The sequence below is a fragment of the Eublepharis macularius genome, chromosome 4 (assembly GCF_028583425.1).
Source record: "Eublepharis macularius isolate TG4126 chromosome 4, MPM_Emac_v1.0, whole genome shotgun sequence".
NCBI classification, from domain to species: Eukaryota; Metazoa; Chordata; class Lepidosauria; order Squamata; family Eublepharidae; genus Eublepharis; species Eublepharis macularius.
Window position 1 is genome coordinate 47,867,031 of NC_072793.1, and position 143,661 is coordinate 48,010,691.

At 44.4% G+C, this 143,661-nt stretch overlaps 4 protein-coding genes across 5 annotated transcripts; 2 read left to right on the top strand and 2 right to left on the bottom strand.

Moving 5' to 3' along the window:
- The first annotated feature begins 13,216 nt into the window (after window positions 1-13,216).
- On the top strand, window positions 13,217-81,121 carry LOC129327293 (cAMP-dependent protein kinase catalytic subunit alpha). Its single transcript, XM_054975806.1, has 10 exons — window positions 13,217-13,355; window positions 60,655-60,716; window positions 62,239-62,367; window positions 62,457-62,555; window positions 64,483-64,565; window positions 64,950-65,076; window positions 65,530-65,625; window positions 65,801-65,923; window positions 74,625-74,789; window positions 79,063-81,121. Exons 1-10 carry the CDS (start codon window positions 13,310-13,312, stop codon window positions 79,186-79,188), a joined length of 1,056 nt encoding a protein of 351 aa, XP_054831781.1. The 5' UTR covers window positions 13,217-13,309; the 3' UTR covers window positions 79,189-81,121.
- Window positions 81,122-86,070: 4,949 nt separating this feature from the next.
- On the top strand, window positions 86,071-93,730 carry SAMD1 (sterile alpha motif domain containing 1). 2 transcript variants are annotated; one of them, XM_054975296.1, is made up of 5 exons: window positions 86,071-86,931; window positions 88,130-88,511; window positions 89,108-89,198; window positions 90,071-90,179; window positions 91,797-93,730. In XM_054975296.1, the coding sequence occupies exons 1-5, from the start codon at window positions 86,215-86,217 to the stop codon at window positions 91,953-91,955; spliced, it is 1,458 nt and encodes a 485-aa protein (XP_054831271.1). In that variant the 5' UTR covers window positions 86,071-86,214; the 3' UTR covers window positions 91,956-93,730. The 2 variants fall into 2 exon arrangements, with proteins under 2 accessions (XP_054831271.1, XP_054831272.1); XM_054975297.1 differs by having other exon boundaries at window positions 88,133-88,511.
- Window positions 93,731-101,767: 8,037 nt separating this feature from the next.
- On the bottom strand, window positions 101,768-111,155 carry PRR36 (proline rich 36). Its single transcript, XM_054976336.1, has 5 exons — window positions 110,765-111,155; window positions 110,145-110,199; window positions 107,801-107,958; window positions 103,999-106,560; window positions 101,768-102,180 (listed from the first exon to the last, which is right to left on the bottom strand). The coding sequence occupies exons 1-5, from the start codon at window positions 111,153-111,155 to the stop codon at window positions 101,768-101,770; spliced, it is 3,579 nt and encodes a 1,192-aa protein (XP_054832311.1).
- An 18,880-nt stretch (window positions 111,156-130,035) lies between these two features.
- On the bottom strand, window positions 130,036-140,476 carry LOC129328221 (CCN family member 1-like). The gene is made up of 5 exons (XM_054977133.1): window positions 140,244-140,476; window positions 139,209-139,422; window positions 134,430-134,756; window positions 132,320-132,525; window positions 130,036-131,775 (listed from the first exon to the last, which is right to left on the bottom strand). The coding sequence occupies exons 1-5, from the start codon at window positions 140,292-140,294 to the stop codon at window positions 131,467-131,469; spliced, it is 1,107 nt and encodes a 368-aa protein (XP_054833108.1). The 5' UTR covers window positions 140,295-140,476; the 3' UTR covers window positions 130,036-131,466.
- Window positions 140,477-143,661: the final 3,185 nt, after the last annotated feature.

Consider the following 143,661-nt stretch of genomic DNA (forward strand, 5'->3'; position numbering starts at 1 on the left):
TACAGTCGATATTCGCATAAAAGGTGGCGATTTCCACCAACCAGGTAAATGAAGCTTGTTAACCTCCCATGTGGGACTGACGAAAAACAGTGTTGCACTTACCTGTAACTGTTGTTCGTCAAGGTCTTCTGTGCAGGCACACATACCTTCCCTCCTTCCCCGCTAAGCCTTTGTTTCTTGAGGAGTATGGCGGCGAAAGAGGAACCAAGGGTATTGGGGTGCCCCGCCCTGCTAGGGGCCGTTTCGGTGGGAAGACAGCCACGCATGCACAAAAGGAGATAAGGACGCCCCCTGCTGGATTTTCAGCTAAAGTAACCTCTAAATTGGCAGGCCTGCACTTGCGCAGTCCCATGTGTGCCTGCCCGGAAGACCTCGATGAACAACAGTTACAGGTAAGTGCAACACTTTTTCTGCTGTAATCAGGGCTTCTCTCTTTCCCTCGCCACTTCTTGGATGGTGTATTTCTTACTCTGTAGCACCAACATGCTTAAAACTTAGCTCTACTAGAAATTGGAGTAATTGGCAAGAATTTTCTTTCTCCTTTGCTTCAGAAATAATTTACTGTAAATAGTATTTTTTTCTTTCGATTGTATAACACTTGTTTGTAATCAACCAACTGCCCTTACACTTGCCACAAAAATGTAACTTCCAGGATACAATAGTGGAAGTGTTCGTTTAAAACACTGTAAACATGGGATCCATAAAACTCAACGCAGTCTACACAAATATATTTAAAACCAACATTGCATATTAACGTGGCAGTGCAGAAACATCTTACTGATATCTGTCTGGCTTTTATTTGCTGTAGTAATCAATGCTTTTCTGCTGTTCTATAAGAACTCACGTATTTCTAGATACCCTTCAGAACTGTCGATTGCTTTTACAAGGAACGTCATGCTGAAAAACTGCTTCCCTAAATTTTCCTTACGTATTGTTTACTTCTGGCCAATTCTAAGAACACTTCCTTGGGAGTCAGTCCTATTGAATAAAATAGAACTCAATAAAATCAGTAGACCTACTTAGAATTGCATATCACAGAGCACCAGTAATGCAGTAGTGGTTTATCCCTTTAAACTAGCTATAAACCACCAAAAGCATGTGATGCAAATGCCTAGGGTAGAGGAGCGTCTCTTGTATACAGCACTTCTGGCCTATAGCTAGCTAAAAGACAAATTCTACCAATTGCTTCCCAGCAATGTTTTTGAACTATGGCTCCCCTATTCATATTTAGATTCTGAATTTTGTTACAAATGAGTGATCAGATACTTGTGTCATATCTATGTGCAAAGGTTACTTCAACGGAATCCACTTGTCATATATCTTAACCATAAAGAGCATAGAATCTTCAAATATAGTACAAATGCATGAAATGATAGGATGCTATTTTGTGCATATGTCATTAGCATTTGGGCAATTGAACATGTACATAAGAACACTTTTGGTTTACATTTCTCAACAGGTAGCTTCTACAAACCCATTCTCAAGCCTATGTAGAACTACTCTTGTTCTATACCCACTGAAATCAGTCTGCAGGGAATTGCACTGTGAATCATCTTTCACAGGAGGTTTGTGATGTAGTATAAAAGTGGACTCTTCAAAGGGGGCAGAACTCAAAATCTCCCTAGGTGTGTCCACAGCCACTGGCATTTCTGAAGCAGATCCTTAGAATCCAGCTAGTGTTTGTAGGATCTATCCTCTGATGCCCCTATTGCCGACTGTATTGTGCAGGGTCTGAAATCTGCCTCTTTCAAAACTGTTAGTGGCAATGTTTTATTTTAGTGTGGAGAACCTTCCTACCAATTAATTCATGGGAAACTGAAAGGAAGGGACCAGGGTTTCCAGTCAAGCAGGAAAAAACTGCCTCAGCCATTTAATCTCTGGGCCAATTGCTAGAATATTTTGTTTAAATAAAGCCAGAAATTTGAGTGGGTTGGAAGGATTTTTTTTAACTTAAACTAGGAGTATGTGTGTCCTGGTTAAAGGAGGCCAAGGGAAACAGTAGAACTTCTTCCGAAAAGAAACACTGCCTAAGACCAAGGGATTCCACACAAGAGTCACCCTACACCTATAGCCAAGGTGCAGCCAGGCTCTGCTGAGCTGGTTGGTGGCTGATGGAGAACATTTATAGCTTCAATAGGAAGGAATTCTACTGAGGGCTTGGTGTGGGTGGGAAGACCAGGCAGAACCTACAACTAGGGAAGGGGTGTCCAGGCCCTGAAAATCTTAAAAGAGTTGCTGAGAAGCCTGAGGCGGGTGAGGGAAAGGGGAGATGAAGGAAGAGAGTTCAGCTGTGTAAAGTGAGGGAACTTTCCTGGCAAGCAAGCCAGTTCTCTGAAGAATTGTGTCAGGGAAACTGCAGAATAAAAAGAAGCTTGGACTGCACCTCTGGGTCCGAGTATCCTTTCAAGCAGTTGGGTGGGGCCATGGATAAAGGACCCTCAGTCAGCTTGCTCTTTCCATGGCCATGCACTAGGTGTTGGGTGGTTTAGCATAGCATTAGCATGCCATTTCACGCACAGCTGCAAGACTGCGCTGTATGTGTGTGTGTGTGTGTGTGTAATCTCAATAGCTCTGCTTCACCAGCAGCAGCTCTGTTAAGCTAAAAGAAACGGAGTGGGTGGTGGCAGAGAAAAATATCAATGTGCCAATAGCAGCTGTGGGGGATTGTTTGAGATCTTTACTTCCCTATTGGACTCATGATCTGAAGTGCCCTGGAGGTACCACCTCCTGGCTTTGCTCGGGGGGGGGGGGATTTTTTTGAGATCAAAGTTGGTAACTCTCAGGATCCTGTGCACTGAGTTTGGTGTGATCTTGTTCAAATGGCTCGTGATTATCCCTGCTGTGTTGCAGTCATTCATTTTAGGACCTTTTGTGGGTCTGGGATTCTTAACATTATTGTTTAAATCTGCTGCTGCACAATCCTGATCTCCACTAAGGTGTCTAGATTTTGTTGGAACTTTTGTAATATTGTACCAGGCATAACTTCCATCGTAGGCTGTGTTCACCAGTAAAAGGGAAATATGTGCCAAACAGGTGGATCCCTGGAGTTTTTAAGGAACTCCAGAACGTCTTTCTGCAGATGAGCCACTCCTCTCAATGGATGTCATTAACTAAAACTATTCTTCTGTACTCTCCTAACCTAGGACTAGAAGACTTCCTGTGGTCTAAAGATTGTCCTTACTTTCTAGCATCCAGCGTTCACATAATATATGTGCTGCTCCAAGATCCAGAGGTTTCACAGCAACAGAAGGGCATTAGGGTATTAGAAATAGTTACATTTCATTTGGTAGCAGAATTACATAGTCCCCAATTAATCCTCAGGCAGTCAGATGCAGAAAGATAAAACTTACAGTTTATTGAGGTAGATTGATTCACAACAGTAGAAAAAAAGTCCTAGGTTGAAGAATCACTTCCCTATACCCCAGCTACCATGGATGGTATCAAAGGTGGATATGGGTGTGTAGATGAGGCCTTCATGAAAAATACATCCTTCCCCTTTGGAAGGTCATGAGGCAAGGAGAAAATCTCCCGAAGGAAACAGAGGAGTCGGGAGGTGTTTCCACCTTAGACAAGAAGCAGCAGCTTACTTATCAAGAGAGCAACACATACAAACAGACATGCAGTGCCTCCCCCCCCCCCCCCCCGCCAATGTCCAAGCAATGTTGAGTCACCTATTACAACAAAGGGAACCTTTCAGCATAATAGCTGTCTTTGTTGTGTTTTCTTTAATTTCATCTCTACAAGATGGCACCAATCCAATTTTCCTTGTCTGCCATGAGGCAGAGATACATCCTTCTCCCTTTAATTAGATGCTAATTTATTACATCACTGCATGGCCCCACCACTGCAATTTGCTTTGTCTGCTGCTTGGCAGTGCCCTTTTCTGGAGCATATTTTCTTCCAAATAAATTTTGTCTCTCATCTGTTTGTCATTGTTCAACAAGGAGAAACCAAAGCAGAGATCAAGCCAGCAATCTGCTTTGAAGTGACTGTTCCAAATTTGTTAATACAATTTGGCTGTAGTTGCTCTTAACATCCTACAATATGTGCCTAATGTTTGAAATAGATGGACCTTACAGGAAAGTGGAGCAGTTAAACAAAGGTCAGCACAGGTCTCTGCAACTTAAACACACCCTAAGGTGTCTTTTTAATCTTATGTCCACTACTCAGAAAGTAGCCAAAAGAAGTTCTTTTGAAAAAGTCAAAGACCAAAGGTCTTAGTAAGAAAGATGTATCTTGCAAAACTTCAAGGGTACATCTACATTACAAACAAACCAGTTTTCAAACCAGATATCTATCTTGACTTCCAGAAAAGAATTCTAGAAGCTATAATTTGGTGAGGGATCTAGGAAAGGTCTCATTTTTTTTTAACAATGACCCCCAATGTTTCTCAATAAGGATGAGTAATAAACAGGTTTGAAACTAATTTAAATTTAGGGTACCTGTCCAGTGCAGTTTTCACATTTTTCAAACTCTGGTACCAAACTCTTCTGACAGTTTAAAAACTTTTGGCTCTGGTACTTGCTTTCTGCTGCCTACAAACATTTTAAATATTAGTAAGGGACTACAATATTAGAAGCAACTCTGATGCCAGAAAGCAACTGAAAGGCTGAAGGAAATGCTAATGAATAAAGCTGAAACAAATAGCTAAAACTATTCAGATTTTAATAGGGAAGTGATGTTTGATTAAAGATATTAATTTGTACTGGAAGCTTCAAATTTGAAATTAGCATTCCATCTGAAAATGTATATTCATAAAGTGCTTGAAATGTATTAATTTGTTAAAATGTGATTGGTTTTCAATGCTCAGGTTTCAAATGTGCTGATTATTGACCTAATCTGAACTCTTTTTGCTCAAAATCAAACTAATAAAAACCAAGCTCATGCAGCCAAGATAGCTAAAATTAAATGTCAAGTTTTATCCCTTTCTGTGCAGTGGAGAAAACTGCTACTTTGGAAATATACAGGCTCATGAAGGTTGGAATTGTTTGCGGACCCTCAAGTCAGTTGCAGTAGGCACACCTGCTCTGAGACTGGTTCTTTGATTTCCAAAGCTTTTCTTTTACCATCCCTGTCAAGCCTCTGATCAGATGCATTTTGAAGGCAACCCTGGTGTAATGAATTCTGAATAACCAAGACAGTATAATATTCAGGCAAATTTCAGTATTTCTTTATAACTACAGTTCATGAAAAATATCTGTAGGTGTGCCTTCTCTTCCACAGTGTCTATGAACCTGAAATATATACCCAGATTTTTTTTGATCTAGTAATGATTATGGAAATCTCTTATATTCATGTCCCTTGGTTATGCTAATGGTTTTTTAAATCCCGAAAGGAAACATCAGACTGCCTCGATGTCCTAGCTGGTGTGGCATCATAATATAATAATCTGGGACAAGAGAAAAATAAGTTGCCGTTAAGGGAAGTTGTGTAAGATGCTGTGTAGTATGCCAGGACATCAAAGTCTTATTGAAACTAAGGCTTGACATGTGTCAGGAATGTGGTAGTCCCTCATATAACATGTGAAGAACATTCCCATAGACACAGGTGGACTGGACTATCACACAATTGTGGTGGATTGGTTCTAGCAGAATTTGCAAGTAATTGAAAATGTATTTCTCAAATCAAAATTTGCAAGGGCGTGTAGCTCCTAAAACATAAAACATAGATTTTTACTCAGTGGAAATTCCTTTCTCATTGTAGCTCTTATTTTTAATTTCCAGTCCCTGGCAAACTATGATCACTCAGTATCCCATTCCTTGAGCCTGAGCTTCCAAAAATGATAGCATACCCATACAGTGGTATGCCTTTCCTCAAACCAGGCTGTACTGCATTCCCATGGCTTATATCCTTCATGACTAGGCAGGAAACATTGGCAGTGCATTTGTTTGCTGCAAAACCATGCAGGAAATGAAATAAGAACTAACAAAATTAGAAACCCTGGTAGAATTTAAGGAGTGAGTGTGGGGGATGATCAGGGCAAGAAGATCAAATGTCAAACTTTATGTAAAGCCAGGAGAGGGGACAACCTGAGGTATGAGTGCCACAAGTGGCAAGTACAAAAGATGGTTCCTTCTGCATTGTGCTGATACGGCTTCCAGCTCAATAGACCAAATGTAAAGCATCACAAGGACTGCTGATCTTATACAATGTAATCCTACCTAGTGGAGTATCCTGCTTTGTATTGTTCCACACTAAAGTTGACCTCTACTAAATTTAGTATCAATGTACTGAGTTGATACAACACATTGGTTTAGCAGTTAATCTGTAATCCAGGTTACTGGTTTAAATCCCATCTCAGCCACAAACGCATGCACACTGGCTTTAGGCAAGCCACCATCTCTCAGGTTCCCCCCCCCCCCCAATTTATGGAACTCCCTACAGCAGGAAGTTGCATCTGCAAAATGGGGGCAGTACTGGCCTACCTTACAATGTTTTTGTAGGGATTTTTGTGACAATGAATATGAATACTGAAAAGGTTGTGTAAATATTACATATTGCACTAATGTACTGAAAGTGAGATTAGATAAATGCCGTTGAATACCACTGCTTAATACTTCAATAAAATAGATGAAAAATTAAAGTATTTAATAAAATAAAATAAACCCACCAACTAGATTTTATGAATACTGATTTAAATGTATAATTGCAATGGGTTGGGAAGGCTGCAATGTGGAGGAGCGGAAATCACTCTCCCCACTTTCATCAGTGGAGCTGCAGCTGATGCAAGAGGCATAAAGGATGATTTAATCACTCTCCTCCTCGCTACCGCAGCCTCCCAACTCACATGGCTATTGGTCTGTGTGGGGCTCATGACTTCAGCAATGATCATTCCTGGGGACAAAAAGGGCTACTGAAGGAGTGAAATGCAGGACTGTAGCTGTTGGGTCCTGCCACTGACAGATCAATGGATCCAGTCCATCATTTGGTTCCATTAGAATCTGAATTTCAACCTGAACATGGTATGGTAACTCACCTTGATTGCCCTACTGGATGATCCAACGAACAAAGGGCAAGCCTATCAGAGGGAGCTTAACAATACAAATTGTAATCGAATTTATTGCTAATGTACTTGTAAAGTGCCGAGTGCTCCGAGTGCAAGTCTATATATATATGAGTTCAATGATTTACAAAAAATTTTTTACAGCAATAATGATACATAGTGGAGATAAGAACTAACATACACCACTGGTTGGATAAGGTAAGTATATGATCCTTGTGAAACTTATAGTCTAATGATTTTTCTCCGTTTTCTTTTTCAGATGGCAAAAGACCATTTCCCTGGAGGGTCTTCACAGCAAGTTGAAATTCTTCTTCTTCTAGTCAATATCCATACAGTTCAATAAAGCTTTTGACTCAAGCCAAATATGGGATATATGATCTTGCAAAACTGGACAAAGCCTGCTCATTCACAGATGGGCGGAGCCTGACGGGCATGTGCCAGCACTGTAATCCTGTTTCATATTAATAACTTTTTCAAAGGCTTAATAATTCAATAAACATCAATACAAAAGCATGTCAATCAGTTCCCAGTGGGCGCAATGCGCAACGGACATTACCATATTTTTAATGGCTTCGTTTTACATTGATTTTTTATTATTCTATTGTATTTTACTTGTAAGTTACCTTGGGAAGGGCTCTGCAGAGATGGCACAAAATTTTTCCTAAATAATATCCCAATTGATTTTCCTTGACTTCTTGGTGACATTCAGTACCAACAATAGTATCCTTCTAGGTTGCCTGGGCAATGTAGGCCTGAGTGTTACTGCCCTGCCTTGGGTGGGTAGCCAGAAGAGTTAGTAGAGGACTTCTGTTTCACACTATTGTCTTAGGCCTGTAGTGTCACTCAAGTTTCTGCCTTATTCTCCATCTACAGTACACTGATAGTGTCATGTATGACTGTACCCATTCATCCATGCCAACGTGAATTCTGATGCTTATGTTCTAATGCCAGTTATTATAACCATAATCCTGGTGTAACTCAATTTCCTGTTGCCAATATTCTAATGGGTTCTCAGACTTCCACAGGTGGCTAGCTGTTGAGCTCAACTATTTACAACCTTGGACTTTCCCTCAGACTATATATCTTTCTTCTTAGTGGCGCAGCGTGATAGCACAAATATGCAAAATGTTCTCACACCGGAAAAGGGGGCAAAGGATTGTTTGGGAATTGGGAGGGGAAAGAAAAGCAGGGTAGAAAAGAGATGTATTTTTCCCATGTTGCCATTCTTGTCAAACTCCTACTTGAGCTACTTAGATGCTTACCTTACTCTTAAGTAGACCTTTGGACCTGAATATGGAAAAGATCTGATTTCGGAATAAAAGTCATTTAACCAAGGACCTGTGTCTTGCTATAATGATCCAGTGATCTGTCTGCCATATACTGTCAGCCAGAGCCTGACATTTTGACAAGAATCCTTTTTTTTCTCCCTGTACCTGCAACCCTGGGATATGGCTACCGTCTTCATGTTGTCAGAGCCGGACTTGGGCCCGTCAGTGCCAGAGGATCTGTCAAATCAAGGGGGACCGGGTACAGCCCTGGAAGGGTCTTCCATGGAGCTAGTACCTGTGACCCACATCCCTTTGGACTTTTTTATGGACCATAATTTTGCTGCCACGAAGGGACTTAACACGGCGGGAACTATCCCAGTGTATCATGAACAGGAAAGTTTGCACCTGGAATTAATCCCTAGAGGCCTTGGGATGATCCATAGGAGAGAGATCACCCAGGTTACATGGACTCCTTTACCAACTCCCAGAGAATGGGCTTCACAACCAAGGGAATGAAAAGAGAGGTGGAGAGGAGCGCTATTTGGCCACCCCACGGGGGAGCCCCTGTCAACCCTCACCTTGGAGGGAGCCTCAGGGATAAAGCCTGAAAGAGCGCCGAGGGAGGGGCCACTCGCTGCACAGACGGGAGTGAAGGGTTTAGAGTCCCAAGAGTGCATAATTGAAATGGAGGATATGAGCTAAAGGAGTATATGGAGAATTTAATCCCTAGATATTCCGACATGCATGTTCAAAGCGTGTTGGACAGACTGCAGAGACCTGGGGGATCTACAATGGACCCACTAAATTGATGGGGAATGGGAGCTGAGGCTGGGCCAAGCAACCAGGAATGGGGCCAGATGCCGCAGCTTCCTCCACTACAGGAGGCGACAACACAATCGGTGTTGAGGGATGTACAAACAGGGGGACCTTGGATTACCCCGAGGTAACACTGCGGAATACCGTGGGAGTACCCTCCACCCGAGCACCAGTGCTTGGGAAACCTGTGAGCTTGGGGCTGCAGCCGGGCCAATAAACCAGGATTGGGGCCAGACTCCACAGCCACGGAAGCTGCAGGATAAAGCAACACGCGCTGTCAGTTCCCCAGGTCTCGAGGGGTGCTGAGGCGCCAAATACCACAATGGGGATGAGGATGCAAACAAACTCACCGAGTCAGCCTCCCCAAGCGGCTCTTATGAGCTCCATATTACCAGGGGGGACCCCCAACAGGAGGGGCCCTGCAACCTTCAACTATACCTTCGATCGTGAGAGGTGCAGGAACGCCTGGCACCACAATGGGGATGAGAGTGTCAAGGAGCCTACCTGGGCAAGTGCAAGCCAGCACAGGAGCATCGGTGGCAACCAGTGGAATGAGGATGCCTCAACCAGGCCAACCACAAAGAGACCCCGTTATTGCCCCAACAGGGACAGAAGTACAAATTGGACAGGCCCAGATGAGAGGTCCCCGGGTAAATGTTCCCCCTGGGATGCACGCGGGACCCAGGCAAGGAGGGGGTCCCCCAGTAAATGTCCCACAGGGAACTCAAGGTCTTCAGTTGCACATCGGGGATTCTGCAAACTGCCCCACTAAACTTTGTGCCAATTGGGCAACCACAGTACGGAGGGGTTCCGCAAGTTGCGGAAAGAGGATTACAAAAAGTTTGCTGATAAACACCGCTCAGAGGAATGGGAGCTGAAGCCAGGAGAGTTTGTATACATATCCACCAAAAACAAAAGGGGAACAACCTAGTAAAAAACTTGTATGGAAATATTTAGGTCCTTTCCCTGTAAAGAAAGTGATAAATAATGTGACTGTAGAAATTGAACTTCCAAAGACCTTAAAACAAATCTATCCCGTGTTCCACTTCAGTCTTTTAAAGAGGGCTCCCCCGAGAGATCAATGGCATCCTGAAAAGGGACCCCCTCACCCCATGTTAGTAGATGGACACCTGCACTGTGAAGTGGAAGAAATCCTTGATTCCAAGATGAAACACAACAAACTTTTACCTGGTCAGGTGGAAAGACTTTGATGAGGCATACAGAGAATGGGTAGAGAAATCCCACATGAATGCCCCTAGACTCATCTCTAACTTCCATAGATGCTATCCTGATAAGCCAGGCCCTTAAAAAGAAGGGGAGCCATCTTTAGGGAGGCATAACGTCATGTATGACTGTACCCATTCATCCATGCCAATGTTAATTCTGATGCTTATGTTCTAATGCTGGTTATTGTAAACATAATCCGGGTGTAACTCAATTTCCTGTTGCTAATATTCTAACAGGCTCTCAGGCTTCCACAGGTGGCTAGCTGTTGAGCTCAACTATTTACAACCTTGGACTTTCCCTCAGACTATGATATGTCTTTCTTCTTAGTGGCACAACGTGATAGCACAAATATACAAAATGTTCTCACACTGGAAAAGCAGCAAGGGATTGTTTGGGAATTGGGAGAGGGAAGAAAAGCAGGGCAGAAAACAGATGTATTTTTCCCACTTGCTATTCTTGTCAAACTCCTACTCGAGCTACTTAGATGCTTACCTTACTCTTAAGTAGACCTTTGGACCTGAATATGGAAATGATCTGATTTCGGAATAAAAGTCATTTAACCAAAGACCTGTCTCGTGCTATAATGATCCAGGGATCTGTCTGCCATATACTGTCATTCAGAGCCTGACAGATAGGAAAGATCAACCAGATATTTGATGCACAGTGTCATCAATATGCACACAGTTCTCTCCATCAAAATCAAGAGAGATCGTGGGAATTCTTAACAAATGTCTGAAAGCAATGAAGTATGAGGTGTGGATGACTACACTGAAACTTGATCTAGATGAGGGTTGGTAATAAGGCTGATTCAGGAATCCAGAAATCCCCCCCCCCCGCCCGTAAGAGCTGGTACACAGTCTCAGAGTGTCAGGTGAGAGGCATGTGGCACAGGTTGCTAGGAATGTCTTTTTCTGACTTAGGCCGGTTTGTCAGCCACAATCATTCCAGCAAAAACTTGCCTCAGTCACACAATTTAGAAACTTTAGCTGGTGAAAAATATGGCAGCAAGGGTTCTTAGTGAAGCCTGCTGAAATTAACACATAAACCTGTAGAGTTTCAGCAGCACTAGCTTCAGGCTTGCCAGTTCAAGGTGCTGGGTGTGACCTACAATTTAGGCCCACAATACCTATAGTGCCACCTCTTCCCATACTAACTTGCCTGAGCTTTATTAGGATTCATTAAGCAATGAATGAGGCCTGCCTTGTCAGAGGTAAAGTTGGCAGAAGGACAGTCTTTTCAGCAGTTGCCCCCAATGTATGGATCTCCTTCCACCAGTAAATTAGAGCCATTTATGTAAGCCTTCTGGAGAAACAAAAAAATGTCTTGTTTCTAGCAGGTATTTTGACGTGACTGGTTGCTACTGTTTCTCCTTTTACTGTATCTGTGTACTGCATTTTCATTACATCTTCATCAAAGGAGCTCAAGGCAGCATATATTGTTCTGTTTTATTTTCACATTGCAACAAGTTTCAAGGGTTGTTTAAACACATTACAACGGTGCTAAATGTGTCTTGTGTGGGTCTCAAGGCGAGAATCTTGGGGAGCTCTGTGTTAACATTTGCTCCTAGGAGTCTATATCAATTTTCTTGTACCTCCTGCAGCTGGCATCACTCTATTGAGGAATGTGGACCCAGGGCAAATCTTCTGAGTGACATAGACTGTGTGCTCCTTCTATATTCTGCATAGTGCTTCTCAGCTTTGACCACTATCAAGTGGCCATAATGGTTGTAATAATATTAGACCCTTATCTCCTATATCATTAGCAACTATAATCGAATATGGTGAAAACGTGAAGTTTACTCTTCCTTTACTTTTGTTACATAAGGTGCCCAACAAACGAGTCACAGCAAAAGTGGGCACACAAACTTCGTATGTCACGAAACGTAACAATCCACAGCACATTTGACTTCAGTCTTGTTACATAACAGTAATGTTACATAAACTCATTTTTTCTAATTTTGACCAGACTTGGAAACCCCTGTCCTCCTACAGAAGCTTAGGTAAATTATTTCCGTTTGTTTCGCGCGATAGACGTGCCTCTGGACTACCGTTTTTCCTATTCCGAAGAGTTTTTGAGAGGGGTCGGCACTCCACAGAATACCCCGGGGTCTATTACTAATGAGAAAGATTCATGTAAACCCGAAAATGCTTCAATGTGCTGAAAGGGTGGGGAAGTCCATTTCGATACCATGGTCGCACGAACAAAAAAGGGATGGCCGTCGGCGAAAGGATATTTCGATTCGCTCCGTCCAACCCACGCGCTCAACAGAATGCAAATTCTTATCCTACCATAGATTATAAATCCACTATTTATCAACACTGGGTAATCCGGGACACTGGAGTAGTTTTGCGTAGCGCTTTCGGCACAACGGAACTCACGTCCTTATTTCTGCCCATAACCACCCCCTCCCCAGCCCTAAAAACCCATGCTCGTTACCTCACAGTCACCGCCCCCTGCCAGCCCACCTCCCTTGAGTCTCCCTGAGGTAAAGTGCCGCCCCCATTGGCCCCACCCTTCTCAATGGACATTCTTTGAACCACGGGCAATCTCAGTAGTCTAAAAATAGAACGCGCTGCCCTAGCCGCCCTGCCCAGCAAGCAGGTCCACCCAAGAGGTGGGACTGTAACTCTTCCGTTAACCAATCAGACAAGCCGGTAGAAACGTACGCTTTCAACCTGAGACTTTTGCGTAAGGAGGAGGCGGGCACTCGTAAGAGCCCGGTCACGAATTGAAGGCCAATAGCTGCCAGGGCTACACAGGTGGAACCAATGACAGAGCGATAGCCGCTTCGGCAGCCAATGGCATGCCGGCTCGGAGAGGCGCTGCAACAGACCCGGCCGCCAGGGGAGGGGGGGCGGAGGCGACACCGGGTCTGGCAGGGGAGGGGGGATTGGGCCTGGCCGGGCCCAGCCGGAGCCTCCTGCCGCCTGGACCGACCGAGCGGGGAGAGCGCCCCCTCCCCGCGGGCCCAGCCCAAGCCCGGCCCCGCCTGGCCATGGGCAACGCGGCCACGGCCAAGAAGGGCGGCGAGATCGAGAGCGGTGAGTGCGAGCAGGAAAAGGCGAAAGCCGGCGCTGGAAAGCGGTGGGAGCTGCTGGGGGAAGCGCGGGCCGGAGCACCCTCCCTGTGAGGGAAGAGCCGGGTTGGGGCACCTGCGAAGCAGGAAGTGGGCTTCAGGGCGCCAGGCCCAGCTGGACCGGGGGCTACTGAACGGGAAGTGCCCGGGGTCTGAGCGGCAGTGGCGACGGCTGGCAGAGCTTTGCCTGCGAGGTCTGGAGAGCCTCACTCTGCGGTTCTCCGCTCAGTCCCCTCGTCTGTGCTGAATCCCGCGGGGGTTCTTAGCCAGGCCCCTTTGTGTAAAGCTGCGCTCTTTTCAACCGGGAATGGCAGTTTATGGGCTGGCGGAGGCACGCGGGGGGGGGGGGAGAGAATGCTGGGCTGCAGGGACCTTTGTGGGCAGAACGTAGCAGGGTTCCTCTTATGTTTTTCCCCCCCCCCCCCTTCCCGGTCCAGTTGTTCAAGGAACGTGCTGTGCCACATGGAGCCACCCAACTAAGCTTTGCATTATAATCTGTCAGTGTTGCCTTATTCTATCGAGAACATTTCCTTTTGATGTTTTGCCTGGTTGTATGTGTTTGTGTATCTGTGTTTTAATTGGGACAATTGTTTGCAACTTATCCTCTATGCACTCCTGATTTTTTTTCTGCCTTTTTTCTTAGTGTATCCAGTCCATCTCATCTGGCCATATCTTACACTTAAAACATGTCAGCAGTGTTTACTTTAATCATTTCTATTTTGTAAGTCACCTACTGAAACGTGTCAGTTTCAAATGTTTAAAAACAGCATTTTCTCTATGATATCTTCAACTTCTATCTGAGGTTATTTAGTTTGCTGTTTCAGAAACAGAATATACACTGATACTAATGTCTTTTGCTGTTGCTTTTAGGCAGGTATGGCAGGTTCGTGTTCATAGACAGCTGGCCCTGTTAAGCACAAATGAAGGCTACTTAATTGATGATAGACAGACGGATGTGCCCCCTGATCACCCCTAAGGAAAGCTGCGGAACGGAGCTGGTCAGGCAGGAAGGAAGGTGGCTGTCCAACAGAGATGATAGAAAAGAGCAGGAAGAGTTATGTAGTTTACTGAAATGTGGAGGCAGAGAGTTCTACCGGGACTGCCTTGTTGGAAGTCGAAGGGGGAATCACGTAGTCATCAACAGACTCTCGCAGGACAGCCAGATTGCTGAACTTGGAACAGAACTTTGAGAAACATTGAAAATTTTCCTACTGTACCTTGGGGAACTTGTGGCACGCCCTGGCATCCTTCCATCACTTAATTTATTGCCCTTTCAAACAATGGTAGCTTGTTTTTAATCCTTAGGGCTGTCTTCCAGTTAGCCTTGGTTTATTATCTGTCACCATTCATCTGAATAATGGGTGTGCATAGCTTGGCTTCTGATAAATAATTCAGACTACCCTTCTTTAGTGCCCATGCACATACCCTTTGGTAAGTTCGCTTGGATGTAAAAATGGGAAACAAAGATTTGGAGAGGAAGGGGAAAATGTGTACACGTTAGAGAGAGAAACTTGCAGCAGAACAGCTCAGTCTAGGTTTTTTAATATGTCACTTATGTGCTTTATATATGAAATAATGCCATGAGCAAAGGGAAGATCAGAGAAAAAACATTGTAAGTAAGTGCTTGCCGCACACAACATCTTAACCTTCTGGCCCTCCTCTGCTGGAATAAGGGAAGTGCTGGCTCTGCTCTCAGCTTCTGGTATTCATTGACTAGTCCTTTTTTCTGCATGCCATCACTTCTCCAGACTGAAGGAAGAATCTGGGGACTCTGACTAGGCCCTCTTCCCTACCTTATGTTAGCATCTATTTGTACTGCAGTCAGAATCACCTTGTGATTTGTGCCACTTCGACCAAAGTATCTCTTTCCCAAGCAAATCCCTGGATACAAGGATTATATCTGTGGGTTGTGTGCCTGATCCCTACACAGAAGAAAATGAGCAAGACTTACTCAAAATGTCGTCCCTCATTCTTAAGGTAACTTGTGATACCTATTATCAGGGGTTTGGAATACCTAAAAATCTTTTAATATATTTATTGTTCCATCCAGTGCCTCATTTACAGCTGTTAAGAATATTCAGCATCTTAAAAACTTTGTGCTCCTATGGAAATGAGCCTGCTTTTTTTGGAGGCTTTTTTGGTGTCATACTCCTGAATCATGTTCCCTTTATTAACCACAGAGCAAGGTAGCTATAGGCATAGTAAAAGACTTCAAATTCTGTATTCCAAATAAATGTTATGAATCGATAATTTATACAGTTGTGCTTGTTTTTGTTTTTTTTAATCCCAGTATTTTTCTTTTTGTGGAAAGCCCGAAATTCAGTTACTTTTTAAAACCTTTTTCAGATATCCAAACACTGCTTTAGATATCAAATGCCATATAAATGTTTTCATGTGTAGAATCTCAGCATATAAGTATTCCTGCTCTAATTAGGTAAAGTGTTTGTTAGCACAGGCCATTAAAGGGTGAGGCAAAAGTTTTCCTTTAAAATTTGATTGAATTCAGTACAACATACAGAGCTACAGGCTCATCTTCCAGTTCAAGATGCACACCTGTCCCTTGGTAGCTATTTTTCCTTTTACAACCAAAGATGTTTTGGCAGATAGTGGCTATACAGCATTAGCAAAGGTATTGTCTCAAATATAAATTTATTTATTCATGTTATTTATAATCTCCTTTTCTCACTGAAACTCAAGGTGGGTCACATAGTTATGAAGTAAATGAATGAATAAAGAGTATGCAGATATGAGTGGGCTGACTGGCAATGTGAGCAAAACAGTTAGAGGTCAGGTTGTGGATCTGTCAGTACATACTAGTGTCCTTATGCAGTTCTCCTCACATATATGCTGGCTTCTTCATAGATTATGTCTTTCTGGCCAATCTGTGCATAGTGATTAGAAGAAACACTGTCAGAACTGTGCCAGTTTGCACAGAGTCTTTACAGATATACTGTCTGATTTACATACAATCTGTGCTGATCATTCCCACCTCTCCAGCCCCTGATGTTTTGGCAAGATTAATAACAAAAAAGCGCAGTTTTAATTATACTGAGATAATACATATGAAGCTGTATAAGTATTGGGATAAAATATAATTCAATAGTTATATTATGGAATGGGACATCTAGGTGCCTGTAGCTTAGCTGCTAGGCTGTTCTGTGTAAAATGCCAATCATGGATTCTTCTGGAAAATAGATTGGACAGGTAAGCTTTGTTCCTGTTCTGGCATACATAAAAGGCAACTTTCACATGTACAGTTGCGTGTCTGTATGAATTTCTTGCATAATTATTGAAAAATTTGTTCATTGACCATTTTAAAGCAGAAACTGGATAGACATCAGTTGACATAATTATTTTTGTATTATGTTCTGCCACAGTGGAAGGAGGTCCTTTGAAGCTCTGGAAATGTCTGCTTAAAGCAAAAAAATATGGTACAAACTAATGTGCAAGCACTGACGTTGCCATCCTAAATGAACTTTCACCATTCTTAGTCTGCTGAAGCCAGAGCGTTTAGAAGAGTGCAATTCCATTTTATGAATTTCCTGCTGAGTCTTGATAATCATCACTGCCTGGACAGTTGTCACACAGACCGTGGCAACTTGAGTTTCTGATTGGATGTGATGCCCCCAAAGGAGGGTGGTGTATGCTACATTATTTTCTTTTCAAATTCTCTAAAATAATCCGTGTTCTATAACAAAAAATAGCTGAATCATGCCATTGGTATAAAGGCACATTTAACTTCACTTATTTTGTTCTGCAAACTCCGTGAAATGGAAGGGCAAAACAGGATACACAGCACTATGTCTTCTGCCTGTGCTCAGTTAGTGTCTGCTTTCTAAGATTTTCCCTAGGTCTTGCCACCCCACCCCAGTTTTCATTTGAAGCCTTGAGGCCTAGAAACGTGATTTTCAAAAAGGAAAGCTGATATTCTTAAGACATTCAATGTTGTGCCTATATTAACAATAACTCTGCCAATGAGCAGCACAGTAATCCAGTGAGTTTAAACAACTGTGTTAAAGCTTGCATATAGCAAGCAATGAATGAAAGTTTATATGTAAGTTTATAGATAAGCTTACTCGTCCCTCCATCTTTCTGCCCCATCTTGTCTCAATTCAGATTGGATCCAACTGCAAAGAGCTTGCAGTCTAGAGTTTGTCATGTATAATTTAGATATTGCCATATATACATTATATTGGGTTCCTTCATTAAAGTTTGTGTGTGTGCAAGCCCAATTTTAAAAGCCACACACACTTCACTGCATTTTGTTATGCAAAAGGGCAGGCTGCTAGATGACAGCTTGATAGTTCACATCCTGCTGGCAATAGTAATGGAGATGATTTATGTTATTTCAGATATTTGTGAGTTTGGCTTTGTGGTAAAATTTGCCCATGGTTTCACAACTGAGCATAAAGCTTGAAGGGCCTGGATTTCTCTCCCATTGGCAGCCTTGTCTTTGTGCATCCGAGCATTTTATTGCTATTCTGATTACAAATGCAACTTTTTCTCCTAGGGAGGCTATAGTTTGGGAGAAGAATGAGAATTTAGTTTGGGAGAAGAGTGAGAATATATTGAGTTCCTAGAAGAAGAAAAACCTTTAGAATGACTTTTTTCCTGTTGTATATGACGAGCAACAAAAAAAGAACTTTCCTGAAGATGAGGAGAGTATTGGAAAGAGTGTGATTCTAAAAAGAAAATAAACTTCAGATATCAACAATTATCACATTTGGTGTGTGTACGATACAGAGTTTCTCTTCTTCTCCGCTTACCTATTCTTTTTCCAAAGTTGTGAGTAGCCCTAGCTATTCTCCTACTGATCAATAGGTTCCAGCAGTTACAGTGTTCAGGAAAGGGGTATTCTTCGGTCCCAGATGTTACAGGAGTCTTGGACTGTAAGTGAAAAGTACAGATAGATGAAGATAGAAAACAGAAAATTTGAGTGCATACCAGGATGAAGTAGTAGTTAGACTTTTAGCAAGACTGGAAAGATCAGGATGGTTCAAATTTATAGGGCTTGGAAATGAGTGCAGGACTTCAAAAGAATTGTGTCCTGCAGCTGAAGCTTTGGGATAGCTGTCATAAGGGGTTGTTGCTAGGCAGTCACAACAGTATTCAAGGCTGGGTTTCTGACAGGAAAAGGGATGAGGAAGGACCCTTTCTGGTGCATTTTTTGGCCTTTGGGGGAGCTCTCATTGGGGCCAGGGCCAGGCACAGCCAGTGGGCAACTTGCTACCACACAACTTGCATGACTTACTCAGGTCCAGCTGCTTTCTACTGTTCAATAGCAGTCCCTCCATGAAAGCTTGTACAATGGTTAGAGCTTCAGACTAGGATTGGGGGGTCCAGGTCTGAATCCCCAATCTGCTGTGAAAGCATACTGAGTGACATTGAGCCAGCCATACAGTCTCAGCGCAGGGTTGTTGTTAGGATAAAATGGAGGAGAGGAGAATGATGCCAGCTGCTTTGGGTCCCCAATGAGGAAAATGGTGAGGGTCTAAATGAAGTAAAAAATATAGCTGCAGATAAGGGGGAGGCAGATGAAAGCTAGATTGGTTGGTGGGCAGAAAGAAGATGGTTCAAGAGTGAGAGTTATTCTGCCTGCTATGTGCTTGAGCAGGATTAATAATTCTGCTGGTTTGATTAGGTAAAAGTTACAAGTTTATTGTGGCAGGTACTGCTCAAAACACAGCTTCTAGATCGCTTCTTTTTTAATGTGCTCCCCCACCAAATAGGACTGGTAGAGAAGGCTGATGGAGCTTCTCATGTGGTATCCATATTTCTATGCTGCTCACTCAATCTAGGAAGATTTTCACATCCGTTCACAAAATTTTAAAAACGCTGAAGGTAAATTTATAAAACACAAAGATCAGTATTTCACAGATCTTCACTGAAAGGTAGGTTTTACTTGAAGGCTCACAAGAAAGTTCATCACACCTCTGAGCTGGGAGTTCCAAAGAGATGGGGCCCACTTGTATTCTGGTTCCCCTTGACTGCATTTCAGCCAACAAGGGAACCTTTTCAGATGATCTTAATGCATGTGGAGGATACTTACTTTCAGTTAATCTGAGCCTGTGCTGTTTAGGACTTCAAAGATCAAGAAGACCTGTAAACAAACTTGTAAACCCTACAAATGATTGAAAATGGATATAAGGTGTTCTCTATGGTCAACAACATCAATTTAAGAGTTTTGCTGCTGCGCCTGTGGCAAGTTTTTGAGCAGTCTTTAAAGGCAGGCCCACACAGAGTTTTTTGTAGTCAAGTCTTGAGAGGACAACATCAGGGAGACCAAATCCTTGTTCTCCTGAAAATACTGTTAATGTCATGGTTGAAAAACAATCTAATCATTTGACCTTCAAACAAGAAACCTTATTTTATATAATCCAAGTGAAAAGCCAACTGTGTGTATGAGTGTGGTCACATGTGAACAGCCACACCCCCTCAAGCGGCAAGATTTCCATTGAGCCTAGGAACTGATGTGTTCTTTCTTAAGACTTTGACGAAGGTGGATTCTTAGCTCGTTAGCTTGCTCCCAGAAGGATTTGATCCATTGCCTTATTCCTTTCAGTAACCGTTTGAAAATTTCTGTTGTGCTGTGCTTATCACTTTGCCTCTTAAGAGTCTCTCTCCCACAGCACTGTTACAGATTGACCCTTCTGGGGACCCATAGGCCAAGTGCAGAGGCGGCCACATTCTAGACTGGCAAGATGGAGGCTGGAGGTGAGGGGAGTTAACAGGCTGGGTGAACTTGAAAGGGTATGGGGTGAGGGAACCCAGCAGGTATGAAGCCTCCAACCAGTCCTTTGACTGTGGGGGAGGGAATCTGGGGCTTTCTCTAGTGAAAATAGCTCTGGTCTTCACTGCAGGAGAGGAGGGAAATACCTGTCCTTTCTGCTCTAATTTGAGGGCTCCAGTCTGGGCCCAAGCAGGGAATATAGGAAGGTGAAGAATGGGCTTGTGGTACTAGCTACCATTTGACTTCTACAGGCTGAGAATTTAAGAAAAGGTAGGCCTTTGATTATAAATTTGTTCAGACTAGTTTAACATACCCTATCAGGGTACTACTACTACTTATTTAAAGTAATATTGTGTTAGTTCAGGATTGATGGTGATTCAGGTCTACATTTCTTTAGAGAAATGGGCTTTTATTCGTGGTAGAACAGCGTATACAGTGCATTAAAATCACAGCAACAGAGAGGTTAGTGTGGAGGCTGAATTCTAGACAGGAGTATAGCAAGTGGCCAGTGAAGTGGGAATTTGCATTTTGAATTTCTGTTGTGGGATATCAAGAAATACCGTTTTTAAGGGACTGGCTAATGGTTCTGGAGTCAGCTGATTAACTTATTTTGTACAAAAGGGTTGCTGAATTTGTACAAAAGGGTTGCTGTTGACATCACAAAGTAGGGGTTATTAGACTGTTCAGAGGGTTGTCTTTTCTGAGAATGGGAACTGAAATAATCCTGGTTTTCCAATGGTGAACAAGAAATGTCTTAATCATCTAAAACAGAGGTCCCCAGTGAGGTGCCCACCACCACTTTTCCTGGCGTACACCAAGTGTTTTTTTTAAAAGTGGGTGCAGCCAGGTAGGGCTCCAGCCACTGGAAACCTGATTGGCTGTGCAAACTAAACTAATATTATTTTGGTGGCTTCTACCACCACAGTGTTGGTCTTATTTTCTTTCTCATTCCTCCTTCCCTGTTTATTTTTTAAAATTACTCCTCTTGTCCACCGCACTTGGGTTTCCTTTGTGGTGGTTGGCTTTGTTTTCCACAGAGGACCTTTTGTGGTTGGCACCACTTCCCGTGGTGGCCATTTTGTAGTTGCATCTACCATCTTGCATCAGAATTCCAAACATGCTTACGGGCTCAAAAAGGGTGGGGATTACTGATCTAGAAAAAGCAAGGAAATATATGTTAAGCACTTGGTACTCTGAAGAAGTGGGTTGTGGAGCTGTCTATGAGACAGTGATGTTAAGTGAGATACTAAAAGAAAGGATGCATTTAGGATGATTAACAGATTGAAATGGGATATTTGGAAAGCCATGGGCATGAATGAAAATAGAATATGGGCAGAGCAGTCAAAGTACAATAAGTAAAAATGAGGAAAATGCTTGATTGAAAATAAGTATTTTATTTTGTTCCAGGAAATGTTGATGTAAGATGTGATTGCTTTATTCTTCATTTGTGCAATTAACTTGTTAATTTTAATAGTCTGATTCTTTCTTAGTATCATGATGTAGTCTAAAAGAGAACAAGCAAGGATTATGAAGGAAGAAAGTGTATAGGAAGTGAGTGGCTCCTATAAGAACCAGAGTCCTAATATCATAATGCTTTTCACTACATTAAGACAGTGTGGATGATGCTTTCTTGGAACTGATGATTAGGAAAGAAACAAAGATCACATAGACATGCTTCTGCAACTTGTGCAGGACCATAGGCTGTACTAATTGTATGCGAGTGGGGTGGGTGCTTAACTTTTGAATTTTGTTTACACAAAATTGATGTGATTTTTCAAAAACTTCATAATGCACGACTGTGGTGATATACTCTTGTAATGTTTCTTTTTTCCTGGCATTCCCAGTGTAATCCTAGAATAAACACAAGTTTAGTAGAAGTACTGCAAAGTATTTTAACACCTGTAAATGTAGCTCTTCAAAAAGCAGAGGAATGGCCTGGGAGAAGGCTATGATCTAAGAGTAGAGCGTCTGCTGTGTGCAGAAGGTCCTAGGTAAGGTTCAATCACTGGCCTCTCCAGTTAAAAGGATCATGTAGTAGAAAATGTGAAAGACCTCAGCCTGAGACCCTGGAGAGCTGCTGCCAGTCTGAGCAGACAATACTAACCTTGATGAAGCAATGGTCTGATTCAGTATAAGGCAGTTTCACACGTGTTCCCAATATTTTTTGAAAATATGGGTACTTGCAAAGAACTACAGTGGGCTACATGTGATCCTCCCATGTGACTTTTCACATAACTCACTAACTTGCTACCAAGAGCAGATTTTTGGAGCCCGCTTCAAATGAATAGGTGGGTCATTATACAGCTGTATGGCTTTGCCCAGTGTTCATGCAGCTTCTAATAGCCAGTGCTATGTATAAAGCTTTATATGATCTGCAGCCCTCTTTTCTCTTATTTATTTATTTATTTTTTTTAAACCCTTACTAGCTGCCTTTCCTCAAAAAGTACTTAAGGCAGCTTACAATGTCATTCTTACTCCTCTTTTTAATAAAGGTTGGCTGTTAATAGTTAAACATTATTTAAATGCAGTGTACTCCTCACAGATGCTGGATCAAGACGGAAGCCCTAGGAAGCCTTTTCCCTAGTTGAGGGAAAATATCAGAGGACACTGTGGGGAAGAATTTGAAGAGGGGCATGTAGATCTTGAGCCATGATTTGGTATCATTCTGTGTGGTCCAGCCACCAGATGGGGATATTACACATACTTTGCAAGTGTGTTACACTACTGAAGTTGGTTACCAGTTTCAGAATGTCTGACTAAATGGTCCCTTGTGTCAATGAATGAGAAAATGCAAGAGACGCATATATCTTTCTTGCCTTTGTTAAATTCCTCTTTGCTCATTTGCAAAGCGTTGGGGAAATTATGTAAATAAGTATGTGTATTTTCTATCCTCTGTTGCTTTCTGCACTAATCATAAATGACTTCTGAAGTTGCACCTGTATCTGAAAATGTATGCAGTGTTAAATGTTGTAGTATATGTGCTATTGTGATGGACAACACTTATACTGGGGAAAATGTCACCTTACAAACTTCTTCATGCATGGATGCGCCTTTCTAGATACAGTGTGATGGTGTTCTAGTGTTATCAAGAAGAGTCATTTTTGGACAATGGAGCAATTATTGTATTACATGCACCAAGGTGCTGAAATTTGCTCCCTGCTTAACTGTATTTATTTGGCAGTAAGCCATAATTTAATTGAGACTTTCAAATTAACATGCTTAGGATAGCAATTATACATATAGGTAACCCTACAAGCCATGTAGTGATAGAATAGGGGTCCCAAGAGGGATCCATCTTAGTTCTGACTTGATTTTGTTTGAGATGCAATGTTGGTATCTTCAGCTGGTGCCTTGCATTCCTGATCAGAGAGCAATTGGTATTTTTTTTTTATATATATATATATATATATATATATATATATATATATATATATAAAAACACTATTAAAGCATCCATTCTTATAAATTCTTAAAAAGGCAACTTATTATAAGACAGCTCTATTGTTGTAAGCCATGCAATCCTGTTATGCAAAGCTTTCTTTATGTTTTGATAATTTCTCATCATTTTTGAGGGGGACAGTATAACTAAGGATTTGGCTTGGTTGTCAGTCATTTTTTTAATGTACTGTGAACCACACCTTCTTCGTGGGTCAGAGGCTGCAACTGGCTTGCCCAGACTGTAGAAAGTATGTGTCAAAAGACATCTTGGGCTTTTAGACTGTAGAGAAAATAAACTGATGTTGCTGAGGTGCTTGGGAAAAAAACATGTTGTAGGATCTTCTTGTGCCTTTCATCTCATACCAGGATTGATGTAGTTCAGCTGCCAATGACTGGACTTGGCGACAAGGTGACTGACTAGATTTTTCTGTGCCTTATGTTAGGCAGAAGGGGTTTTTTTTGACAACTGTAATGGATTTCAGTGGTCTTTAATTCTACTGTGTCCGTGGAGTTTTGCCATTTCCCAGTATTGCCAGGAAAACCTCTCTGGTATGTTGTTAGAGCAATGAAAATATCAGTGTTTTGGTTAATTTTAAAATTGTTTCTGAGATCTAGTACCAGCAAGGCTTACAGCTTCATGAGTAGATATGCATCTTTTTGGCTTAGCTGTAACTTTGTATTAACTGTGCATACCCTTTTGTTTAAATTACACTTGCAAATATACAGCTCTTCTCCCAGGCAATCTAACTTAGAATAATGTTGTCTTCATAAATATTTGCAGACCATGCTAATCACTGTAAGGTAGCCATATGTCAAATGTATCTCAGAAGTAGAGATACCATGTATTAATGCTTAGAGGTGTCCAGCCTGCCTCCAGTATGCTTGATCCTTGCCCATCGTGGCTAATATCAAACTGAAGGGGAGTAATTGGTTCCAGTAAATAGAATATAATCTCCTAAAAGAGGAGGTCATTGCAGCTCTCTTGAAGCAAGGAATGTATATGAAAATATCTTATGCTGAGCCAAAGCTACAAAGTTATCAATGCACCCCCCCCCCCCAATAATTCGTGCATATACAATCCTTTTTTGTTTTAAAAGGGAAGGGAATTAACAATTGAAATTCTTATGCAAGACCCCAAACCTCACACACTGAATTGGGTACACAGCTGCCAGACCCAGTATTATAAATCATCCAGGTACCATTGTCAAAATCAATCATATATACCAAAACATGGGATGCTGTAGAGGAAGTCATAGCATGGTGGAAGTGCATACGTAGATTCCCCAGATAAAACTCTACATGGAGCTGGCTTTCAGACAACTCTAGGAGACCAAGGCATAGCTGAAGGTTTGTACTGTCAAATGCAGTCACTTGGCTATGGGCCACTCATGCTTATTGACTGTCCCACACACCAGCCATTTGATGGGTTCCTTGCTGCCAGATGCTGCTGTTTATCCCAGGAACCATGTGGTCCATTCCTCCTCACCTCTGTCATTCAGTGATCAGAGGAACTGTGCATCCCGGGGAGCCTTCCCCTCTCCCTTGCTAGACCACAGTATGTAGACAGTAAAGGATGCCGTCAGTCCCCTCCTAGTGAGTCCTGTGCTGAAGACATCTGAGGTCAATCAGGAGCAAGAGATGAGAACCAATCCCTGTCTACCAAACCTCAGTCAAACTAACACAGCTGTAAAACAAATCAGGCACTTATGGAACATCATGCAGAGAAGCCTGAAAGCAAGGCAGTTGAATGGGGTGTCCATCTCTCTTGTTGCAGCAAAGCTGCATTGGCAGATTGCAGGATCATAGGTCAAGCAGTCTTTGGCTCTATATGCCCGTAAGAAGGGTAACTGCAAACAACTGTCAAGTACTGTGCTATGGTTCAGGAGCCAGGCTAGAACAAGAGAGGAGGCAACCCCACAAGCAGAGAAGCTATACGCACACTGATCACTAGAGCTCTTGGTGGTATTGTAGGCTCAGCTGACAGCAGGCTCTGCATTGTGTCCATCCTGGCCTCTATCTCTGTTGGATGGCTGCTTGAAAAGAATCATGAGGCAAAAGGACAGTGATAAACACAGTAGCAGCAAACAGAAAATAGGTTCCGAACCTTTGCCCATGATGCTCTTGCAGTTCCCTCTGCTCCCCCTCAGAGTTCATGCATGGTGGAATGCACCTCCTAGGGGGGACAAAGTACTTATTGAGCTGCTTCTTACCTGTCCGTTATAGAGAGTTGCACTGAACTTGTGCACTGAACTTGTGCACATTCCACTGGGGATGCTACTTGCACCAAAGTTAGAGTGACTGAGCTAGTGCTCCCTGCACGCTTTCAGGATGGGTTACATCAGCATGATATTGCACTGAAAGCGTGGTAATACACAGCCATCATATCTGGAAGCTTCTATCAATCTGGGGGTACAGATAGGATCCTTGGAGGCTTGAGGCCTACCACCTGCTTCTCCGACCCATGCCTTTCTTGTCTACTTAAACCTGTAAGAGAGGCAGCAGCTATTTTGTGTTTGGCTCTGCCTCCTGCAGAAACTGTTTTATGATTGGCTTCAGGATATAGGGACCTGGCAACCCTACTACTACAGGCTCAAAAAGCTTGGTGACCTTTGTCCTAAGCTATGCTTTGTGTGTGGGCAGGCAGTTAAATTTTCACGCTTCATGACTTCTATGGGAATGTATCTAAATATGTCGGTGTTGTCACTAGCTTAACTGGGGAGTGGGCTGAAGAGATTTGCAAAACATTAGAAATGGCAAAACTCTCCCTAACATGCCCCTAAATAATTCTGTTCTGGCAAGCTGTGTTTGGCTGGGATGCACTGTGCTGCTTCTTGCTGTACCCCATTACTTCTTATGATAAGTAACTGCAACACTTGAAGAAGGAAAGGATCTCTAAGTGTTTCCATTGTATTTTCAGTTGCAGAGATGTTCAGTCTTTAAATACTTGGCAGATAACTCTAAAACTCCTGGTGTCCGGAAAGTTTGTTGTTAATCCAAATAAGGCGCCAATTGAAAGTATGTGGTGCTCCCATTCTCGAAGTGGTGGACTACTTTTTAGTGATATAACTGTTGGTACATGAACTGTGAGCTGTTGTTACATTACTTGAGCCAGTGGCCTCATCTGACTCTCTGATATGCTGTCATTAGGGTTGCCAGCTCCAAGTTGGGAAATTCCTGGAGATCTGGGGTGTGAAACCTGGAGAAACCTGGAGAAAGTGGGATTTGGGGAGGGAAAGGACCTTGGCATGGCAGAATTTGATACAGTCCACCCCCAAAAGTAGCCATTTTCTCCAGATGAACTCATCTCTGTGGCCTGGAGACCAGTTGTAATTCCAGGAGGTCTCCAGCCACTACCTGGAGGCTGGTAACCCTAGCTGCCATGGCCCTTTTGAGCACAGTTCTCTATTGTGCCCTCAAACTATGTTTCAGGAAAGTGGGCAGGGCCATCACTTCATGAGGCTGAGTTGTGCTTCCCTGCCGGCTCTGCGGCCCCTTGGAGGCCTGCCTGCAGAACTGGCAGGGAGGCGCAGTGTGGGGAAGCCCCCCCCCCCGCACAGACTTCCTGCCACCTCCACGGTGGCTACAGGGCTGCCGGAGCCAGCAAGGGCTGAGGTACAGTGCGGGGAAGCCCCTCCGTGACGCCTCCCTGCCACCTTTGTGGCGGCAGTGAGACCTTGGTCCCGCTACTAGAGCCTGTTGTATTTATTTTTACAACGGGCTCTGTTGCTAGTTTATTTAATATTATTGTGTTTGGGGTACGCAATAGTCAAGTGGCTGTTTTGTTTGATAGTAATTGCAAGTGTGTCTGCCCATGAGTCACAGTGTGAGTACCCCTGTCCTAAGCATTTATGTGTTGATGGTAACAATGCTTAGGATATTTCTAGGCCAGTATTTTTTGACAGTCTTCTAGAAGATACATGCGGCTCATCCCTAGGCAATGCTTTGGAATTTTGATGGAAACTGAAACATATTAACTTCTACTTATTACTGAAATGCTTACATTTACTGCTTTCCCTTTCAAAAAATAAGGTAATTCCCTTTCCTACTCTTGCTAATGAGTGTTCTTAGGTATAGTTTTAAGACTAAATTTCTGGAAAAATATGTAGTAAGACCTAAGTGGAAAACCTCATTAAATGATTGTAATAATTTGTGGCAAAGGCTGTGGGCCATATTCAGCCCTGAAATCCTCAATGGGAGCAAGATTGGAACTAAAGGGCCATAGTGTAGGCCTTGATAAAGTTTCTTTTGCTCTAGGAGCCAGCCCAAAAATTTAGACTCATTTTTCAGCATTCAGAGTTTTGTATTTTAATTACCATATTTTCTAATTATTATTTCCACAAAACCTATTACTAATCATTTCACAGTTTCTCATAATTTTTTTCAAGCTATAATATGACAAAAACTTTGTGGTATATATATGAGCGTAACCCTGGCTATTGTCATAATAAAAATCTCATAATAAAATAATTGCTGGAAATACTAGGTGCCACAATGCAATTTCTAGGTGCCTTGGTAACCTAGTGCCTGGGATTTGTAAAACTCAGCCATAGTAAGCTTTCATAGTCTAGTTAAGTGTAATTTATATAAACATGTGAAGCTGTCTTCTATTGAGTCAGACCATTGGTATTTCAAGGTTAGTGCTGTCTGTTCTGGCTGGCAGTGGCTCTCCAGTGTCTCTGAGGTCTTTCACATTATCTACTAGCTGACCTTTTTAACTGGAAATGCATGGGGCCTTCTGCAAGCAAAGCAGATACCCTACCTGTGAGTTGTGCCCCTCTCCCATAAAATACACATGATTGTTGCTGCTTTTGTTGTTTTTGTGGCTTCCTAGTACTCACTATGTTTACAGTGTTTTGGGGCCATCAGTAAAAGACGATTTGGTTTGCTAAAGCTTGGCATAAGGCAAATGGTATAAAATGCCATGGTAAAACTAGCATGCAGCTTAATATTTTCATATTTTAGCTTCTTCCAATAACTGGTCAAACTCCAGAATCCAATTTTGAGTTGACCAACATTGATAGATGTTTGTATTAGTTTTATGCTGCCTATACTTATCATTGTCCTAGGGCAATGTAGGAAAAGGATTGGTTGGTATTCAGTACTAAATCTGGCCATTTGGAGTATAGGAGGATTCCTCAAATTTTCATTTGTATGCTCAGTATATCAGCATCTTGTCTCTAATCACTTTTGTTCTTAAGGAAGTATTCTAGCCTGCTTAGAATTGTGGCAAGTCCTTTTTCATCAGTTTCAGTTAGTTAGGTTTACCCAAGTTCCCCATAAGTCAGCTTAACCAATGTACATTCTCAATATTTTTATTTATTTTTAAACATATGTGTTCTCACACATACCATTCACCCCAGTGGGAGCTCAAACCAGCTTACGGAATATACACAATAAAAAAAGACTACCACATCCTTGGCTAGGTCTGGATCTGTGGGCATGGCTCTTTCAGTGGGTCAGTAGAAAAAATAGTTTTAATCCAATATACTGGGTTTTGCTGACTCTTCTTCAGAGATGTCTGTATAATAATATAGGTGCTTTCCACAGCAATGGTTTATACCGGATGTGGCCTTCTTCTCCAGCATGACATGTTCAGGGCCACAGGTGCAAGCTGAGGGCCAAGAAGGATTACCTGGCAACTGGTGGGAGGTGAGCAGAACTTACCGGGATTGCAGTCTTTGCACATGTGCAGAACGCATACCTGCTCCTGGCCAGAGAGTGATTACATCACTTCCAGAAGTGACATCGTCATGCTGCTCACGGGAGTGCTCCCGAACTTTGCACAGGGCCAATTCTTTAAAAATTGACCTGTTTGAGGCCAAAATCAGGCCTGCACAAACCAAGACAGCACTCCTTCAGCTAGCACAATGATGTCACTTCTAGAAGTGACATAAATGTGTCAGCTGGGAGAGTATGAGTCTGCTGGTTGCCTGCTAGTAGCAGGTGATCACCAGGTGGCTAGCCACTCCCGCTGATCAGTAGGCAGAGGCTCAAACTACTAGGAGTTTGCCTGCCACTGGTAGGCACCAGGCAGGTCTAGGGCCAAGAACGCTTTGGCTGTTGTGCCTCCAGCCATGCAAGAGGACCAAATCAGAAGGATCTCCTGTGTAACAGAGATCCGTGAAAAGAGAGTTGAAATGTACACAGCCCTCAAATATTCAGTTGCCCAAATGAAAGCAAAAAGAGAGAGACAGCAACAGCCCAATAAGTACAATTGGCCAAAATAACTTCAATATTAAGATAAAGCTCATTCCAGTATCTAGGTTACATAATAAGAAAACTGGCAACATTACCTGTTAAAGTGATACAGTCAGAAATTATACAATGATGAGATAAGCTTTGAAATGACATTAGACATGGACAATATCCTCTTTATCATTAACAGAAGAGCTCTTTGCTATATACTTTGATTTCCTTAATTCTTGGGTGCCACACCCCAGGATGAGTTAACTTTATACAAAGTAGTTCCACAAAGCTCTGTGTGTTGGAGTTCCCTTGCCAGCATAAGTGTCACCAGTTTTTAGCAAATGAAACCTTGAACGTATGTGATCTGACAGTTTGATAACTAATTTTAAACATTTCCTTGAACACTTTGTCTGCCAGCAATTGTATTATTTTACATGAATTGCTGCTTTTTACTTTGTAGCCAAATTGCTCAATTGTTAAGGTGCTTCCTCATTTTATCATAATTTTGTAGTAGAGCTATAACCTGTATAAAGAAGCATGCCTCTTCTGCCTGCAAAGTAAAAAACAGTATTTCATCTCCCCTGTATATTTCCATGCAAAACTGATAATTATTGGTTCAGAAATGCATTGGCTGGCTGGAGGGAATGGAAAGTAATTAAGCTGGAAGCAAAAGGAAAAGAAGAAAAATTAAAGGGATAATCACCTCTGGAAACCTCAATAACGCTTTGACTCTCCATATGCAACAATCTGGATTGTGCCATAAAAAAAAGATCTAGAAAAATATGCTGGAGGTCAACAGGGAATACAACAGTTTGCCAACAGCTACATCTAGATTCTGAGCTATAGCTGAGTGAATGAATAATACCAATTCCATACTATATGGCTAATGTGCAAGCCGCCACAGCAGTATTGTGTAATGGTATTATGGATTATATTGGTTTTTATTTGTTTCATATTGATTTGTGCAGTCTACTGGTTCTCAGCCTAGATGACTAATTCAACCCTTCGAATTTCGGCTTTATTTGCTCAGCAGCTTGTGGGTGCTGGAGGGAAGAAGTAATCACCAAGATCACAGGCATGGGGAGTATGCTGAGGCAGGTTATCTTCAAGGACTTCTTCTTTGATGTATTGGAGTTTACCTCCCTATCTTAAACAACCATTGTTTTCTGCTTCTCTGGCCTGTTGCATGTATTCCAGCATGCTCATTAGAAAATATTTTTTGCTTTTGTGCTGAACCCACCAGAGATTGGTCTCCCAGGGTGACAAAAAAATTCACCTGATCTAACAAAGCCTTGCCTGCATAATGTTTAACCCTTTCTGTGTTTCTGAGTGAGAACCAGTTCCTCTGATCTAAGGCTATGAAATTGGGTCCTCATGTCTTCAGAGCTAGGAAACCCTGGAATGTGTCTGCTGGTCTGCTTCTTATTGAGCACTTGTTTTTTCCTATCCTGCCTCCTATCTGAAAGTCTGGGAAGGGAATTGATCACTATGCTGCTTCTGCACAGATCATCTGCTTTGACCTGGACTGATTTACTTGGGGTGTAATAAGGTTATAAACCTGCACTTTCCATGTGTTTCACATCCAGAAAAGGCTGTGATGATATTTTAGTGGTAGCAGATTTGATTGACATTTGCCCAAAGGATTAGTAGCGTGAAAGAGTAGTGTGAAAGCCTTCCTGTTAGGAGTAGAAAATTTTTTTTGTATGACTAATACCTTGGGTGTCCTGAAATTGCAGGCTGACATCTAGGAATCTGTAGCATTTTCCAGCTTGGTCTTATTGGGGCAAAATAAAATGGGAGCCCAGTGGCACTTGACAAACAAAATTTATTTCAGCATTTGTGCATCAGATGCATTGGAGTGTATATCTACTAGGTCAATGTGTTTATACAAATAGAGACTAGTTTAAAGCAATCTAATAGAGTAATTGGTTTATTCTTTAAGGAGTGACTGGACTCCTGTTTTATTTTGCTGTTACAGATTAACACAGCTGTGCATCTGGAATTATCTTATTGGGTTAGTTGCTTGTCCACCTACTTAGCTTTATTTTGCAACAGTTAGATCTAATGTTTAGCAGAGCAAGTGACTGTATTCTTGATTTGTGATCTGTTTAAAGCTTGTATATTGGTATGGGATTGGGAAAGCTTGGATGCTTCTGAACCTGTTCACCACGCTTTCATCCTAAAATAGGTGTTTCTGCTGATAAACCATACTGTGTACATCCCATGTGCTGAAATCAAGTGCAATTTCCTTATCAGTTACTGTGTTGGCTGTTTGTACAGATGCAAAATTGGGAGCTTGTAACTTTAAGGGCTTTGTAGAAGCCTGGCATTATGCCCAGGCACTTCTCTCCTTCCCACTTCAAGGCTGTTCCTTTGGGACTTTTCTTGAAACAATACTGCAAGCTGCCCTGCCACCAAGCTGGCTGTCCTCGTCCAGAAGTGCAATCTTGTTCTGTAGACTGTAGCAGAGTACCTTTCTCTCAGCAACCCTCCTGTACCCCTCAAAGTACAGCTGGCTTGGAATTCAAAGACAATGTTGAAGAGATTGATGTTGCAGTCTGCCTCTAGATCTACACTGGAAGTGTGAGGAGCCGAAATCTGGAAATGGTGATATGGATACCAAACCCAGCAGTCCTCAGAGTAGGTGGGAAGGCAACTCTGATCTTAGCTTCCAGTTTTGGACTCAGCTGTTTCTGTGGTTGCACTTGTTAGGCCGGCTGGTCAGTTACCTCTTGCGTGCTTCTGGGGGACTAAAAAGGTAAAGGTGCAAGCACTGAGTCATTACTGACCCATGGGGGGACGTCGCATCATAATGTTTTCTTGGCAGACTTTTGTTACGGGGTAGTAAAAGCGATAAATAACACTTCTTGTACCTTGTTCGGCTTCCATATTGCCTCTGTGACATCTGATTCCTCTCCTGAACTTATATTTTTTTGATGAGAAGTCCTTTTGGAAGATACTTCAGCCTTGCAGTTTCCTTCCCCCTCTGTTCTTCTCTGTAACATGTACCTTCATCCAAGAATGGCTTCTTATCCCAGAGTGAAGGACAAAGAAAGCAAAAGACTGGCTTCTCTCCGGATGGTAATCAGCACACTCTGGACTATGTGGTAATGTGACAGCCTCTTTCCTTCGTTCAAAAGATATGTGCTCCTTGGGGCTACGTGGAAATATATTCCACGAGTCAATGGTACGGTGACTGACATTGGGCAAGTAAATGTTTTGCACTGGATCACTAGTTGGAAATATTCTCTCTCTGTGCTCTCTGTCTCTAGCTCATGGTTTGTCCAAAGGATATGGACTTGAACAAGCATCTAGTTTTCACTTGTCCTGTGGACCACACCCAGGCTTTTTCTGTCTACCATGTCAGCGGTTTGCTTTGATGCACTGTATTGTCATCAGGTTTTCAGAATGTCTCCCCCTTCTGACTTGTTGCTCTTTCCTACTGAAGAATCCTCCTGTACTGGCATATAGGAGATCGTTTCCTACCTGACAAGAGATCCTGACATGAGTGTTTCGAAGAATCTGTGACTTATTTTAAGTCTTATTGCATGCCCCTTGCTACTGTTGATCTGGCTGGCCTCTCTTCCTCAGAATTCATTAAATCATCCTGCTAATCACTCTCTGACCAATTGTGTGAGTTACCAGGCTCCCTACATTTGTGTCTGAATAGAGAAAGAGAATATGGGATGGACTGTCTTGGAGCCTTCCTGGATAGAATGGGGGTTGGAGAGTCCTGGTATGTGCATGGATGGCTGCCCTGCAGAGCTGCATACCAGTTGCTGAAATGACATGAACACTTTGGTCCCGGGAGGTGGGTTTGATGGAAATTCTCTCCCAGTTAGAAGTCAGGAGCAATCAGCGCAAGCCAAATGCCTGTCTCAATCAGCTGGAGGGGAATGTAAAGAGTTGTGCTGAGGCTGGGACTGCCTGCTCACCAGTTGCTGCCTTTACCCCTCTCTTCCCGCTGTGGGACAGGAAAAGCAGGGTGTCTGCCTCTACCTGCTAACAAATAGCAATGACTGAATTTGTAGATCCTGGCCAAGCTGCCTATCTGTTTTTTCTCTGAGACCAGAACTGGGGCAGAGAAAGAACTGGTGATAAAATAAATTTAAGGGAAATATGAACCATGGAGCTGAAGTGACCTGTCGAAACTCCAGCAAGAAAAAAGGGTGAAGGATGTCGGCACTGCAGAAGCTAGAGAGTCTGGCAGGACGGCTCTTCTACTGGGGGCCACGGAATGATGCAAGGACAACAGACTGCAGGGAGGTGGTATATGAGTCGGAGCATACAGTTGCCTGGAATGAGCAGAGTGAGTTAACAACCAAGTACTGTTCCCAGGGCTGTGGGAATTGAGGTTCATCTTCCTGTGCGCATGGGGCTGTCTGAGGCTCTGCCTCCTGGGTGAACATGTAAAGAAATGTTCCTGTTCTTCTGTTTCTAGTGTCAAATATATATATTTGTGGTGTAAGTGTGGGGGAGTGGGCAGTGAAGCAGAGCTTTGGGCTTTTGCTAACAAAGATGCCCACAAATAGAGGACGCCATAGTTTGAACAGCTGTTTTAGGCATTTGGACTGTGAGTGCTGTCTGCCCAATGCTAAGCTAAAGCTTTGAAATGCGGGTTGCCCCTGTATAGTGACACTGCTGCTTTTTGACTTGTAGATCTTATTTTGTTCCTAGTCTAGTGGGAACAGCCTCAGCTGAGCCAAATGAACTAACTCTTCCTCACCAAGATTGCTGCTTTATCACCTTTACAAATTTTAACTCTGCAAATGTCTATTGTATACAGGAAGAAATAGGTAGGAATGTCATGAATCCAGTTATTCAGTTCCTTGGACAGAAGGGACTTCCATTTGGTTTAAGAGGCAATTACTTCTAATTTCACTCCCCCCGACCACCAACTCGCTGCTTGTGCCCTATGTTGTTTCTGAAAGTCTGATAACTCCCTGGTACAAAATTTCAAAGGGGTTCAGTGGGCTGCCGCAGGAGCAGGAAGTAGGGAAGTCCACAGATGGATGGATACATGCCAATTTGCCAGAGGTGGGAGGAGATGCAGGCCCAAACTGTATGTTGCACAAAATGGTACTCCTACAGCCATTTTAGATTAGGAACTACTGTTTCAGACGGAGGTGACTGGAAATATAAAAGTAGTCAGGAAGGGGCACTTAATTCTTTTTCCACCCCATTTCTGTACACCACATAATGTTTCCTCCCATCCCAGCTTCCCTGTCTTAGGGTTTCAAGTGTAGGTTTGTAAGGACAAACACATTTGAAACCCTGCAGTCGGGATGGGGTTTGGAGCTGGGAAACTGTGTGAAAAGAGAGTTACGTGGTCCCTCTTCTGCCGCTTGTCTGCTCTCAATTGCATGCATTGGAGGTAGTTTTTCCCATTTCAAAGTGGCTATTGAGCTACCGTTACATGTATCTAAACATAACTTGCAGCTTTAACTACAAAAGTTGAGGAGGCCATTGGTTTTGATTACTTTGATCACTTAAAAAGGATATAATCTACCTAGGGTCCAGTTTCCCATGGGGGACTAAATTACAGCTTTCTGGTGATTGTTGGCAGGTGAACTATGAAGAAGCAAATTCTTTTTTCACTCTTGCTTCAGCCAGTATTCCTATTTTGATATCCTGTCCTCTTGACTTCTCCTTATGTGACACGTATGTACTTTATCCTGTTGCACTTTAAGTGCCGGTTTGCTCTTTCTGACATAGGGAATCTCTGCTCTAAGCTGGCAGAGCAGGATGAGCGTGAGGATGAGCTGGTAACTGTTTTCTGTTTCCTGCCACTACCAGCCAACGGTGTGGCCAACACATTGATGTAGTTGTTTTACTTGGTATGAGATCATACTCTATTTCTATTATTGGCTGTATCATGATTCCCAGAGCAGTTGACCTCAGGTGGTGGGGTGCAAAAATGATACCAGAAGGCCTTGGGCTGTCTGGACTATACATGGCTGCCTCCCTTAAAGTAGGAGAGGGTGAATGCAGTCTGTTCCAGGATCCTAAAGTATGTTTAAACAAAGCTGTCACAATAATGTTTTGGCACTGGCGTGTGGTCTAAAATAGAAGCTTGTAGAACATCTGATGCCAGATTCTTCTTTGGCTCCTGTAATCTTTTGGCACTGGCACCTCCTCAGTGTTGCTTCTGAGTCTGTCTCACAAGAAGGGCAGTACTCAAGGCAAGCCCCAGTGTTCTCTGGAAAGGGGATCGTATTCAGGATTCAGGAGCCAAGGTCTCTTCATCCTCTTCCCAGCCATTTTGTTAGGTCTTATGATGAGCAATGGAGGTGGTTTCTCTGGGTCACTCTTAAGTCAATTTTTGCCTTTCATTTCTCACTTTAAAAGGTGAGTGATATATTTCTAGATGCAGAGCTTAATACTTGATGCAGGTAATGGGCAGACATCTCAAACTCCTGTAAAGTTTCCACTGACACTAATCTTTTAGGTAACTCAGTGGTTATGATTAGATTTTTTTGTTTTGTGGCTTCTGAATTGCATGTCTGTTAAATGTGCATGAAATATGCATGCTAGTGGAATCAGGACAACTCTGGCTAGCTCTGTGGGAATATGGCTTGTGTTAATTTCTTGGAATGGCCTTTTCCAGTGAAGGCTCTTCAAATTTCTCCTCCCCTGTGTCCCCTGACTGGATTAATTGTGTATTTTGCCTTCTCTAAACCAGGCACTAGTATGACTTCCCTTTCATTAAGTTTTGCTATTGACTTGACTGGGCACCTAAGTAACAATAAGTATGTGACTTGTGAGCCACCTGGTATCCACCCACTGAGAAACAGGGGATTGCATGCATGCATATGTCAGTGAATTTTTAGACCATAAGAATCTGCCTCCTTAGGGCCAAGCTGGCTTCAGAAGTTCATTTTGATGATTGAGTTGGAGTCAATGCTATTCTTGGTCCAAACATATAATTGGCTTCCTAAAGGCGATCTCTCCTGCAAGCTAATGCTAGCAGTGCAGATTGTTTCTCTGGGTCTTCTAAATCCTGACAGATCCCACCCACCCCAGGTCTTACGCAGAGCAGATGCCGCAACAATGACAGTCCAAGATCTTGATTGCTGATCTAAGGCTCACATATTGTCTCAATTACCACTTCGCCACCATGGGATTCTGTCCCTCAAAGCAGTGCACAGATGAATATTTGAAACGTACACATTTGTCACATGGAGTGGCTAGGTAGAAAGTTTTGTAGGGAATTCTTTTGGGATTTGCCCACTCAGATTGCAATGTGTTTCAAAGTAGAAATATGTACAAGTAGTCTTGAGAATATTAATTGTTCCCTCTGGGCCTCAATAGATTCCAGGATTTGGTTTTGATCAACTTGTTTTGCCCTTCTAACACCTTATCATATGTTAGTGTGTCATGGTTTTTATGTTCATATAGATGTGCTATGCTTGATCAGGTTGAAAACCTTCCCAAAATGTAGTAATTTGCAAAAGAAGAAGAAGAAGCTCAATACAGCACTGGAGACTTTCTGCTCGAAAAAGCAGCTTGGGAAGGTAGCAGCGATAGCCACTGGCAGTTCTTTATGCCTTTATGTAGCAGAAACTTCTCAGCTGGGATATAACAACTCTTGTGTGTGGTTGTGAAGGACAGTCCAACTGCAAGATAAACAATGTCACAATCCTGCTGTAAAGCATTCCCCCCCTGCCCCAACACACACACATACACACACACGTGGACTGGATGGAACTGCAGATCATGCTATTGGCAATATGTTAGAAATTTAGTTGTAAGAAAATCTGATTAGCACGTACTCTGTTGTCTGGAATAAGAAGGATTTTAGAGTGAGTTTTATTAGGATTTTGTAGGGAATCTGCCACGTCTTGTCTTACTCTATATTGTGTTGACCACACTGAGAACAGTAGGTGGCAGCTTCTTCTGCTTTGGACCCAATGCAGGGCTGGGTCTCTTGCCAATCAGCTACTGCAGAGTCAGGGGCTAATGAATAGCTAAAGACAGAGGGGCTGTTTAGCTCCTACTTGGCTGCTAATTTTGATTCTTGGCCTGGATCGGCTTTCTATTGAGCACAGCAATGTCAGGACATGACTGTTTGATACGTCCCCAGGGGAATTGATTAGGGTGGCTTTGCCTCTGGCAAAGCTACTTTGCCCTTCACCATCCACACCACTGCTGCTGCACCATCACAGCTGAAGGTTTAAAAATCAGAACAGCAACAGAACATGCAGGCTGAGGACCAAAGGTGAGAGAGATGGGCCAGTCATAGAACAGGAATGAATTGTATTAAAACAATCAGAAGCTGAGATAAAGGCTTTGGGATTGAAGAGACACATTTGCTCAGTCTGTCTATAGCTTCTTATTATGTTTTAATTCCATCCTCCTTCCAAGGAGCTCAGGGCGGCATATGTTGTCCTCCCATCTCCACTTCAACCTCATAACAACCTTTTGTGATACAGAGAGACTGACTGTCTCAAGATTGCCGAACTAGTGGGCTTCACAGTTGCGTGGGAATTTGAAGTCCAGTCTTTCTAATCCAGTATACTGATTACTATACCATACTGGGTATCTGTATGTAGGTGGGTGTGTTCAATTAATCGGAGTGTACCACCTGCAGATTAATAATTTCTAGACAATTCTGAGTTGAAGGCATTCAGGAATTTTCTATGACCTGTTCTGCTTTTTTCCGGATTTGATATTTTGTATTTTTATTCTGGAGGTGGCATGTGACATATTGCTCTGGGGGCTAGAAAATCATTCTTTTGTAGAAGAAAGTAAAAAAGCACAGTATAATATGTAATACAAATATTTCTCTAGTAAAAATGTTACACAAATCCTTGACAGTCACCCTCAAAGGAATATAGACGAGTGTACAACCTCAAATAAATACATTTTAAGAAAAACATCAAAATAATAAATACACTTTTAGAACCCCAGAGGGCAAAAGTGCTCTCAATACAGTTAAACCATAACACAAATTCAAAACAATTATGCTTGCAGTTTAGCATATGATGTCCTCAATGTATTACTTTTCTGTCTTGCAATTACTCTAATGTCTTAGTTTTGATGCCACTCTTGAGGGCATTGTCAATACAAAGAGGCACAATTCTAGGACCACTCCTTGTTGCTAATCCCAAAAATTAACCCTAAAAAACAGCAGAATTAGTGAGTTAAAAAGCCAGTATCTTCTACCTTTTTTTCAGCCATTTTAATAACTGCAGGCAAAGGTTGACCGTCTCTTAATGAAAAAATGCAGAGCATTGAAGGATTTTATCAGGCAAGTTATTCTATGGCTTCAGGGCAGTTGATGGGAAAGGCCTTGTTCATTCCAGCCACAATTCACAACTGGGGCCACCTTGGGGTCAGATAGCAATTTCCCACAGGCCAGTTTGGCTAGGGATCCTGGAGGTGTTTTGCCTTCTTCTGGGCATGGAGCAGGGGTCACTGGGGCAGTCAGGGGGGAGCAGTTGTGAATTTACTGCATTGTGCAGGGGGTTGGACTAGATGACCCTAGAAGTCCCTTCCAACCCTATGATTCTATGATTCTAATTCTAACCTGTCTAAAAAAATAGCAGTTAGATCAGAATTTTCCCTAAAGATTTTAATAAAGATAATGCTGCTCCTGTTTAGTAGTAAAGTCTGCAAGCTGTCTAGTAACTGTCTTTCAAATCAGAGAGTGGTGTAGAAATGCTCTTAGTTGGGCATGTATCCTGTGCCTTTTCAGATGAGAGAGAAACGCATCTGATTATCTAGTGAGTTTGTGACAGTGGTATAGACTCTTTCTCATGCTGGCACATCTGTTAAGTTCATCTGTTGATAGAAATCCTAAGTTCTAAACACTGATGCTTTTGTTTCTTCTTGGAGTTCATTACTACTTTTTTAGGACATGTAAATGCCTTATATTCCTTGTTTGGTGTGACTTTGTACTGGGAGATGACTGTGTGTTGCTGGGGTGGGGTTTCCTATCAGTATTAACTGGCACTGCAATACCCTGAGTTACTGAATATAGGGAGGGCGCAGTAGTTTACTGTTCTGTGCCCATTCTTCAAGTTCAATTGAACATCACCTCCTTAATTGTATGAGTCTCTCAAATTTCCCTGCAAGCTTTCATGTCCTGCCTGTAAGGCATGGAAGTCTTGAATCTTTATTTGTTTGTGGATATGCACGTATGTATAAAGTTCAGTAACCAAATACTCCTCTCTATACTAGAGTGGAATAGGAGTAGATCTCAGCATCTCTTTTTAAAAACAAAAATTACGGCATACAAGATTAGACAAAGGAAGGCCTCTGGTGTGTCAAATGATGGTTAGAGCAATGGTTGTGCTGTAGGGTTCTCCTGCTGCCACTTTCCCCAAGCACAGAAAATGGTTGTATGCATAAAATGCAAACCGATGGCCATTTTGGATGTGGACCAAGGACTGTCCAACGATGAATAGCATTGTTGTCTTAGTGATATGTGTGCTCGAGACATAAAGGCAGGAGATGAAACTAGTGACTAGAAGGGTAATATGCAGTCCTACAGGAGAGAAAGGAACATATTCCTATGACTTGGGGGTTCAAAAAACTGCTGTGAAGTGCTTCTGCATGATTAAGGCAGTAAGTATCTCCAATATCTGCAGAAAGAGGAGTGGCTGATGTTAGATTTCCATCCTGTGTTGGAAGAAAGAGAGATCCTAGAGCTTAGAGATATGAAGTGTCCAGAGCTGGTCCTAGAGAAATGTTTGGAAGTTCTAATGCTCTTGGATTATTTATTTATTTATACTTGATTTATATTCCGCCCTCCCCACATCAGCGGGCTCAGGGCAGATTACATCATATATATTATAAAAAATGTTAACATTTCAACTTTAAAACCAATACACAATAATACATAATTTAAAATCTAAAATACAGAGTACAAAAAGCAGCAGCACAGAAACAATTCATATAGTCCATCATCCAACAGCCCCTAAAAGAATATCACAAAGGGTCGGTGGTAGCTATTTCCTGATAGGGAGGGATGATCCCCTCTATTCAACCAGTGGGGGGCCCTGCTCAGCGTCAACCATACACCTGGCGGAACAGCTCTGTCTTACAGGCCCAGTGAAAGGATAGCAAGTCCTGCCAGGCCCTGGTCTCATCAGACAGAGCGTTCCACCAGGTTGGAGCCAGGACCGAACAGGCCCTGGCTCTGGTCGATGCTAGGTGGGCCTCCCTGGGACCAGGGACCACTTATAGCTGTTTTTCACTGGAATGAAGCATCCTCCAGGGCTCATATGGGGAGAGGCGGTCCTGCATTACTCTTCAATACTGCTGCATCAACTTGAAGACACAACTGGAAGCCCTCTCAGATACATCAGACATTCTCAAAAAAATCTGAGGAATGGGGAGTCTGAGTGATGGATCCTGTACATAACGAAAATTTATATAAAAGGAGTTCTTGCTGCTTGGACTGTGAAATGGCATTTGAAATGGGGCCACTTAGATGTATAGGATCTTACACTGTGTGATTCACTTTACATCCTGGCAGGCAGCATTCTAAACAAGATTCTAGGTGACTCGATGAAGAAAAATACAGAATGATGTCATACTCTGGTAAATCTTACTTTTAATTTTATTTTAAAAGTTTACATACCACTTTTCCATCAATTGATCTACAAAGGTAGCTTATATAAAATTGCGAACAAACTACATTAATACCTGTACAATAACACAGACTCTAACACAACTAATAAAATTAGTAACAAAAAGCAGAATAATCTTTCCACTTCCTTTATGGTCCTACATGAATGCTTTAAACAAGAAACTCCCGCCCGATCATAAAGATAATTTGACATGGGAAAGTTGAGATGTTGGGCTCAAAATATTTACTTTTAAATAAAGCATTGAGAACTAGAGAGAGCCAATGCTGATTGTGGAATACTGTTCTAATGTACTTCTGGTGTGGTCCGTTTCCTTCAGGAAGTGTGCGTTATGCTCTGCACCAACTGCAGTCTTTGAACTGTCTTTGTAGAAAGCATCACATTGATGTCAGAAGGCAGGGCTGATGCTTGCCATGGCTCAGTCTGGGCTGAATGTTAGTGACTTTCTCTTTATTAAAATATTTATATCCTACTTGTCCAGAGCTCAGAGTGTCTTCCAGTACATACAAAACCACAGCCAAGTACAAATTAAAATCCAAAGCAATTAAAACTTCATAATTATCAGCTTCTCCTGCCAAGTATAAGTCTGTTAAATAACATCCCCGTTTTGCTTTTTACAGCTACCCAATGGCCGGTTTCAAAAGTCCAATATCACAGACTTTTCTAAAAGCCAGTAGATTTGAGAGCTTTAAGTTTCTTCTGTAAATCTGTTCCACTACTGTGAAGCGACAACTTAATATGTCTGTCTTCTCACTGACAGCATCCACATGTCTCAATGAGAGGGAACTGACAGCAGAGATAACTGGGCAGATCTTAAGGTGCATGTGGGTCTGTGTCAGAAGAATTAATGCACAGCTCCCGTTTGGTCATGCCAGACAAAGGTTCATGGTGCTGCAGTTCCTGAAGCAGCTCGTTCCCATTGAACTGGCTATGGGAAGGGCAGCACCATTGAATAATGGATGGTATCTCTCATCCCCTAATGTTTGGAGCTTACTGATAATCTTTCTTTATGCGTGCAATCCCTTTTCATATACCTTGTAGATATAGTCATAAAATTAATACTTTGTTTTGGAAATTTACATAGGGTTCATGACCACTTAAGATTTCTTTGAAGAGGATGCAACTTTCAATTAATGAAAGAGGATTTGGTTTTCCAGACCTTAGTGCTTATCATCAGGCATATTTGTTAATGTGTACCCATTATTGGTATTGCTCCTCTCATCTTGGGTTCACTTGAAGGCTTATTTTTTGGAGCTACTTTCTAAGTGGAATGTGTTAGGATCTACTTATGATAAAATGGATTTTGTTCCTCCTGCAATTTCTAGAGAAATATAGTGCATAATATCACGACAATATCAATTTGTCACATGCTATTTGACCCATTTGACCCATTGTCACATGCTAAACTAACATTATGGTCCAATCCAGATTTAAAAATTGGGAAGAAATGTTTTTAATGGAAGGCTTGGACAGACTTTAGATCAATTAATAGGTTACAATGATGATTTTTTGTCATTTTCTTAACTGAGGTCTAAATATGATTTGCCAACTTCAGCTGAATGTCAGTATTTACAATTGCAACATTTATTGGTGTTCAAATATGACCCAGCAGCTTTGAGAGCTTCAGAATCTCCCCAACTTTGGGATACTCTTTTTGAATCAATACAGAAAACAAAACCTATGATATTTGTATATAAATATATGATGTCAGTCAATAAATATGAAACACAGATTCTCTGAGATGAAAGGACTAATGAGCTAAAGCGTCCAGTTCTGCTAAAGCGTTGGGATAAGGCTAAGCCTTCTGCGTATTGCTGCTATGGATCTTAAGCTGCAACTTCGCTATCAAAACATTATGTTTAGGATATATTAAACACCACAGCACCTTTTTACTAAAAGATTAAGTATAGTGTCTGAATATTTGCAGTGTAATTTACAAGATGCATCTCTTAAGATATGCTTTGGATATGTCCAGGCATTCAGCCCTTTTGAGAGGAAGTCATTACCCATATTAATTTTGTACTAGAATACTCATTTAGTTTTGAAGACATTAATGTACTGTTAAATTATTTGCCTGTCTCTTGAAACCTAACTGATGGTCAATGGAAGTGGACCCTTTGGTCCCTTACAGTTGATAAAAGATTTATACTACAACACTGGAAATACAAAGCCCACTTCCTGTAATTAATTGGATTGAGGATCTTACAAACTTATCAACATTTGAATGTGTCGCTGTAGATGACAATTGCATATGGACTTATTTTTAGATAATTGGAAACCTTTTATACAGGAATATGTATAGATTTGCCAATGGTGTTATTTCTTTCTTTTTGTTTGTTTTGCACTAATAAAATATATTTTTTTAAAAATCTTCCTTTAAATCCTTCTGCTGCTTTTTCTTCAAGGTGCCTGCAGAACTTGGTGCTTTCAAATAGTGCCCTCCCTCCAACATGCTGAAAGATACAAAGAGTGGATTCTTTTGCAGCAGGGATTGTCACAGAATTCTGATTTAGAAGTGGCAGCTGGTACATTTCACAGATTAGACTACTGGAAGCTCAGAAAACAACTTACATATACATACATATGAAACTACTTTATACTGAATCAGACCATTGGTCTGTCAAGGTCAGTATGGTCTGGTCAGACTGGCAGTGGCCCTCCAGGCTCTCGGACAGGTCTTTCACGTCACCTACTACCTGTTAACTAGAGATAACGGGGATTGAACCTGGAACCTTCTGCATGCCAAGTGGATGTTTTACTGCTGAGCATTGGTATCTCCAGATTTTTCCCCCCATTACTACTTGTGAGGAAAGATTGGGCTGTTGGTTGAGTATTCTTGAAAGAGGAGTTTCCTTAATGTTGGCTGTTTTGCCATCGTCCTTGCTATGGTTTTGGTTTTCTTGAGGAATCTATCAAACTCTGACTGGGGAGCAATATCAAAGGCATGAACTTTCTGACATTTCATGACACTGCACAGATCTCTCATCCCTTACTATGGGTATCAGTTGCCTATTGCTCTTCCTTGTTTCTGCATCATCCCAAAATGGTGTAATAGCTTGTGTTGGAGATAGCTCAGGATGTCTTATTCCCTCTATATGCACGTGTTCTAGGATATCTTTGTACCGACATATCACCATGTAGGTCCTCCTGATATGGTCTGACTTTCCTGATTTGCTAGTAACTACTGAGCAATGCTGGATCATACTTTGATGTCACATAGCACTGAAACCTGTGGTAAATTGTCAAATCATCTCTGTCACATTTTATCATTGTCTTATCATATATCCTGTTATATTTCAGGTTTCCACCTGCAAGAGATGTGAACAGTTTGTCCAGACTCCTGGCATGTTTGTAGGGGTTTAAGTCATTTTGGTTTGGGAGCTTATCCTGTATATATTACCTTAAAACTGTGTTACCCTATTTCTGTAATGGAATGAGACATGATGATATTGATCCTTGGCAAGCATATGCTTAAAATGACTGTTTTGTTTGGAATCTGTTGTGCAGTCTTTCAAAGAGGAACCTTCTTTAATAGGTTATTCTTTTAGTTTGTGAAATTCCGTGATACCTTTCACCTATATAGCAAAATAATAACAGCGTAACAAGTAATAGAGGGTGAGAAATAGGAGGGAGGGAAGCAAAAGATCCACCTCAAGCTGGTGCAGAGAGAAAATTGTTGTGGCAGAGTCAAAATTGTAAAAAACATCATTGCCTCCCCTACAATTTTCATTCTGTAGGAACAAAGACATGTTTTCTCAGCACTACATGGCTGCCCTCACTCTTCTGTTTTGGGGTGCTCTTTCCCCTTTTAACTTCTGAGGAGCAGAAGGGACCTGAAGAGACACTACTTCATAATACATGTTGCCTAATCATTCAGACTAGTCTTGGCTTGAAGAAGCTGTGTGTGAGAGAGAGAGGGAGGGGGTGGAGAGGGAGAGGAGGGCATACAAGTACCCTGCAGTGTATAGCTGCGTGACCGACTGAGCTGTCTTGTCTTTGGTGACTGGCAGTATCTCTCTCTGTGTTTGCATTGCCATCATGTGATCCTCTGCCCCACCACCCCCTCCCCCAGCGTGCTGGTGGCAGGCACTGTTTTGTAACCAGCTGCACCACTTAGAAACAGTTGCTTCTGGACCTCAGGAAAGCGTGACACTCAGAAGAGATGATTTGTGCAACATCCCAAGTGGTTCTCTTTACCAAGCTCTGGATTGAGGCAACATTGTCTTGGCATAGCTCAACCTTCGTTCTCCTACGGCTTTGAAGCCCAGGAATTTGGTGCATGGTGAATCTTCAGGGCAATCTGCTGTGTCTGGTGTTGTCACAGAGGGTTTTTTAATTGCTATGGTGGATCGTTTCACTTGGGCTTAACGTGGTTTACACCGATGCAGTCGAGAGAAAGGGAGAGAAGGCGAAACAGGCGTGCCCTGGAGCTGCGTTCAGCCTTGTGCTGGCTGAGGACTCTCTTTGGCTTCCAGGAGAAGTTGAGTTCCAGGCGGGGGCCGTGTTTGCTTTTGACACCAGGGGCAAAGTCTCCCATGAACCGTCGGGCCAGCCCTTCCCCACCACCCATCATGACCTCTTAACTGTGTGCCTGCAGCTACGGAAACGGCCAGGCCTTCCAGGGGACCCCCAGGGCTGAGGGCCACGGAATGGATGGTAAGAATCAATGGGATCCCAGATGGGAAGGATCAGCATGTGGCTTCTTTCTCCCCCCTCCTTGTGAAGACTATATGTTGTGAGAGAGCATATATAGGCTTTGGTGATCCCACCATGATGCTGAATCTGGCACAATAAATTTGCACCTCTTGCATGCCACCCATGCAGTATATTGGCTGTTGTGACAGCCATTTGTATGAGAACACCATACATATATTTAGCCTTGGGGATTGATCCCTTCTGAATGACCTTTCCACTGACTTTGGAATTCATCCCCTATTTTTCCCAGACAAAAAAATGAGCTGAACTGAAGGAACCAAGAGCTGCTGCTTTGTTGTTGTTGTTGTTGTTGTTGTTGTTGCTTTATATATTTTTTTACCAGCATAATTTAGTTTTAGCTGTGATTTTGTTTACTGTTACTGACTTGTTAATTGTTGTCTGGATGCTAGTATGCTGCCAGTTCTTGCCAGATAGTGGGCCTAAATCTTTATAATTCAATTTCAGATTCCAAGAATGTAAGATATTTTCATGGCCACAATTGTATAGCTTGCAGGCAAGCCATTTGAGCCATATTGTAATAGTTTACACATAATCTAGTGGAAGACTGTATTGAAAAGTGCAAATAACCCTGTTATTTGCAAAGAGAAATCTGAAATGTATGTTTCAGTCTGCTAAATAAATAGAAAGAATCTGGCTGGGATTTCTGCAGGGATGAAATGGTGTGCCTTCCTGGAACTTCCATAGCACTTCGTTAGTTCTCTGAGGGGTTCCATGGTCCAATACATACTTCTGTTTTTCTTTTACAGAATGCAGCTGTTGGAGCTTCAGTTTAAAAAGGAAGACAGTGCAGTGCAAGAGGAGCTATTCGATCCTTTCCTCTCTGCCTGTTTTTCCAGAGAAAATCACCATTTCCAAGTTGGCTCTGCTGAGGAAAACCTGCATATATGCCTATAAGATTTTCCACAGCTGGGCCAAAAGCAGTGGGAAAAGGGACACTGAAAACAGCAAATAGTCTTTCTCTGTAAACAAATAAGATCAAATACAGACTTGCAATACAGAATGTACAGCAAAAACCAGCTACAGTGGGTTTCAGTAATTACTGGTGAAACAATAGATATGATAGAATAGAATAGGAACTATCACTGAGAAGACATGCACTGTGAGGACCTGGCCTTGAGGTGGTACCATCAGAAATGCCGGTTGGTTAGATCTTCATCAACATCTGGGTGTATATAGAAACAGATGGTCATAAGACTAAGAACCAGCACACTGAGTTGAAATCCAGAAGCAAATGTTTCATGTAGTCCACAGCACTGCAGTAGTCCAAGCTAGAAGCTACAAAAGTGTAGCTCAGCATGACCAAGACAGCCAAATCTTAAAGGGAGGACAGTCTGTGGTAAATGAAGGTAGTCTTGCAGTGGTGCCAGCATGCTTCCCTAGCAGCAAGTTATACCTTCTGAGTTAATGTAACATTCCCTTAACTGTGGATATATGGGAATACCCGCTGGTCAGGAAAAATATCATGCATATTCTTAGAGGTATTGGCCTGTTGTCTGGGGTTGTGTTCCTATTAAAGGGCCAAGCTCTGCTCAAAATAAGCCCTGCATTGCATGGCAAATTTTCATTTATCCCAGTAGATTCCTCAAAAACTTAAAATATTACAACAGGAATGAAAATTTTATTCATATGGTAGAACTCTTGAAAATGCACTTGACCGAGAGCTGAATTCTTCCTCTCCGCTTCCAGCCCCTTTGTTTGTTGAAGATACTACAGTGGTCTGTGTTAACTGTACTACCAAAAGAGGCTAGCCATCTAATGAAGCTGCATGGCATGGCATTGGCAACATCTGGGAGAATTAGGGCCAGCCTGTATTTGCTTTGGGCTGGGGATGTTACAGTGCAATCCTAAACAGAGATGCACTCTTCTAAGCCTATTGACTTTAATGGTTTTAGAAGGGTCTAACTCTGCTTAGAGTTGCACTGTTAGGATATTTAAAGATCCCTCTGAGATTGCATGCTAGTTACGCATCAAAGCTGTCATTGCCCCTCAAGAGACTTGTTAGCCCAAATGACAATGTGTTTATGTTTTGGAAACCTTGTGAACAGGGAGATAACTGATCCCTTTAGTATAACACTTCAGTTACTGACACAGAAACAAGGTTAAATTCGAACTTCTCAGTCGGGCAAATGATCACCTGATCAAGCTCTAGAGTAATTTCTTTTAAATGTGAATATTGCTAGGATCAAATTTGATACTATGCATCATGAACATGGCAGCAAGAAAAGATCCAGCTGTTTGTATGTAGCAGCCAATTTATGCAGGGTGGGTCTGAGGAAGACATTGATAGCTGTCTTTCATCCTTGAACTGCCAGGTGCAGCAAGCTTCCAATCTAGACTAAAGGCAAGTGAAGGGGGTGACAAGAAAGAGGGAAATAACCAGGTATAGGAACTATGGTGGGAAAATAGGCAGATGATGTGCTTTTTTCTACAAAACTTGTAGGGAAAATAGTGAGCTCATGAAAGGTGGAATACATTGAAGTTTAGTAATCACAGATTCTGATAAAATAACCAATAAAAATAATTGGATTGGAGCTAGACTAACTTTTCCACCCACTCAAGGCACTTCTGTCAGTGGAACAGAATATATTCCTGCCTCCCCTTTCCCACTGTAGTCTCCTTACTTCCCTGAATTGTTGATTGGGGAGCAGCAGGGCAGTTGACCATCAGGAATCATCATAAGGAGTAAACGGGGGTCTTCAGCAGGAAAAGGGGGTTGATGGAAATTACCCCACCCTTTCTGTTAGCAGAAAATTTACTCTGGACCCAACCCAATCTTCCCATTTAAAAGAGGCAATAGATGAGCATAAATACTAATTCGACACAGCCTTAAAATGGTTCAACTCTCAAATGTCTGTGAAAGTTTGTGAGCCTTGCATTTGTATTATAAAGGCCATATTCCCTCCAGCCATAGTTGTGACCCCTTGGATGATGGAATTTTGAACAGAGTCCTACTTTCAAGAATCCTAATACGTAGCAGTATAACGTACGTGGGTTCTACAGACACAGCATGGAAAACTGAGTTCTTTCTCTAAACCCAAATGGCTAGTGACTGGAGATCCCTCCATTTCCTTTCTTGTGTGTGTCACAAGGTTCATATCTCCGAACCACTTAGACTTCATTTATATTATGCATTACAAATATCACTCAGTCCTCGCACATCCTTCTTGCCTTTGCCTTGTGCTTAAGGCACGGAAATGTTCGTGTCACTTCTGCTCTGCCAGAAAATGCTTTCCGTAAAGAAGGCTACAGCTTTCACTTGTCCAATATTTCTTTTGTATTCTGCTTTCTACCAAGCATTTTTTTGGAGGACTCAGATTGCTCTTAAGCTGCAGCACAGCTTGTGGGCCAAAGGTAAGAAAATAGAATCTGGAGTCTCTTTCACAGAACAAACAGCTGTGGTATATTTTGTTAAAACATTTATACCCCTGCTCTTTTTTTATGGCTCAAGGCAGCTTACAATTCATAATTAAAACAATGTGGTTTGATTTTTTACCAGTTAAAAACCCAGAAAATGCCTGTAACGTAAACCCCATTAAATGTCCTAGCAGATGTAGTGCATCTGAAAAACCTCCAAGGATCCTAGCTCCTGACCTCCTCAGGGATCCTGTTCTATAAAGTGAGAGCCAATGAGCTCTAGTAGATACATTAAGCAGAGTGATGACTGGAAGGTGGCAATCAGAGGACTGTAACTGGCATTTGGGAACATATGGAGAGAAACAGGTATGTAGGTCCCAGTCCATGAGGGGCTTTAGGTGTCATAATCAGCACCTTGACTTTAACTCATGAACAAACTGGTAGCCAATTAAGCTGTTTTAAAGTAAGTGAGGGTATGTACTTGTTGACCAATCCCTGATAATAATTAGGCTGCTACATTCAAAACCAACTGAGGTTTCCAGGTCATCTTCAAGGGCGCCCTCACATAGAGTGTATTACAGTAGGCCCAGTAGTACAATCAAGGTTACAAAAATATGAATTAGTATTTTCAGGCTGGCTGAGTTTTAAAAAGAAGACTTGGTGAACCAATTGTTGTCTGGTAGAAGGCTTTGTGGGCCAACCTATTAATAAGTACCCCCAAGCTCTTAATGTTCTCTGTAAAAACTAACTCCTAGATGCAAAGTGGTTGGGTCTAGGCCCTCTGAAATACCAGCCTTCCAATTCAGTATGACCTCCATTTTGTCTGAACTGGACTCACCTTATTTTGCCATAGCCACTTGACTACAGACCACAGCTTAGAACTGAGATGGGCATGTTCAGATGATATAATATAGAGATGGATGTCATCCACATACTGATGAATTTAACTGTCTAGACAATCTCATTCAGCAGCCTCACGTGAAAAAACCAACACCATAAGTGAAAAAACACACCCATGAGGTATTCCACAAGACTGAAGGAAAATCTGTGTCCCATTGGACCCAAAAAACAAAACAAAAAAAGAGAGAGAAGGACTAGCAGCACCAATGGGCTACTCCTCTAATATCCACTCAACTAACAAGGTTTTTATTCTGGCACAAGTTTTTGTGGGCTAGAGCACATGTCATCAAATACCTGTAGTAAGTCAGGCAAACATCTATACGAGGTTTTGAAGAAGAAAGTTGTATACAGCAGAGTCAAAGGGCCCTTTCATCGAAAACTATTTCAGAATATTATTTATAGAAATTCTACTTCCAGTGATGCTGTGCCACGTTCATGAAAATCATATGCAAATTACATTGCATGTGAATAAACTGACCTTTGAGCTCCTGCTGCTTTCCTAGCGTGCCTCTTTGTGGTGAACAAGTTGCCCTCCCTTGGTGAAATGCTGTTGTTTGTTGGCCTCAGAGGTGGAGAGAAAAAAGAATCAAGGGGGTCTATCTGATTAGATCAGTTTCTGTGTGGTGAAGAAGCATGTAAGCCTGATGGGAGAATTCTCACAGTGGAAACGTTGCGCTGCTGTCAGAGCAGTAAAAGGTGTTATGCGATGGTCCTGTACTAAGTCTTCGCTGTCAGCAATGTGGGCTAGTTGTGGTTGTGTTGGATACAGTGGGAGAGGAAGTACATACAAGAAACTTCAAGCAGATTACTAGGTAGGGCTGCATCTCTATTAGCCGTCTATCTTCTGGTGTTGATCTTGGCATAGGTCAGTGTATTAGACTCTTGTGCAACTGGACGCGGTTGATTAGTTCCATGAACTGGATTCGTGGAGTCTGACTAAAGGGACACAAATAGAAAATGCCTTCATAGGGTGATTTTTTTAAAATGAAGCAATTTCAGATCAAATGCTGTAATTTTTTGTGTGCAAAGGATTGTTTTAACACCTGAGATGTAGTGAAATAATATACATTTGTTTCTACTCTTTCCCTTATTGTTTCTACACAACCAATTCCTTAGTTTATATTCTTATTTAGTTGAAGCTGACAACATGAGTTACAGAGAGTTGAGAGAGAGATTTCAGTATACTTTCTTCTTCCAAGAGTAGCCAATACAAGAACCAAATTTCAAGATAAGTGCAAGAGTCTTTTACTGGCCAGTTGAAGGAAATTATGTTTTATTTGATTTTATAATGTCTTATCGTAAAGGGTGGCTTATGTTAATAATGAAAACAACAAAACCAGGCTACCCATGCTCAGGGCTTTCTCCTTTTGGGGGAACTCCTTAGGACTACAGAAAAAAAATATTATTATTGTCTTCATTTATAGCCCGCCTTTCTCTCAAGGTGGATTACAAAATATAAAAAGAATTCAATCAAACAGCCAAAACAATGCAATTTTGACTAGATTTAGTGAACTGGAAAAGCAATGCAAATGAAAGTGAGTGTAAGGCAAGGGAGGTCAGGTGATACATACAGTAAATATAGCAATAAAGTGCTGTTCCATTATATTACCATTATAATTCCTTTGTAAAAATCTCTCCTGAACATTTCAGTTTTGCATATTCTATGAAAGGATGGAAGTGTTGGGGACTTACTGGCTACCTCAGGCAAGTTGTTCCACAAAGTGAGAGCCATCACAAATAATGCATGTGAATGAGCAGTTGCCGATTCTACCCTCTTGCAAGGTGGCACCTTCAAAAGGCTTTGCCTCTTGCCTTGAATGAGATATAGTTGGTGGGACGTAGCAGGAAAGCTAGTCATGCAAGGAAGTGGGTCCAAAGCCATTTTTGGCTTTATAGGCAATAACTAGAATATTGAATTGAACCTAGTAATTGATCATTAATCAATGGACTGTCTGTAGAATGGGTGTGATGTGCACCTTCCACTACACACCTCATAATAGCCAAACTGTGGTGTTCTGTACCAGCTGGAGTTTTCGAGTTATCTTCTGTTACCTATGCAGAGTGTATTACAACAGTCCAGTCTTGAGCTATGATCAGATTAATCAAGGTAGGAGCCATCTTCTGAGCTAAGTGAAGCTGTAAGAATGCCTCTTTTTGCTGGTGCATTAGTTTGTTTCCTCCCCAATAAAGCTGGATCCAGTATAACCCGTAGAGCAAGATCCAGGTCCAATAGTACCTTACAGAACAACTAGACTTCCAAGGTATTCGCTTTCGAGAGTAAAAGCTCCCTTCATCAGATAGGAAGTCAGAGAGTCAAGGGAACTTTGACTCTTGAAATCTCATACCTTGGAAATCTAGTTGGTCTTTAAGGTGCTATTGGACCTGGCTCTTGCTCTTCAACTGCAGACCAACATGGCTACCCACTTAAATGTATAACCTTGAGGCTCTTAACCAAATTAGGGAATGTCAGCTGGACCTCATCAACAGGGGGAAATACAAAGTCCTTCAGGACATCCACCTTCCCAACCAACATTACCCCTGTCTTGTCAGGATTTAAAGTTGTTCATCTTTAGCTGTGTAACCACAGCAGTAAGGCACTATCTCAGGACCTCTGCAGTGATTCAGTTTGGATAAAGAGTTATAGAGCTGGCTTTGTAAATTAATGAAAGTTCATCCATTTCCCTTTCTAGTACCCTGCGGTAAGACCTAGCCTATTCATCCTCAAGGCCTCTCCATCCCAGACCACCGAATGGTGGTCTATTTTCATAGCACCATTGCCAAGCATGGCTCTTTGCTGGCTTGCTCGACAGTGAAAGAGTTGAAAAGAGAAGGGAGGAAGGAGGGAAGGAGAGGTGTGATAAAGATGAATTTGAATGAATGTTTACTTGGGCTTTGTTTGTGACCTCCAAATGGCTGTTAGTTGAGACAAGACATAGGATACAAATACATCTGCTTGACAGATGTCATAGGTGGCACCTAGTGATGCTTCAAAGACCATACTAAGCACCTGATGCAAAGCACTGGGGTTGGATATTTGCACCATGAGCTGAGGCTTGTAGGCCTTTTAATCTTTTAAAATACTATATTCCAGAGCTGCTAAATGAAAGGGGAGGGGGAGGAGGTGTGGTGAGCATGGCAAAGTGCTAAAATTAGCTGAAACACCCGTCCATTCCTTGGCTTCTTGATGTCAGCAAAAAGAGCTTAAAGAACTAGTTTGGTTTTTGGCAAAGCTGTTTTTTCACCTTTCTGGTCAGTAAGAGCATTTCAGACCTGACCCAGCTCAGAAAGAGGGTCAGTTTGCCCTACTTTCCTAAACAAATCTTAAAACAATGTAAACATTTATAAAATTAGGCATTGCATAAATGGGTACAGAAAATGAAGGAAATAGGGACCGTCTCATGTGCTTTACATTTTAAAAATCACACTTGCTAAGGCTAGGTAAATGTCCCTGTACTATAATGGTACTGTGAAGGACTGGGGGTGTGCAATCCAGATCCAGGTTTCGTGCATAAGGCTGAATTTTTGCCGATCCCGCTAAATCCAGCTTTCCTCAGTCAAATCAGAGAATCCAGGATCCAATCTAGGAACCAAATCCAATCCCCTAGATACATCTAGGTATATCCAAGAAACATGGCTTCAGTATCTAGGTGACTCTCTCTGGGGCTTCTCCTGCTTTTTTTCCGAGAAGGTGGAGGAGGGAGGGAGGGGGGAAGTGAGTGGCCAATCTGTGCAGGAACTCTCCTTGTCTGCCTGGCTTCTGCGAGCAACAGTGATTCAGTCAGGCTAAGTTGTAACAGTGTCCCTTGCTTCAGTTTGGTTTGGGTGGAATGCTCTGTTTTGACATGATTCTCTGATGTGATATTGGAACCCTTGATTCGCTTTGGTGGGGGGGGGGCAGATTCCATCCATTCCTTTACTTCCTCTTGCATATGGGAGGGTGCCTTTGGCCACTGGCAGCCTTGCTTGAGAGTCTGCCTGAGAGTCTGCTTGAAAATGCTTCCCCCATATGAAACAACGGGAGAGTGGCTAGGCAGTTTGTCCAGGTGGCACTTGGGTTTTGGGGGAACTTCAGTTTGGTTCTGTTGGGCTTTCTGTGGGTTGAGGTTGCATTTGGGAGTGTGCACTTGGCAACTCACAATCTTGCCCCCTGCATGTTTCTGCCTGAAGCCTGCTTGGAAATGTTTCCCCTATAGGAGACAATGGAGAGTGGCTGGAGGTACCTTCTTTGTGGGGCCCATAGAATTGGATCCCAGGGTCCAGTCTTCCTGACACTCAAGGGTATATAGAGAACATTCAGAAATAGGTTCCCTCCAAATTTGGAGGAGTTTGTTTGAAAAATGACCCCCCCTCCCAGCCCCAGAGACAGCCCCCAGATAATTCGCCCTGTGGGGAATAATGGCAAAATAAATCCAGAATTCTCTGATCTGTCTTAACTGGATCAGAGATTCTTGCCTGAATTTCAGGAATCTTTGGTTTTTTTTTTTTGAGATCCCTGAAACCTCGATCTGGATTTCCCAGAATTTGGGGGGATGCTCATCCCTATCCATGGACTCCGAAGTCCACCTCTAGAATAATTCACAAAATAGTATAAGCGTTTCTTCAAAGGAGCTCTTCAAAATGGATGATACTGAAGAATAACTAACTTTCAACTATGACTTGGGGTCATGATTGAAAGCACACTGATGTCACCTTAGTGTGTTGAATCAGGGAAAAAGGCAAATCTAATACTGGAAATTACTAGAACCATGATTGAAACAGAAACAGCATTATACCATTATCTATGGTGGGCCTAAATTTAGAATACTATATGCAATTTCAATGGTTTGGTCTCCTAAAGAATATCCTAGAACTAGAGAAAGTACAAAGAAGGTGACTGAAGTATAGAGCACTTTCTTTTGAAGAATGGTTTTATGGCTCATTTTAATGTGACACAAGCTTTCGTACACCAGAGCCCACCTTGTCAGATGTATGAAGTGTTAATTCAATTTGGCAGAGTGATTATATGCAAATAGTGTGTGGGGAGGGTGTCAGAAAGAGGCTAGAAGACCCAGTTTCTCAAGGCAAGGTTTATGACATTACCTTACAACAGATGGAAACAAGATCTAGTCAAGGGAATATCTACTCAAAGCGTATATGAACTACTTCCAATTGTTGATGGATGTATAGTCTGTACATATGTATGTAAGGGAGCAATTACTTTTCATAGTGTGCTAACCACTTCAAGTCCCTATTGAGTTCAGGTGTGATAGTATCAAATTGGCATATGAATTCCAATTCAATATTTTTGCTGGACTCTTCCTTCAAAACATTACTGCAACTTTTAAATCCATTATTGAATGTTCAAGAAGATTGAAATGATCCCTGCTGGTTTCCAAACGTTCCTGTTTTTTGGGTCTGATTTGTGTCCATTTGTTCTCTTGTACACAGACCATTTAGTCTAGCCATTATAATAGGCAGAATGACATTGCTGGCACATGATAGCACATACATTCCCATTTATTATGGCAAATGCTTTTTTGAGCCAGATATCTGAATTGTTACCTTTAGTACAAAGACAGGGTCACTCACACACACAAATGCAAACAGCACAAGAGGTGGGGAAGTTATTGTAAAGGGAAGGCCGATTTCTCAGGGCAAGGCGTGTTGCATAACATTACAGGGCACAGACAGAAACAAGATCCAGACAAAAGAGTAAATGATCCTCTGTGTCTGTGGATCACTCCCAACTGTTGATGTAAAAAATGTATTGTTGTATAAGCTTTCATGAGCAGAGTCCAAAGTCATTCTCATTCTGTTTTAACTTTTGAGTTTACAAGTAAGGGACTCATGAGGACTTGTGGGGAGCATCTCCTTTCCATTCATTCATTCATTCATTCATTCATTCATTCATTCATTTATACCCCGCCCTCCCCACAAATGGGCTCAGGGCAGATAACAACATTCATAAAACAGTGAATTAATCACAAAACAGTAAAATCAATAATAATCTTTTAAAAGTCATTAAAATAGTCCAGGCACAGACTATTTAAAAAAATATTTGGGAGTCCGTATATGGGCATAGTAGATGGCCAAGGGCAGCCCCAGAAAAAGTGGTGGTCTTAGATGGAAGAAGGGGGACACCTGCTGGCACTCAGCCGAAGGCCCGGCAGAAATCTCTGTTTTACAGGCCCCGCAGGTATGCAGGTCCCAGCGTGTGAAGGGCTTTATCTCCCTACCCACCCTAGTACTTTTTCCCACCCACTGGCAGCCTCTTCCTTTTTCTTCTCATCTGCTAAACTGCCTTTTCCCCTCCTCTCTTCAGCTTCTTCCACTCTCATCATTGCCTGTTTCCTGTCCTCCTTCCCAACTTTTTTTTCCTGTCTGCCTTTGACTGTTAGAAATCAAAGCCTGGACTGCACTGTTGTGGTCACCTAGCAACCCCCAAAATGGACACTGAGACCTCAGAATGTTGTTTCCCAAGATATCATTGGGCCTATTCATCTCTTAAATCTACAAATGTTTCTTATATTGGGGGGAGGTGTTAACCCTTATCTGTATCTAATTTTAGATACATAATTTTAGATTTTAATTTTTTCTGCAGATCTTGGGCTTCCCCCAAGTTTATATGAAAGTTCTTCCTGTCTCTGTTGTGTGGATTTTTGGATTCATACTCCAGGGCCTGGTTCCAAGTTAAATATGATTATACATTTTTGAATAACATAATGTAATGAAGAGCAGTCTTTCTCCGAGAAAGCATGAGAACTTGAGGTCATTCAATAGGCAGGTTTGGCGCAAATGAAAGTGAGGTTTATTTCCATGCAGTACATAATCAAGTTATGGAAATGATGGCCACTGATTTTAGAATACATGTAAATGTAGGTCTGTTTCCTATCAGCAGCTGTTAACCATGATTTGTACAGGCAGTGTATCTCTGCTTACCAAAGTCTGGAGATCACTTCAAACAAATGCCCTCTGGAGTGAACCCAAGGTCCATCTAGTCCTATGTACAGTTTGTCGCAGTGGCCTGGTATTCAGATGTGTATTTCCTCTGAACATGAATATTATATCCAACTGTCATAGCTATAAACGGAGGATAGCTGTTGCTCGGTTTGTTGTTTTCCAGGAGTATTTGGCAAACCACTTTTGGAGACAGAATACTCGACTAAAATGGATCTTTGGTCTGATTCAGGAAGGCTTTATGTTGCCTACTATTTCCATAAGTGGTCTCAGGAATAATATCAATTTTTTAAAAAAGAATATCCTGATCTTGTCAGATCTCAGGAGCTAGGCAGGGTTGGCCCTGATCAGTATTTGGATGGGAGACTATTAAGGGAGGCCATGGTTGCCACACAGTCACAAGCATTGGCAAATCACCTCTGAACATCTTTTGCCTTGAAAACCCTATGAGGTTGCCATAAGTTGGCTATGATTTGACAGCATGCACCACACACATACACACACACACAGAGTAACCCCCGAGAATACAGAAGTTGGCTGTACCAGTTTATCCTTTAAGAAGTACAGTTGATGGTCAGCGTTCAGTTGGGCACTTGGTGTGATGCAGGAGTGCCTGGCCTCCTGAGGTGCAAATCAGATTAGGTCAGGGTGCTTGGTATGGCCTTGAGGCATGTGATGCTCCAATGCAGACAGAGATCCCTTGTGATTTATAGGAGAAGCTGGTTTTCTAGAGGTGGGGCTGGGAAAGAGAGATTTGCTGTCCTTCCAGAGAGGCACATGGAGCCTGAGCATAGTGCTGAGGTGCCCTGAGAAGAGGAGACTCTGGTTTTCTGTTAAGTGGTAGTAAAAATCTCCACAACGGGTGAAGTAGAGGCTGGGGTTGGTGCAGGAAGGCAGACGCTGGTGGGGACTGTAAGGAATGTGGATATAATGGGAGACAAAAAGAAAGTAGGTCAGACAGACTGAGCTGCAGCTCTGCGTCTGCTTGTGTGCGTGTCTGGGGGAAAATCCAACAGCTCTTTGCTGCAGTGTGAAGGAATGGGGTGGGAGGACTGCTATAAGGAGAACATCTCCTGCCCGTTCCACACATGCACCCCAGCAATATTCCCTGGGAAGGGGCACCTATCCTGTGGGAGAAAGAGAATTCAGTCAATAGTTGGAACATTCCTTGTTTCAGGCACGACTCCATTTTTGTGTGTCTTGGATTTCATGCTGGAAGGAACAGTGCAGCCTACAGCTCTATGATCTGGGGAACAACTGCACAAGCATTTTCTAGTGGTTACAGAGACAGTCCAGTCTCTTCTGTAGAGGATTGAATGGCTGCAGGGAAAGAGGCAGGGAGCCAGGAGTTCTTGGACTGCACACTTTTGTAGCTGGCATTGAAGACCTTAGCAAAGTGAGCATAGCTGAAAAACACCAGTTTGGTCCATTCTGCTTGTGTTCATTTTAAGTGAAATATATGCAGGCCTGTGGTGGGTGGAGGTTTAATAGAGACTCTTGAGAGCTTTATTTCTAAGCCTGTTAAGCAGAAGCAAGACTACCTTTAGAAAGTGGGGGGTATGGTTAGTATTTTGGATGTTCACCCCTTTCAGGAAGGGGAATCAATCCAGGAATATGCAGATAGACTTCCTGTACTGATGGGGCAAAACCATTTCACTTGGCCATCCGTAAACATTAATCCTAACATTGTAGCAGCAGCAGCAGCAGCAGGACTCTTACTCAGCTGGAGGTGCAGGGAAGGGCTTCGGAGCTCCTTGCTGGATATGCAGAGCTTAGAAGAGTAGAGCTTTTGCCACCTTGCCTTGGTAACTGTTTACAAATAATTATTTCATCTTGAAAACCCCAAGTGTTGTGACCAAGGAGGCATGGAAAATGTTACCTTTGCATAATACGCAGAATCAGTATGTGATGATTTGATCAGTTTTAATCAGACAACTTTACTTAATTAACTGATTAGGTTGTGGGCTCCAGAGTTTACACAAGTGGGAACAGCATGGGGTATTTTTCCTTCACTGTTCTGTTACGCAATTAGATCAAGAGGTGGAGATTCATAACAGGGCTACCAAGAGGAGGTCTAGGGGGAACTTGTTTGGTGGGGGGGCTGTAGAAGTGAGCAAGTTATGTGGCTTGTCTTCATGTGATGTTTGGATTAAGTTAGGCTAGTATGAGGGGGACCCTGAAGGAATCTTTTTTTCCTGGGGGCTAGTGGTGGCACACTTGGATTCATGGAGTGACTTTTGAGGGATAGCGCAGGGAGCTCTGAAGAAAGAGAGACTTTCTTCTTCTGAAAATCCTATTGACACAAAGTCTTTCCCAGGTACCACTTCCACCATTTGAAGGCTTATTTTTCCCCCTTGGTGATCATGAGGGCTAGAATCTTACTAATCAAAAACAGCTGTGCTTAGCTGTGTTTCTTCTTGTAATTATACTTGACAGTCTTCCTCAGAGGAAGATCTTTTAGTGTGAAACCTTTTGGGACTTTGAGTACTTTCAGTGCATTTTTGTGCACCTTCTGAAACCTTCGTTGTAATAGTACTCAGTGTCATTGCCCTGTTTGGTGGCTTGGAAAACCAGATGATGCCGTTTGCAGAGCGTCTGAGAGAATAGGAACAGAGGGACCCAGCCCTAGGTACCTTGAGCAGGCTTGAATTCCAGTCCAGGCTACTGTTCATAAATGTGTCCAAGACTGGCTCCCAGGATTCTTTTTCTTTGCGTAAGGATTGATAGTGAACTTGTGTAATCATAGTGGGCTGGATGAGACATGCATTGGCTCAGCCTGCTGGCTGTTGTTTAGCTGTAAGCAGGCATCATCAATGGGTTTGTTTGTTTTCAGAATGACCTTTGGGTTCTGTAGTAAGGGCTGCATTTCCATTAACAGCTCCCTGCAATAGGGCTAATGATGAAAGGGCAGGTCCTGAATCTTGATTGGTTCCACTCCCCAGCTGCTAGGTGTTGGCCAATATCCAGGAGGGCTTGCATGTGCCTGGACTTTTCTCAGCATTATATTTTGGAAGGCGCTCTTTAAAACAAATTCCAAAAGAATTTTGAGGATTTGACATGAAAACTTTTTAAAGGGAGAAAGCTGCCATTATGCATAAGTCCCGGAGACAGCAGTTAACCACTGCTAATCTTAAAGTCTCGTGGCTGAGTCCGAAGGAGAGTTTATGTCGGCCTCCTGGGAAATGGTGGCTGTTTGGAAAGCTTCCTTGCTGCTAGCTGCTCTTTGTGACTTCTCGGTGGTGGCTGATCACTGCATTCCTGGCAATTCATCCAAAAATAAGTTGGTAGGGGTAAAAGGAAATTGTGCTTCCCAGAGAAGCTTCTCCAAGCTCTAGGGAGTATTTAGCAGCTGAGGGCTTGAAGCATTACTCTGTTCTTAATACTGTTTCCCCAACTTTGCTTGTTTACAGTGAAGGAGTTTCTAGCCAAAGCCAAAGAAGAGTTCCTCAAGAAATGGGAAAGCCCATCGCAGGTACTGTACACACTGTCTTAATGTTTTATCCTCCTTTTGTTACCTGGGCATGGCAATCTAGATCTTGTTATTTTTTTCTAAATTCTTAGGACTGATTTTAAAGTAGTGCTGGGAGTTTTTAGCCAAGCAAGCCACACCTGTGTAGGGTTTTGTTTAACTGGCATTGAACTTGAATCAAATTGCTATTCTCTTTAACATTTGCAGCCGGCCCAAGTGCATGCTTCATTGGTCTGGAGGTGCTGCAGAGAGACACATTGTTACCTTGATTTAAACATGTTGCCGGTTTCAAGGAAGCTGACTACACTCAGCCAGGGGAGTGGGAGATCTGTTTTAGACTGGATTCAGAATGATTTTTTCAAAATTCTCGGTTCAGTTACAGCAGCAAAGTCTTGATGCTAACCTGCCCTGCTGGGCAAATAAGGACTTTGAAGTAGATGGTGCAATCCTTAGTTTATTCTGGAATGGCCACTTTGAAGACATCGTTTGCAAACTGTAGCTGGAGTGGGAGAGCAAAGTGTCCAGATGGGAAATAAAGAATATTTGAACACGGGAGAACCAGATTTGGACTACATTGCTTCTAGGACTGTTTGGCAGATCTCTTCGGAAACAAGAACGGCAAACGTTTGCTAGTTTCAGGAATGCTTTGGAGAACAAGGAGATATGTCCAAAATTACTCCAGGAGGCAAATTATGCTGTGCGTTAGAGGGAAGGATCAAAAGTCCATAGCCCATCAATTATACTCCTGCCTAGATATTAGAAGACTAATGCTTGATATCACCAACAGAGAAATGTATCTGTGTCCCCCATCCCACTCTGAAATGACTGGTGTGGGCAGTATTTTCTTCCTTGCAACATCTCATATGTGCCTGGCTGATCCACTAACAGGCCAGTATTTTAGCATCATCTCATCCCTGCAAGGTGACTATCTAAAAGAATGGTAATATGGCGACAGAATGGCCATGTAAATTGGCCCTGAAATTTGAGGTGTTGTGACTGACTGGTTTGTTTGTCGTCCTATATCTAAAGGTACTGTTACCTCTAGATATTTTTTGCCGTGTGTGATTTTTGGGCTCTTCATTATCCAAACAGGCCCCCTCTGCCTTGACTCCTGGTTGCTGGTTCCTAGTGTGGTAAAATGCTGGCAGCTAGACATAAACAAGTATCCCTTGTTGCTAGAATTTGGTTTTTCTGCAGACAGCACGTGGCTCCTATCTAAAATCTCTGTCTCTGGCACCCTCTGGTGGTAACATGATGGTTTGTCTGTAATCCCAAGAACACAGGAAATGGTTGGGGAAGAAAATTTGGAGGAGTTTCCCAAGTTTCCTTTTTGAGGATAATTGCTGCCCAGTACGGCATCAGAATACATGATACTGCCTGAAGAGTTGTCTTTCAAGAGAAATTAGTAGTCCTGCATCTTGAGCCTTCCTGGCCATTTAAAGACTCAAATTTTGGAGAATGGTACTCAGCCAGATGGCACACAGCAGATTTTTCTCCCTTTCTGAATCCTTTCTTCCCTTTGCAGAACACATCCAATTTGGATCATTTTGAGCGGCTCAAGACCTTGGGTACAGGCTCCTTTGGACGGGTGATGCTTGTGAAGCACAAGGATACCGGCAATTACTTTGCCATGAAGATCCTTGACAAACAAAAAGTGAGTCTGGGGTCACCGGGGAGCAGAATGTGTGTCTCTGAGGGCTGAGTGGAGAGATGAATCTGGCTGACTTCCTTCCTGTCCCACAGGTTGTCAAGCTGAAACAGATTGAACACACCCTCAATGAAAAGCGCATACTCCAGGCTGTGAACTTCCCATTCCTTGTCAGGCTAGAGTATTCTTTCAAGGTAGGGTGGTTTTTCACCTATAATTCTGAAGCAATAGAAGGGTTGAGCTCCAAGCATGTAAATGGATACCTAGTACAACAACTGAGGCATGGTAGGGTTCAGCTGTATATACTTGGCCTTGTCATTTTTTTAATGGCTTCAGCACCATATTAACTATCCACAGTCCCATCTTCTGCTGCTGTTCTGCTAACCTGGCTTATCCTGTTCATACACACTCATAATAGAAAACGAATGAATAGAAAAAGGAGATGCCATTATAGCCATACAGAAGTGGAAAGATGTGGTGGCTCCTGGCTGTCTTGAGCAGCACACAACTGGAACAGCTGGGCCAGCATTTCCTCTGCTCTCCTCTTAGCAGGGCACTGGCAGGATTCCCTAGCTAATCATATTACTTCTCTTAGAGCTTCTTGTTAGCAGACCACCTGGCACTGCAGGCATGCCCAGCTAGGACTGACAATACATTGTAATAAGGCAGCCATGTTGTTCCAAAATCCAAAGCATGACAGATGTACCCTAAATCAGGATTTCCAGAGGCTTTTGTTGACATCGATTGCAAGGAAAGGATACAAGACACTATCAGCCTCTACCTGTGCAGCAAAGAATTTGTGCTCTGGGGGAAATCAGCAGATTTATAACCCTGATGATTAAAGAGGAACCTAAAAAATGAACACAATGTCTCAGCCAGAGTACATGAGTATTGCCACTATTGTGGACAATACACAATGGAGAATCCTGCTGATACCATATAGAGGGGAAGAGAGAGAGATTCCTTCCTATCTTCCTTCCAGTGTGCTGTGCTTGACAATAATGTCAAAAGATTATTAAGGCTACATCCATATTGGGGCATGAAAATATGCCCCCTCTATGGCAGCAGCTGCAAGAGGTGTGGAAACAGACAGGAACAGTGTCCACACACACTTGTTCCCCTTGCTGCAGCCCTCCCCCTCCCTCTTTTCTCTGTTGCACATGCCCAAAAGCACAGGAATGATGGTATATTCGGCACCCCTCCCACTGCCCCAAACCACTGTTCCTCTGTCTCTTCCCTATCGTGTCATACTGTATAGTTTAGCTGGGAAAAGAAAACAGGTCTTTAAAGGGCTAAAGGGGATGGGGAATTGAAAGCAGAGCTGAGCTCTGCCCTAACCTCACCAACGTAGCAGGGTGAGTGTTACTCAAAAATTAATCCCGTTGATGTCTGCGCAGTATATTTCCAAATATAGGATCGCAGTTATTAGCCCCCTGGCTGCATGTGTAATTCATCCCCTTGATTGTGCCAACATATACCAGTGCCATGTATGAAGTGGCCATTAAGTACCTTTTAAAAGCTAGGATAGCTTTGCCATAGCAGCAAGAGACCTTGAACAGAACATTAAGAGCAAGGCCATGTCTACTATTAAAAACAATGTTATATCAAGCAAACAGAGCTTTGTGCAAATGAAATGCACATGTGTGTCTAGGTTTGAAAAAACTTGCTTTTCTTTTTGTATGTTGGTGCTGGTAGAGAGCAATGGGCAAGGATGGAATGTGGATGTTGTAGGAAAGTGGACAGTTAATAAACAGTAACCATAGGAAAGGAATGTACTACTGAAGCTTAAGACATCAGAAGCCATGGTTTGATGTCTCCTGGGTGCTAGGCGTTGTCTAAACGTTTGAAGATTTTTCTGTGCAACTAAAAAGGCAAGATACTTGTTTTAAAAGGAAATCCTCAGGATACTGAATTATGTGCCAGATGCAAGATTTTCTCCCCTCCACCTCATTCCTTTTCCGCAATGTTTCTTTGGATACATGAATATACTTATACGCTTGTGAGTGCTGTAGAAGGGCAATATAAGCATTTATAGACAAAGAAGAAGTTTGTTGCAGAAATAGTGGTGGGAGTAAAGCAGTCCGTGCCATGGCTCTTAGCTGTTCTTGCACTTGGTTACAGGATAACTCAAATCTGTACATGGTGATGGAATACATCCCAGGTGGTGAGATGTTCTCCCACCTACGGCGGATTGGCAGGTTCAGGTGAGTGCTCTCCTGTTTTCTGTAAGGATGGATGGTGCTCATCGTGCATGAATACAGAAATGGGTCTTGACTGGCCATTAGTGGCTGAGTACTTTTCATCATGGGATTATTAGTTGAAATTGGTGGCTTCGGAATAGATTGGAGAATGTCAGCTCAGCAGAGCAGCATTGCAAACATTAAGTCCACAGTCACCATATATAAGAAGCCTCATGGAGAAAAGAAAGTGGGCTGAAATCAATATGAAGGCTGTGGTGAACACAAGGAGAGGGATATTTGTCTTGATGGCAGTGGATTGTGGGCAAGAGTGAACCAAGCTCTAAGTAGAGTTCTACCCTGTCATGCAACAGAGGTGGCTTAGGACAATGCTTTCCCTGTTTTCTGCAGTGAACCTCATGCCCGGTTCTATGCCGCTCAGATTGTGCTGACTTTTGAGTACCTGCACTCGCTAGATCTCATCTATCGAGACTTGAAGCCGGAGAACCTCCTCATTGACCAGCAAGGCTACATTGAGGTAATAGTCCTGCCCTCCATTATGTGGGATCCTACTGTCCAAAACTGTAAGAGTACTTGTCCCTTGTTGCCCATATCGAACTCCAGGTTAGTTACATGGAGGGTTTTTTTGACATTCCCAAAACACGTGAGACCACTAACATTATTAGAAGTTATTACATTTTACTAGCCATAAGTAACATCCTATGAAATTGGTTAGATTGAGCACTTGCATTGTATGCCAGTAATTGGTTGATCGAGCACTTGCTTTGTATGCCAGAAATCCAAGGTTCAGTCCCTGATGTCTATACTTAAAGTGTCTCAAAAGCATGTGGCTAGTAAGGAGCTTTCTCTGCATAAGACTCTGACAAGTCACTGCCAGACAGGCAATGTTGAGCTAGAGGGTCCCATGTTCTGGTTGAATATAAGGCAACATCACATCTTCTTATGTTTTGTCCCTCTCTTGTATCTCCAGGTGACAGATTTTGGCTTTGCCAAACGAGTGAAAGGTCGAACATGGACCCTTTGTGGAACTCCAGAATATTTGGCTCCTGAAATCATTCTGAGCAAGGTGAGAAGATCTGAGACATCTGTAACCGCTAGCAGTGTTCTGTGCCTTGATCAGCCATGGAAGAGCACTCTGCCCAATTGAGCACATTGCACCCTCCATCATTTCTTACCCTACGCTGCAGTTAAATGCTGTTCATCCTTTGCATATGTGATTTGAACCTGCTTTCCTATTGCAGGGTTATAACAAAGCTGTGGACTGGTGGGCCCTGGGTGTCCTAATCTACGAGATGGCAGCTGGCTACCCTCCATTCTTTGCAGACCAGCCAATTCAGATCTATGAGAAGATTGTCTCTGGGAAGGTAACGTTTCAGTGGGGAGGCATATTTGCTGACTTCAGCGTACTACGGCTGTGTATTACAAGAGGGTAGCCAATTTGCGAGCGAAGAAAAAAAATGCAGTCCATGTTAGAGGACATCTTAAACTGCCCATGGTGCTCTATTGTGGCAGAGGGAATGCATTTCTAATGCTCAGTTAAGTACATGTCTTCACCAGGGCTTTTTTTTCAGCTGGAATGCAGTGGAATGCCATTCCGGCACCTCTAAAAAATGGTCACATGACCATTAAACTTTAAAATCCCCCCCCTTGCTCCAGCAGACTGCCGACTGTCAGGTAGAGCAAAGGAGTTTAGAGTTTAACATTTAAACTTTAAAATCCCCCCCTCTTGCTTCAGCTGACGCAGAGGTTTAAATGCCCCTTTCCATGCCGTTGCGCAGCAGCACTGAAAGGGGCATTTTAACCCAGCCTGCTCACTTCTGCTTCCTGGCCAGCAGAAGAGAGAATGGGAGAGGCCATAACGGGGGAAAGAGACTGAATGGGATGGGAGCAGGGAGGAAAAAAGACTAAGAGTGGGTGGGTGGGTTAAAAGGGAAAGTGTGTGGCAGGAGGTGGAGGAAAGGGAGAAAGAGTGAAGGGTGAAGGAAAGAGACAAGGGGGAAGGAGACAGAATGGATTGAGGAGAGGGAGGAAAAGAGGTGGAGAATTGGTGTGTGGATTAAAAACAGGAGGGGTGATTGGAGGGGGAACGAGAGAGAATGGACCAGGAGCAAGGAGGTAAAAAGATGGAGAATGAGTTAAGAGTGACGGGGGTGATGGGGGAAAGAGACAGAATGGATTTGAGGCAAGGAGGCAAACAGCAGGTAAGGAATCAGAAAGGGTAGATGGATTGATAAAGAAGGAAAGAGTGACAGGAGGGGTGGAGAGGGGGAAAGAGTGGAGGGGTGGAGGAAAGAGAGAAGGGATGTTAAAGGGGGAAAGAGACAGAAAGGGTTGGGAGGAGGGAAGCTCCCAACCCATTCTGTCTCTTTCCCCCTTTAACATCCCTCTTTCCTCCACTCCACCACACTTTCCCCCTCACTTCCTGTTACTCTTCCACTCTTAACCCACCCACTCATTCTCCATCTCTCTCCCTCCCTGCCCTGAACCCATTCGGTCTTTTAATCCCTTTAAACCCCTTTGGTGTAGTTTGGTGTAGCAGTTAAGAGCGTGGGACTCTAATCTGAAGAAACGGGTTTGATTCCTCACTCCTCCACTTGAAGCCATCTGGGTGACCTTGGTCAGTCACAGCTTCTAGCTCACTTAGCCCTTAGTTTTGTTGGGGGATAATAATAACATACTTTGTAAACTGCTCTGGGTGGGTGTTAAGTCATCCTGGAGGGCGGTGTATAAATCGAATATTATATTACTGTTGTTGTTATTATTTATCTCTTCACTCCTTTACTCTTTCCCCCTGTCCACCACCCCGTCACTCTTACCTTCTTAACCCACACACCCATTATCCATATCTTTCTCTCTCTATTCCCAGCCCATTCAGTCTCTTTCCCCCATTAACCCTCCTTTGTCCCTTTCCCCTCTTCTCTCCACTCCTTCACTCTTCTCCCTCTCTGCCACCTCCTCTCACTCTTTCTCTCTCATTCTACCCACCTATTCGCCATTCCTTTACCTCCCTGCTCGCAGTCCATTCCATCTCTTCCCCCATCAACCCTCCCTTGTTCCCTTCTTCTCTTCTCTCCGCCCCTTCACTCTTCCTCCTCTCTGCCACCTCCTCTCACTCTTTCCCTCTTAACCCCCCCACCCATTCTCTGTCTCTTTACCTCCATGCTCCCAGCTCATTCAGTCTCTTTCTCCCATTATGCCCCCTCCCCTTGTCTCTTCCCTCCACCCCTTCAGACTTTCTCCCTCTCTGCTACCATTTAAACCCAGCCGGCTCGCTTCAGGTGCCTGAAAGGGAAATCCCCACCAAGTAGCTGAAGCTGGGGTTTAAATGCCCCTTTTCGTGCTGCTGCGCAGCGTCACAGAAAGGGCCATTTAAACCCAGTCGGCTTGCTTCTAATTCTTTAGAGCTAAGCCTGGCCTCCTTATCTTTTGTTTTCATATCTTCTGGGGGTGGCTCCGCCCTGCACGATGATGTCACTTCCCAGAAGTGAAATCATTGCATCGTCCTGGAAGCACCGTGGCGTGCTTCGCATGCGCACATATGATACCAGTGAGTTCTACCACCTCTTTTCCCAGAAAAAAAGCCCTGGTCTTTACCTGCCAGGTGAGTGCTAGAGTAGGTGCCGCTCAGCAGGCTGACTGGAAATCTCCTAAGTATTCTCCTGGAAAATTTTCCAGTTACCTTTTGATGGTACTTACAGCCATCACCATAGTAACAAAATAAATCTGCATATCTGTTGCTATATCCAGAGTGCAGAATATAACTTTATTTTGGGGAAGGGTAGGAATTCTGTCTGCTTCATCTGACTATTAAGTCTCAAATTCTATATATCTTGAATATATTTTAGAATTAAGTCCTCAACGTTGTGGAGAATAGACTACTTTAGAGCAAATTTATGTAGACTATGTACAGTCTAAATGCAGAATTCCAGCATGGTTTGTTTATTATTTATTTCGGCTTTTTATATTTTGATACCATCAATCATGGTATCCTCATGGACTTTTGGGGGGGGGGGATTGGGACTAGGAAGCAGTGGTTCAGCAGTAATTCAAGTCCTACCTTGAGGGTAGGTTTCAGATTATGGTGCTGGGGAACTGCTGCTCTGCCTCTTACCCTCTGGCCTACAGGTGCCCCAAGGTTCCATCACGTCCCCCATGTTTTTCAACATCTATGTAAAGCCACTGGGAAAGGTCATTTGGAGATCTGGGCTGAGGTGCCACCAATATGTGGATGACACTCAGCTCTATCAGCAGATGCCAGGGTAGCTGTGGAAAATGTGAACAGGTGCCTGGAGGCAGTTTTGGGATGGATGAGGGCTAGCAAGCTGAAACTTAATCCCCACAAGACCGAGGTGCTGTTGGTGGGGGGAAGGCCTGACCCAGGAAATTGGTTATTTCTTGTTCTAGATGGGGTTGCACTTCCCCTAAAGGAGCAGGTTCATAGCTTGGAGGTGCTCCTGGACTCAGGCTTCTTGTTGGAAAAACTGGGGACAGTGGATGTCAGGGTCCCTTTCACCAGCTTTGGCTGGTGAGCCAGCTGTGACCCTTCCTGGACAGGAAAGTTATTGCCACTGTGGTGCATGCCGTGGTAACATTTGGATTAGATTGCTGCAGTGTACTCTGTGGGGCTGCCCTTGAAGACTGTCTAGAAGCTACAGTGGTACAGAATGCGCTGGCCCAAACGCTAACTGGATTGTAGGGACCATAGTGCTCTAGTCTTGTTCCATCTGCAGCAGCTCCCAACTTGTATCCAAGCCTGATTCAGGGTGCTGGTATTGACCTTTAAAGCCATATACAGCTTGGGGCCAGCATACCTTAAGGATGATGGCCTTCTCTCATACGAACCTACTCATTCACTCCAGTCATCTTAGGAGGTCCTGATTCAAGTGCCCCCACCATCTGAAGCTAGACAGGTGGCAGGCCTGAGAAGGGGCCTTCTCAGTTGTGGCATCAGAACTTGGAAGATTCATCTGCCCCCCTCTATCGCAGTCTTCTGCCAGCAGGTGAAGACTTTTTTGTTTTTGTGATATATCTCCCCAAACTGACCCTGCTCTTGTACTTTAATGTTTTAATGTTCACGGTCTTGGAGACTCTTTTTGGGTAGAAAGGCAGCATACAAATGTTTTAAAATAAATAAATTTAGGATATTTCTATACCACCTCTTCAGAGTCCTCTTTGAGGTGGTCTGCAGTTAAAGTTGCGTATGGAATGCCAGGCCAGTGTTTCTGCACTCATTGCTTAAAAGATTCCTCCCAGCTGAGACTCCAGGATGCATGGGATCATATTAGGCTGAACTGCACAACTGAGTTCTGAGACAATTAGACACAGGCTGGGTGAAGATTGCCCACTGAAGCTTGTAAGTTATAAAATAAAATTGGGAAATGGAGCAAGATATCTGTAACTGTGAAGTTTCAGAGTATTGCACCTGATATTTGTAAAACGGGATGTCTGTGTGAAGACTTCTAAGGGCTAAATGTAGGGAGAGAGGTTGGCAGAGGCAAGACAGAAATGTTGCTTCCACTACTGTAGAAAAATAATGAGAGTCAGCACTTTAACATTTATTTATTAAAATATTTATATCTTGCCTTTCCTAGTGGCTTTCAGGTCATGGTTAAAACAGTTCAATTTAAAACCAATGGAATAGAACCCCAGATTATGCTCTCCCCCGTACACATGCGCATAAAAGATGTTTGTCCCTCCATTAAAAGTCCTTGCAAATAAAATGGCCTTGTGGTGCCTCCTGAAGTTTGCTGATGATGGCACACCCCCTCACCACCTCATGGAGCTGTTTCACAGAGTGGGAGCTGCGGTGGAAAAGGCCCAGGCTCTTGTTGATGCCAAGTAGGCCACCTTACATGGGAGATCAGACACTAGATGGCAGCTTAAAGACTGTCGTTGGTGCACAGGAACATATGGGGGGAGACCGTCTTTTAGATATGTGGGTCCTAGGCCAAGGGTCTTCAAGGCCATAACCAGCATCTTGAATTGGACCCAGAAACAAGCAGGCAGCCAATGTAGCTGTTTTTAAGATGGGCAAGATACGTTTCCGTTCGCTATCCCCTGACAATAATCAGGCTGCCGCATTGTGGACCAGCTGCAGTCTCTGGGTTGTGTTCAAGAGCAGCCCAACATTACGCTACTTCAACCACAATGTTACAAAAGCATGGATCTGCGTAGCCAGACCAGCTGAGTCTAAGAAAGGAGAGAGTTGGTGAGGCATCTGATAGAAGGCACTCCTGGCCACAGTGCCATCCTCTGTTTCAAACTGCGAGGCTGGGTCCATAAACACCCCCAAGCTCTAAACCTGTTCAGCAAAAGCCAGTTATACTCCATCCAGGACAAATTACTCCATCCCTTTAAAATATTGGTCTTCCCAACCATCATTACCTCTGTCTTGTCCAGATTCTCCTTGAGCTTGTTCTGCCCTAGCCACCTGACCATGGTCTAAAAGCACCATTTCGGAATCAAGACAGAAGCATCTGGAGGCTTGATAATGAAATAAAGAGCGAGGTGTTGGGTGCATATTGATATGCCCAGCTCCAGTCAGTCTTATTCAGCGACCTTGTGTGTATTTGTATTCCCCAGACTAGATGGAGATTAGACAAGCAGTGAGCATCACCAGCACTTCTCCCGTTGCCATACTTTCCCACCCTGCGCAGCACCTGGATCAGGGTGAAACAGCCCACATGATATAAAACAGCCGCTGCCACTTCCCAAACCCCACAATTACTGCTTTTAGGGATCAATCTCCTACCACCTAATCTTGAGTGATAAAACCAACAACAGAGCCCTGCCAACTGTTGGCACCCTATGCTGGCTGGATGTGCCAGTGGGACAGAACCTGATGAGGGCACTGCCCACAGGAAGAGAGCTGCGTTATAAAGCCCAGACAGCTCAGAGGGGCTGGCTGTGGACAGAGTTGAATCACTGTGCTCCTCTGGGGGCAAAACGTTAACTCATCAAGAATTCTTCCTTCTCTTCCCATGCACTTGCTGCCCTGCTGGGCTTTCGCCACTGTATAGAGAAGGAAGATAACCTCAGGAGGATGGGTGGCCTGGATGGATGGATGAATGAAGGGGTGTGTGTGTTTATGCCACTTGTTTTAAAAAAATGCTAGGGCCTGGTAGCTGTACAAGTCTTCTCGAGAATATCCCTGGCAACAGAGAGAGATGCACAGACATTAACCCTTAGTGAGCTACCGATGAGAGTTTGGGTTCAGATGATGTGGCACTTCCCCTCAGGCTCAGTTCCCTTCCTCCTTTCCCACCTATCTGTATCACTTAAGCAAAGAGTGGGGCTACCCCCCTTACTGCTTAAAGGATCAAGAGGTTGATAATTGGGGTTGGAAGATGAACCCATCTTCTCTACCCTTGTTATCCACCATGGATTTTTACTGTGTTCTACTTGGATTTCTAACACAACTGCCTCTGAAACCATCAGTGCTAGTTTCTGTTGGCACCAGGGTATTAAGTTAGGATTGGCACTGATCCAGCATTTCTCAACACCTCTTAAGCACATGCAGTCCTTGATGAGGAGTAAACCAAGAATGTGAATAATCTCCTGTTATGCTGAGCAGGCCACTTTGTGACATGAACAACTGCCATTGTTTACTTCGATTTGAAATCGGTGCAGGTATATATATGACAGATGCCTGAAATACCTTCAGGAATAGGCTTGTACAGTGAGTTGTCTTGGGGTTATGTTAGTATGTACTTGTTTACACTACTGGCCACTATGAGAGATTTATAAATTATTGTTTTGTAGTAATTTTAGGTACCACCTGCTTTGAAAGTTTTCTTGGAAGAATTTTGCTGACAGTACATAGGAGATAAACTTGTTGAATAAATAAATGTCCTAAATTGCTAAGAGGGTGGTAGTAAAGAGTCCTTCAGGGTAACTAACTAGCACATGACACTGTCATTAAATAGTTGTGTTAACATGAAATATACCCTGGGCCTTGCTTTATGCTAGGCCTTTAATTCATTGTCTTTTCATTTAGCTACAAATAAGCATCCTTGTGAGACCATCAGGAGCTCAGTCAGTTGTGCTTCTCAGAAAAAGTGGTATACACATTTACCTGTGAGTGGAAAGGAAGATTGCGTATTTGTAGGCTTTGGTTCCTGGCTGAGGGAAGCAAGCCAAGAAGTGCTTGGGAGTGAGAACTAGATAGGCCTGATGGTAATACAGTACCGATCTCTAGCAGAAGGTGATGGTTGGCCCATTGGGAGGGGTTGAATGTGTAAGTTAAGATTAGATGCCTTGCTTAAAACAGCAATGGGATCTCAATGTAAATAGCTCTTCTTTCAGGGTTCATTGCAGAGAACTGACTGTACAGATGTTTCTGACTGCAGAGCACTGAGTGCAGAAGTCATGGCACTTTACAAGCTCAAAATGCCTTTGAGCAGAAGTGCCCACAGCCTACGATTTGTAAACCACTGTACAGTTTTTAAGAATGTTGTTCATAAGTCCCCAGTAATAACAACTAATTTTTTTAAAGCATGCTTCTGATTGAGTTTGCAGTTCATCAGTTAAATCGAGACCTCTATCCATGGAAATGTACAGCTTGTTATTTTTCTATCTTTTGGCCATGACTCTGTGTAGAGCAACATTTAAGTGTATAGTAAGTAAAGCTACTAACTCAGTGTTTCTTAGAACAGGAACTCTGGTTATCCTTGGTCCCAGGACTCCTGATCTTACCACTTTTTCAACCCCTAGTCAACTTGAGTTTGCTAGAGTTGAAAGGTGACATCTAGAAGCAAGTGTGGAGGGCACAAGAGTTATTTTTAATTAGTCTCCCTACCTCCAGCTTTTCTCTGCTTTTAAAAATTTCCTAGTTTTAAAGGGGGGGGGGTGAGAGAGAGATGGGCAAAGAACTACTGAAAGGGAAACTGCCTGCAGTGTGCTTATGCTTTTTTTAAATATAAATTCTTTTCATCTGCTGCTTTGCCAAACCAGCCATACTCTGCCTTAAATGCAGAGTATGGGTCAGACTAGATTTGGTTCCAGGAGAACTATGAATGGATCCGCCACAGCCTTTAAAACTGTTACTCGTAGCTGTAAGGAGCTCTGCCCTGGTTCTGAGCTGTGGTATGTGGGAGGAGGAGTTAATTCCCCCCTGCCCTACAAATAATTCTCTCTTTTCCACCTCCCTTGTGCCAGTTGCCCTGCAAAGGAAGGCTATATAGTTACCAATTGGGATAAATAGCAGTTTGCATGACTTTTTTATTGAAACATTGGTTGGGGGAGGAGTTAAATTTTTCCTCCACCCACCACAGTCTTGGTCCATTTCCCCCTCCTCACAGCTGCTGTGAAAACTGGAGGAAATTTATGTGGATCGCCCACCATCAGGTCTACTTGGCCCTCTTTTAAAAGAAACACTAATTTAAAAAACAAACCAATGTTGTGTGGGGGGCTTTGTTTTTCTGCTTGATTCACTGCATGGCAAACACCAAATTCAAGTAACAGAAAAGCCAACTTCCAAAGTCCACCAGGTGCAGAATAATTTATGCCAGTCACATCCATTATACAAATGTTTAATTATTTGATCTGATAAATCAGTTAAATTTTATTTGCAATAGAGGGTATTCAGCCTAACAGAACAGGTATTAGCATATTAACATTTGTTAAGAGTGCCTCCCATGCTATGTTAGGGTCTTCGTCTGAATTAAAACAGAGCAAGGTGGAGGGGGTAGGAGGTAGAACTCATAGGATATATTGTTAGGTTGTAAGTTGAGACCTTGGAGAGATGGGATGAGCTTTGGAAAAGAGGAAGGTATGTCTTGATCACAAGCATTTACTTATGTTCCTTTGATGAAGTATTTCATAAATGCCATCTTAACATTTCTGTTTCTGCATCCCTGAGAACTAGAATCTCTTGCAAAAATGTGGTTCTGAGAAACAAGAAAGATGCTCTTGACAACCAGCCTGGAGTCCTAGACGCACTGAATTAGTATCCTTGCCTATGGAACACAATAAATGTCCCTTTCTTCTCCCCTCTTGTGACTGTAGGTTTCTTTTGGAGAGCAGTAGGATTAAGTTTTTCTTGATTTCTGCCTCTTTCCCCCTCAGGTTCGCTTCCCATCTCACTTCAGCTCGGACCTGAAGGACCTGTTGCGAAATTTGCTCCAGGTGGACCTCACCAAACGCTTTGGCAATCTAAAAAATGGAGTCAATGATATCAAGAACCACAAGTGGTTTTCTACCACCGATTGGATTGCCATCTACCAGCGAAAGGTAAGGGTAAGCAGGAGGTCACACACAGAAGTGGTTTGTTGTAGCTGCCCACAGGCTTTTTTCCAAAGCAGGGGCTAATATTTTTATACTGCTAGAAAGGTAATACCAAATATGCCTATTTGGATTTAGTACTACTGCACGTACCAAGCAAGCACTAGAATTTTGAACCATGTACTTGTAACAACATTATTCTACATAGAAGTTACTTCAGCATAGGATAAAGGTGTATATGGGTGTATATGTGGGTATATATGTGAAGTAGCCCTTACTGGGGCTGCAGTTGCAATGGAGAGTATTAATTACCCTGTGATTATGAAGCATATCTTGGGAGGCTCAGAAGGCTGCCAAGAGGAAGCCCAGATTCCCTCTGGGCTTCCTCCTTAAACATTTGGGTCTCCCTTCAGAATCCGATGCCCACATGCAAGACTCTTGGTTAGTACATGTATGCTGCTACCTGTCCCTAAGGAATGGCAAAGGCAAGACAGGAAAGGGGGACAATTTAGTAGCAAGACAAAATTACAACAGTGACTCAAGCCCCTTTTGCACTGAGGACACAACTCCTCACTATCCCTGAAGTCAAGCCAAAAGACACGGAATCGGCTTGTATGTGGCTGTTTGCACCACTCATGCTTGGTCTGCATGGCCCTGTTGTTTTTCTTTTTCTTTTGTCATATTTAGGCAGCTTTGTTCTGGCTGGTTCTCAGGTTGAGAACTGGGGGGCAGGGGTGGGGCATGGACAATGACAACCTGCCCACCCTCAACAAAGAGGCAGCTTTTAAAGAACTTTTTATTCGCAGTAGGTGTGGATGGAACTGGGGTGAAATTGATCAGCTTCCTCTACTTAGCTAGGAGGTGAAATTGATGGAAGGTTGGTCAATTTAAGTTCTGTGGTCTTCACACCAGTAATTCATCAATCCTGCACTGGACAACATTTAAAAAAAAAGGGGGCAAGAGAGGATGGGAGAGGAGATGGAAAGGAGGAGAGAGGGAGCGGCTGGATAGACGAGAGTAGCCAATCACAATGAAGTGAGCTGGCAGGGGATGGGAGAGGGGGTGGTACACCCAAAAATGGAATAGAGTGTGCCCGGGGAAACAGACGACTGCAAAGTGGATTTTTTTTAAAAAAGTTGTGGTATAAGCACTCCTAGGAAAGCTGCGGAAAGACCGCATAGTGGCCAGAGTGACTGCTCATGGTGGCAAATCTGGTGCAGGTGGTCAGGGAAAAAATCTGCAGTATGAGAACTGAACCGGTAAAATAGACCTGTGCAGACTCAGCTTCAGTCGCATGGGAGATTAATGTGAGCAAGGCACCCATTAGAGCTGTAATAACAAAAGAAAATGCTCCTTTTATTTTATATTTTATATTTCAATTTATATACCGCCCATTCTGGGCGGGGAACAGTTTAAAATCAAGAAAAACAAGAAAACAACAATACTAAAATCAATATACAAAACAATAATGAAATAAATTAACCAAGTGCAATGGAGGGGAGACCCCCCCCCCCGAAGGTGGGAGGCCGACATGCCTCTTTTCATATGAAGAGCACCTTTCCCTTGTCAGTTCAGTCTGTCTTCACACAGATAAAATTAAGAGGAGGGGCAAAGGCAAATATACAGCCCTGTGCCCATTCACACCAAAGTTCACTTTCTCTCCATATGAGGTCATTTCAGATTCTGCAGAATGCTAGAGGGTGTTATCAAGTGGATAAAGCATGCATTACCGGATTAACTTTTTTGTTAACTATATGCACACTTTTGACCTGCACACACAGAAAGGCAAGATATATGTATTTTAATGAGCTTTCGGCAGAAGGCAGATTCTAATGAGAAGTTCATGTAATGTAGGAGGAAGTGTTCTAATACACCACTTAAGATGATAAAATTTGCTTATTTCATCCAATTGAACCACAACCCATTTGCCCCCTCCCCAATCTCAACAAAGCTTCCATTAAAAGACATCGCCTTTCCCCAAAACTTATTAATTACAATAAAACGATGTCAGCTGGCATTTCATCTGGACAACTCAGTTAACTGGGATCTGTTAATAGAAGTCATGTTTGTATGCTCACAACAGGCAATATGACTGAGGGCAGAATCATAGAGTTGGAAGGGGCCCTACAGACCATCTAGTCCAACCCCCTGCCCAGTGCAGGATCAGCCTAAAGCATCTCTGACAAATATTCATCCAGGCCTGTCCCTGAACTTATCAGTCACTGGGGAGGGTGGGGGAGAAGGCCCTGCTGTTGGGCTGGCTCACTGCTGTTGATCCGCTCCCTCACTTGGGGCCAGATCCCACCAGGAGCAAAAGACTCTGGGCTTTTTGCTGGGTTGTGTAGGTTGCAGCAAGGGCAGCTGTGAACCTGGATCCCTTTAGGATGCCACAGAGTGTGGTGGAACCAGCTGGGCAGTATTGAAGCCAACCCAAGATGAATTGCAAGCATGGCTTATGGGGCAAGAGAACACCACTCATCCCTGCCCCAACTTCTGCAGCTTAAAGGAGTAGTCCAGGAAAGAAAGGAGGAGGACACATCTTGAATAACCAGTAACCCCTATTCCCTGTGTGTGCAGGATAACAAAGCTTTAACTGTATTAACTTGTAATAAGGACCAGTTCTGTTTTCAGTCAAGAACAGAGATACCTCCTACTTTTCACTCAAATGTAATTTTAATTCTGCAGAAATCTGTATGGAATGACAGGGTTGGGAAACAGAAAGAGACAGAAGAATTAGGACTAGGAGAAGCCAGAGGCAAGAAAAGAGAAAGCAGCATAAATGGGGAAAGCAGGGATAGGAGAGAAAGGGGGAAATAGGAAAAATACATTGAGAGAGAATGAAAAAAGAGGGAAGATGAAGTTGGATAGAGAGTTATAGGTAAGGAAAAAAGGAGACAGAGGAAGGGAGCTATGGACCATGATTAGCGAGCTCTGGCATCCTAGCAGGACTAAGGAAGTGGGAAAGCTCAACTCTTTGAATAGCTAATGGAGGGCTGGACTGCTGCAGTTGCTCCAGGCGTTTGATCCAGAAAATACTGAGGGAACAACTGGAAAATATACCTTACTCTAGGCTTCTGTGCCCTGATGGCTGCTCTGAATTTGGCTGGCTGGCCCTCCCTCCCTCCAGTGCTGATGGGCTGGAAAGGGCTGAGCCTCGCTCAGCAAAAACAAGTGTTTTCTACAAACAGCTCAAAAACTGAAACCAGAAGCTGTACTGTCCACCCGCTCTTGCGTGCCATGCGCAGTAATTGCTGTTGCATCGCCCTCTAGTGCTTTTAGTACAGAAGTGCACCAAAATAAACAGTCAATGAGAACTTTTGCAACACAATCATTTCCTAGGAACAGACCTGTGAAACACCATCTGGTGGAGGGTATAGAACAGCATAATAATAATAATAATAAATATACCATTCGATTCATATACTGCCCTTCAGGATGACTTAACACCCACTCAGAGCGGTTTACAAAGTATGTTATTATTACCCCCACAACAAAACACCGTGAGGTGGGTGGGGCTAAGAGAGCTCCAGAGAGCTGTGACTAGCCCAAGGTCACCCAGCTGGCTTCAAGTGGAGGAGTGGGGAATCAAACCTGGCTCTCCAGATTAGAGTCCCATCGCTCTTAACCACTATACCAAGCTGACTACTCGGGCTCACAGAATAACCTGGGCCTGCAAAACTTTGTACCTTTTGTTGTCCCCCCTCCTTCAGCAGCCCTGGATGCTCAGTTATTTGCAAGAAGAGCCAGGATCCAATTAATCCCCCTGAAGAATCTGCCCTGGTAATGGCTGCAGTTTTGAAGAAACTTAAAAACACAAGGATTAGCTTATGGAGCAGACTGAAATATCCATCTGGTCCAGCATTGTGTTTCCAGTAGCCACTAGCTAAATGCCTCTGGAAGCTCAAAAACAGGTCTTGTGTCATTACCAGCATCTTGCACTCAGTGTATGTTGCCTCTGAACAAGCCAGTTCCATTGACACATTATAAATTGTAGCTGTTCTTGGACTTAATGAATTTGGCATTAGTCACACAGATGCATTAGTTAATAGTGTTAAAGATATTGTGATGCTTTATGAGAAGGAGTTTTGCTCTCATTGTTGGTTGGATCAAGTGAGCCTCATCCACTGCATGCTTGCTATCTACACCCATGTGTCTATATCCCACTCTTTTTAATAAAGGGGTTTACCTTAATGACTATACTTGGGGCCCAATTTTCACTGCAAATGGTACATAAACACATGGAGATGTGACTCATAACCACTTTATCCCCTTCCCTCTACAGGTGGAAGCTCCCTTTATACCAAAGTGCAAAGGAGCTGGAGACACAAGTAACTTTGATGACTATGAGGAGGAGGAGATCCGGGTGTCCATCACTGAGAAGTGTGCCAAGGAGTTTGCAGATTTTTAGGGTCAGCCCCCTTTGCAGGCCACGTGTGCCCAGGAAAAGGAAGGGCTGAATTTGATCAGCCCCAAGGGCCAGAGTTCCTTGCCTATATGTTAATTTTGAGAGGTGGGAGGCTGTTGGAGTTCACCTGGATCTGTTTGGGCAGAAAAGAGAATTGGGGAGTTCACTTTGAAGCTGTGGAAAAGGCAACAGTCCTGAGTAGTCCATCCGCCTCCCACCACAAGCTACAAGGTGGCTCCCAGCCACTCTCAGGCAGGTTTTAAACAAATTCCCTTCCTCCTCACACTGACTTGAGTCCATACACAAACCCTAATCAGACAGTCCCTAGTTTATTGGTGGCTTTATATATTTTTTTGAGGGAAAGGGAATTTTTTGCCATTCATCACCAACTACAAAGGTTTGTTTCATGGGGCATTGTAAGAATTTCAGGGAAGGAGGGGAGAGGAAGTAAACACACCCACATAGCACTTTGGTGTTCAGACCGACACTAAATGGGTTAACGGCCCAACCTTGTCACCTCCCTTGTGAGATAACCCTGCCATTTTATCAATATTATTTTTTCCAGGCTCCTTTTATTAACTTTCAAGAAATTGTTGACTGGCTTTAAAAAAAAGATTTTAACAGTCTAGGGGGGTACTTTTTATATGCTCTGTCCCAGCACAATTAAATGAAATTCAGCAGGAATTTTAACTCTGTAAAACAGCTGAGTTTTAGCATGAAGAATTTGTTCTGTTGGATAGAAACACTTTATTTTCGATCTTTGGACCCTGTTTTAGGAAAAGAGGGGGACATAAATAATCACACCTGCAAGAGAGGGGCAGTGACTGGTTGATAGGCAGTCCAGAAATTTGTCTGATTTTTGTCCTAAATGTGCTCCCCTTCTCTCTTCTCCCTCCCCCATCCCTAATGCCTCCCAAATCAGTTCCGCTGCATCTGGCAATTCTTGCAGTATCTGCCTGAATAGAGAAGAAACGAGCAGGATCTAGTCACCCCTATTGGAACATCAACAATATCTGGCTCATTGCCACCATTAGTCTTCAGTTCTGAGTGGGTTTGTCCCTCTTGGTAACAATCAGGGTGGAGCAAGGTACTTGAAAAGCTTGAGAGTTGCAGGCGAACTGCATAGGGTTCATATGCTCCAATCTGCTCAGCCCAGGCAGCAGCAATCTCTGTTTTGTAATACAAGGATATTCCAGTCTATTGGTAGAAACTCCCTTAGTCCAGTTCTTGGGGGAGGGGGGAGGCTCCAGCACCTACTCTGTTTTTATGCTCAAATGACAAGGGGTGAGTGGTCATCCTAGCCTTGGTGTAAAGGAACTTTTGGAACAAAGTGTTGGAAAGACCCATCTACTCTGGTCAAGCCAGTGAGATGTTGTCAAGGGAGATACCCTATTGTAATGAGAGTTGGAATCTGTTAAGAGTCTTCCCTCTGAGAGACATGGATGTGCAGGGAGCTCCAAGTGTAGAGGGAGGGCAATCCATTTCCTCCATTGATCTGTTCTGACTTCTCTGCCTCTCCCTCTTTCCAATACAATGCCTCTTTGTGTTCTGTCTTTCACCTATCCCACCCCAAACACACTCTCTTTCTGTACTCACCAGTTTAGTTTTCTTCTATTCTTTCCATGGCTGGGGAGCAGAGTAGGCTTCTTTAGATTGGTAGATGAATTATATCACACATACAGAAGCGCTGTCAGGAGCAGACAAGCTTTGCTTGTCCCTTCTACTCCTCATCTTCCTCTTCCTACCAAGAAGCTCATCAGCCCCCTCTGTTGGGTTGGGGAGAAGGGGAGTTAAATCCTCACCTGCTCCCTGCCTTGGGAAAAAAACACTTCTATGTAATCCAACAAAACTTGTTTAAAACAATCCCTACTTCCTCTTTAACAGTGTGCTTTGTTGTAAACATATTTGAAACTATTACCAATAAAGTTTTGTTTAAAAAAAAGTTCCATTCCTTTTCTGAAAGGTGGGTTAAGATAATGAGTAGGGTGGTGGGGAGAACAAAAGGGGTAGTTGGATTCCCAAAAACATTTGAAAGGGAGATGCTAAAGAATTACACTGGAAGTTACAGGATATAATTTGTAGGAAGACATTTGTCTACTTCCATTATAATATTCCATGATGACCACTGACAGAGCCTGCCTGGGGTGGGATATCTTGCCTAAAAATTTGTAAATACATAGACCATAAGGTTCATAGACGGGGGTGTTAGGCAAGAGAGCCAATTAAAGGATATTTTGTTGTTAAGCAATATTAAATCCCAATAGAAGTTTATTCAGTTTTTATACCACTTCTTTTCAATTAAGATCTTGAAGTGAAGCTCAATATTCTGAGGGTTTCATTGTATTGGTGGGGGAGTTAAGTGCACCTATTAAAAGGATTAGGGGCTATAGCAGTGGCTTTGTATTAGCCTTGCAGAATTGTCGGATGTCGGATTCCCTAGGCATGTGTGTTCACTAGTAGTATTCATAAAGAATACTGTGTTGATGTCCATGGAAAGCTCTTATCATGCTCACTGCAAATAAGTGCACACATTTGCCTGCACAAGAAATAAATTCTTTGACATGTTATCAAGTTAGATGATAATCTATTAAGGCGTTGAGTGAAGCCTGATTATGCAAAAATCACGTCCATCCATCCACCAAGCTTTTGAAGGCAAGGCAGACAAGACAGAAATTGATTTAAAAACAAAAGGATTTTCAAGCCCCTTAAAACCATAGAAAGTCTTGTGTTGCTAGTGGCCATGACGGGATTTCTAGTCCTTGTAATCACCAGAGGTATCACTATGTCACAGGATAGCTGAACATCCACGTTTGATGCTTGATTTCTGATCAAAGATAACAGACTTCTACTTCACAACGGGTATAGAGCAGCTATAGCTGACTAAGATAACCCTTAATAGTTTTTCTTTATAATCTAAGTTTTTGCTAGGCTCAGCTCTTAAATTCTGACTTAAACAGTGTTATTCTTTTTAAGACTACTCAAAAAAGGCCCATTGATGATTTACTGGTTTGTAAATCTAGCTCACTAGGATACCAGAGCTAGACTTCTTTCATACAACATGTTAGTGCAATTGAGTTGAGAGATGTGTGTTTAACTGGAAAACAAGGGTAAATTGCCTCTTTGACAGTAAATGAGGCCGAGTTCTACAAGTATCCAACATCAGGGGCTGCACTATGAAGGAATACAAATCTTTGAAGTGTGCCGGTTACCTGTCTAATTCACGTGAAGGAAAGGTTTCTCTGAGCAAAGAGCTGCATCGTCATTTTCTAATCCAATGCTGAAGATAATATTTTTCAAAAGGATGAAGACAAAGAGGGATTCCATTTTTGCCTCTGGTGAACTGATGTGGCTGGTCTTTGTATTCTTTCAAAAACCTGCAAAATCTTTTTGACCAGTGGTGGCAATGGAAGAAAAGAAATCTGTGTACACCATGGGATGTGAAGCCTCTTTCAACTCTTTTATAGACTATTGTATATCTCTGGCTTCTCAAATGCCCTGTTTGGTCCCTGTTCTTACATAATTTCATTCTCTTTGTGGTTTTATAAGGTAGGGAGGGTTTGCCTGACTAGGTAATGGAGCAAGAGAGATGGGAGAAATTGAAATCCTAAGTACAGGTGAAATGATTTCAACAGGATTGCTCAAAAGAAAACATCATCACTATGTATATTATCTATCTACACATGTTCATGTAAATGAAACCAAGTTTGCTAAAGCTATAGCCCAAAGAGCCTGGCCAGAAGTTGTGCACTTGGTCATAGCTGTGACAAAACACAGGATCTCCTAGCTGTGACAGAAACACTTGTATGCAGATGTTATAATGCTGTAGAATGTTCTTTTGGGTTGGAGTACAAACTTGAACTCTCTTCCACTGCCTGTTACACATCTCACCCCTTTACCTTTTGGTTAAGACTGGCTCTGTTACACTAGATAAACAACTATGCGTGACAAAATGGACAGAGTTTAATGGCCCCTTGTTCATTTAACTATTACCAAGATTTAAAAGCTAAATCTATAATCTGCAGCATTGTTTTAGGGGAATCTGCAGACATCTTTTTAGATTGAACATCCTCAACATTTGTGAATGTCCACGGAATTTGAAATCTACACACACGGGAGAAGCTGTGCTTGGCCCACAATGTTTAGTAATCAGGGAGTCTAGAAATGTTCATTAACAAAACAGGACCCTCAAGCCTGGTGGTTTTAAGGCAAAGCCTCAAACTTAGATGTTAAATGAGTAATACATTCTGCTGCAGTCTTTTAAAACAAAACCTCTGGGGCACAAATGCTTTGCTTTGGAAGAGTTCATTAGTTTGACAAAAAGTCTTTAAAATATGGATGGGGTAGTTTTTAAAAATCTGAATGGTATAGTACTTTATTGTTGGCTGTGAAAGAGGAGGGCTCAAAAAGAACTGGAAGGCAGCTCACTCCTGACCACTTCCTGTTGCTGACTCAGCTTGTGAACGTGGACACATTATTTCCCCTTCCTGTGCCTCTGTTTCCCATCAGTAATAGGAGTGGGCAGGAGCCTGTGTTGTCTATAACCCCCATAATTATTATATCTTGTATTTGTTTTGTTTTGGGGAAATTATGATTTAGGAAAAACAGAAATTTCTGCTCTGTTTCAGGACTGTATGGTGTAGATTAATGTGACGGAATTAGAAGAACTGAATCTAAGGAGGCACACAAACTTGATATTGTTCTGAATGAGTAACAAGGTGGGAACTGACACAATAGCTCTTCAAGCTACTTGCTTGAGCTTAACAGAATGTTTCATTACAGACTGTCCTCCCGTCATAGCTATGTGGCCTGTGCTATGTTGAGGCTATCATGATTTCACATAGCACAACAAATGCACAAGTTTAGAGGGCAAAGTTTTACATTGCCATCTTAACTCACAGGGACTATCCACAATAGATGAGCAAGGAGTGCCATTAAGTTCAAAGAGGAATTTTTCTTCCTTGCTGCAGGCACAAAAAAGATTATCATTAATAGTGCTGCTGCTGTTATAATGCAGCAGAAAGGACTTGTGCATTGCAAATACTCCTGTTATAGTGCAGTGGGGTTCTTAGCATCAGTGCAATATAGCCCCAGTATGGGATCTCTCTGAGAACCAAGCCTCCTCCTAGTTACATATAGTCCTTTTATCTGCCCAGCTACATGCTGACTTTTTGTAATGCCAGATTATATCCAAATGTTGGAAAGCAACTTTATAATTTACGTAGCACCTGCTGAGGAGGGTGTGGTGGTTCGAAGCAAGGAAAATGCTTGTAGTGTTAGCCATTAATACCAAAGGGTTAGCTGCAGTTTATGGAAAATGGATCCCATAAGAAGAATCCAGGGGTGTTAGTCAATTAAGGCTCATGAGCAGGTAGGCATGACGAAAAATCAATAGAATGGGAAGAGATGTGGCATCAGTTGAGTTAGTCGTTGGCTGTTTCAATAATGATAGGTGCTATGTTGTGTTCATTGTGAGGCCTATCATTGCCAAGAGATGGAAACAAATCTGGGATGCTTTTACTTTTTTTTGTTGTTCACAGCTATAAAGGATTTCAGGTTGAGTACAGAGTACATGTATCAGTGCAGCCTCAAACAATCATTTTTCCACTTACGTCAACAGTAAACACAGTCTCCAGCACTTGATTTTATAATAGAGCTGGTAAGATTTCAGCTCCCTGTTCAGTGAACCCTCACCTTTCTAACACCTATACCTCTTATGCTGTGTAACCTGTCTAGAGTTACAATAAGAAAGGTGGACTATAAATAACGTAAATTAAATAAATGTTTTGGCCATGGGCTGTAGCTGATCACGTTTACTCATTTATAGCAAAGAGTCCAGTAGCACCTTTAAGACTAACCAACTTTATTGTAGCATAAGCTTTCAAGAGCCACAGCTCTCTTCAACATGGCTAACTCCTCTGGATCTATTCTCATTTATAAACAGCCACATATGTTTTGTTGCCTGGTCATTTCATGAGGACCTGGGGCCTAGCCAAACAGGCAATGGAAGTGCAACATACTCAGCAACAGACCATTTCAAGCTTGGCCTCTCTTCCTACATTTCCAGGGAAATGCGGGCCAGCGCTACAAGGCAGCCTTGGGTGAAAGGCAGGCTATCTGTAGCAGCAGGGAGGCCAATTTAGTTGTACTGGCTAAAAGTAGTGCAGCCTGATCCTTGGAAGCAAGGCATTCAACGTCGGCGCTTACTTCCATGAATTGCCCAGGGCGGTGGCCTTAACTGTGTAGCCTAGGACGACTGCAGTGGGAAATCGTCTGAAGTGAAGGAGTGGCAGCCAGCAGACTTCCCCTCCGCCCGCCCCAGACCCGTTCTTTCAGCAGAGGCTCTGCACCCCTTTCGCGTTTCAACGCTCCCATTTAGCGGCTGTAGGCAACACAGACAAGAATACATGAGCAGCTAGGGCATTATCTTCCGCGATAAGGGGGCGATAGGCATTGCTACGGTGGTGAAAACAACCGGGGCCGGGCGGCCGGATTGATTCGGGTGGGGGATGAAGGTTCGAAGAGGCGAGGCTTTGCCATTCGGGGAAATTAAGGGGCTGAGAAGGCAAATCTAAGCCTTGCCGGCGAAAAGCTGGCCCAGAAAAAAAACTTCTCTCTCACTTCCCAGCGGAATCAACTCCTGCTGCTATAAATGGAGCAGATTCGCGTCTTTCCCAGGGCCGCTTCTGCCTACGGCGCCCAGAAAGCGCTCTTTGGCGCGGCCGCTACGGGGACGGAGGGAATTCTCCTGCTCCACCTTAAGCCGCCAAGTGTAGGGAGGCTACGGGAGGCAACAGCGCCTCCTTAAGCGGCTGCGGGTCCCGCTCGGGCGGTGGTGGAGGCGGCGGCGCGTGCGACTGGGGGAAGGGAGGGAGGAGCTCGCGCTGCCCGGACCAGCCCGCGCGCCACCGCTTCCAGCAGCAGCAGCGCCTGCCGGGCGGAGGGTCCAGTTTCGCGCCGGGCGGGCGAGGGCTGAGGCCAAGGCGGAGCGGCGCGCGGGGGCAGCGAAGCCCCGGGGGAGGCGGCAGCACTATGGCCGGGCCCCCGCCGCCGCCCCCGGGCCAGGAGGCGCCGCGCTACCAAGAGTGGATCCTGGACACCATCGACTCGCTGCGCTCGCGCAAGGCGCGCCCGGACCTGGAGCGCATCTGCCGCATGGTGCGCCGGCGGCACGGCCCGGAGCCGGAGCGCACCCGCGCCGAGCTGGAAAAGCTCATCCAGCAGCGCGCCGTGCTCCGCGTCAGCTACAAGGGAAGCATCTCGTACCGCAACGCTGCGCGGGTCCAGCCGCCCCGGCGAGGCGGAGCGCCCGCCGCCAGCCCGGCGGCCCCGCAGCGGCCGGCCCGCACTTCCCCGCCCAGCGCTCCCGCCGCCACCGCGACGCCCCGGTCCTCCCAGCGTGCAGCGCCTCGCGCAGAGCCAGCCGCGCCGCCGCCGCCGCCTCCTCCGCCGCCTCCTCGTCGGACCGGACGGGAGCGACCGCCGCCGCCCCCAGCCCCGGAGGAGCCCTCCCCCGTTAGCCTGCGAGAAATCGTGCGCTACTTCGGCGGCGACGGCGCCGCGCCGGGGGGCGGCCGGGTGACTCGAGGCCGAGCGCAGGGGCTGCTCCAAGAGGAGAGGCTGGAGAGGACCCGCTTGGGTGGCGGCGGCGGCGGCGGCGGCGGCGGCGGCAGCAACAACGTCGCCTTGCCCAGGGCGGAGAGAGGCGCGCAGGCCCGGGCCCCCAACGCCAGGGCGTACAGGAACAAGGTGAGGGGCCGCCGGGGCGCGCCGGGGGGGGCGGGGCGGGGGAGGGCGGGCGGCGGCGGCCGTGTGTGGCGGGGGCCGGGGAGGCACGCGCGGAGGGGAACAGGTGAGGCTCCCCAGGACGGAAGCGGAGGGCTGGGCGTGCGCGCGCAGGGGGCCCCAAGACTTGGGGGAGGGGCGGCGCCGAGCGGCCGACGGCGCCCAGCCCCCGAAAGGTTGTCGGCGGGCGCCTGGGCAGGTGTGCGTGTGCCGGGGAGCGCCCAATCAAATCAGCCTGGCACCAGAGGGGGCGCTAGGATTGGTGCCTGCCTTTGAAACGGGGCAATATTCGCCCGTGCAGTTCCGAAGTATTCTGGGAAAGGGTTAGTCGGCCGAGCGGCTTATCCCAGCGGCTGCGGGAGTTGACACAAGCCCTTCGACGCCCCTGCTGGAGCGCCGCGCACCTGCCTGTGGCCCCTCAGGAGCAGAAGTTTGTGGCCGCGGAGGGCCCGGGACTAACGCGCACGCACGCGCCGCCGTACCAGGCTCCGGATAAACACAGAACAAAGAGACAGTCTGTGCTTTGACCTAAAGGGTTCTGCAACCTCCAGGAAGGTCGGGAGGTGGGGGGAGCAGTAAGCGAATGAGTGCAAATGTGATAGGCTGGGGGAGCTCCAGGGGAAGAATCATGTGGCGTCGGTCCGGGAGGGGGGGTGGCCAGCTCTGGCGGGCGAGCCAATCCAGTAAAGAACCTGGCATTGGCCAAGGGGTAAGACACAACTGCTGCCTAGTCAAAAAGAAGGCCTTTTCTTTGTAGTTTTGCTAAACTTTTGGACACAAGGGCAGTAAAGTTACGAGTTTTATAAATACAGGCAGATCTGCACTCCAGAAGAAGGTGGAGAGATGGTGGTGGTTTTCTCTTACTTGGTTTCAATATTCTTCCTGGTTCCGGAGGTTCTTTCTTTTGTTTCAAGGACCCATTGAGCATAGCATGGTAGAGTTTTGCCTTAGTGTCTATGATCCTAGAGCATCATCTGCCCCAAAGAAGTTATGCTGAAACAGAAATTAGAGCATCCTTTCCAAAGAGGGGCATGTTTAAGACTTGGCTTGGAAAGATTTGCGCTAAAGGTAACTGACCAGGCCACAATTGGGAACGGAGAGCAGGAATTGCAAAAGCAGGGCCAGGAATTTGGTTTTGATTCAGTCTTTTTGATGTCCATAGAAGGCAGGTGAGGAGGCCAAAGGTGAAGAGGAGGAGGAGGAGGAGGAGGAGGAGGAGGAAGATGAAGTCTCCACCATGTCTGAAGGTTCAGAGGTCGCCCAAGATTATGAGGCCAGCAACTACAGCCGATCAGGGATAGGCCAGCTGAACGGGGACTGTAAAGACAGCAAGCATGATGGGAAAGACATCCCACCCAGCAGTGTCCTCCCCAGAGACCTGCGCTCCCTTGAGGAGCACTCCTTGAACAAAGGATCCGAGCATCCCCACCATGAAGGAAATGAGCGATGTCATACCAGGGCCTCTTGGCCTGGAGAAAGTGCCTGTCAGCATCTGGGGGGCAGCAAGAAGGATGGCACCACCTATCAGCAGCCAGACAGAGCAGGTATGGGGCAGGCGACTGCAAGTGGGAGTGGCCTGGAGTTAAGGAGGGCCATTGGCCAGCGGATGGGGGGAAGGGGTGTATGTGGCAGAAGATCCTGATGGTGGAACTGTTAGAGATGGTCATGACAGGGCTATTCTTGGAGTGGGCCATTTTTCTTGTACCCCTGAGGTAATTCTGTAATTAAAAGTGTGGCTGTGAGCCCAAAACTAGGCTAGTCAATGGGATGGAAGGAGACTGGGGCATTGGGTAGAATGCACTGGCAGAGCATATGTGGGCTGAGATTTGAAACTAATTTGGCTGGCATTTTTCTTCCCAGAGGGGTAGCTGTGTTAGTCTATTATAGCAAAATAAAATAGAAGCCCAGAGGCAACTTAACGACCAACAACATTTATAACAGCGTGAGTTTTTGTGAGTCAGAAGAACTCACTTCTTTGAAAGAGCCAGCTTTTTAAAAATTCTTCTACCCAGCCTCAGGAAAGCCAATGAAGCCCTCACCCCTGTGCTTCATACACTTTCTGGTTTCATCCATGAACTGGTTAAAGCCTGTAAGTTAAACCAGACCAAGACCACTTTCCATTTTGCTCTTTCTCCCCCAGTGTCACCAGCTGTTGCAGGTTCTGAGCCCTCGGTGCCATCCTCTCCTGGGAGACCTGGCATCCAGGCAGATGGGAGACCATTCAGCTGCACGTAAGTCTTGGCCTAGTGTGGAAAATTCTTCTTTAAGGGGAGCAGTTCACACGTCCTCTTAATGAGGAATTGTGCGTATTTGAATTCCCCTCCACTTTTCTTTTGCTTTTTTTTAACTCTAGAAAAAGGAAGCGGCCTCCTTTCTCCTATCAGTGGATACAGGTGGCATCTGGAGGAGCTTGCAAGACTAGCTCACCACCTGGCGTTGTCCCATATGCATAGAAGTGAAGGTGGTGCTGTTTGACTGCACCAGTCAGTACTTAGTGGTGCCAACAGTGCTTAGTTTTTAAGGGCAACAGTACTTGGCTCACTCTGGCAGTAGCATCTCTTACCTGTTGCGTGGTCAGGAAATGGAAGTTACTGCCTGAGTGAGGAGCTACAGCTGCCAAAAACCAGGCCAATGTATGGTGGCAGCAGGAGCATCTTTTCTGATTTCTGCGAACATGGGGCAAGACTGGGCGGGGGTGGGGGGTGGGGAGCTAGTTGTGCATGCCTCTGCAGCTGCCACCATTTGTGCTGTCTGCTAGAGGAAGCAGGCCTTCTCTTTTCTGTATTCTAGAAGACGTGACATCTGGTTGCAATACTTGCGTATCCTCACTCAGAGAGTAACGCATGAATTAACTGTGTGGTGATGCCACTGGAGACCTCCTGTTGGGAATATTCCCTCTGGGGAGGTGGGTCATGGAGGTGTCGTTGTAGGCTGGCTAGAGCTTTGTACAGGCGACTTGCAGGACCAACTTGAGGTGGATCCGTTCTATCAGCTGGTCCCTTGTGCATGTGGATCTTTCTCCTATTCCCCTGCTGACGAGTGGGGCCGGGTCCTCATGTGGGTCTGAATTCTCTCTCTCCTTTCTTCGCCTTTCTCCTCCTAGCTCAGTGAAGGAAAAACCTTCTGACCCAGTGGAATGGACTGTCAGTGACGTGGTGGATTATTTCACAGAAGCTGGGTTTGCGGAGCAAGCATCTGCCTTTCAAGAGCAGGTGAGAACCCATGGAGAGGAAGATTTGGGATTTATGTTGACGCCGAGCTCTGGGCATGTATAATGTCCTGATGGGCCAGGCCTTCCCTGTTAGAGAGCAGGGGTGGCAAAGGCTGCCTGCTTCAAAAGCAAAATGCAAGCTTAGCTCAAAACAGAACTTGCCACAGCATTTTATCACGTAGGGTGAGCCTGACTTAATCTTGCCTTTACTTTCTAAAAGACACATTCCAGCTCTTGACTGCCTTGCTCCAAAAATATAAGTGGTGCATGCACCTTCATTCAGTTTAATATTTCGCATTCCAAAAGGCATGTTCAATTTTTTTTTAAAAAAAATTATAGCTTTGATTGCAATGTCACAGTCCCTAGCCAGTCAACACTGTGCACAGTAAAACCATTTCCCCTGAGATCAGCCCTGGAAAAATCTGCAGCGATTCTGATGTTTACTTGTGTACCTTCCAGATTCTGTCTCGTTTTGCCCCTCCTCAATCCTCCAAGCAGGGTTCTCATTGGCCCACAGTCTGGAATGTTTAGGGAGGGGCTGAGTGATGGAGCATCTGTTTTGCATGTGGAAGGCCCTAGGTTCCATCTCCAGCATCATCAGTTAAAAGGATCAGGGAGTAGGTGGTATGAATGACTCAGACAGACCCTGGAGAGACCATTGTTTGTCAGTGTACACAACACTGAACTTCATAGACCAACGGTATAAAGCAACTTTATGGGGGCGAGGGGTGGGGTTGTAGCTTAGTATGAATTTGGTTCTCCAGCCCCTTGCTTTGATCAAGGCTCTGTGCTTTGCCCTGTGGCACCTACAGATGACCTTGCCCAGGAGCATCCATGGCAGAGGCCAAACTCAGGTCACAGTACTATTCTCCAAGGGTTCTGAATACAGATGTACATTTTGTTGGCTGGGTACTCTCTGTGGGCATCATTGGACCACTCTTTAGATCCATGCTGCTGTATTTCCTGTAACTATTAGGGTCAACAGAGAGTGTTGTCTTAATGCTTCCCGTGTGTTATGTTCTTCTGGTCCCTGAAGTCTTGCCCTCAAGTCATAGTTGACTTATGGTGACCCCTGGTGGGGTTTTCATGGCAAGATACTAGCAGAGGTGGTTTGCCGTCTCTGCAACCCTGGTCTTCGTTGGAGGTCTTCCATCCAATTACTATTCAAGGCTGACCCTGCTTAGCTTTTAAGATTCAGGCTCTCCTGGGCTAACCAGGTCAGGGCACGTGGTTACCCAGAAACTCCTTCTGCCTAAAGGCTTACAGAAGCATTTTCTGGAAAATGAGTCCTTATTTTGGTGTATCCTTTGGTTGCTGGCTATTAAGCCAATGGAGCTGTTTTAATTCTTAAAGAAAATAATACAGCAATGATAACATTTATATATAGTTACTAACAGAGACTATGGGATGCTGTAAATGCGCATAAAATTTAAGGAGCAATTGTAGACAGCTGCATTTTTAGAATGCCTGACCTATCACATTTATAAGGTAGATGTTCTCGCCCAGTTCCTCTCAAGTCAGCTCATCCTACCTAGATCTCTGCTGTTGTCTTTCTCTTCCTTGAAAGAACTGTGCCCTCTTACACTAACCTGTTGTGCCTGTGCTGCTCCCCCTACAGGAGATCGATGGGAAGTCTCTGTTGCTGATGCAGCGCACCGACGTGTTGACAGGCTTGTCTATCCGTCTTGGACCTGCGCTCAAGATCTACGAGTATCACATCAAAGTGCTGCAGCAGTGTCACTTTGAGGAGGATGAGGGTGACTCGTTCATGGGCTGAGGCAAATGGGCACAGCTTGCAAAGGGGGGGATGGGGGACTTCGCCAGTCGCTACTGTCTCAGCCATTTCAGCCTTCCTCTGCCTCCATGCAAGCAAGACATCAGCTATGTGGGAATGGCAAGAGCTTTGATCAGACATTGCGAGAGGAGGGGGGCAGAAATGATGACCCCAGCTTTGTGGCTTCTATATCCCGATTGCCCAGAGAGAGAGAGAGAGAGAGAGAGAGAGAGACGGCCAGGGTGGGAGGACTGCAAAACCCCTTCCTTCTCCCATCCTGTGTGTGTTGTAACTCCTCAGCTTCTCACTCGCCATAGTGCATTGTCTGTTTCAGGAGAGGGTGGAGAGATGCAGTCCTGCTTCTCTCCACTCTCCACCTCAATTTAATGGAGATAACTTGTGCTTCAGCTCCTCCCGGCCCTCCCACAGTAGCACTTGATGGTCCCAGCTGCTCCCTCCCTCCTTGCTGTGATTGGCAAGACAACCTGCTGGAGGAGTCAAGAGGTTTTAATCAAGTATCTTTTTATTCTTTCTGTTTGTTAGGCTTTTCTTCCAATTTTCATGGTTGTTGCCTGGAGTCAATTGCTTTTTTTTCTTCCCATTTTTTAAAAATATAAATATTTAAACTGAAAAAAACACACACTTGGTTTAGTATTTCTAGACCTGTTAGCCCTCCAGAAGGGACATTGGAATGGCTAAAATTAATTAGTGTCTAAGGGAGGTAGAAGTCCTCCGTCCAGCCTTCAGCTCTAGGGGGTGATTATCTGGTGCTGTTTGCTATCTGGTTTTAAGAAGAGAGACGTCGAGGAACGATAAGAATAGAAATCTTTCTGATTAGCCCAAAGTTGGGAGAAGTATCCAAAAGATCTGACTTAACATGTGCCACTGTGATCAATTGGGAAAACTGAGTTGTTGTTTTTTTAAAAATGCACATTACATGTGCAGTAGCTGTTGCACAATCACAGGAAAGTCTGGAATGAAATGTTTGGAAAAGGACTGGTCATGGTGCAATTAACACTGTATGTATGGCACAGCTCAAACTGTATTCTTATGGGAGCCATTACAGATCATATATCAGCAGTGTAAAAACTTGGAGGACTAAAGGAGGAATAGGAACTGATCAGTAGCTCTGTTCTTTTTTCAAAATATGGTGCTTGGTTTTGCTACTCCTGTAGCACTGGAAATGAGTCTTCTCTTGTTTAAAACAGGCCAAGCCCATCTAGATAAATTGTAAGAGCAATAGTAAAATATGAGCCGCCTTGGCTATGCTGGAAACACACTGCACAGAATTTAATTGCTTAGGAAGCCTCTGTATACCAGCTTGAAGTATCCTTGAAAAGACCATAGGAGCTGGAACTTTGCAAAACTATTGGGAACTTTCTACGCTGCAACTGCCAGGGTTCCTTATTCAGCAGCCATGACCAATGGGTTACATTTAGAATGTGGGCGTGTTGGTGAATACAGTGTTAGGATCAGTCGGTACAGGGGGTTGCTGATGCCCTGTTCACTTGCACCCCAGAAACATAGTATTATGGCTAGGTAAGCAGGCACTGTATTCATGTCTGGAGCAGTGCCTAGTTACACAGGAGCACACTGAAGTTATATTCTCAAAAATTTGAAACTATGAGGGCTAGAAACTTATTGTTTGAACTTAAAAGCAGAGGTTCTCAATGTTGTAGCACAAAAGTGCCTCGGGGCTTACATACTGGCTGCATGTTGCCCCCTATTGCACAGGATCCTAATATTTTGTTCAGAGCTGGGAATAAAAACAAACAAAATTCTTGGGTTCTAACAACTTTTACCCATGTTTTCTCTCTGTTGGTAACCAGATGCTTAAGACTGATGTTAGGAAATCATATGCTGTAGGATCCAGGGTGGGTGCGTTCACTCTGCTCTATTGGAGGAAAAAAAACGGGGCTGTGGAACTGGGATGTGCTTTTGGTTCCTGTTCCGTGCCATTGACTCCCAGCAGAATGGGGCGGGGGGGGGGCAGATATGAATCTGAAAAGGGCAGATGTGGTCATAATGGACAAAAGGGAATGAGGCGGCTCCCGTGCAATGCTTTGCAAATTATCTCAGTGGGGCCTGTACTTGTCTTAAACATTTCAGTGCAAGGAGGAGTTCAAGACAGCTTCACAAGTGTACCGTGAGCGTGCTCTGGTTAGTCTGTGAAAAGGCTGCTAGGGCTTCATGGTCATGCATACATTTTTCAGGCCAAGTATACATTTCAGTATAGTTCCAGGGATACTATATACATGGTCATTCTTGTATATGCACTGACCTTTTTTGAGTAGTTTGTGGAAGTAGTCCGGTGAATGGTGCAGTATATGCCTAGGTCATGACATTAACGAGTCTGGGAAATGTGCCACAAAAAAAGATGGCCAAGAATGTGCTGAGTTACAGTGTGAATATTAGTTGAATCATTCGTAAGATTCAACATGTTCTAAATCCACTGAAGAAGCAGACTTAACTTGGAATCAGCACATTAATTAGTTTTTTATGTTGATCCTGTGTAGCTCTCTAATCCATCTACAGAAGGCATGATAAGCACCAGTGACTAAGGCGAAATCTGGCAGATTATTAGAAGCAGCAATATCAACATGGAGGAAAGGCCTATCAGTGGCTACAAGCCATGGTAACTAAAAGGAAACTCCATATTCAGAGGCAGTGAACCTCTGAATACCAGCAGCAAGAGGCAATTTCAGATGAAGGCCTCAGCCTCTGTGCCCTGTTGTTGTCCCTCCATAGTAACTGGTTGGTCACTGTTTGAGACAAGATACTGGAGTGCATGGATCACAGGTCTGATCCAGCAGGGCTCTTATGTTCTTAACAGCTGAACAAATGTTTTCAGTAACCATTCTATTTCATTGCTCTGTTCCAACCAAACTTGAAGCTTGGTTTGAACATAATGCTGGAAGCAGAGTTCTGAAATTGGGCCATGGGATTATTTGCACTTCCTCATTATGCACAAATTCCCCTAGCTTATGTGTGATAGTTGCTGACCCTGGTTAAAATGTGCAGGCCCCTCTATTCGAGAATCTGTTTTTATTTGGGATTAATTAATTTTCTTAATCTAGGGTTTGCAACAGTTGCATGTGACGCTGAAAGCGGATGTAGAAGAACAGAAGGAATACACATGAAAGGCGGGGATCATGTAGTGTAGCAGTTGGAGTGTTGGACTAGGATCTGGGAGAGTCAGGTTCAAATCCAGTCTGCCATGGAAGCTCACAGGATGACTTTGGGCCCATCACACATACTCAGCCTAACCAACTTCAGCGGGCAATGAGGATAAAACTGACGGAGGGAGAGCAATGCTGTAAGCTGCTTTGGGTCCCCATGAGCGGGAAGTGGGGTAGAATTAAGCAAGGGCAGGGATGAAGGGTTCACACTTGGAGTGGGCTGGAGGCAGTCTCGTGGGTTTGACTTTAAATGTAGCAGTTGCACAGCCTTGCACCAAATTTCCCTGCTTATGTGGTTTTGGAGTGGGAAAGGCTTGTGGATTTTTTTTTTAAAAAAAAATACTCTAAAGTGTCAATATTTTTTTAAAACCTCATGGAGATCAGGGAGTAAAATGGACCAGATATTGTTTCCTTGGACATTTACTCAGTCACTGTATTTGTACTTTGTCCCTCCAACATGCAAGTAATACTTTTCCTTTTAGGAAGGAAAAGTAGCTCAAGCAGCACAAGCCAGTATGGGGAAGAGCAAGTTGTAGAAGTGGTCAGTGCTGCTACAGATGCCATGACCTGGATAGCTCAGACTAGCTAGATTTTGAAAGCAAAGCAGTCTTGGCCCTGGTTAGTAGCTGGATGGGAGACTACCAAGAAAGTCCAGGGTCACTACACAAAGGCAAGCAACGGCAAATTACCTCTGGCAGTCTCTTGCCTTGAAAACCCCACGTATGTGATTCCCCCCCCCCATTTTCCTCTCCTGTTGCAGACCTCCAGCTCACTCCATGCTATTGCTGGGGTCCCCTATCCCCCAGGATCAGCATTGGAGGGGAAATATTGGTTCATAGTAAAAAGGGGGACAAGTGGATGGGAAATTTAGGCTCAATGTGTGCAGCTTTCCTACTGTGCTTCAGATCCCTGTTTGAATAAGGACACTCTAGGATGTTCTGGTTTCCAGGGGGATTTTTCAGCTACAGGACTGTATGTGGCTCATCTGCAGTTGTGCACCTTTAGATAATCCCTATTTGGTTGCCAAATGTGCTTCCGTAGTTCTATAACATCGAAAGAAAGATCAGCATGTATGGGGTTAGGATTCCATGGTGGCTACTGCTACCCAGTCATGCACCACCTTTGTAGCCAAAAAATACTCTAGCTCCAAAGTGGGCATTTTATCAGTGGGTATTAGTCCTGGTAGCTTCATGTAGCTTCCTACTCCAAATGCACTGTGCTTCTGAATCCATTCCTGGCCCGGGGCGGGGCGGGTTGCCTTTATGTTCTGCTTGCCGGCTTCCTTGGGGTAGCAACTGCAAGGACCAAAAATGCTGGACTGCATGGGCCTTTGCATTCGATCCAGCTTCTCTTTGAACATTTTCTACTCTGAATCTTCATGTATGTCTTAGCGGTGAACATTAATAGAGGATGGATCCTGTGGCTCATGACAGGATTTACAACAACAGGAAGCTTCTCAGGGTGTGTGAGAAATCCCATCGGGGAAAGGGGGTGCTCTGCTGCTTCATGCCAAAGAATTGGCCAAAGAGATATCGTGAAAACTAACTAGCAACACCAATAAAGAGTACTACTACTAATTATTTATTAGACCAATCCAAAATGTAATTCGTCATTTGTATCTACAGAATTTCGAAGTAGATCAATTATATCTCCTAGATTATATCAATATCCACGCACACACAACCAACCACACCTCGGCCGCCACAATTAGCAGTACAATGCATTAATCAATTAAGAGAGATCACATAAAGTGCTAAGTGCAAATACCTATATTCATACGGTATCAGTAATATTATTATAATAAAGTACAATTGTTAAGATATATTCATTCAAGCACATTGTGTCTCCCCAAACCTATAAAAGTTCGATAATCTGCAAAAAAGCAGCCCGTGGGTGTCACCAGGGAAGGAGCGGTCCACTCTTTTGCAGATTATTATCGAACTTTGATAGGTTTGGGGAGACACAATGTGCTTGAATGAACATACCTCAACAATTGCACTTTATTATAATATTACTGATACTGTATGAATATAGGTATTTGCATTTAGCACTTTATGTGATCTCTCTTAATTGGTTAACGCATTGTACTGCTAATTGTGGCAGCTGAGGTGTGGTTGGTTGTGTGTGCGTGGATATTGATATAATCTAGGAGATATAATTGATATACTTTGAAATTCTGTAGATACAAATGACGAATTACATTTTGGATTGGTCTAGTAAATAATTAGTAGTAGTACTCTTTATTGGTGTTGCTAGTTAGTTTTCATGATATCTCTTTGGCTAATTTGACTAATTTCGTGATGCTCTCTGTTTTGGTTACATCATGCCAAAGAATGACTGAGCACTTTTCTCCCATCTTGCTGGTGCATTGGACATTCAACATACGTGGCGCACACATGAAGTTCCTGATGGTGGTACTGTACTGTTACTCTTCCATTCCACCCGAGATATGGCTTCCTACTGCTCTCTGCTTGAATAACCTAGCTTTTCAGTCACATGTTTCCATGCTAGAAAAATAGCTGAAGGGGTTTATTAGAAGATTACTGGTAACCACAGGCGAATGCATGCTGACTCATTTGCTCAGTCAGAAACAGCAGAGTGTCTGTGGGGCTGAGGTTTGGTTGTTCATTTTTCACTGGTGCCTGAGCTGTGCTTTGTGCTCTACAGGTAACCCCAGCAGACTTCTCCTGGATCACAGTCAGTGTTGTTTGCCATGCAGTCATACTACAATTGTATTTGCTGCTGGGTCTTGAAGACAATTTAAAAAGGTGAGGGGAGGACAGGAAAATCTTCCTACAGCTTCTCTGTTCACCTTATGTCAGGGCAGTCCTTTCCAGGAGACAGGGAGAGCTGTAGGCTGAACACCATATAAAATGTGTTGGTTTTGAGTCTGGGCCATGTAGAGCAAAGGGGAAGCCAGAGGCAGGGCAAGCTCTTATAGATGTTCTCACAAACTTTAAAAAATGCTGCTTTACTTTTGAGGAATTTGCAAGAGCAAATTCTAGAAAGGATTGTACAATAGAACTTTCTCCCACACAGGGATTTGCTGCCTAAATCCATTTTGCCTCCTTTAACATGCAGCTGTGCTTTTGTCAATTAGGGCAAGGTGGGTGGGTGACAGCGAGATGCTGCTACATTAACTATGATACTCATATGTTATATTTTCTAAAGCCTGATCATTTTCATAGAATCATAGATCTAGAAGGTACCACAAGGGTCATCTGTTACAATCTTCCAGTGACCCCCCTGCTCAATGGCCAGAGGAAGGCAAAAAAAAAACCCTCCAGGATCCCTGATCAATCTAGCCTGGAGGAAAACTTCCTGACCTGTGAGGCAAACAGCATTACCCTGGGCCCAAAAGAGTGAGCCACGAGATCAGAATACAGGCTCTTCCCTTCCTACTTAAGTTCATAGAATCAGCAATGCTGACAGATAACTAGCATCTGCTTAAAAGCCGCCAAAGGAGAGCCCACCACCTCCTCAGGAAGCCAGTTCCACCCAGGAGCCACACTTAATGTCAAGTTCTTCCTAAGATGACTCTCTCGTCACTTCTCAGCTGCTTCCTCTTCAGCCGAAACATACCTCACTCCTTCAACCTTTCCTCATTGGACTTGGTGTAACATTTTCATACCAGCACATTATATCCCATCTGACAGAATGAGAAGTCAACTACTCTAAATGGTATTTTTTGCCTTCTAGTTAATTGCAAGGTGGGTAGCAATACTAGCGAATAGGGGAAAATATCTCTATTGAAAGGAATGTCTGTTTTAGGGGGAGATAGCAGCTTTTATGGGGAAGGATAGAAGTTGGCAGGTTGCTAACAAGTTAAAAACAATCATTTCAAAGGGAGGGACCTTTACCAGCATCCTAGCTAGATAGCAGGATTACACACTGACACCTTGTAGCTAATGTTAAACTAAGACTACCAGCCAATTATTTGTGCATTGCCTCACCTGAGGTGACCTAATCCTTACTAGTAATATAGTAAGAGTAATATAGTAGTAAAGCCAGTTTATTCCCGTAACATTCCATTCAAAATGTGTTTCTTATAGTCTGAACATTTCATTTCTGTCCCCTCCCCACTCTTTAGCATTGACGACAACAGAAACTCCAGTTTTATTTTTTAAAAACTATTGTAAATTTATCAGTTTGCTACATCACAAAAGCAGTAACACACATGAAGAGGGGGCAATAGTTACCTAGATCAACACATTGCTACAGGTAATAAGGTTCTGCTTCTAAAGATACTGCTGTCGTGACTCCCAGCTGCTCAGAATAAGGAGAGCAGCAGACTGGTTCCTACATGCAAGGCAAATGTAGAAATAGGCTGGTGTTACCAAGCTAGAAACATTTTTGAATAGAGCTACCGCATGGACTAGGAGCAAGACCTCAGCAAAGGTTTGGATACATGATTAGCATACTTTGACAGGACGACGGTTCCACAGTTCCAATCAGAGAAACTACATATTTTTAAAAGTTGGTGTAACATTTTTCTGCTCCTGGGGAGCATTCAAGGCAACTAGACAGGGATAACATTCGTTACTTCTCTTCAGCTGGAAGGCAACTCGGTTCATGCCTTGAGGGGGAAGTCATAGAGTCCCCTGTGCTCAGCACATGCATTTAAAATTTTTATAAACTCATGTTTCTCTCAACCAAGTAAGTGGTAGACCAGTTTTTAAAAGTAGTACCTGCTGCTATTGCACATGCATCTCCACATGTGCAATTTGCTGTAGTGGTTAAGAGCGATGGGACTCTAATCTGGAGAACCGAGTTTGATTCTCCACTCCTTTGCTTGAAGCCAGCTGGGTGACCTTGGCTCAGTCACAACTCTCTCAGAGCTCTCTCAGTCCCACCTACCTTAAGGGTGATTGTTGTGAGGATAACAACATACTTTGTAAACCGCTCTGAGTGGGCGTTAAGTTGTCCTGAAGGGCAGTATATAAATCAAATGTTATTTGCATGTATATGCAGGGGATTCTTAGCACATACAAGGCCTCTCATCATATGACTGATGTCATGTTACTTCCTGTCATGTGCTTGTAACTCAGTAGGTCCCATGTAGTCACCTAGGAGGTTAAAGGTGGATTCGACAACAAACTTGTGCTTTGAATTTTAATGAGATGGTCATCTTCTCACCCAGTGGTCTTATAGCAGCAGTCACTATTTCCAAGCGCAGTTGGATGTTGAGGATTAGGCATAACCAACTTAACCCTTAAGAAGTCATCTCTTGGATGGTCATTTACTGCACTTCCTCCTATGCTTATTATCAGTAACTGAGGCACAACCCACCCCAGCAATTTGCTTCTACAGCCAAAAAAGCAAGAGTCCCTCTACAAAGTTGCTCTTGCTGTTTAAGGAGCCACTTTAGCCTCCACGATTAATGCAGCATCTTCCAGCTAACACATGGCACAGAGACAGTAGTATTGTCCTTGGTCAGTATTCGAAGTCCCTTACACAGCACAAGTGGCAGAATTTCTTGCTATGTGGTACACTCCCACAGAATCTTTCACCAGGGTGAGCTACCTTTGGCCATAGCCAAGGCAGGCAAGCCCTTTGGTGTGACAGGCAAGAGCTAAGCACTGATATAAATATTCCAATAACTGGGCTAGCTTTGAGGCTTGAACTAGTATCACTATAAGAAGGTGAGTTGTGGCTTTGTATTGGCAACAGTACTCAATTCCACATTCAGGCTTTTAAAAACTCGCCTTAAACTGAGCGATGCATCCTCCCCTCATCTTGCAGGGTGCAGGCTCACCACTTACACCTTAAGGTTCAAGGTCCTATTGCAAGCGGAGAACCACCACCTCTGTTGTAGGCCGCAAGCAGCGCCTGAAGAGCTGCAGTGTGAAATTCATTCATTCCCAAATCACTGAATTTCCTGAGGGAAAGCATTTCTTTCTCAGCTAAGTCCACGCCATACGTTCAATAGACAAAATCTTATCCACTGCTTTTCTGGAAACTCAAACACAGGATGTTGCCCTCAGACAGGAAGATGAAAAGTCTTCCAGAGTAAGAAGCTTGCTGTAGAAGGGTCCCTGGCAGCCATGGTCAAGTTTGGGAAGCCGGGCATCTGAACACTTTCTGCTGATTTATTCCCTCTGCCAATCAAAAAAAATGGGGGCCAAGTCTGCTGTAGCCAGCAACTATTCGCAAGCTAGTGCTTTCCCTCTGGGTCAGCAGAATGGTGTCAAGTTAGCAGTTTATTTATGCACAGTGGCAGCCTCCATTGAGACAGTGTGCCATTTTAAGTTTGCAAATTTTAACCGAGCAATTAGACTTATGACTGGATCACTGTAATGGAGAGAACCTATTCTATACAACAGAAGACCTAAAGTAATATAAAGGACTGAATATTAACCCAGCAAGCCAACAGCAGCTCAAAAGGGAGTGTGTGTATTCTGTTCTTGCAAGGCATGAACAGGCACTATTCCAGTATGCTAAACTACACCAAGAACCAACAGCACCATCATTGCAGCTTTAGCTACTAGCTGTCCAGGAGGGGCAGAAGGAATATCTTCAGTCGGATAATGCTCAGAGTCCAAGGCACCGACAAGAATGGCTTGTCGTAATAAAAGGGGAGGGTGTATAAAGGATCCAAGAGCCAAAAAAGGCCACTAGATTAAATTCAGGGAGAAGTCAGTGAAAGGTCTCTACCTCTACCACAGTCCAGTCCCCATGGGGGGATGACATGTCCTCAGGGGAGAAGCTCGTCACAGAAGTGATGCTGGCCCGCGATTCATCCAGAGGGGATATCAGTTCTGTCCATTTGCTAATCTCTGCTTCACTGCTCACAGGACCTTTCCCACCAATAGCACCAGAAGGTGCCTCTGATGAGAAAAGCAGCGTCCGGCTGATTAATTGCTGCACCACCGTAGCCTGGATGCTTCCTAGGCGAAGACCCTGCTCTTGAGAGATGGCATACAAGCAACGACTCCCATCCTCTTCGTCCAGGCCAGGTGTCTCAGCGCCACTTTCTACTTCATAGATAGTGGAGAGGATCTCTGATGGACAGGGTCCCCAGGGGAAGGGGAAACCAGCTCCATTGTCACCTACAAACAGGGCAAGGAGGCTTGGGTTGGAAAGAGCAGCCCTCAGGGTGGGAGGGGAGTTGACAAACAAGGAAAGGAAGTGACAGACAAGAACAAACAGGAGAGTGGGAAAGAGGCCAAGGTTTAGCTTTCAAGGTGCTTCTCAGCCTAGCAAGAACTGCATCCCCAGATTTTGGGACCACGTTGATCTACTGCTGTAGCACTGGGGCTACTGATGCCATGTAGAGGGCTCTCTACTCATGACCTTAGAATAGATTCAGGCCCTTCCGCTGCCTTATCTAATGTTAGCTGATCCTGCCACGTTGTCTACTACTTACAGCAGAGCATGAACCATGAGAGTGGCCTTTCTGAAAAATCCTGCTTGTTGCACTGTTAAAGCAAAGCAGATCACTGCAAATAGATGGAAAACTGCTGGGGAGCTCACGTCAGCCACTCAGTTTCTCAAAGAGGGACAGATGTGACAAAGATTTAGATCTCAATATGCATGTTTGGTCTTCATCCTACTAGGGTTGCTTTCTCTGAAGCCCTCAGTAACCCAGCAGTTCTTGCATGGCAGAACTGTAAGCCAGCTATAGCAGGAACAAGCAAAAGACTCCAGCAAGAAAGCTACAGCAGGTGAGAATTTATATTGCCCAAGGGGTCCCAGGACAACCTGCCAAGATTCAAGTATTGTTGCTGAGAAATTGGCTCTCCCCCTACCCCTGCCCCCACCATGTGACCTTGTTAGACCAGTACAGTTCCAAGCGGAATCCATCTTTCTGGTTAACTTCAAAAGTTTGTGGGTAGGTGGGGTGTTCATCCTGAATCTTCAGAACCTCTCAGGTATAAGGCAATCATTTATTACATTCAAAACCAAACTGTACTTAAGCAGGACTGCCAGATTCAGTTGACTAAAAGTCACATCGTCTGTCACAAACTGTCATTCTTGCCCACTCGCTAAATGAGGGGAGGCTGGCCCAGACGGTACTACTGCCCGTCAACAGTCCAACGGATTACAGCCTGTGAAGAGCACTGGGCTCAACTCGCAGCTTCTGATGGTCTGGATCATGCCCTGTCCAAGTACAGCAAAGCCTCCCTTTCTACTGGAACTCTTGTTGGCGACTTTGTCCAAGGATGGGGGAAAGAAATTAAGCCCCAGAGCAGCTAAAAGCAGCCACCTCTAAGCTAGGAGTTAGGACCAGGAGAGCGTATACTCTGCTTATTGATCCAAGATCCGTAAAGCCACATGATCACCTCGCATACAGATTGGCTTAATTTCTGCCAGTCATCTGGAATGGCGTGCGCCACAGATGGCACAGAAGCGTCACCCCCAGGGACTGGAAGTTGAGTTCTGTTCCTACCGATTGAGCAGTTGAAGACCAGGTTTCCCTTCCAACATCTCAGAAGCCAATTAAAGCAATTGACTACTAAAAACTGAATACTACCCCCTCCCACCCCACCATCCCCTGCCAATCCCTTCTTTCCAAGATCAATAAATAGAAGGCAGGGAGATGTCTCCTGGAAAAACAAGACAGGCCAGGTCATCAGATAGACAAAGTGATGCTTTATTTAACATGTCAAAAGGCTAAGAAGTTTACCCTTCTCAGAGGAACACTAAAATACACGCAGCTTCCCCTGTGGAAAGTCTGTAGCGGGTTAAGGGAAAGCTCTCAAAAACACACAAGAGACAGAAGTACGCCTGTTTGGCTAAGAGACACAAATGGAACAAATACACATGGAGGGAGGGGGGCCGTCTCCCTTCCCTACAGGGTACTATTGCACAGTGAGGTGCCACAGGCTGGCACTGACGGACAAAGCCGGTTCTCCTCTATACATTACCTGCAGCCAGGTTATGAGTAGCAGTGAAAGGTGGGGAGGATTCCTCATCCTGCCCTCGGATCTTCTCAGAAGCTAGCGTGGCCGGCACCAGATGCTCCCAATCCACAGGCATCTTGCGATTGGGCTCTTTGGAAACCTGCTCCTTGCTGCCCTCTGTGGAATGCTCCTCGCTCTCCAGGGAAGACAGGCCAGGACTCTTGCCGCAACTGTCGGTAGAATGGAGATGGAAGGCCCCAAAGACGTCACAAGAAGCCGCGGAGTTGGTCGAAGCAGGGGTCTCTGTGCCAGCATCCCCAGAGCCTGGCTCGTCTGACTCCTCCACCGAGTGGGGCAAGGAGGGCTTGCCAGGAGGGGAGGACAGGCACACCGTTTCCGTGAAGCCCGGGTCCTTCAGGAGATCCACATCCAGCTCCGCTTCCTCCTCCGAGGACACCGTAGGCTCAGTAGGTGGGTCACCGAGGATTTCATCAGCTGGCAGAGTCTCTGCCTCATCATCTCCTTTCTCCATGTGAATGCCCAGGTCTAGCTCACCAGGTAGGTCTTCAAGGGGGCTCAGCAGCTGGTGGCAGGTTTGCTCCAGTTTCTCATCAGACTTGGACTCCACTCCCGAGCTGCTGTCATAATCCCGCAGCTCCTCTGGGGTGCTGGTCTCACTGCTGCTCTTGCCAGCCAGATCAGGGCCACTTAACGTGCTGGATTTGGAGGAGGAGCCCCCTCTTTCAGGGGAGTGGCCCTTCTGCACTGTGCAACTCAGCAGCAGTTCTGGAGCTTCAGGAGGCTGCGTAGGAGGCTCCTGCAACAGCTCTAGGCTCTTCAAGGGCAGAGTCTGAGGTTTGGACATTAATGCCTGGCCAGTGCCACTACCTGGCGACACCTCCCCTGAAAGATGGGGCAAAAGATCCGGATCTTTGCATTTGAGAGCCTCCTCTTGTTTCAGGTTACCAAGACACACTTCAGCCACGGCATCACCCCCAGGGCCTCCTATACAAACACGTTCCTCCACAGAGCTGGGTGCATCGCCACAGCCTGTAGAAGCATCTCCAGTTGACTCTGTAGGGAGCAAGGCCACAACAGGCGTAGGTGAAGGGAGAGGAGGTGGGTCCTGAGCAACCTTTCCAGCGTCTGGACGGTCTCCTATATGTCGAGTTTCCATCAACTCACCTTCAGCAAGAACAGCAGCTCTATCCGGCCATTCTGCCTGCAGAGCGTCCCGCTCATGAGCACCTTCCGTGCTTGGATGCGTCTTTGCTTCAAAGTCTAGAGGGCTCGTCCGTAACCTCTCATTTTCTACCTCCACAGGAGAAACTTCCTTCTGCCAGTCTTCTTCACTCAGAGACAGGCCAGCTACCTGGGGCACTGTGTCAAAGCCACGATACCTTTCACCATCCACAGCTGCTTGAGTCTCTGCCGTAATTGTCAGAGGAGAATCTACCTGGTTGGGTGAGGGAGATTGTCTTCCAGGTGAAACAGGCTCCTCCTGTGTCTCTGCCAGCAGCCCGGGTAGCTCCCGAGGTTGGACTTGTTCAGCAAACCCAACCAAAGAAGCGCAAGGAAGCCCACCAAAAGAGTTTGGCACAGGAGCCTCCTCCTTAACCAGTATCTGGGAGTCTTCATCTAAGGAGGATGTTGAAAGGCAGCAGATATCTTCGCAAGACACTGCCGTTTCAAGCAATGAGTACAGCTGCTCAGCAGGCACTGGAGCAGAGTGTGGAAGTGCGTCTTCCTTCAAGCGCTGGACGTCTGTGCCTTCTCCACTAGGCTGCAGAGAGTCTGACGGTGGAGTCTGGGGACAAAGTGCCAAGGAAGCAGGAGACAGGTGACACAGCAGCTCTGTATGCAAACCCAGTGCTTCATCTGGGAGCTCCGAGATCTCAGGGACAGGCAAGTCAGGTGCTCCAATGGGAGAAGAGACCTTCACATCTTGCAGACTAGGAAAGACCAAAGGTATTTCTCCAAGCGCTGCTGGAGTTGACACTTGTGGAGCTATTACGCCTAGATTCTCAGCCCCATCCTCCCTCCCTTCCATGTCCACTGGCACACTTTGTTCAGTTTCTTGTGCCTCTAATCTGCTGGTCTCAGGTTCTTTCAAAAAAAGCGGGGCATCAGCCGCTATCTCTGTTGTAGGTTCCAGTTCCACAGGCCTTGTGTCCTCAATAATGGTACTTTCTACTTCATCAACATCTGGCTTGGCCTTCTCTTCATCAGGTGCCTTTTGCAGCTTTTTTGGAGTAGCAGCTTGTTCTTGGCTTGGAAGGTCATCTTTCTTCAAAAGCTTCTTGCCTGGACCGCTTCCTGCAGCTGGTACCTTGGGCACAGAGGCTCTGTATGGACGGGCACTGCCAGCAGCTGTCTTGCTAGGAGTTCTTGGCTTAGAGGTCTCCAAAAGCTTCTTCTCCAAAAGCTTGGTATTCATAGGTATGGGCATATTCTTCTGTCCAAGGCTGGGCTCAGATTGCAATTTGGAATTTGGAAGTCTGAGAGGTTTGGGGGCAGATAACTTTTTCACAGTAGGGTTAGTACTTGAAGGCTTGGCCTTGGGGATGGTGGCAACTCTAGCAGGATCTGCAAGATAAATGAGATCTTAAGCCCTTTGCCCTGTTTGGAGAATCATAACTTCATGAAGAATCTGGACAACAGAATGCTTGAGAAACAGGGAGTAAGTCACATTTTGTTTTGACGTTTTAACGATAGGATGTTCTTCATGTCAACTAACATTCCAACTTGATTGCCTACTTGTGTATTATACCTACTGACCAGTCTGGCACCTTGTATGGTAATCAAGAAGCATAGATACCATCATTTTTTTCCCTCTAAGAAGTTCAGAACAGCACACACAGGATAAAATGGGGGCGGGAGGGGGGGGAATCTGAACTCTGAAAGGTGACTGGCCAAGGTCACTCAGCAAACTTCATGACCAAGTAGAGATCTGAACCCAGAACTCTCCACTGCTGTTTGACATTCTAACCACTATACCACACCATAATACAGAAGTAATGCCTCAGCATATATTGTCTCCTATTGGTCTTACCCTTCGCTTCTCACAAAGTCACTGCTCTGGTCTGACCCCAATCCTTCTACAACCATTAGCTTAACACATGCTATTAAGAAATTTATTGCTGCCTTCTAGGAAACGTGGTAACTCACGTCTTTTTTATAACATCTAGTACACAGCATAGCTATTATGTCTCTCCCCCCCCCGCCATTAGAATCTTGCTTCTGCAGTAAGATGATCAGATAGTCGCTGCCTAAACTCCTGCCCCGTCCTCTGATCTATAATAAAGAATAACTTACAATAACCCTGTAAGGTAAGATTTTAAGGAAACAAATGGAACGGGGACAATTTCAACCAATTTCCTCCTCCCACTGCAGACTTCCACCCTACCCCCATGCTATTCCTAGAAGTGCCCTTTCCCTCAGGAGCAGCATGGGAGGGGGCGTGTTTTGAGTTGCAGCAGGAGGCAGGAAGTCACAGTCTGCACCTAGAAATCCCACCCAGTTAAGCACTTTAAACTATATATCATTAAAGTATTTGTCAAGCCATTAACCTATGTTAATTCCAAATTCTTTTGGGGTGATTGTAACTGAGAAGCATCTTAAAAGACTATGATTCTATTCTAGCAAGAATTCCTTATGTTATAATAGATCGGTAAGGTTTCACAAGCATCTTGTCTTTGCTACAAGAGATTCACCCAGTTGCCCACTCTGGAATCCCCAACTGCATATGGAATCTTGGGTGCACTGCACATCATATGTATGCGTCCAGGTTTTTATGGATCATACAGACGTTTGTACAACTATTTACCTCGTGTTGCGGCCAGGGTGCTTTTCTGCTGCTGCACTGCTGCAGCCTGACCAGCAGGTGGTACTGTCTGCTTAGGTTTGCCCACACTTTTGTCATTGACTAGTGCTCTGCTTAGGGCTGAAGAAGAAGTTGCATTCTTGGTCCCCGGCAACCAAGTTCTGAAATGGAGAGCAAAGAATTAGAATAAGGGGCTACGTCGCTGCACCAGAATGCTGGCACAGACACAAGTGTTTGTACTTGAAATCTCTGCCAGTTAGCTGGCCCCATAGTTCCAAGGCTATCCTGACAACCCCAGCAGCATTCGACACTTGCCAGCCCGAGAACTAGGGGGATGCTAGAACTAGGGAACAGTAAAAATTTAAGTCCAGTTTGATCTGCACCCATTCCAGCTACTTGAGCATTTCTTGGGAGCTGGTGTCAAATCTTGTAAATGCGGGGGGGGGGGGGGGGGGGGTGATTTTCCCTTCTTTTCCCTACTCATTTACAGTAACCAGATCTAAGCCTTTTGCATATTCTAACATGTCCCCATTCCCTTACTGGTCATTTCTCTCCCAGTCGCCAGTCTTCTTCCATACTTGCACTCAATCATTTCCACAGATTGAATTCTCTTGAAAAATATGAATGAAACAAAAAATTGATTTTCCCCTCTAACTCATATCATTCAGATATCAAAATTTGAACTTTCTAGGTGTACAAGTTCACCAGTAGATAACTGACCTTCCCTCTAAGAAGGCTGTCAGAAAATCAAGGATATACTTTGGAATTTTTTTTTTGGTCTTCTAAACCCCACCGGAAGTTGAAACTTGAGGCCTAAGTATATGTTAAGCTTTCTTCACCACCTCCCCAGATCTTTGCAATCAAATGTGTGCTCCAAGTTCTATGCTCAGAATGCAATGCCCAGAGGCATGGCACAGATTTAGATCAGGACCCCAGGAGAGGAGATTTTAGCCGCCTTCATACCACTTTCCACAACCTGAAATGGCCTCATCTGGGGAAACTAACAACCATCAATACAGTTTCTCTTGAAGGGCAAACAGCACCCCCAAGGCTATCTGAGATCAGGAGGATGGCATGGGGTGGGGCTTAACCCCCACTCTCCAAGGTCCCAACCCAAATCTGCCTCCATGCACATGAGAACTGAGTTCCAGGCATAGAACTCTCAGCACACATCTGATCACCAGAACCAAGGGGAAATATGGGGACACTAAACACAGTTCAGATGAGCATTAGAACCCCAGATCAGGTTTGCTTAAGGAATAATTTCTAGTAGCCAGCACTGCTTGCTGGAACGATCAGTCTGAATGTGGAAAAGTTTGAATACTAGACAATGTTGGCCTTCTTAATCAAGAACAATGAGACATCTCAATCATTGTACAGCCAAGTTCATGTCCTATCACTTCAGTCAGACTGCACAGACAAATTCTTCATCACATGAATCAAAGCATCAGATTATGCCTGTGTCCATATACAGAATCTTGAGCTTGAATTAGGAGAAAAGAGATTGCTCTCAGGAATGTTTCATGTCTTTTGCTGTAAATCGCTGGCAGCCCTACATTCTGTCACTAGCTTGATTCATTCTCATCTCTCTCTCTCTCTCTCTCTCTCTCTTTCACGCACACGCACACACACAGCGTGTGTACTGATGCTCAACATTCCATTCTCCTGCCTCCAATGTAAACAGAGCCTCATCCAAGTGCTAAATAGGAGGATGTACCCTTGATCTTCTTGACATATAATCCTGCTTATTACTGGTAAGGATTAAAAAAATAAAACACAAGCTGTATTGGGGGTCTGTATATAATGGCTCCAGAACTAAACATTTGAAACCAAATGTGCCTCTTTAAAGAAAAAAAAAATCTTTACATTAACATTTATAGGAAGGGTAGGTGGGATGCTAAAATAACCAGGATGCAAAGGGAATGGTGGGCAAACGTTTTTAAGGGAGTAAAGAGCTTCTTAGAGATGATTTACAGAAAGGGAAATGATACTGGTGAACAGTTGCCAGTAATTCAAGTGCAAAACCATGTGTAGATTTATGCCAGTCCACTAATGTAATCACATAGGGTGTGTTCCTGTGTAAATTTATTGCTTGCTGTGAGACCTCTTTTGTCCCACTTCAAAATAAAGGACACAACCACCACTATTTGAACCGTGGGAATTTTATGGATTATTAGTCAACATGTCAATTAATACTGTTAAGGTGTACATTTTCAGTTATACAAATAGGGTCTCTTATACTGACTCTGTTGACCTCTTGCTCTGAAATTTGACATGGTTTGGCTAGTTAGAAGGTTGTTGACCTCTGGGCTGTATGAGACAAGCAACCAAGCGCCTGACATCGTACCTGGTGGGCTTAGGCTGTTCAGCTCTCTTCGGTTTTGTGGCAGTCAACTTTGGGGCTAGGGAAAGAACAAAAGGATGTTCAGCTTAAGTCAACTCTCTTCACAAAACACTGAGCAAACTGTCAAAACCCTCACTGGATAAGGCTACAGGCAAGAACAGAGCAGCTATCTAGCAGCAGCAGCTAGAACTAGATAAGACAGCTGGAGTCTTCTCTCGGGGATTTGAGAATACAATTGTTGCTTTGAGATATGGGCTATATTTTGCACACCCACAGCAATATGCAAGCAGATCATCTTGGCAGTAGCTGGTGAGATTTCTGAACCCTGGGTAGAAAGCATGTAAGACTAATGGCTCAGGAAAGAAACACATCAATTACCTGCAGAGCTCTGTGCCTTTCCCATCAAAAGGTCACCTTCCACACAAGATCCGGGAAGGCTTTTTTCTGGCCCAGAACACAGAAGCTTACAGGACACTGCCCATTGCTTGGGAAAAACTCACTTTGACGGCTGGCTTCTTTCACCAAAAACATGACACAGGACTAAGAGTAGGCCACAAGGAAGCCTGAAACACTAATCACATGCTTCTACGGAAAGGGAGAAGGGTCAGTCAGCAAGGACATACCAGATACTGCAGGCTGTGATGACCCTTTTGCAGTTTTTTGTTGCACCTCCTTGTTCTGGCCTAGCTTTTCTGAAGCCTTCACCCCACTGGGTTTCTCTCCCACTGGCTTTTTTACCACCATTCTACCAGATGTGTTGCTAACACCGCTGCTCTTGGGCACCAGGGGTTTGGCCTGAGAGGCATTTGGCTTCTTGGCTGGGCCATTGTTGAGTGTTTTGGAAGCACCACAAGGAACTGTGGGAGGGCGAGATGCAACAGCTGCTGGCTGAGTGGTCTTGTTGGATTTTTGTTTTGCTTCAGGAAGACGGGCAGCTGGTGCTGCTTCACCCGTAGCTGTCACACCATTCTCCCGTGGAGCAGAGTCCCCATCTGCAGCTGCTCCGCCATCCATCTTCACAGCCACAAGCCCTGGGCAGGCTGTCTGTATCTCTTTGACCTGGCCGGCAAGTTACAGCCCTCTGCTTTGGCCTGAAAAAGGAAAGGAAAAAGGAAAGACAGACCACCATGGTATCACCAGTATCTTTTAGGAAATCTCACTAAGATACACTGTAAGAATTACCAGATGTTACAACATAAGGAATGTGAATATAAGCAAAAAACAAGGATACAGTGGACTGAATCCAAGAGTTTGTATGTAAATTATGTGGACCTGCAATGATTGATCCACAATTGCTATCAGCAATACCAAAACAGAAAAGAGGCAGAACTGCTATCATCTGTTCACATGAATTTATACATTCTACAAGTCCATCATAAAAATCCAACACTTAGTAAAAAAAAAAAAAAACCACACCCTAAACTCATCCTCTAGGAAGATTAGGTTCACAGCTACAGAGGGCTTTGGTTGGGACTATTACTAGCCTTTGATCATGTTAGTCTTAACAGTCAGAGTCCACCTTAACTGAAAGGGTATGAGGCAATTTCTTATGTTCACTAGAACTATGAGAGAAACCTACCTCTAATTTTGTTCAGCCCAGTAAGTGCTCCCCAGCTTGTCACGTGATTTATTGTAAGAATGGTTCATTGTAGGAAGCTACTTTGAAATGGGACATGATTGATGGCGCAGGTAACAGGGGGCAGGTTGGGGCTTGTATAACATGGGCATCCACTTCAAGGAGCCCTCCACCCCCCTCACTCTTTTCCCTCCCACCCTCCTTCAGCCCCACAGCAGGCAAGGGCCGGGCTGGCTGCCAACACTCCGGTCTGGGTGTTCAGTTAGGAAAGGCACCCCCACCCACCCCTTCTTCCTTCACCCTTCCAAGCAGCACCTTTCTACTGGTGAGGGCATTGCCGGGTAACCAGTCAAGCTTGAGCTGTGAGGACCCTTCGCAAACTAAAACAAGCTGCTTTGTTGAACAAAGTGGGTAATCACAAAACAGGTGGAAAAACACTTGTAGGCAATAGTTTTAACACGGGGTATGTTTTCAACGAACAAGGCAGTATTACTGCTTAAAGGAGCTGGTGAGAAAACAACAAAGCCTCCTAATGCCTGCATGGTCCCTAACTATACCTGGCCAGGGTTGCCAGCCTCCAGGTGGTGACTGCAGATCCCCTGGAATTACAATGGATTTCCATATGACAGATATCTGTTACCCTGGAGAAAATGGCTGCTTTGCAGGGTACACTCTATGGTATTATACCCCACTGAGGGCCCTCCCCTCCTCAAGCCCTGGCCTCTCCATGCTCCACCCCTCAAATCTTCAGGAAGTTCCCAACTCAGACCTGGCAACCCTAGACCTGGCCCTTCCTAGATCCAACCCACTCTCCTGTTCCCACTCAGCTCTTGGGAGAAGAACACCTTCCCCCTTCGGGGGGGCCTTATATTACTTCTCTCATGGCCAGCCTCTTTGGTGCCGATTGGCTTTCCTTTTCCCTCCAGTTTCAACAGTCCCTTTCTTGGAGGGCATCTGGGAAATGTAGGCCCAAAAGGCAAATCCCAGCAAGGCTCCAGGCCTCCAAGTTGGAGAGAGGCTGCACTGAGATGTGCAGGCCGCTCTACCATTCAGCCCCTTGGGCCTAGGAAAGGGAAGGAAGTGTATGAGCTGTAGCTAGGGTTTCCAGGTGCCCGCTGATGGCGGGCAAACTCCCGGTGAGAGTTTGTCTGCCAACTGCCCAGTGATCAGTGGGAGGGAGGCAAACTCCCAGAGGTTGCCCGCCACCAGCAGGCACCTCAGGAATGCACGCATGTTCCCAACCGGTGTCGCAACATCACTTCCAGAAGTGATGTCGTCACGCTGGCTGCAGGAGTGTTCCTGCAGTTCATTTGGGGCCAATCTAGGCCCCAAACGGGCTGAATTGGCCCTGTGCGGAGGGTGGGAGTGCTCTTGCAGCCAGCATGATGACGTCACTTCCAGAAGCAAAGCGCACACACGAAGATCTACATGCTGCTTACACGAGGTAAGTGCCTGGTCCTCAACCCTCTGGTGGGAGGACAGAGGGACCTGGAAACCCTAGTTGTAACACAGGGAGAAATATCCGTGACAAGAGGGAAGGCTCCATTTTAAGCACCATGACCAACTGCTATTCCACCAGCAAAGGAAGTGCTCCCTTTTACTCTCACACTTCCCATCTGGCGTCCTGGAGAAAGATCTACTGGGACAGGTGAAACTGGAGTACGCCTGTAAGAAGAATTCCAAGATGACAAACCACAGCCACCCGTTACCAACTCCTACCAGAACTCGGTCACATTTTAAGAGGCGACCAAAAAGGTGTTCACAATCATCTAGTCGGAAGTCAACATTACACGGTCAATACTACACCTCAAAACTGAGCCTCATATTGCCATACTATCTAAGAATCTTACTAAAGTCTACCTTTGGATTTTTCCAAACAGGCTTCATTTTTTTAAAAAATGAACGATCAACCAAAGTGGTGAAAAGCAGGCTCAAAACTGCAAAGCAGCTTGAGAGCCTCTAGTACAAGGTGAAGAGCAAAAGTGATTCAACTAATTGACTCTGCCCTGAATACACTTATCTGGAATAATTTTTAAAGCAATCAGAACTGATTACATCCACAGTGATGCATTTAGGGTTGGTATGTAGACTAGGGTTGAGAGGTTGAAGACCTGGTACAACAGCCATACACTGATTCATCAGTTGACTGTACAGGGAATGGCTAGTTTCCTTTTCAATGGATTAGAACTTGAGCACCCAGTATAGTCAGCAGCACAGCCAGTTATAGTCAAGTTATCACAAATCACTTCTACCAGTGGCAATCCTTGCTTCAGCCTTTAATATAGTAAGGGGTTTTCTCCAGCACAGAAGACTGAATCAGCTTAGCAAGCATGGCCAAGACCACTTGTACAATGCCTGTTATGGTACGAAAGCCTACAGGCTTCTATAGATCTGCTCAAAACATAATGACTAAAAGGTCTTCAAAAGCTTCCATGCACTTTGCTTGCATAAAATTTTCAGAACAGCCAGAATTCAAACCTGTTTCAGAGTGCTGCTCAGTAACCCCAAAGCCACTTAATCCCAATTATTTAGGGGCTGGTTGCAACTGATCAGTATTAACAAACAGGCAATTTGTATATGCTCAGAGTCACTCACAAACTCCAGGGCTAAGGTGCTGAGAGACCAACTTAAAGCTCTAGCCCTTCCCTTACTGATTGGGTAATCCTAGACAAACATTTTTGCCCTGAGCAAAGGATCATGCGCCTTGCAACCAGTCCCTTTACCACCTAATGCACCCTGGGTAACAAACACCCCACCCAGCTGAAGGCCGAAACCCTCTTTCTCTCTTAATTTTGAATCTGCTTCCACAATCACAGCTAAACACGAATATTACCACCCTATGGCAGCAGGAATGCAAGAGATGCCACGAGTTGCAGTGAACCAACATTTGAGATAAGCTCCCCATAGAATGTTTAGCAACTACTGGAAACTGTTGCATGGTTAGAAGACCAAGGCTTCAAAGGAATTTGCAGCATTATCATTCTGTTCTATGCACACAATGGCTGCAAACGCTAGAAACCAGCATACAGAAGCTTCACTTCACTAGACAGCTCTGAGGCCACAAGCATCAACAGCTACATAGCAAACCAGGACTGCAGCCTGGGTGAGAAATTACATCTTCCTTAAAGCAGTAAAGTATATATTTAAACACATTCTGACAATTAAACTGAGAGAACACAACGCAATGAAGGGATTGGGGTTCTGAGCTTCACTCAGCGTTACCTACTCAAGTGATCATTTTAAAGCTCAATCACTCAGAAGGGCCTCTGTGGAAAGAACTGCAAAAGCAGTTTGTTGAAGGGGAGACAGATACAAAAACAGAACTTGTATTTGCAGGTTAGATGAGTGTTTGTTCAGTGCATTCAGCTGAAATTTTACTGGGGCCAACCTTAGCCACACTCAACACTGATAACTGGTCTTTAAAACCATGTAATAAAGTTCCACAACTTTCCTAGGCAATTATTTTAAGCAAGAAACCATTCCCTCCCTTGTACCTTGACATGATACAGTTGTGTGTGGCTAGTCCTGTAGTTCCCCCCCTTAAGGTCACTTTTAGGCAATTCTCTTTAACCTTCGTTTCTTAAACATGCCTATACCCCCTTCATGGGTCCTTTACATAGCTGTGCCTGGCCTAAGCATGCAGTAGAATGAGGTGGTTAAATTCTGAGGTGGTAGAATGCAGGTGAGAGGGCTGTCATATTTTTAAATTCTCCCATGTATAATAAACTCCTCACAAATAAAAGGAGAAAATCTGTGGTTTGGCTCTTCTCAAACTTCCTAGGTAATTATTCATATAGGAAATTTCAAAAATAATTCTTCACCTGCCATCTGAAGCGAACCAGGCCATTCTATTACCTCAGTACTCTGCCATTTCACTACCACCTCATTCAGATACAGGGGTTGGCCACACCTTCCTCTCATGATCACTCTCAAATAACAGCTTAATTTTATTCACTTCCTTAAAGTAACTATGACCAACACTCACCATTTTATTTGACAGGTCATAACTAGCATCAAGTGCAATACAATCAATGTTTTCTATGTAATATTTCCAGCAATCAACATAACATCGGATATTCTATAGCTTAATGTGGCCAGCCTGGCAGGGCTCTTTATTCCTACAGAGCTGTTTCCTGTCCACCTTCAACACACACACACACACCCCTCATTGTCGCAATACTCTTTAACCCACCCCCAGTCATTTCCATTTATCTCTAATTTTATTTGGTTACTTATAGCCCAGTACATCAACAATAAAGCAGTCTCTGGTTCATTAAAGCTTTTCTCACAAGACTCATTTTGGCTGCAGTAAACTAACAAAGGTGGCCTTTTAAAAGTATTTTGGAGCATCTGCAATTTTGCACCCAAAAATCACATCCATGTTTCAGTCGCCCTCATAAATGGTAGCGTGGTGATCTATGATAGGACCCTGGGACCCCTTGTTTTCCTTGCAGTGTGATGTTCTGCGGTACAACCCTCTGCCTTCCCAGCCATGTTGTGTAAAGCTGTTTATGCATTCCTCCCATTTATTCAAAGTGGAATTATGCTGAACACATCACTGCTCCTTCATTCACTACTCCATCCTACCCTGTTCCCAAATGGAGAGTCAAAAGCAGTTCAGATCTGTTCTTCCAACAACTCATCTGTCTTGGTTTCAGTATCTTCTCAGGAGGAAGAGCTACTTTAACTGGCTTATTTATAAAATAGGTGCTCTGCCTCCTCTACTGAGGTTTTATTTATTCAGTTTGGTGGTAGGGTCCCTGAAGGATCCTTTCATAAGGTCATCAAGTATTATTTTATCCTCTCCCTTCCACTTTTGCTACCATCCAACTATGCATGCATTCAGTTAAGCATGGAAATCTCACCTTATTTTAACAATAGCTCTAAAATTCCATCTTATTCTGTATGCACTTGTGTTACAGCCTATGGCTGATAAGGAAATCCTGAACAAGTTAACCTAATTGGAATGCATCCAAAGAGATTCTTGTGAGTTTGAACTCATTGCTGCTTTAACCTATCATTCAAGAGCTCATGCTATTTCTTCAAAGGCTTCCATAGCCAAGTCCTTGCACTCTAGTGAATGTTCTCGGTATATCCTCCCACAAAATCTTTATTCATTCACCAAATAAATCCCTTAGGAACTTGTCCTTCTTCCTCAGTATCAGCACAGGAAACTGCTAGTTTCTCACCTGGACCCCATTTTAAAATAAGTTCCACTTTCCATGTGATTTTCCTGCTAGGTTTTCTTCTGATTTACTTGTCACTGAACAATGAAGGGGGAGGGAAAGAAACCATTTGTGCAGAACCCAAGAACCTCCTTTCTGCATATTTAAGACCAGAGCCATCTTTACAGTCCCTTTGTATGTAGTAAAGGAAAGCATTCCCTTTGTCCATTGGTGCCTACATTGGGGCCTTTAGGAAATACAGCGTGGATTGTGTTGCTCAAGAGCAGATTCTTACTAGATCAGAGTTAACCTGGGTTATCTTTACTGCGGAAAGCACCCCACCCAGATTTTTTTAATACGTGAGCAAAGACAGACCCTTAAACCTCAGAAAAGGCTCCACTCCCACTTACAAGGCAGCATAGGGTGGGGCTGTGTATAGCACAATAAATGGTTGCCCATCACCAGCACAGATCCCTCTCTTAACAAAGAAAAGTGAACAGGCTGTGCCTCGACCCTGCGCAGCATCGCGGCCAAGGGAGCAGCTCCGCTCCTCGAGCATCACCGAGTTTGCCTCCTGTCCCACCTCCTCTCCTCTCCCCCCTCCACGCCCAGGCCTTGAGCTCCACTTGTAGGCTTCGCTCGTCTCATTCGACCAGCGAGCCAGCCTCAGCCTCTTTTAATCCCTTTTCGGAAACCGCCCAGATCACCCCACCCAGCGAGGGGACAACAGCGGAACAGCCACCGACGAGATTTTCAAATCCAGAGGACCAGGAGCGGAGACCCAGAGGCGCTGCTTGCAAGGGGGCTCGCAAGCCCACGGGATCCGGCTCCTCGGCTTCCCTTTGCCCGGAAGGCTCCAGGCAAGAACTGCCCTGGATAACAAAGCCACCGCCCCGCCCCACCCTCCTCCAGCAAGCACATCGCCGGAACCGGCGGGGCTCTCTCTGCACCTGCCGGGCGTGCCGGCTCCATGTGCAGCGGAGCGACGCACCCCCACCCGCAGAGGCATCGCAGCCGCCTCCGGGAGCGCCCGAGTCCGGCACGAAGCCGGGCCGGGGGGAGAGAAACCCACCCAGCCTTTCCCCTTCCCTTTCCCCCCGACGCGCGCAGCTCCCCAGGCTCCGGCCAGAGGCCGCCCCCCAGCCTGGCGCCTGCTGCGGGCTGTTGCCTCGCACGCCGGCCGGCTGAACCTTACCAACAGTTCCTTCCGAGCGGAACCCGGCCCGGCTCGGCCTGCGCTAGGGCAGCTGCTGCACTACTACGGTCGGTGGCGGCGGCGCTGCTGCCGCTTTCCCGAAGCGAGCGCGGCGCCACAGACACAAAGTAGGCATCGGGGGAGGCCGGGGCGGGGGAGAGCAGAAATGCCCATCTCAATTACCTGGCCAGCCAATGGCAGCGCCGGTTGGGATTTGGAAGCGATGATGTCACCGGGAGCTGGGCTGATCAATTGTCCTGGGTTGCCGGCCGCAGCGGCGCCCCCCGCCCCGCCCCTCCCCATGGGGCAGCTGGTCAATAGATCGACTGGGGGCAGGGACGGGCTGCGTCAACCGTCCCCCCGCCGAAGTGTGATATTAATATCACGCACAAAAGAGAACGCACGTGGTTGGCCACCGCCCGCGAATGAATGTGTGAACCGGCGCCCCTGGGAAGCCTTGTGTTTGAACTGGTATCGCGAGATGTGAATGGTTCGCCAGTGGGATTCAGTCCACCGAAGGTTTCTACTGGCATAAGAATCACTGGTCAAAGGTGCCACAAGAACCTGTGTATGGTTGCAGCAACGAATTTAAGGCGGGTCTTCGGGTCTGTAGGAGCCAGTTCACCCAAACCAGAGAACCCTTGGCATGACAGCTAGTAAGTGATGAACATATGTTTGTGTAGCTCACTGTGTTACATCATCCTATTTATGTTGACTAACAACAACAACAATAATAATCGATTTATATACCGCCCTTCAGGACAACTTAACGCCCACTCAGAATGGTTTACAAAGTGTGTTATTATTATCCTCAGGACAATCACCCTCTGAGGTGGGTGGGGTTGAGAGAGCTCCAAGAAGGGGAGGGGCAGCTGTGTTAACCTGGTGCAACAAAAATAACTGTCTTGTGGGACATTCAAGACTACTGGATTTATTGCAAAATTAGCATTTCTGAACTAGTATACACTCCATTAGATGCATGAAATTTATCTGCAGTTGACAAATATAGATGTATATGTATGTATCACATGCATAAATATACCAGAAAAAATATAAATACCAGAGCCAAAAGGCCATGGCATTCAGAAAGCTCAGATTAATGTTCAGAAAGTGAACTAGTTGTGTGGACTGCTCTAGGTGATGGTGGGGTGGCTTGAAATCCAGGTGACATTTCCCCAGGGACTTTTTATGGATTCTACAATATCACTCATGTTTTTCAGGAAGGGAAAAGAGAGATAGGAGCTAAGGAAGCTGCTCTGCCATGCAGCTATGTAATGGATATAGAAGAACCACTTTGTGCCAGAACCCACAAACTACTACACAAAAACACATTTCTAGTACATGATCCATTCTTTAGAGCAAAGCTCTAAATTCAATTGCATTTTGTAGCTCCTTATCCAGGGATTCACACCTGAATGATTTAAATCAAGCATCCCTAAACTAGGGTACCCACTCAATGAAGTAAAGAAACGTTAACCAGCACTCAGGACTGGAGTAGCCTATTGTCCAGCTCCTCCTGCAGCAGTTCCCAGTCCAGATCCACAGCACCCTCCAGTGTTCCTTTTCCTAGCACAGCCTTAGAGTCTCTCTACAAAAACCTCTTACACAGGGATGCAATGTTTGCTGAGAAGCGTAGTTTAGAATGATAGAGCCATGGAGATCACTCCTTAGAGGGTTTGTTAATTTCATCTTTGACTCCCCAAAGGCTCTCTCAATTTCACCTCCCTTTGGGGAGGCAACCATGAAATTAACAAACCCTCTGAGAAGCAATCTCCACCATCTCTGTCCTTTAAAACTACACTTCCTAGCTAACATTGCATCTCCCTACACTTGAACATCCCCTTGAAAGATATCTTGCGTAGAGAGACTCATAGTTGAGCCTCAGTTAGGAGAAGGAGGTTCTAGCTCACCCTTGGTAGAAGTAGTAGCCCTCCATCTCAAACCACCTACCTCTTCCCCTGAGCATCATGGAAAAAAAATCTAGCCCTTCCTCCTTGGCCCTCCCTGGGCTGACCTAATAAAGGATTTCTTGGGGGTGGGCTGACCCCAGACGCCTCCAATGCCCTCTGATCAGGGGTGGGTCCATGGTGAATGAAAGGAATCTGGGCCAATGGCCTCCCTGGCTGGAGTCTTCCCTTCTCTGCCTTGCCCTTCCCTGAGATTTTAAGAGGCTGCTCTGCCTGCCTGCACCTGCCTAAGAAAACCTTAGCTGTTTCTTCCTCTGACCTGGTCCCATGGGTAGTCTACTGCATGAGCCCCATCACCCTTCTGAGGCACATCCGGAGCCTGCCACGCTCTGAGGCTGCTGGTGGTGTAACTCTGGGCACAGCCCCATCTTTGCTGCTTTTTCTCACAGTTCCTGGTCAAGCTGCCTGCCTCAGTGGTGCCTGGGAGAAGCTGTTTTCTGCATGAGGACCTTCTAAAGTGAGTGAGTGTGGGGGTGGGGCCACCACTATCCTGGACACCGACCACAAAAAGGATCCAGAAAGGGGGGGAATGGGGGGTCCTGGACTTTTAAAAGATTTTTTAAGTCTTCCCAATAGAAAAACTGGAAATATTAGGGTGCATAGGGGATTGCTTCTACATGGAGGCAGTTCTCCATTTTACTATCATTGCCACTGCAGATGCCTTATTTACAGCAGCAATGGAGTCTCCACACAGAGACAGTTCCCCATTCCTCTTGGGCATACCATTTTCCTTCCCCTTGCCTTGTCATTTTGCAGTTTTTAAAAGTGGGTAGTAGGTATATTCAGGGCTTTTTTTCTGTGAAAAGAGGTGGTGGAACTCAGTGGGTTGCCCTCGGAGAAAATGGACACATGGCTGGTGGCCCCGCCCCCTGATCTCCAGACAGAGGGGAGTTGAGATTGCCCTTCGTGCTGCTCGGTGGCGCTGAGGGCAATCTAAACTCCCCTCTGTCTGGAGATCAGGGGGCGGGGCCACCAGCCATGTGACCATTTTCAAGAGGTGCCGGAACTCTGTTCCACCGCGTTCCAGCTGAAAAAAAGCCCTGGGTACATTGCTGTAACGTTTTAGCACTATAGCAATTTAACTCATACTGATGGTTTTTTAAAAGAAACAGCTGGTGGGGGGATGGCAGACATGAGGGGAAATGGCCCTGAAGTTCGTGGAGAGGCGCAGAAATCCACACCTTCGCAGTTTCCCAAATGCTTTTGAAATGATCCTTCAAGGAATATCTGGGAAAAGTCAGGTCAGCAGAAGCCAAAATGAATTCTGCTGTAATCTGGGGGAAGTGCTGAAGCAACTCAAGACCAAGATTGTCTTTGTTTATATAAGTATTAACAGTATTACAGTATTAACAAATGACTATTTCTGTGTACATTGCAGAAAATACAATGATTTTCAAGTATATATTTAAGTATGACTGATTTTGTTCATAATTAAACTGCTTTAATGTGCATGATGATTATATACTATTGAATAGTTCAGTGTTTTCAGTGTTATCAATTCAGTATGCAAACATGTTGATAGCCATAAACAACTCTATGAAAACTAAAACATTTATACTTCTAAATTTCATACATATGCCAGATAGTACAATTTTATATGTTAACAAAGTTTTATGCGTTTTATGTTGTTAAATCACAAAAATAAGTTTAGACTTATTGCTTATATTTTGATTATTTTCCATAGCTGTTTTCTCTCCCCCACCTTGGCTTCAAATTTTCCGGAAATTTTACATCCCTATATAATACCATTCTAACATTCCACTAATCACCAGTATCCCATACAGGACAGCACTTTTCTCTCACAGGGCTGGGGGTGGTAGGCTTTTTCTATCTTACAGACAGTCCCCTAATCTAAAACCAGGGCTTTTTTTCAGCTGGAACGCTGTGGAACGGAGTTCCAGAACCTCTTGAAAATGGTCACATGGCTGGTGGTCCCACCCCCTGATCTCCAGACAGAGGGGAGTTTAGATTGCCCACTGTGCTGCTCCCAAAGTGTTGTTGTTGTTGTTGTTGTTGTACAGTCTTGAGCTCTACCACTGAGTTCCACCACCTCTTTTCCCAGAAAAAAAGCCCTGTCTAAAACAGTAACTGAGCAACAATAACAGGCCACCTAGTAAAAGAGATTTATTCTAGAAGACAAACCCTAGATCCACTCAACCATATTATCAGAGGGTCACCCTCCCACAAGTTATATGCAGGTATCTTTCAACAATGCTCTTGTGCCAACTCCATAGGACAATCAGGTTAGTTTCTGGACAAAAGAATGGATTCAAATCTGTCATTAACAGCACCCCACACATGGACTTCCTCTGTGGTGAACCCTATCCTGTGGAACAGCCTACCTGAGGAGGTCAGGAGAGCCCCCACTCTCTTGGCTTTCTGCAAATGATGCAAAACCAAATTATTCAAAAAGGCTTTTTACTCAGATAGGAGGGAAGTTTTATAGGGAGGAGGTCTCAGATGCTTCACTAATGCATTAGGTACTATAGACTTCACCACTATGTTGCCTTGCATATTATCTGTTGCTTTGAATATGTATTTCTATATACTACATGTGCTTCATGTTATCTAATGTCAGTCTTAGAATTGAGTATGTTCTGTTTCAGCGTTTCTTCAGCTTTGTATTGGATCCTTGCTAATGCTCTATCTTTGTAAAATCCTATGACATTGTTTATGGAAATGTCCTTGATACCGATTGTACTAATCTAACACTATGTAATCCGCCTTGAGTCAGTCTCGGTGAGAAAGATGGACAAGCAAGCAAGCAATAAATGGGAATATTCAGAAGCATGTGAGACAGCATTTTAATCTGCCTTGGCACACTGTTCCTTACCTAAGTCACCATTCTTCAGTTTAAAATAAACGCATATGGAGACTCCGGTATGAAATTACTGCACTAGAATTTATAAGCAAGTTTGATTCTATTTGTTTAGGGCTTAAGGGAGAGCAGGGATCTCTCTCCCATTAATTCAGGTATTAACTGAAGGTAGCAAAGCTAGAAGGATGACGTTATCACCAAATACTGCTGTTGTGAATAATTGGTATCTTTTTCTTATACATAGCATAGCATTGTTTAGAAATGTTCCAGGCTGTGGTTCTAGTATTTCATGGCCTTTTGATCTATCGGCTTACAGTATGTTTTTGTTCTATAATATATATCGGTCAGTTTAGAATACCTCTCATGCACTGGATACAAGAGGCTGTAGGTCATGAAGCCTTTCGCCACAATAAATCAGTCTTTGAGGCGCCCTAAGACTCTTGCATTGCCATCCTAAGCAGAGTTGCTCATTTGGTGAGCAAACTCATTTGGAGCCAGTTTGGTGTAGTGGTTAAGAGCGCGGGACTCTAATCTGGAGAGCCGGGTTTGATTCCCCACTCCTCCACTTGAAGCCAGCTGGGTGACCTTGGGCTAGTCACAGCTTCTAGGAGCTCTCTCAGCCCCACCCACCTCACAGGGTGATCGTTGTGGGGATAATAATGGCATACTTTGTAAACCGCTCTGAGTGGGCATTAAGTTGTCCTGAAGGGCAGTATATAAATAGAATATTATTATCATTATTATTATTTAAAAGGACTTTTTAAATGTTATACGGCAGCAAGAAGTGCTTGCACAAATACAAACTTTTCAGCAGCCTCTGCTGATCCGGGGCTCCAGAGAAATAGACCGGAGAATTGTACCACAAATGCAACACATACACACACACACACACACACACACACAAATGCTCTCCAGCCTGCAGTCCTAGAGCTACTTACTTGGAAGAAAGCAGAGTTAAACCAGTGGATTGGGCTGCTGTTTGTTCATGTGATGGTCCTCCCCACATTGTGTGGTGGTTAACCTTCCTGTAAAGTTCATAAGGAGCAGTCAGCCTTGATTAGTAAGTGGATAGGAGACCTCCAATGAAGGCCAGGGTTGTAGAGGCGGGAATGGCAAATCACTTCTGTTTGTCTCTTGCCCTGAAAACCCCACCAGGGGTTTCCATAAGTCAACTATGACTTGAGGGCAGGATTTCACTTATCTCAAAATACCTTTCTCAAAATTTTCAGAATGGAAATGTTATTAACCCTTTTCCCTATTACTAGGATTCAGTGTTTTCCATCTGAAGTGAAAATTCAAAATATCACACAGAGCTGGAGGCCTGAGGCAAGAAAGTGCTGCCTGCCTGACATTTTGTGGCAAGCTCGGCTAAGCTGAATCCGTGATATTCTCACAGCTCCCAAGAGATTTGCCCCCTGGCATTTATGCCCTGGCGTTCTCCCCTGTGGGGACCCAAAGCAGCTCATCTCGTTCTCCACGCCTCCATTTTGTCCTCACAGTCCTGTGAGGTGGATTTGGAACTGACTGTGCACAACTGGCCCAAGGTCCCCCAGGGAGCTTCTAGGGCAGAGAGGGGATTCAGGCCCGTGTCCAGTACTAACCACCAGGCCACACTGGCTCCCTTTGACTCTGCTGACACTGGCCTCTGCCTCAGTGGATCCCACAGCACTCGATTCAGCAGTCTTCACATGCAACAAAGAAGAAAAGATCCTTCAAAGAAGTGCTTGATCCTGTTCCTCACTCCAAAGTTTATACCTGAAGAAACCGGAACCTGAGTCCGGTTTCAAGCCTCTCTGCATTTCTGCTTTGCCCAATGGCAAGAAATCTCCTTTTAAATGCCTTGCCAGGCATTTACCAACTTTACCAGGAGTGCCAGTGATAAAGGACACCACCCTGTAGCAGCACACAATCTGAGAAACAAATGTGAACACCCACAAATCGCCACACCCTGTACCTTACATATGTGAGTGGGAGGAGGGGGCTGTTTTATTCATTGGCAGAAGATTTATGTTCTTCCCTCATTATATCTACCATTTTCTTGCCATGCCACCTAATACTACCCTGTAAACTCTTCATTTCCACCCCCAAACTTTGCTGGATTCAGAATTTTCTGTGTAACAATAGTTTAATAAATGTGTACAAAGGATTTCCATACATGCACACATATCTCTTTGAAATATAAAACAACCGAACCTTTATTTTAAGACCTAGATCTCTTTCAAATAAAACCCAGTAGATGCAATGGAAAAACAGAAAAGATAATGAAAAAGCACTTGGAACAGGAAAAAACTACTGTGAGTAACAGCAATAAAAATAATAATGAACGTGTCACATACAGAATATGTGCCTCTTCTCCTGTTTACTCAGACCCAAGGACCCCAAATTCTGAATTCAGCAGAGAAGTGCATGTAGACTGCTGGGTTCAAATATGTGCACACGCCCCCTACCACAATGATAATTAGCACTGCTCCAAGCAATGCTTGCTCAATTGTAGAGAAGGGGAGCACTGAATTGAGTCCATACCCCTCCCCCTCCAGGAGATCAGCATAGTCGGAGCACAGGCTGTAGATTTCCACCTCCTCTCTCCTTTTGCAGTCCCTGTAGAATAGATCAGGGAACAGCAGCCTATCAAACTGACCTCAGTGGAGTACCGTGCAGACCTTTACAGCTCAGAACTGCTGTGGGGCAGAACGGCCTTTTAACTGACTGGGAATGTTCCTGGGGGGGGGGGGGGGGCTTCTGCTCTGGAGAGTCACTGGCAACCTGGAGCAGGTGTAGACAAGTGGCCCCTGCCCTACAGTGCTGACGGCACCACTGGGACCATGCCAATGATGGCAATGGGTCACTGTGGCCCAGATTTGAGCAGAGCGCCCCCCGGTGGTGGTGTGAGCACTGCAGCGGGCACTTGGCTGAGCTTGCTGCAGGGCTACTTTACTACTCCAAGCCAACCTGGAAGAGTTCAAAATTTCTTCCCTCGGGTCAAAACTATATTTTAAAATGTGGATATGGCTCCCAGGATTCGGCATTATTTGCAACTGAGCCAAACCAACAGATTTTCTTCCTTGCATTTTCAAGATAGGAAAAACCACTGAGATCATCCAGCTCAAATCAATTAAATGGTCATGTTTTATAGACTTAAGTGCACTTACACTTGATAAAATTTTATATAACAGAAAGGCTTTTTTTTCCCTAGGCATGATCTAGAACTGGGAAGGTTCTCTGAGTTTAAGAGTCTTGTTTTCCAACGGCTGTTGTATATTCAGATTTCTTGCTGTAACAACCATCTTTTATAGCAAAAAGAGAAATAAAGCATTTAAAAATGGTGGCAGTTCTGTGTGAGGGTGTAAGAGTGAGGACTTAACAATCTTAGAAGACTCGAATTAGATAGATGTAGAAATGGAATGTGTATGAGACTCAATCGTGATACCTCCCTCCCTGTAAAAACAAAAAAGTTTTGATGCCTTAGTGGTGGAGTGACCCCAAGTCATTGCTGACTTATGACAACCCCTAGTGAGGTTTTCATGGCAAGAGGCTAACAGAGGTGGGTTGCCATTGCCTGCCTCTGCAACCTTGGTCTTCGTTGGAGGTCTCCCATCCAATTACTAACCAAGATTGATGCTGCTTAGCTTCTGATATCTGACAAGATGAGGCCCACCTGGGCTATCCAGGTCAGGGCTTCATGCATGGTGCAACGTGTAGCCATTACTGTTACACCAAGGCCAGCCTCTAGGTGGCAGTAAAGTCACTTTTAAATGACAATATTCGGAAATCTGCAGAACTTTTGTAGTCACTGTACACACGCTCACTCAACTAAAAGTCACCATTCTACAACCTTCAAAGGGACACTCCAGTGTGAAACTGCTGAGCAGGAATTCATCAAGAATCTTAATACCATCTCCTGAGGACGTAACGGGGTTTCAGCCTTTAAAAGCTGTTAGCAAAACTAGGGCAATTATATGGTTACTAGTGAATGCTATTGTGAATAATACCTATACTTTTCTTCTTTACATTTTACCTGATTATATCTCACTTTCTGCTTCCTCCAGTTCATGTCCCATGCGCCTCAGCTGAAGCAAAGAATAGACGCTTGTTCATTTTTAAGGTGCCACGACTGTTGATTTTTGTTGCAACAGACTGACATGGCTGCTCCACTGGAATTCCTGTGGTCAGATTCTCTCCCTTGGTTGAATTACAGGTGTTGTGAGTGACCCAAGTAAATGAGTTTCTATCCAGATCCTGAGCCTTAATGTAGGAACCCAAAATGTTTTCAAGAGATAGTATACTATGAGATAGTATAGCCTGTCTATGCAAACATATTCTTAGGAACCCAAAATCTTAACAATATAATGCTTTTTCATCTCTGATCCTATCTGCTGTTAACATTTTCAAACTTCTGTCTACAATTGAAAATAACGTCAAGGATTGTCTAGTCCAGTTTCTGCATTAGAAAAGTTTTTTAGCACCACTCAGACCTGCCAGGGGTTGCTCCTCCTCTTCAAAATTTCTGGAGTATTTCTAATTTTCTCTGAACATCCTTTTTCTGTTAGGAAACACCTGATAATCTGCCTAAATTCCACTACTGCCTCTGGGGCTTCTTTTTACCGGGGGGAAACAGGCGATGATACTCCTTGAGACATTTGGAAACAAATGTCTCATTTAAGAGATATTGTGCTACCTCATCAGAGTCCTGCTCCAGGTAACTTACAATTAAAATTCATGGATCTTTTTCACGTTGTGCTTTTAAAATCTATAATCTGCTTTGTTGTTCACATCTGAATGCTTTTTTGGTTTGAGTCACATTTAAAACTGTGGTTCAACCACTTTAGAACAATAATATGATTGTTAATATAATGCATAGCACTGTGTGTGATATAATGGTAACATATGCAGCTTGAAATCTATTAGAATTCTTAAAAAGCTGTATTCTGGCCACTGCCTCCATTTTATTTTCTGTGCACGTATGTCTGTGGTGGTGGAGAGTGCTGTCAAGTCACAGCTAACTTATGGTGACCCCGGCGGGGTTTTCATGGTAAGAGACTAACAGAGGTGGTTTGCCATTGCCAACTCTGCAACCCTGGTCTTCATTGGCGGTCTCCTATCCAATTGCTATCCAAGGCGTAGCTTCTTAGATCTGACGAGATCAGGCTCATCTGAGCTATCCAGGTCAGGGCACACATATGTCTAAACCCTTTGAATGTTATTTGAGTGGATAACACATTTGATTCTGGTAGATTTTGTTCAGTTTTCAGGCAAGTGCTGTAATTCATTGAAAGCACCTCATGTTGAATGATTGAGATCCTTTTGAAGTATTTGGTACCCCCACCCAGAATATATAGTCTGATTCAGATTTTATGTATCTTCCACTGCCTTAATGAAAATGTTGAACATTTGCGAGTGCTTGTGGATCCGCATGTTGAGGCCTGCTATTTGACACTGATCCACTAAGTACTGCTCTTCCTAGCCATTTGTTGACCCAGGTTCCAGCAGCACATTCTACTCCATTTATAAGGATATTGAAAGCATTGTTGAAGTCAAGACATATTATAGCCACTGCATTCTGCTAATCCTCTAGTGTTTAAACGAACTCAAGCAGTTTGGCACAACTGATTCTTAGCTGTTTGTTGTTGGCTAGTTAATGAAAATTGTATAACCACGATAGCTACTGCCTAACACAAGTTGACAAGATTTCAATAGGACTTGTTCCCAAGTAAGCCTGTAGTGGACTGCAGCCTTCATGAGCTGGATCCAAAGAGACCTTTCCTCGAAGGAGTAATTGGAGTAATTTCCGCCAATTCCTTCTTTCTGCTGAAGGAAAGATATGCTGTTCCTGAGGGTCTCCCGGTCTCCAGAGCAGCATTTTGGGGAGATCAATGGGCTCAGGTGGAAGTGAGGGAGGCAGGAAAGGCCTTACATAAATGGAAAACTTAGTCTAGGTACAATCCAATATCTTGAGAGCGATAGGAATAAAGGAAGGAACTGCCTGAGCTTTCCAGCTACGATTAGATCTTGATGGTTTTTCAAAACCTAGAGTTGAAGGAGTCTGCAAATTCAGTTACAAAACCAATAGCAGACACAGCGGCATCTCCTCAGTTATACATTGAAAGCAATGCCAGCTGCTAACACTGTAGTCAGCTTTATCAGCATTGCCAAGTTCAGCCTATGAACCAAGAGTAACAGAGGTCCAGAAGATCCAGTGTCTGCGGCTTCCCCTCAGGCAAATCAGGATTATATCAAATGCATTCCTCTCGGTCTGTCAGTTTTTCTGGAAAGGAGGCACCGTGCAAAGCCTACAAACAGGCAGACAGAGACGCAAACGCAAAAAGAAGTGACAAGCATTTCACATCAAGACCAGAGTTGGGGAGGGTGGAGTCAAAGCTCTGCTTAAGTGTTGCCAAGCCAGGAGGGCTTCATTATGAAGCTAAACAGCCATCACTCCAAAGCAGTGCTGAAGCATTCCTTTATGCAAAACACAAAAAGTACATAAAATAAAATATCCTTCTTTGTAGCAAAGGCTAGTTTGCTGCACACATAAATACAGGTTTTCCCAGCAGGACAAGAATGACTAACTGCTTCAAACCCTTTTCAACAATTGCATCCTGTTCTTCTGGCCATCCCTTTTTTGCTGCTCTCCAGGAACATATAGGGAACAGGATGAAATAAAAAAGTGCTTTAATAATTAGAGAGAGGTGTGCATTTCGGCTCAGTTGTGACACGACTGATGCACTAGAAAGCAGTAGAAAGTATCTACCCAGGCATGGCTTGCCTTTTGCACATCGCTATTGCTTCAGCTACAATGTGTTTGCCTGGAGAGAGACCATGGTTTTTAGGAAGGCTGAAAAGTGCTCTGAGAAACATATACACGTATGCCTTCTGAACCACACTCACTTTTGAACAAACGCACTTTGAAACAGCACAAAACCCTCCCAGACCTATTTACCAGAGCTAAAATTGATCTTTTAAACTGTCTTTTTAAAAAACCTCTTTCAAGGTTCGGGTGTGTAGATGTACTCAAAATCAAAAAGAGTCCAGTAGCACCTTTAAGACTAACCAATTTTATTATAGCATAAGCTTTCGAGAATCAAGTTCTCTTCATCAGATGCCTGAGTTTTGATCAGGCATCTGATGAAGAGAACTTGATTCTCGAAAGCTTATGCTATAATAAAATTGGTTAGTCTTAAAGGTGCTACTGGACTCTTTTTGATTTTGCTACTACAGACTAACACGGCTAACTCCTCAGGATAGATGTACTCAGAATTCCTTCTTTTTTCCATAATCCTCCTCTCAAGTTTGTTTGTTTTTTAAGTTTGGCAACTGAGCAGGTTGACAGGTGACCTGCTGAAGCATCAGCTGTAAGAAGAAGCCGAGCATGCACACACCATCTGTCTTCTGCAAGTATTCGCCTCGGATGGATTATCATAAATGTCTCTCCAGGAAACATGGGGATGTGTCGTGAGCAGGGGCTGAGGCACCACTTTGGTATGAATGGGATCAGACTGGGATGCCAGGTCTCAGATTGAGGATCAGGAAGTGAAAGGCAGAGATACAAACAGCAGGCAGATAAGGGAGGGCAGGTCCCAGTCAACCTTTTTTGTCCACTTTAATCTCTTCCTTAGAAATTCTCATGATAAAAAAAAAGAATCCTATTAATCTCACTTACTTTGCTTCCTAACTTAGGCCTGATCCATACATGCACAGGAATGATGTGGTATCAAAATGCTAGCGAACCGCTGTGCGTGATTAGCTTGTACTACTTCAGCTTGCAGGTGGAGGGTCACATTTTGGAATGCTCCCCTGTGTTTAAAAACTCCCTGCAAATAGAAAGCCAGTACAGCACACAAAGAGAGGAGACAGAACCTTGCTCTATGTTGTGCTCGTTTTCTATTCACATAGATTTTTTTCTTAATATGAAGAAACATTCCTAGCTGTAACCCACCCCCTGCAGTCTCAAGCAGTACGTTCCATTCCCTCGACTCAGGACTCCCCGCCCCTACACACACACACCTCATTGTCCTGCACGAGTGAGGCAGGCCTCAGTCTTCCTGGGGTCGCTCGCTCCCAGGTTGTATTGCCAGATCCCTGTGTGGGCAGAACTGTCGTCCCTTTGGAAGCATTATGGGAGACTTCGTTCCAGTTCAGGTGAGATCTATTTGTCTAGTTCTCAAGTTTTGCCCATTTCTATCATAGGGTGTCAGAGCTGTGACCAGACTGGGGTTTTGGTACCCAGTCTAGTCATCCCGCAGAGCTATGTTTTTTTCCTGCTTCCCAGCACCATGGTCACAAACATGAAATTGGGGCAGGGGGACCTCTTTGGTTGCCTCTCCTCCTATTCACCCCAGGCCCAGTTCCAGCCTGAGCCTGTCTGGATTGAACTGAGAGACTGACCCCAGTGCCATGGGATCCATTCCTCACATAGATAAATATCCAAACTCCCAGAACCACACAGTGCATCTCCCCAAACACTGGGGATTAGTGCCCCTCTGAAAGTCAGGAATTTAGTAATATTGGTACTCATGGTAGCAAGGCAACTATAGGGTGTCCTGGCTCCCGAGGTCCATAAGGGAGAACAGTCTTTTGAGAGCCCAGCTAGCCGAGAGTCCAGCACACTCACTCCAGGAATTTGTGAATGTCCCCCTGGAGCTGGTACTGGGGACCCATAGCAGATTCACTGAGCAGCTGGCAATGCGCTGGACCACACTGGCAGGTGTGGATCATCATGACATTCTTAGAAAAGAAGCTTCCGTCAGGGCAACGGAAGGGTATGCTCAGTGTGCGAGTGCGCAAGGGCACACAACAGCGTCCATCCAGGCAAGCCCCACAAAAGCTGGGCTGGTAACGGCGTGGGCTCTTGCAGCCGGCATAGCTGAACCGGACTGGTTCCTGGACCTTGTGTGTCCTCAGGCACTTCTTGCCTTTCTGAAAGAGAAGAGAGGGAAGCAATTAGCACAGCACATGTGGACTCCCGTCTTTGAGAAATGTGAGCAGAGAAGACTCTGAACCCACTCTGGGGCTGAAGAGCATATTGCATTGTCTGATGGCAGGAGGAGGCGTGACTTCTTTCCATTCCAGTCTTGTCTAACCCTACAGACCATATTCACAACCCCAAAGAACAAGGCAGAACACACGCAGTTTAAGCACTCATCTTTCCTGCTATTCCTAACTAATTAAAGAGCTGAGCTGTGGTTGTAATGTGGTTGTCCATCCAGCGTCCATCCAGGCAGCTCCGTCCGCTCTGGATTGGGAAATTCCTGGAGATTTGAGGGGCAGAACCTGGGGGAGGAAGAGAGCTCAGCAGAGATACTGAGCCATAGATTCCACCCTCCAAAGCTGCAACTCTCTCCAGAGAAACTGATCCTTGTAGTCTGGGGATCAGTAGTAATTCGTGGAGGATGCAAGGCTTCACCTGGAGGTTGGCAACTTGAGTTTGTAAGCAGTGCTCTCCACACTTCCCCCACATCACCTTTAGCTTGGTAAAATCAGGTTGCCCACAGGGCCTGATCTGACACAGTCGGGTCTCTTTAATCAGCTTGCACCGGGGGTTGTCACTAGTGACTCGGGTGGAGATGCCGAAGCCGCAGCTCTTGGAGCATGGTGACCAGTCTGTAGTCTGAGCCAGGCACTTGTGCTCCTGTTTTGACATGTGAGCCTGGAAGAGCGGCCTCCACACTGCAGGAAAAAAGAAAACCCTGTTATGTCGCTGTCCTACCAATGAAGGAACAGTGAGCAAATTTAAGTCCTCCTGGCACCTGTGCAAGTTGATAATGAACAGTGAGATTGGGAATGGAGCAAAGCAAAGGAGTAGACAAATGCTGGAGGATCAATAGCTATTCACCCCAAACTGAGCCTCCGTGTTGATAGACAATATGCTTCTGAATAGCGGGTGCTGAGGGTGAACAGGAGGAGATAATTGTATTCATGTGTTGTTGTGAACTTCTCAGAGCTATCTGTCTGATCACTGTTGGAAACAGAATGCTAGAGTAGGTGAACCTTTCATCTGATCTAGCAGATCTCTTATGGCATAGGTCTATCTCTCTGCCTCCTTGTTAGCCATACCAAGCAAAATGTTAATGGCAGGAAGACATGAAGGCAAACCCATATGCTGGGTAGGGATATGGAAAGGAAGGGGGGAATAGCCTGAGGAAGCAGAAAGGTAATGAGGGATGCCCTTGGGGTGAATAATAGCTTGGCTATGGCAGGAATCTTTAGGATATCAGCAAGCACAAATGATATTTGCTGAACAAATATCCTCCTCTCCCACATCCCAGTAAGCACAAAGCATCTCTCCAGGGAAGACACCTCCTGCCGCCACACTTTGCAATGCAAACACTGGACAAGATCCAGGGGTGGAGGTAATACCTTCCCTGCAACTGTTTGCGAGTGTGAGCAACACGGGCATTGCCTAGAGGTCAGGCGGATCTCCTTATGAGAATGCTTTTAGATCTCTCCATTATAGCTACAATCATGCTTAGCAGAAATAACAGCTGGAGAACCAAAGTGCATGCAAGTGAGGTCTCACATTTCATGCCCCTTAGGAGTGTCAGATTTAGATCCTGAAAGGGCAAAGGACTACTCCCACTCTTACCCCTATTTTTGTTCAGCATCTCCGTCCCACTTAGATGCATCTCCCAACACAGTGCCAGCTCTTCCTTTCTTCCCCTTGAAGCAAACCTGTTTGTAAGCTCTCTCACGTACACCTTTATCAAAACCACTTTTCAGAGTGGCATGTGCAAAATTTTAATAGGTACAGGTGGCACAAGGTACAGACATCAGGTTTATCAAGATGGTAGATGGGAAAAGGAGATTCTCAAAATTCTAGTAATAACCCAAAAAGTAACCATACACCAGACTTCCCAGACAACCACTAGTAGGAAAAGGCCAGATCTAACCATTGCAGCAGGTCAGCAGCAGGCCTTGTAACCTAATCTGAAGGCCAAAATATTGATACTTCTGTCCTCACACCACCCACCCGAGGATATACACATCTGGATGACATGGCTGCTGCTCCCCAGCACCACCAGTGCCAACCTAACTTGAGTTACTGCAGAATTAATACTTCATGAAATATTGCCACAAAGAAGTTTAAGGAGCCGATCATCAAACTGCATTGGCCACTATAAATGGGAGAATTTTAAGCCTTCCAGTGTAACTGATTAATGAACATCCAAATATGCTAACCTGGTACAGTATTCTTTTCACTAGCAGCAACTGGAACCTGTCATTCAGATTTTCATAGGGCGCCTGCATCTCTACTTTACAGTGCATTCAGAGGGTTGGGGGGGTGTCAAAAAAAGCACTCATAAACTCCAAAGAATCCATCATAACCTGCATCATGGAAGCCTCTATGGCTAAGTAATGTCAGATCTCCAAAACGTTAACATAGCATTAAAATTTCCCTGCCCGATTTCCCTCAAAAGATTTTCAGAGAACTTCCAATATGGTCTCTGAAACTTGTGTCATCACATCTAATATAGTGAAGGAAGCGAAAAGCATCTTATCGATGGAGCTTCAGTAACAGCCCCCATCTCCTCAAACCACAACCACCTTTGCGTCACTTCTCCCAGCCCACTTACCTGGTAGGTTTTTCCAGTGTCCGCCTTTGCCCACGTAGATAAGCTCATTGCCATTGGCCTCTCCATGTGAGTTGTAGTCAAAGGTGACCCCTCTGTCCTTCTTGAGGCCTTTACTGCACACGAACTTTTTGCAGCACTGACCGGGTACCTTAAGAAGCCGGGGACTGGAGCAACCCAGAGAGGTCAGGGGTAGCTCTAAGGGGCAGAGAGGCTGGCATCCCACAGCCCCGTCAATGCAGGTGCACTGATGTTTGCAGCTGGGCTGAAAATTCTCTCCATTTTGGTAGATACGGCCATTGTATTCACAGGTCCGGCCTTCCTGCTTGGCTAAGAGGGAAAAAGAGGGAAAAGACGATATATGGTATTCTGTCAAAGGAGTCAAACAAAAAATATACCCAGGCACAATTGACTCCTTTGAGAGGATACCATACATCTTCAATATCAACAAAGTTTCACAGAGTCTACAGATGTATATTAGGCCTTAGACCCCAGCATGAGAAGTGGGAGTAAGATACCCATTGGCAGAGCTGAGTTGTTAGGGGCCATGTCAACTAGAGGGGAGTGTTTTGAGCTTTAAATAGCTGTGTGAAAACAGGATGTGAAGAGCTCTCAAGGGTTTGGATCAGGTTGCAGCAAGTTGGAACTGGTGAGGCTTCTGCTGCCAGCAGTGGAAATTCAGTGGGCTCGTCTGTAAAGACCTGGCCTTTGTCTTCCTCTCCTGTAGCTCTTCAGACTACTTCCTGCTTGCTGTCACCTTAGCACGTGTTCCTACAGAGCTACAACCAGGCTTCTCATACTCTCCAGTGTGGCGCAAGTAGGGTTGCCACCACAAGAGATCCAAAACAAGGAGCGCACTGCCAGATCTTAAGAAAATGATGTTTTACATGTGCCAGAACATTAACAGTACTTTACTAGAATAAAGCGACCCGGTAACATGTTAAATTAAAGTTGCTTTTTGCAGTTATAGAACAAAGGAACACTAGGTTTCAAGACTAAATAAGAAACCATTCCTTAACATAATAGGCAGGCAGTAAGCAAAGGTGAAAGGTTCAGACTTTAGCATGTCTACAGAATAAAATAGACACAAGAAAAACTGATGGTCCATCGAAAAGAGGGCTGGCTTATTGTTTGTTGTTGATGGGAACGGCTGCAAAGAAACAGGGATGCTTCTCCAAAATAATTAGCTGGGAGAGAAGATGAAGGTTGGAGTGTGCCATTCTTTCATCACAGATATAACTGCAGGCAGAAGGGCTATTTAACTTACTGGGAAAGTCCTGGGAGGTGGTTGCCCTAAAAAGCTGCTGACAGCTAGGAGCAAGGAGAACCAAGCCCCAGCAGCTCAACCAGCACTTGCCCTGCAAAGGTGGGTGTCAACTCACCAGTTACCTCCTCCTGACACTCGTGATGTATGAGCAGATGCCCACTGTCGGTGCTGCCGATGGGATCGGAGCCAAGTGGCCTCTGAAATGCTGAATGGCAGCACCAGAGGGACAATTCATTTTGGATTGTTCCTGAGATGTTTAAACTTCCCAGTCTGCCACTGTACACATCTGCCCCCCCCCTAAAGTTCTAAAGGTCTGTGGTGGAGCAGCATTGCCAGCGGTGTACAGTGGTTAGACTGTCAAGTTAAGATCTGGGAAACCCGGATCCAACTCTCCATTCTGCCATGTAAACTTGTTGGGTGACCTTGGGCCAGTTATACATACACAGTGTAACGTGTCTCACAGTGTTGGGAGGATAAGATCAAGAAAAGGGGAATGTTGTAAGCCACGCGAGCCCCCATTGGTGAGAAACATGCGGTGTAAATGAAATGAAATAAAAACAAAATATATTTGTAATTTTTTAGCAAGGCTTAGAGACTTTTTACACAGCCTTAATGGCTAGTTACTGGTTGTTTTTCACATACTAATATTAATTTTTGTTTCTTTTATTGTAATGGATTGACTTAAAGTTTTGCTTTTAGCTTGGAAGCCTACATTGGCCCAAAGTCAAGAGGTAATTATTTTAAATAAATATCGAAAACAGAATCCACATGAAGTAGAGTACTAGACCAGCAAGACCACACATAGTAGACCCTACGTATGAGATTTTGGGAGATGGGCATCTACAGTACAGTACTTAGAATCCTATTTAAGTCTATTCAATGGTGCTTACTCCCAAGAAAGTGTTCTTAGGACTCCACTGCCCTGCAATACTAATAACAACAACAACATTTGATTTATATACCGCCCTTCAGGACAACTTAACACCCACTCAGAGCAGTTTACAAAGTATGTTATTATCCCCACAACAATCACTCTATGAGGTAGGGGTGGGTGGGCTGACAGAGTTCTATTAGAGCTGTAACTGACCCAAGGTCACTCAACTCACTCAAAGCGGAGGAGTGAGGAACCAAACTTGGCTCTCCAGATTAGAGTCCCAGCACTCTTAACCACTACACCAAACTGGCTCTCAGGAAATATAAGTAAACTATATATAAGATCACCAGACATGGACTGGTTATCGGTTCTGAGGTGGTGCATACTAATGGTGCAATCCTAAACAGAATTGCACCCTATTTGCCTACTTCATTTATACCTACACCCTGCCATTCTCCCTTGTGGAGACTTAAAGTAGCATACATTGTTTTCTTCCTCTTCATTTTATCTTCACAACAACCTTGTGAGGTATGTTAGGCTGAGGACATTTGACTTGCCCAGGTCACCCGGCAAGCTTCCATGGCAGAGTGGGAATTCAAACCTCGGCCTCCCAGATCCTAGTCTGGCATCCCAACCACTCTATACCACCTTGGCTCTCACCTTTCTAACAGTGTGACCCTAAGCAGGTCTACTCATAATTCTATTCAAGTGAGGCTTACTCCCAGGAAAGTGCTCTTAGGATTGAGGTGCAAGTCCATTTAAGTTAATGGGCTTAGAAGGGTGTAACGGTAGGACTGCGCTGTAAGAGAGAGTGAACAGGAGGTTTCAGGAAAGGAAGTACGTCCCCCAGTAGAGGACACAGTCACACAGAGAAAGTTACAAGCATGGTAATGTTTATGACCCGAATTCTGGATACAAAAATGCATAGAAAAAGTTATAACCCTAAAGTTTTAAAAATCTAATTCATCATTACTGCATATAATATCGGGTTTTTGTCTTGCATGGAATGACAGCCAGTATAACTACATGATGGTCAATTAAGCCTTTTTATATCGGAACATTCATGGCTGTATACATTCAGACATCATCTACCATGTACAACGATTAGAACGTCCTTCAGTCTGGATACAGACTTCGTACCCTCTATCTCAGCCCTTCAAATAATGTCTGGGGTCAGTACAAATGGCAGAATGCTGTTGAAATTGGTCATTACAGTAAAAATAAACGGGGTCAACAAACTCCTTTACCTGAGCTTAACTCAGAAGATATCTACTCATTGTGATCAAATATAAAGTTTTAACAGATGCTTGAAGTCCATATAGATGCCTTCTGCTTGGACATTTGATACAATTGCTCATGCTCAGGAGGACTGTGAGAGTCTTAAGCAGTACAATTGTTTCATGGTACCAATATCTGTTGATGACAGAGCAGTCGGATGGAAGTTATTCCGGACTGATAGGGAATGACGCCTTTTTAAAGGAAGGTGTACTCATAGACATACACCCTTGAACATATAAGCTTGAAGAGGGCAAGTTCCTCAGCAAAACAACCTATGGAGAAACATCATCTGGTCTGGATTGCCTAGGAGCTCCACCTTCCCTGATTTTGCAAGCTGGTTTTCTACTCCACTGTATAAGGGGGAGTAATTTGCCCTGCAAAACTCCCTGACGCTTTTAAGAGGGATTCTAGGATACAAGAGTCCATCCATATTTAAAAGGAATTACAAGAGAGGTACTTCACTGCCCTTAGATGCATGAAATCTCTTTCTCCCCACCTGACTATAGATTACAAAGACTATTCTCCTAAACACCTGGATTTGTGCTGCTTCTTTCTCATCCTAAAACAATAGCCCGTTAGTGTCATCCTAGGATACAATGATGGGCTCCAGATCTGCTACCTCCTTGGGAGGAAGCTGAAGAAGACAGCCTCGCACCCAAGCTGTCTTCACCAACCCAAAATGTTGTCTCTGCCTGACCCTTCCTGAATAGTCTCCTTTGCACTTCTGATTAGAAAAAACAACAACACTGGGTCATGGGTCACTGAGTTGCTTCCAATCTGGTTGCCCAGGTATCATGACTGCCTCAGCTGGAAATCGTTCCCTAGTCTCTGAACCCTAGTATATATAAAACTAGCATTCAGTTTGTTATTAGATATTGCACAGTGTAGTGCTGTAACCTCAGTGACCACATCAGACTCTGTACAATACATCTCTCCCCCAGTTCTAAAGCAATGTTAAATCCATTTCTAAGCACTTCCTACCACACAACACAAGGGTGCACGGACAAACACAATCACTTAAGAGATCCAATCATCGCCGTGGTTAACATGTGCATGTGCCAGAAACCGCTTTACACCACCACAAACAGAAGCTTCTTTAGAATTCTTATTTCAAAAGATACTTCTTGTGATGGGGTCGAATGATGAAATTGACTGAATAACTACCCTTGATGCAGCCTCACAAAATTTACCAGTTGAAAATTTAACCAGCAAAGCAATATATGAACATTGCAAAAGCTCACACCAGCACTCTGCCTCAATTCCTGCAGACTGTCATAGCTGCTAGTTGGCGCCAGGAACACCACAGGGGCCCTTGTTGCCTGCCTGCCTGCTCCCCCCCCCCCAGTTCACAGCTCCCCCTTACCCCAGCAGATGCCCCTGCTCGCCAAGGGGTCGGCCCCAAAGTTGCACTCCAGGCCTTTGTGGGGATCACAGGGGGCCACCTTGTCACAGTCCTCGTTGAGTTGCCGGGCACACACCTGACAGCAACCGCAGTCGTCCAGCACCAGGCTGACTCCAGGGGGGCAGCGAGGCGGGCCTGGGGGGCAACGGCACGTGGAGGGGCAGCGGCAGGATACCTGGAGAGAGGGAGAGCAGGAGTCGGCGGCTGGGGCAGCAGGGCCTTTTGGCCGACCCTAGAGAGTGCCATTCGGCACGCAGTAAGAAGAGGAAAGGAACCAACAGAGCCTCCGCCTTCCCATCCGCACCGGGGGCCAACCCTCCCCGCCCTACGGGAGGCACGGCTGGCTGGCTGGCCGTCGCCTGCCGACCTTTTTTCCAAACGCTTGTTTTAAATAGGCGACACCAAATTAGTTTCCTAGATGGCGCTGCGTGCCACGGAGTCCCAGCATTCTCCCCGCCCCCCGCCGTCCCAAATAAATCTCAGTAATCAAATCCTCGCCGGGATCAAAGCGCCCGCCCCGGAGGCAGCGGGTCTAGGCGGCCGTACCGCAGCAGCTCCGGGAGTCGGAAAATAAAACCTCACCTTGTCCGCAGTGGGGTTGTTCTATTCCTGATCTCCCCCGGATAGAACAACTCCGCCGGATTTAGACGAGCATGACAACCTGGCTGATCCCGGGCCGCTTAGCAATGGAAGGGGGCATCCGGAGAGAGCTCCAGGCTCACCGAAGGGCCCCGCGTGAGGCACCCACTCTGGGCAGACGTGCGCGCAGGCTTTGGGGAGAGATCCGCTCAGCCAGCTCCTCTAAGCCGCCCAAACAACAGAGGGGCCGTGCCCGCCAGAGCCCGAAGCGGGAGTTTAGCGAGCGCCCTCCAAGCTTTGGTCAAACCCCAGGACGAGCTCCTCCGCCTGAGGGCTGAGGCGTGCTGTCAATGTCAACAAAGGCGGCACGGTTCATTTACCCAAGCGGAGCAGAAAAAGCCGGCTAAGGATACTCACCAGATAGAAACACAGCAGGAAAGCAACGCTGGGCAGGGCAGGCAGCCCCATTACTATTGGAGCAGAAACTGAGAGCCAGAAAGACGGACAAAAATGACCAAACTTGATCAGACAATGAACACCGAAACTAACTCTCGTGGTGTCAGGCTAAGACAGCCAGATTTTAGCGTTTCTTCAGCACTGTCCTCACAATTTCTCGCTTCTGTAAACTCCTCCGTACATTCTCACACCCCTTTTTGCGCAACTTTCACTACCTACAAAGCAACTACGTTGTTTCTGTATTTATATTTCCCCGGGGCCCCTCCCACCTACCGGGCTAGGAGCCAATAGGAACCTCCTCATTGGCCAATAGCAACGGTGGCGCTCTTCCAAACATTCCAGGGGAGGGGCTTTGGGAAGGTGGGAGGGGCTGAATGAATAGAGTCATTCATGAAATTAGAAGGCCAGTGCATTCCGAGGCGATGCGCGCGTAGTTTCGCGCGGGCCAGGATGTTCCGCTAGCAGACTAGCGCTTTTATGGCGATTGCTGAATAAGATTCCTGCTCCCACAGGGCACACCAGTGTATAGGTATACCAGTGTGAGGAGCAGCTCAGGATGAAGGAGGGGGAAAATACGGAAGAAGGAAAATAAACAAGAGGCGGCCCAGGTTTTCTTTCCCAGCACAAGCTTCCGATCAGGCATGAGGGCAGATCAAAGGCCGTAACTGCAGAGCTACAAAGGCATGGAGTTATTCTGTGCTGAGCTGGACCTGAGAAGCAGAAGAGCCAGCAAGGAGAGCAAGATTGCGCGGCTTTGCTCCCCTCTCGCTGGCCACACCGGCTGCAAGCTGGCACAGGTGAAGCCAAGGACCACTGGGCCCGTGCTCCTCACTCCCATCCACACTGACCTAGGCAGTTGCAGCGGGTAGGCAGACGCTACCATTCCCACTCTCTTCCTCTTCCCTGGCTGCCAGGCTATCAGGGTGAGCCTCAGTACCACCATAGCCCCACTACTCCCCCTAGCTGCCTGCACCGCCCCCAGGCAAACATGGTGAAGGCAGGCCCTACAGTGCTCCTCCCTGCCAGCTCTGCCACTGGGAGGGGGCGGGAGCTGGTTTTCAGCAGAAACCACTACACATACTGTCTCTTAGGTTAATTGATTGATCACAATAATTGTCTGATTGATAGCAACACATACAACTCTGACTATTATTCCTTAACTTCCGTTATCTCAAAAGACAAGGCTTCCTTCACCTAACTTTTCTTTACACATAAGAATTCAGGTCCATTAATATCTCTGTAAAGGGCAGGCTAGAATTAGAATGAGAAAATTGGCTGCTCAGAGGACCCTACCAGAACCACAGAAGGACTTAGTGGGGTGGGTCTAAGCTTCGCATCTTCCAGTGCAATCCTAAACAGAGTCACTCCCTTCTAAATCAATTGAAGTTAATGGGCTTAGAAGGGTGCAGCTCTGTTTAGGGTTGCACTATTCCTCAAACTAGTTACAGTTCTTGAGCTTCACTTGACTGATTCACTGCCCAAAGAACAAGAATAGCCACAGCACAGCGCTCCAACCATGGCATATAGTTTGACTGGAGGTATTTTGCATTACTTTATCTTGAGATTCTGAGGGGCAGTTCATGCATGTATGTACATTACTCCATTCTTATCAAAATTACTTAGCACTTGATGACTTACAACTAAATATGTAAACTGGAAAAGAGTGTCCTGTCTTTTCCCCATTTTGCAACTGGCATTTAAGGCAGTTGGATTACTGTACTGTACTCTGTGTGGGACTGCCCTTGAGGACAACCTGGAAATTGCAGCTGGTCACCAGCACAGGTACCAGGCCCTGCAACAGACCCAGATGCCAGCTCTGCCCTTATATCTACCCAGGAAATACAATTACAGAACCCAATGGCGTCAACTACACTGTCTCTGGCTCTTACAACTGCTCATCCTCCAATGTGATATATGCCCTTGTGCCAACAATGTCCATCTGCTCTGTACATTGGACAAACCAGCCAACCTCTGCGCAAAAGAATAAACGGACACAAATCTGACATTAAAAATGGCAACATCCAGAAACCAGTGTGGGAACACTTCAATCTACCAGGACATTCCATCAAGGACTTAAAAGGTCACTGTTGTTCAACAGAAACCTTTCAAAAACAAAATCCAACGGGAAGCTGCTGAATTGGAATTCATATGTAAACTTGACTCAGTCAAGCTGGGATTGAATAGAGACTATGAATGGTTATCTCATTATCAGAAGTAACTGACTTCCTTAACAGAAGCAAACAAACAATGCCATATGGTAAATAAATAGAAGTTTACCTTAGAGACCAACAAGATTTTCAGGATGTAAGCTTTCAAGAGTCAAAGCTCTCTTCTTCAGATTCAAGTAGGAATGGAGAATCCTGAGCCTTTATATCCAGTCAGGAGGTAGGAGGAGTGAAGCAAAGGAGAGAATCAGGATACAAAGGTACAATGTTACAATGCAGTTCATTGTACTCATACTTGTATCTGAGGAAGGGAGATTTGATTTTCAAAAGCTTATACTCTGAAAATCTTGTTGGTCTCTAAGGTGCCACAGGACTCAAATTCTGCTGTTCTATTGCAAACCAACAAGGCAACCTACTGAAAACCATCTTTTTCAGTAAATCTTCTAAGACCCACATCTAAAGAACCATTTCTCTCTGTATGTCCCCATGCACCAGATATAGTCTTCAGATTGCCATTTTCTCATTTTCCCATCATTAAAAGGTGGTCCATGTTGCATTGAGGGAGGCCTGTGCTCTTTCTGTGATTGCTCCTACTTTATGAAGTGGGCTTCCTCAAGCAGGTGAGGGGAGCACTGTTCTTAGGAAGTGCTGTATGGCTGTTTTATTCACTAGAGCTTTTAATGGAGGGAAAGTGGCAGGCACAAAGTTTTATTCTCAATAAAATAGTCCGCAAAGCACAACAGCTTGTTTCATGTTCTCAGGCTGGGTCCAATACAAACACTGAGTAACCTGCAGGATGCATGTAAACACAATTCAGAATCAAAAGGTTCACATAATAAAAGGATGAAGCTAGTAAGTGTTAAAAGTTAACTAAAACATCCATATGCCAATTTATAAGAGTTAGATCAAAGTCCTTAGAAACCATCAGTCAAGATGGTTTCAGGACTTGGTCATAATGTTTTTGTGCCCATGAGATAAATTTTGCCACTGATTCTGCAATCCTCAGACTCCAAAAGGAGATTTAACATATAGTAATCCACAGAGCAGGCTGGTAAGGAAGCCATTAGCAAAGCTTACATATTGGGCTTTGCTCCGCATACATCTTACAGGACAACTGACAATGCATGAGATTCAACACCCCCCCCCACGCACGCACGCACGCACGCGCGCGCGCACATACACACACACACACACTCACACTGATATAGAACAAG

Excerpts from the sequence above, each read along its gene's own strand:
- LOC129327293 (XM_054975806.1), top strand. The coding sequence starts at position 13,310 with ATGGGCAACGCGGCCACGGCCAAGAAGGGCGGCGAGATCGAGAGCG. Across the intron at positions 62,556-64,482 it reads GGCTAGAGTATTCTTTCAAG|GATAACTCAAATCTGTACAT; the intron begins GTAGGGTGGTTT and ends ACTTGGTTACAG. Across the intron at positions 65,626-65,800 it reads CTGAAATCATTCTGAGCAAG|GGTTATAACAAAGCTGTGGA; the intron begins GTGAGAAGATCT and ends TTCCTATTGCAG.
- SAMD1 (XM_054975296.1), top strand. The coding sequence starts at position 86,215 with ATGGCCGGGCCCCCGCCGCCGCCCCCGGGCCAGGAGGCGCCGCGCTAC. Across the intron at positions 88,512-89,107 it reads TCAGCAGCCAGACAGAGCAG|TGTCACCAGCTGTTGCAGGT; the intron begins GTATGGGGCAGG and ends TTTCTCCCCCAG. Across the intron at positions 90,180-91,796 it reads CATCTGCCTTTCAAGAGCAG|GAGATCGATGGGAAGTCTCT; the intron begins GTGAGAACCCAT and ends CTCCCCCTACAG.
- PRR36 (XM_054976336.1), bottom strand. The coding sequence starts at position 111,155 with ATGGATGGCGGAGCAGCTGCAGATGGGGACTCTGCTCCACGGGAGAAT. Across the intron at positions 110,200-110,764 it reads ATCACAGCCTGCAGTATCTG|CCCCAAAGTTGACTGCCACA; the intron begins GTATGTCCTTGC and ends TTCTTTCCCTAG. Across the intron at positions 106,561-107,800 it reads CACCCTGGCCGCAACACGAG|ATCCTGCTAGAGTTGCCACC; the intron begins GTAAATAGTTGT and ends TTTATCTTGCAG.
- LOC129328221 (XM_054977133.1), bottom strand. The coding sequence starts at position 140,294 with ATGGGGCTGCCTGCCCTGCCCAGCGTTGCTTTCCTGCTGTGTTTCTAT. Across the intron at positions 139,423-140,243 it reads TCCTGCTGTGTTTCTATCTG|GTATCCTGCCGCTGCCCCTC; the intron begins GTGAGTATCCTT and ends CCCTCTCTCCAG. Across the intron at positions 132,526-134,429 it reads ACACTGGAAAAACCTACCAG|TGTGGAGGCCGCTCTTCCAG; the intron begins GTAAGTGGGCTG and ends TTTTTCCTGCAG.